The 144179-nt window shown below is 50.2% G+C and overlaps 1 long non-coding RNA gene across 4 annotated transcripts; it reads right to left on the reverse strand.

Annotated features, from left to right (window-relative positions):
- Positions 1 to 2264: 2264 nt before the first annotated feature.
- Positions 2265 to 120641, reverse strand: LOC128776912 (uncharacterized). 4 transcript variants are annotated; one of them, XR_008422041.1, is made up of 7 exons: positions 120545 to 120641; positions 117471 to 117792; positions 19509 to 19596; positions 7503 to 8495; positions 3295 to 3560; positions 2996 to 3197; positions 2265 to 2592 (listed from the first exon to the last, which is right to left on the reverse strand). It is a non-coding gene; the product is annotated as an uncharacterized LOC128776912 (long non-coding RNA). The 4 variants fall into 4 exon arrangements; XR_008422044.1 differs by lacking the exons at positions 19509 to 19596; positions 117471 to 117792; positions 120545 to 120641 and adding exons at positions 12251 to 12337; positions 12607 to 13101; XR_008422042.1 differs by lacking the exons at positions 19509 to 19596; positions 117471 to 117792; positions 120545 to 120641 and adding an exon at positions 8768 to 9870.
- Positions 120642 to 144179: the final 23538 nt, after the last annotated feature.

Below are 144179 nucleotides of genomic sequence, written 5' to 3' on the forward strand. Positions count from 1 at the left end.
AACGTCCCATCTGTCATGTATTCACTCTTACCTAGGTGGAAGTCCAGAAGCTACTTTTGTACTGTTTTCTTGCAAACAATCCATAGTTCATAATTAACACCGCCTCGGAATATGACAAAGGGTTTGTTGCTGGTGAGTGGAATTGTTGGCGTGAATACAAAGCAAATTTTTTTTTTCTCTCTCTCTCTCTCTCTAATTACAGGTGTTGGTTTTCTTGTTTCCTGGGCGCTGGTTTCCAGAGCCATGGAATTGCTGATGGCAATTTGATATGGGAAAAGAATGAAAAGCTATCCCATGATGGGTGGAAGATAGAGTTTAGAGAAATAAATGAAACGTGTGATTAAGTCATGGAGAGCTACAGGGAGAATTCATGTTGCTTAATTCAGCAAAAAAAAAAAAGAAGAGTTTGTGCTCTGTGGTGTGGTGATTGGCGGCAATGTAACTTATGGGAAATAACGTAAAATCTACATGTTTATTTTGCGCACACGGGCAGGTAAATTGGAAGTTCTGGCAAATCCACAAGTTCCTAAGTTTTTTGCGGCTGTCTTGAGTACACGCGGGATATATGGACGTCCAACCTTCCCTTCCAATGAGTCTGGCAGCCAGCCGGGGTGATAAGCAGGAACATGGCAGCAGGTGCGATGCTGTGAGAGGTCCCGACGCGCTCCCCAAAGGGGACGCTCAACATCCTTGAAGAGAAGTGGGAACATCTCCCAAGTATTTGACTGTCAAAGGAAAACGTTTATTTAAGCCTCAGAGAAGGTGACAAGCATCCCATTAGGAAACCGTTGCCCCTACAACCAATATTCCACGTTAGAAAACAGAATATTGACTTCTAACATTTTGTTTGAAGAAATACAGTCATTCGGGAATAACTACACCCAACACTGTTTCGTGTTTAGAAGCTATGGCGTGCTCCGGCCAGGTGATTCTTCAGATCTGGGGAACAGGACAATTTTAACACGCATACAAGTGGCATCACCACTCAACAGACCATTTTTGAAGCACCTGTGAACACTGCGATCAGTATTGTATTTCTTTAAAAAAAGGCACCAAAACGACTCTCTCATTAAATGTATTAGTTCCAGCGTTCCTGGGAACAGACGTGAGGCTGGGATCAGCCCTGACTTCCCGGGTCACCGTGAGCTGTGGCATTATTCCTGTGCAGCCGTGTCCCCAGCTGGCCCCGCTGAGAGCCGTGTCCCAAGAGCTGCAGGGCCAGGGCGGAGGCTGGGGCTGAGAACTCACCCACCGGCTGGCGGGTTGTGCTTCACGAAGCTCATTCACCCTGCACACCCGGAGGCGCCCTCTTCTCCATCGTCCTCTCTAACTGGTGGGGAGGGAGGCTGTCCTTCCTCACTCCCTGGTGGAGGAGGAAGGTTTCGCTCCAGAGATGATGAGGCCGCCGGGGGCTCCAGGCTTCTGTCTGTGGGCTCCCTTGCACTGCTGTGTGCTCACAGATGCCAGAGCCCATCCGCATGAGCAAACATCGGACACGCCTACCTTCACCCCAACTTCCTGGTACTGAACCCCTCCCCACACCAGCCTTCCAGCCCATCATCAGTGGATTCCTTCCGAAATCAGGCCCACCAAACTCTGACGGAGGCCCAAAACATGCCATTCTTTTTTTCTTTACCCGACGGGCTGATTTTTTTTATTTAATGGTGAAAGGCCAATACGAGATTATAGAAACTGGGCTGTATTTCCAAGGCTCACATTCTCTGAATTAATGCTTTAAAAAAATTCTCTTACCGTTTATTTATTTTTGAGAGACACAGCATGAGCAGGGCAGGGGCAGAGAGAGCGGGGGACCCAGAATCCGAAGCAGGCTCCAGGCTCCGAGCCGTCAGCCCAGAGCCCGACGCGGGGCTCGAACTCACAAACCGGGAGATCATGACCTGAGCCAAAGTCGGACGCTCAACCGACTGAGCCACCCAGGCACCCCTCTCAATTAATACTTAACACATGACAATAATTTTTACGTGCTTGTGCTAGCTATGTATATAATTCTGCCACTTAGATATTGATTCACAGCATATCAATAAAAGCGTTGCTGAATTTACTGTATGTTGCCTCGCTGCTGGAAGTTCCTATACGGCACTCTCAAAAATCCATCTAAAAAATGAAACATGTAGCCAGACATCCAGATGGTTGCTCCCAATTTTCCATCCCAGGGTGAAGATATCTGCAAATACCCCAGATGTTTGCACACTGCCAGCACCAGTAGCTGAACCGGCCTGGGATTGCTCATGACATATTTTCCGCCTAACTGCTCTTTGTCGTGGTTTTCCTTCCTTTCTTTTCTTTCTTGTTCTTCTTTCTTTTGGAAACAAGATAGCAATCACCGTGGAAGTAAGATAAAAACTGAGTTTCTAAGTATAAAGGGCAAGTTTTGGGAAAATGAAAGCAAAGCTATATAGCTTTAGAGAAAAAGGCTAAAGCCAATGGAGTGAAACAGTGGGTGACTTCAGAAAATGCAAACAGTGTCTGTAAAATAAGGCTTGGCTGGCTTATCATTCACGAGGGTAGATCAACCGTATTTAAAGTGCAACGTTCCCTTGCTGTCTTCTTCTCTTTCTCATAGACCAGAGGCTGAAACAAAAAGGGGAGGGAGAGAAGGATGGAGGGAGGAAGAGACAGAAGGAAGGGAAGGAGGGAGGAAGGGAGGAGGGAAGGAGGAAGGAAAGAAGAAGGGAAGGAGGGAAGAAAGGAAGGAGTGAAGAAAGAGGAAGCAGATATTTAAGTCTGAGATCTCTGCTGCTTTAGAATGCTGCGGACGGACCCTGAGTTTGTTCATTCAGGCAGAATCTTTCACAAAACCGGCCAGCGGTGTGTGGCAAAGGTGGGGGGCCGGTGCAGGGTGGTCCTTTCCCTCCCTCCCAAATGGCTCCTACCATCACTTTGGATCGATCTTCCCCGTAAGGCATAAATCCAGAAGGACAAAGAGAAAGAGACTTCAGCAGCAAAAAAAAGTGGAAGGTAAGCTAAACCATACTCCCACAGGGAAAGGCCGAGCCGCAACGGGTTTATTCCAAAGCAGCCCCCAAAAGTTCAGGAATCCGAGGCACCAGGTGTCTCTGGGGCAGCTGCACGGGCAGGGTCAACGACAGGGCTGGGCTCCGGAAGCTTGGTCCTGTCTAGGGCGTGCAGCTGGGAGGTGCGCTCTCCCCAACGCAGGCAGAACAGGTGATTTCTTCCTGCAGAGGCCAAAACGGGAAGCTCAGGGCACCTGAAGGCGAGTATCACAGTTAACAGCAGCCTCGGCCTCCCCAACCCCGAGGAGACAAGGCTCACCTCACCGGCCTGGTTCCAGCGTCACAGTGGCCAGGACACGCCTTCCCGGCAGGTGCTCACAAGCTCCACCCAGCGGCCAGGCCACGCCTTCCCGGCAGGTGCTCACAAGCTCCACCCAGCGGCCAGGCCACGCCTTCCTGGCAGGTGCTCATAAGCTCCACCCCTGAGGAGTTTGACCCGCCAAGGGGGCGAGGGACGTAGAAACTGACCTGGGGGTTCTTCAGTGAAACAGTCCAGACCAGAAATTATTTTAATACAGGGGAGACCTGAAAAATAGATAAATGTCCCATAGGAAAGCATTATGTGCTCAATTTTTTTTACTGTTTATTTGAGAGAGAGAGAGAGAGCCCAAGCACAGGAGGGGCAGAGAGAGAGGGAGACGGAATCCGAAACAGGCTCCAGGCTCTGAGCTGTCAGCACAGAGCCCAACGTGGGGCTCGAACCCGTGAACCTTGAGATCATGACCTGAGCCACCGTCCGACGCTTAACTGACTGAGCCACCCAGGCACCCCTCCTCAATTTTGAATGAAGGCTTCAATCCCTAGAATGTCCAGGCATTTTTAAACGATAATCCCCATCACCCCAATTCTATTTAATATGGGTTGAACACTGTTTATGGAGACGTCAATGCTATGCAATATGAGTCACCCAATAAACAGGTTTCTAGATGCAATAGAATAAAATATCGAATGCTGTTCACCAATCAAAACCCTTATAAAACCTTGTAAAACCTCTGTCAAGAAAATGCACCAAACTCACTTTATGACCTGCTCTATTAGGTATCAAAATGTTTGCATATTTAAAGGCTTTCCTGGTAGAGAAAATCATTTCTTTTTCTTTATGGGTCATTTAGTTTTCTGCATGTTAAGTTAACAGGAGAAAAAAAGAAGCTGACATTTATTCTAATATGTTACTTGATATAAATATGTATGAGTCTCAAAGACATTCCTCCCAGGAAGGCAGGTTGTGTGAACTCAGAATGTTTGTTCCCTGCAGGCACCAGGAAAGGTTGTTGTAATATCTTCACAACCCACCCTTTCCCAAAAAGGTCAACCCGGAAGCCCCTGTGGGTAAAAATTCTAGTTCAACTGTTCTCTCTCAGGTTAGCCGGGTCTTAATCTCTTACCCCATTTTAGGAACCAAAGGACTATCTTAAAGGGTTGAAAAACATGTTAAAAGGTCACATGTGTAACTGTTAATGTCACTTTTTAAGACTGGGATCCTTTACAATCCATAAAAGCACCGATTTATTCTCGGATCTTTTGTACTTGGGCTGGAAAGGGAAGTGATGGTGGCATTTTGAACGTCCTGTAAGTGATGAGCGTTGGCCTCAAGACAGGCTCATGATTAAGATCTTGGGTTCTGGATTTGGAACCTGGGTATAAATCCTGGCCTCACCACCCTCTTGCTCTGTGACCCAGGGGGACTTGCTTATATATCCACACCTTCTGTCTTCAGAGCAAGGGACCCTATGTGGCCTCCAGTCCTGTGAGATCCCAGGGTCTTTCCAGCTTTTTGTGAAAATAGACCTCGGGGCACAGATATCGTGGTGGATGCAAGTTCAGGCCGAGGTCAGTGTTCGAAGTTCCCTGCTCCTTCTGCTCTCCTAAGCTTCCATGAGCCAAATTGAGTGATATTTGGGGATAACTGTATCTGAAAAATTGTTGAAATATCTCTTAGTCCCAGGACAAATTAAAAATGGCAGCCATCAGGGGCGCTGGGTGGCTCAGTCGGTTGGGTGGCCGACTACAGCTCAGGTCATGATCTCGCGGTCTGTGAGTTCGAGCTCCGCGTCGGGCTCTGTGCTGACAGCTCGGAGCCTGGAGCCTGCTTCGGATTCTGTGTCTCCCTCTCTCTGCCCTTCCCCCACTCACACTCTGTCTCTCTCAAAAATAAATAAACGTTAAAAAAAAAAAAAGAAAGAGTAGGGGCACCTGGGTGGCTTAGTCGGTGAAGTGCCCAACTTCGGCTCAGGTTGTGATTTCACAGTTCGTGAGTTTGAGCCCCGTGTCGGGCTCTGTACTGACAGCTCGGAGCCTGGAGCCTGCTTCAGATTCTGTGTCTCCCTCTCTCTCTGCCCCTTCCCTGCTTGGTCTCTCCCTCTCTCTCTCTCTCTCTCTCTCAAAAATAATAAACATTAAAAATTTTTTTTTTTAATGGCAGCCATTAGCCTTACGGAGGGTCTGGTCAAACTGGTGTTTAGTCTCTCCCAATCTGCAAAATTTCCGTGTCCAGAAGATGGAAAAATGTAGCTTTGGAGACTGACGTCTGTGTGTCACAGAATTTGCTGATAAGCATTCCACAGGAAAATAAAACTGGAATTGTATGAAAGATTAAATCTGTATTGTACTAATGAGCACTGTTTAATCTGTCATCGGCATGCATTTTCTCAATAGGCAAGGTTTTTACAACATTACAGAGGAAAGTAAAAAGAAACACCACCAAACGAGGCTGCGTGGCCTTTGGGAAATGGTCAAGCCAATGGCCATCCTCAGCTGAAAGGCTGCGTGTCACCTGCCAGGCTGTTTCACGGGCAGGACCTGATTGATCGCGTTAGATTTGGAAATTTATCACCACGGACTCCCTGAAAGGAACCTCCCCACTCTTGCCACATGGTGACCTCGGCTCCCGGTCACAAATGATGGGTCCAGAATAAACACCTGACCTCAGCCAGGCCAATGAGATTCTCTCTCCTTCAAAGTCCATCCATCAGTTTCCCGGCTTAGTTTGTACCAAGGACCCCAAAGCCAGGAGGCAGCTGAGAAATCCTAACAGACAAAACGGAATGCCAGCACGAAAAAAAATGGACAACATGAACAGTAATGGCCCAGACTCCTTCAACATATGCCACATCCCTGACCTGTTCTACGCGCTTCAAACATTGGTCGATTTAAGCCTCCCAACAACCTGCCATGTAGGTATTTTTAGAACCATTTGACACATGAGGGAACTGAGGCACGATCTGGAAAGGAAAACACCAGAGAAAGAACAAATAATAGATGCCATTTGGTCCCAGAGAAAGAGAACGATTCATCAGCTGCTAACGATCCAAGGTCTCCGCGGGATGAAATGGATACAATCATGCTTGGCGTCTGGACAGTGTTCCGGGCCGTTGTCCCTGGAAGGCAGATCCCCCCCACCCCCCCCCACCGCAGGCTGAGAGGGGGGTTGGTGGGGGGCTCCAAGCCCTCTGGCCACACGCGGGGCTCTGTGAAATGCTCTCCGCCTCCCACCCCTGCAGGTCCTGAAGAAGGCGGGCTGACTCACACCCCGGGGGTGGGGGGGGGCAGGGGGATGCCCATCCCCCTCCCCAGCTGGGCACAGGACAGAATTTACACCGCACGGCCTTTCCTGTGCGTCTGATGCACGAATGCCTCGCCTCACTGCATCTGGGAAGCCTGCCTTTGAGCCTTCCCTGCACATCCTGTTTATTTCGCCAGGGCCTTAGCGCCACCTCCCCGCTTCCTGGAAACCGACCTAACGCCATCCAGACAAGATGTCACGAAGGTGTCACTTGAATGAACTGTGATCCCGGAGCTCGAAAGGTTGAGAAATCTTGCTGCCGAAGGCGATTTCCTCTAACAGCCCCATAAAGTGGACAGCGGGATGGATAGCTGGCCATAAAAGGGCCAAGCTGCAGGTTGCTGGATGCAGGGGAATGATGCCTGAGGCCACCCCGAGATCTTACGCCACGGGGAGGGAGGGATTTCTTGAGGACCAAGTGGCTCCCCCAAAGTCCATCTTGCTGAAGAAGTAGGTCTCCAGCAAAGCCCTCTGGAGGGCAGCAGGGGCGACACTGACCCAGCCCCCAGTGTTTTACTGAATCTGTGCACCGACTGTTTACTGCGAGGCACAGGTCTGGGCACGCGGACGTAGCGGGGAGCAGCGGACACAAACAGTCCCGTCTCCACGGAGCTTCCATTTGAGAGAAGACGGAAACGCCAGTAAAGCAGCAAAACAGACTGTATGTACGTCAGATGGACACAAATACAGACAAAAACAGCCGGGAGGGGGATCGGGATTTTTGCGGGTGCAGACTGAAACTTGAAATGACGTAGCTTAGGAAATGCTTCCCTAAGAAGGTGATCTTTGAACACCTGGCGGGTAGAAACACAGAAAGGGCAACTAATAAATATGATCACGAAAAAAATACTAAAGATGATCAGGAAAACAGCAATAATACCCGTGAACGTCTGTATAGGACTTACTCTACGCCAGGATGTGTCCTCACAGCTTATCTCAGTGATTTTTCACGTACAGGTGAATAAACCCACAGGCAGAGAGTTAAGAAGCTCGTCCAAGGTCATCCTGGTGTTGCCCCCGCCGGTCTGGCCCTGGGGTCCGGGCTCCCAGCACCGTGGCCGATGGCTGGTGGTCCCCCGGGTCATACTGTAGGGAGTGCATGCGATTGTGTGCCCGGCCTCATGTAGACAGGGCTCCCATCGCCCCAGTGGCTCGAAAGTCATTTCCTTCTTGCCCTCCACGGTGGGACAGGTGACAGGAATAGGACCCGCGTCTCAGGGCTGCGGGGGAGCCAACAGGAACAAGAGGTATAAAGCTCTGGAAGGAGTGGGGGACACGTGGTAACTGCTCACTAAAGAACGTCAGCGTGATGATCGTGACCTTTCAGTTGGGGGGTGGGTTGTGGGGGAAATAATCAGAGCCAACACGGACCGCCACCTCCGGGGAGGCTTCCATGATGACTTTCCTACACTTCTCATTTGGTTGGCATGAGGCTGTCCCTCCAGGGCGGAGACACGGGCCCTCCTGTCCCCAGTCTCCACTGGGGACTGACGGGAGGTCCAAATGGGAGGAAGAGTTAAGGAGCGTGGAGTCCTGGGGCCACTGTGTGGCTCCAATCACAGGCAGGAGAAGGCGGGGGTTCCGGGAGTTGATATTGGAGACAGCATTCGGATTCCTCCAGCTCCCTCCGCAAGGAGGACGCATACGACCTCCGGCTTGAAAGTCCAGCACGAAGCCCTGTGGCCTCTGGGCGTACCCGCTTGGTAAATACCCACAGAAAGAAAATGTTCGCCTACTGCGGGGCCGGCAGGCAGAGAGAGGAAAGCTGGAGAGGCTCACCCTTAGTGTGAACAGTGCGGGACCGTGAGGACATGTGTTATGCTCCCCGGGAAAACCCACTTTCTTTCACCTGTCTGCACACACTCGTGAGTAGTCCCGGATCTCCCCAGCAGCAGCCTCTGAAAAGACAGCCAACTTCATTGACTGGGAAACTCCAAGCCCAACCACCGACAGGCACATTCGAGGGAGGAAGTGTCTCGGGCAAGGACCCGCTGGCGTGGCCACCCTGAACGATGGAGAAGCAGCTGCCTCTCCGCGGCGCACGGGGGGTTCGGGTGAACCGTCAGCCCGTTGTTTCTCTGACTGACATGCTCCGCTTTCCGTTCTTTGTGACTTCTAGGAACGGGGTATGTCATTTGAGCCGATTGCCTGGACGCATTTCCCCCTTTACCTCTCTCTGGGGCAAAATTCTGAGTGAATCGCAACCCGATGGCCAGTTGGGTCCTTTGTCGCCGAAGGAGTGTGCTTACACGGATGTGAGACGAGACGGCTCCGCTGGGATGCCTCCTCTCTGCGCTGTTGTGGATGCGGAGACAAACAGCATCGGTTGTGCTCTTCATGTTCAGCAAACGGCCTCGCAGCGGCCCCCGGGCACACATGTGGGTTCAGGCTAGCGTCCCAGCCTCCCAGCCTCCGTGCAATTCTGACCCACGGGCTTTGGACGTGTCCCACGCGACCCGTGAGCTATCTGCCTGTGCCGATCCAGCAACACGCACGCACAAATCTAGGATGATCGGAATAGCCAGATTCAGGGATTCGGGACAGCTGGTTTACCGGCCGTGCTGTGGTGTGGCCCCCCCCCGGGGTCCCCTCTGCCGTTGGCAGTCGTGGTGGTTCTGCACCGGTGGGGCGTCTTGCCGTCGGAGTTAAACACAACTGAGCCAATCAATACGTTTATTGTTCTGGGGCCCAAGTGTCTCCAACTCATAACATCGCTTTCGCTTCTCCTAATAAACGAGGGTGTTATGAGTTTGCACGGCCCTGCCCGGGCAGGATGCCCCCGGCACTGCGGGAAGACGGAGGAAATAAGAGCCACGTTCTGGGAGCACTCCCTTGACGTGCCTTTTCATTCCGCCAGTCACACCCCAGCAGCGCCACGAATATCACGCACTTCTGTGAAGCTCCATAACCCATCCGATAAACGGCAGGAGGCGCCTCCCCTCAGCCCTTCTCGCTTAGGATCTTCTCGAACACGTTTCTCCCCCAACGAATCCGCTGAAGCACAAACCTTTAAGAATCTGAAACTCACCGGGAGCCGTCCTTCGCTGGCGGCCCAGCAACCGCTGGCTCTGGCGGTTTCCACTCGGTCAGTTTAATCTGGACGTGAATGCAGAGGTTTGCTGCCACCGCCACTAAAATGAAACTGTAAACCTCTCCAAACAGACTTGGAGAGCCCGCCCGCGGAGCGCGTTCACGCCGCTGGCTCGCTTCGTGTTTTTCCTGCCCGGCAGCTGGGCGCAGGGGAGGCCACGAGGCCGCTCACCTCCTTTCATCGGAAAGGAAAGCCCCTTCTCCCACAGTCTCGTCTGGGACCAAAACCCAGCCCGAGGGGGCATGTGCTCCCGTCAAATAATAACCAGATCACAGGACCAGGCAGTCTTAACGTGGTCGTTCGCTGGCAGGGAAAACAGACTCTTGCAAAAAAGAGAAACATTCAGAAGTGACGATCAGTCTGCGGGCTCATCACCTCTGCTCTGTGAGCCCTGAAGGGGTGCTAGCCGCCTGGCACCCCTCATCACAGGAGGGAAGCATTCCGGGCTCTGGGAAGAAAGTGGTCACCGAAGCCTGTGTTTCGGGCGGGAAGAAAAAGGGTGTCCATGGAACTGATGAGGAATAAGAAGATGTGGTTGTCGCTCTCTTTCCTTTTTTCTTCTTTTTAAACTTTTTATTTCCACCCCTTGCCAACACCCCACTTAGCCTGAGGTCAGACAGAATTCTGCGTGGCAGCCGAGCAAAACAGGCTTTCTGGATGGCAGACGACAGTCAGCAGACTGTGCTCAGGCTTTTACGGAAGTGCGAGGTGGTCTCAACTCTGCAGAGAGAACAGGGAGGCACAGCAACGACCCCGGCGGGAGCAAGGAGGGTAGCCGGTGTGTGCACTGTTACAGGCCGGGACGAGACAGGGACTGTTTTGCAAAGCAGGTGCTCGTGAAGTATTTTATGGATGAATGGATGGATAAGTAAATAAAGGCAGTGTGGTTCCACATTTATTTTTATTGTTTTCTTCCCTCGGCTCGTACATGTCTGTGTTACTTTTCTTACTGGTGGCTCAGCCCCACCACCGTCTTCCTCTTCTAAGCCGGGGCACTCCATTCCTGCATCCGTTCCCAAGGCCACCATCCGGGATGCCCGGTGCATCCTCCACAAGCTTCCCTCTCCCACTTCAACCCAACCCACGCTTGTCTAGGATCTTAGCCTTATTCTAAGTTTCTCACTCCTGTAAAACTCGCGGTTCAGTCTATTTCCTCCGCAAATCCAAACCCCCGCTCACGCACACGCTAGAAGATTGTATCTACAATGAGGATATTTATAGATACTCACATTTACATAACTTATGTACTTTCATATTTATGTAATATATGATTATTAGTATGTTTATATTATATTATATATTGTATATAAATACATTTTATATATAAATATGTTATATTACATGTATAATTAAATACATAATAAATTTTATAAATATATAAATTATATAAATATAAGGTAATATATAAATTACAACATATAATGTATTATTTACAATATAACTATGTAAATATAAGATAATAAAATGATAAAAATTAAAACATAAATGTTAAATTATACCTATAGCTATATTACATGTAATATATATTTTATATATAAATATATAGATAATATCTATTTTAAACATATGTTATATAATCTGTACAATATATAATAAAATAGATATTATCTAAATAAATATATATCTATAGATATATTATATGTAATATATATGTTATATTATATGTAATACATTATATATAATACAGCTATAGATGTAATTTTTAACATATATATTTTAATTTAAAAACTTTTTTTAACATTTTATTTAATTTTTTGAGAGAGACAGAAAGAGACACAGCATGAGCAGTGGAGGGGCAGAGACAGAGGGAGACACAGAATCCAAAGCAGGCTCCAGGCTCTGAGCTGTCAGCACAGAGCCCAGTATGGGTCTTGAACCCATGCACACGAGATCATGACCTGAGCCAAAGTTGGACGCTCAACCGGCCGAGCCACCCAGGTGCCCCTATATTTTAATTTTTATATTTATCATTTATATTTATTATCTTGTATTTATGTATTTAAAATATAGATATGTAAAATATAATCATTTTTGTTTTATCAGAGTCCCCGCCCCCCCCACCAATTTCTAATCCAGATAATTTTTCCCTAGATTCTGCTTCTTAGAGATAAATCTTGAGCAGTTTCTAGGAGAGTTGGAATTTGTATTGATTAAGGGAAGCCCATGCTGGTGGTAGGCACGACAGGATAATCAGCGGAGATATCCATGAATAGGAGGCTAAATGTATTTAGCTGCAAGTAACCAACCCAGCATTCAGCAAACAGGTCCTCTAGCCATAGGGATACTTGGTAATTTTTCACTAAGGGGTCTAGAGGTGAACTCAGGATTGGTTCAGAATGCTGGAGATGTCAGCAAGGTCCAAGACTCTTTCTTTTGGTTGTTGTTTTTAAGTTTATTTATTTAGTAATCTCTACACCCAACATGGGGTTTAAACCCACGACCCTGACATCAAGAGTTGTGTTCTCTTCTGACTTAGCCAGCCAGGCACCCGGTTCCAAGGCTTTTTTTTTTGTACTCCCGTTCTCCATCATGGGCATATTGGTTTACTCAGAAGATGTGTACCTCATAGGATCAGGATGGCTGCCACAGCTCCAGGCATCAAGTCCTCATATCTCAATCTTAGGCATCAAGTTCCACAGGGCACGGTGTCTGCTGGGAGAAGAGAGAACCCCCCCCCCCCCACAAAGTATAAGAGATCCTCTCATATTATACTTTCTTTTATTGCCAAAGAGTATTTCTCAGAGGACCTTTCTGTTGTCTCAGTGGCCAGAACTGGAATCCACGCCCCACCCCAGACCAAACTACTGGCCTAGGTGAAGGAGATCACGTGATTGTTTTAGAATAATGATGACAGATCCCCTGTAGGCATCCAGCAGTATCAGAAACAAAGTGGGGAGTGCACACTTTTGAGGTCTCACCTGATGCGCCAGACGGCCTGAAGGGTTTCAAAACTGAAGCTTCAGTAACTGAGATTTAATGCCACGGTTAACAACATGGCTCTCTTCCGGTACCCGCCGGGTCGTCCTAATCACATCAGAGTCTCCGTCTGCTACTCCTGAGTCTCTAACATCAGCCTGACACTTATTACCCTCCCTTACCCACGGAGAGGAAGCAGGACTCAGACTTCAAGTCTTAGGTGGACATTAGCATCTAAATACCACGGTTTGCTGTGTATGATACATAACTAACTGCCTTCCTCTTACAGCAAGTGATCGTGGTTTGCCATTTGCAATGAAGACGTCCTTTCCGTATGAAATATATGTGTTTAGGTTCAATAAACGTGTCTGAGGATAATTTTAAGTAGCGCTGCTGTGATTATATGTTGCATTACGGCAAATGCTCCATCACAGTAAATAAGGCAAAAGTCATCAATGTGGCACAAAATGCTGAAAATCAGGGAAGGTCTGCCATCGTCGGGCGAAAACCAGAACCAAGGGGCGTCCAGCTCAACTTCCCAGGCAACATCAGCGGGAATCCGAGGTCTTTGCCAGGACTGTGTTTGCGCCCACACCACCCTGTTACCTCAAAAACAGCCACAACAAAGTCTCCTGTCGCGATGAAGTTCGTTAACGAACACTTACTACTCCATGGGGAAACCCTGTTTCCGAAAACAAGCTGATGATTAACAATATATCGATTTCTTGACTTGAACTTCAGCGCTAACATACCAGAGGAGTCCACGAGCTTGTGGGTGTGTGTGTGTGTGTGTGTGTGTGTGTGTGTGGACACATCTAAGTACGAAACCACAGTTTACTAAAGTCACGGGGAGTAGAGCGATACTTCATACCCTCCGAAACTTTCCGTTTTGACCTAAACATTTCATACGCGCTTGTTATCATGAAAAGTATCAATTCTCTTCGCTCCGTATCACAACAGCGTTCCCCAGAGCGTGGGGACTCCCCACGGGTGGGGTGCTGTGTGACTTCACGCGATCCCCACGCGGGACTCTGGAACTTAGAATCACATGGTGAGAAATCTGATTTCCTTTTCAATTCTCTTTCAATCCCTTCCATTACAACAAGGGGGGGGGAATGTCATTTTGAGGACAGAACCCTTTACATTTGCTAATACCCACTTTAACCTGGAGAGAGACCCGGCCTTGAGCCCGAAACCTTTTGCAGGAGTCAGAATCTAACTAGAAAAGTGCGTGTTTACAGCAGATAGCTTTTGTTTTACTAGTTATCGGAGTCCCGACCAAAAGTACCATAATAATAGAGATTTTTAATTCCTCATGCGAGGAAGGCCGGGGGCGGGGGGTGCAAGGCCACTCCGGGCTTTTTCAGCAGCTAGAAAATGTCAGAGACCTTGGGCTGTGTGTATGTCTCTGCATTTCCACTGGCCTTTCCTGACCTACTGCGTAATGAGTGACTTCAAGCACAAAACCCTCAGACATTAGCCTTGGGAACATGATGAGTCAGGTGGTTAAGGTCACCCCTGGAAAGACGCATTTATCTGGGAGCTCTCCTCGCTGGCTCTGAGCCCCCTGTCTCGGGGCCCAGGACTGTATCTCATGCTGACCTTGGTCCCATCACAGGCAAAGCGGGGAGTGGAGTCAATATGGCTCAGACTGACCAAGATTCTGCGATCCAGGCAGGGTCAAGGCTTCCTCGTGACCCTCGGGCCGACAGAGCTGTGTTTATCTTGCCCATTGTCCTGTCCCCACAAAAAACACACTGACTCTGTCCCAGAGAGCACAGAGCCTCTTCTGTCCTCAGAGCCCTCCTGGGCACCGCACTCTGGACCTGTCGTTGCCATTAGTATGGAAAGTGCAGCGTAAACGAAGGCATCCCCAGGACAAAACACAGGACAGGCTGTGCACAGCTTGAGAGCCAGGACAGACAATTTCTCACTGCTCCCGGGCCCGACACTCCTGTAAAAGAGGAGGAGTTTTTCTGAAGAACTGACCGGTGTGGGTGGGTCTGAGCCTGACTGGGTGTAGGTGGCCCTCAGCATGGAGTCTCACGTCTTTGTTTTTCAAAGTAAACTCCAGTAAGGACTCTCAAGTCCACCTAAACCTGTTCCGCGCTGGATAATTTAGGGGAAGTTTTTTTTAAGATTGTTACAATTTGAATCACAAAATTTCAAAAAGAAACGTGACTTTACTGTGCATCACAATGGCTAAGATCACTCTAATGAGGCTGAACAGCATTGGAGAACAGCCCTTTTAATGATGAGGTAATGATGGTAATGAAACCTCATTATCCTTTTGGGTCAGTAGAAATGGGGGCTTGTTTTCATGTGTATTTTCCCTTAAGGTATAACACGCCCGTTTTTTACTCAGTTGGTACCATTCACTCGGATTGGCTTACCAGGCGTTTTGTTGAACTTCATAACATGACTCCATGAATTCTCAGGAATTTAATATTGGAGGCACCTTAACTGATAGGCCGATGACATCCTGAGCAACAGACAGGCGATTATATTTTAAGAGAAACGTAGCCAGCTCGCAGGCTGCCATCAGTGAGCTCCATTTATGCCCCAAGCTTTGTGCTGAAACTCGCGGCCATGACAGCAATCACGAGAGGGGCTCCACTTGACAGATGGGATCTCAAAGGACACTGGGGGGGGGGGGGGCTTCTGTAGAGCTTTTCCTCCCTTGAATAAAAAAAGAAAAGGAAGCAAAAAAATTTTTTTTTTAAAAGTGAACAAAACAAAAACCATCTGCCTGTCTTTGAATGGAAATAAGGTAAGGATATGATTGATACCAGGAGCTCTGGCAGCCATCTTGTGACCATGAGGACAGGAGGCTCAGGATTAAGCGATATGCAGTGTGTACAGCAGAAAGATAGAGTGAGCCGGGGTCCTTGGAGACCAGGGAGAATTGCTGAACCAAAGCTGAAACTGCCCATCTTCAGGCTTTTGGGTGTTTTAAACCTTTTTTGTTTATTTTTTAAGGAAAATGTTTTGTTGTTATTTTAGAAAGATAGAGCATATAAGCAGTGGGGAGGGGCAGAAGGAGAGGAAGAGAGAGAATCCAAGCTGGCTTCACATTTAATGCAAAGCCCGTCGCGGGGCTTGATCCCATGACCCTGTGATCATGACCTGAGCCGAAATCAAGAGTCGAACGCTCAACCGACTGAGCTACCCAGGTGCCCCTAAACCTTTTTTGTGTAAAACCTGGTTGAGTAATCTGTTACTGTTACAAGGCAGCATCAGAAGAGTCACAAAGGAGCTGATCTAAGTGTGAAATTCCAAAATCTTTGATTTATGTGAGGAAGATAATCAAAGGGCTGGAGGCAACTTTTCCTGAGACCCTAAAAATGCAAAATATAGAACACTGTCCATGTCAGGTAAGCATGAAACCAGCCCAGTACAACAGTATCGTCTTTCCCAGAATGAGTTCCAAATGCTGTCTCCCCCCTGCGCGCCTTGGTGAGTGCTACTGGGTGTTCTCATGACACGAGTGGATGCATACCCCGGATGCTCTTACTCACGTTTCAGAACTCTCACCTGGATCTGTAGAGGGGTCGCTCCGTGAAGACAGACTGATGGCCGCAGACAAAACCAGCGATGTGAGGGACTCAGTGGGTGCAGGGGTCTGGCTGACCTCTTCCTGCCTCGTGTGGCGGGTGCCCAGACCCTATACTACCAACTGTTGGAAGTTCCTATGAAATATACACACGTGGGCACAAATAAATGAAAAAATGCCCCATGCTCATAGGTGGGAGTTCACAGACAAGTTCCTATCGCTATAATGCCCACATTACACCAAAGCTCTCTATAGATTCAATGCAATCCCTTCCAAAAGTCCAATGATATTTTCCACAAAAATAGTAAAAACAGTCCTACCATTTGCACGGAACCACAAAGGGCTCCGAATGGGCTAGTTACTCTTGAGAAAGAACAAACCTGGAGGCATCACACCTGATTTCAAAATATATCACAAAACGATAGTAATTAAGCCAGTATGCCACTGGTATAAAAACAGAAATATAGACCAAAAGGACAGTATTGAGAGTCCCAGAAATAGACTCAAGCATATGTGGTCAAGTAATACTTGACAAGGGATCCAAGAATACTCAATGGCGGAAAGACAGTCTTCAATAAAGGGTGTTGGGAAACTCGATATTCATATACAAAAGGATGAAACTGGAACTCTTACACACCCACAAAATCAACACAAAATGGATTAAAGACTTGAGTGTAAGACTTGAAACCATAAAAGTCCTAGAACACAGCATAGGGAAAAAGCTTCTGGACTTTTTCTATATGAAACCAAAAGCACATGCAACAAAAGCAAAACTCAGGAAGTAGGGCCATATTGGACTGAAAGCTTCTGCACGGCAAAAGAAACAATCAAAAATGAAAAAGCAAACTAAGAAATGGAGAATATATTGGCAAACCATATATCTGATTACAGGTAAGGGATTAATATCCAACATATATAAGGAACTCATACAACTCAATAGCCAAATCAGTATCACCACCATCATCATCATCCAAGTTCAAAATGGCTAAAGGGTATGAGTAGACATTTTTCAAAGAAGACATACCAATGGCCAAGTACATGAAAAGATACTCAAAATCAATAATCACCAGGCAAATGCAAGTCAAACCACATGAGATATTATCTCACGCCTATTGGAACGTTTATTATCAAAAAGACAGATTACAAACGCTGGCGAGGATGTGGAGAAGAAGTAACCCTGATGTTCTGTGGGTGGGAATAAAAACTGTGACAGCCACTAGTCAAAATAGTATGGAGGGTCTCAAAAAATTAAAAATAGTATTTCTGTATATATATCTAAAGGAAATGAAATCACTATCAAAGGGATATCTGCTCTCTCATATTCGCTGCAGCATTATTCCCAATAGTCAAGGCATTGAGGCAACCTAATTGTCTACCAACAGATGAAAAGATAAAAAAAATATATGGCAGGTAGTCCAACGTCAGCACAGGTCATGATCTCGAGGTCTGCTGGTTCAAGACCCGCATCAGGCTCCGTGCTGACAGCTCAGAGCTTGGAGCCTGCTTCGGATACAAACGTACATTTCTTTCCAGTTGAGAAATCTCCATCCCTTCTCAGGACCAGGCTGACCTAAAGCGCAGGCGTTTCCCGAGTGGGAGCCCCCCGCCCCGAGCTGAGTCTCCCCCTGCAGCCACGGGGGGGCGGACGCCCCCCTCAGACTGCCACGCCCCTTCCTTCACCGCCCGATCAGAGTCGCGATTCCGTTAAACAATCGCTGCCGGACAGGCCGGGAGGGCACGATGTGGGGCGCTTCAATGGGCTGGACTGTAGACGCCTTTTCCGCAGCGGCCACTACGAAAAGGGCTGGAAAACGCCGCCCGACCATCTCGCAGCCGAGTGGCCGGCGGAGAGGTGCCTCCACGGGGGTCTCGGATGCGTGCTTTTCCTCCGGCCGCCGCGGGGGGTTAAAAATAACTCACTTCTTCCCCCAGCGATGAGCAGCCAGCCAGCCCCCCGCCAGGAGGCAGCCTCGTGGCCGCGCTCGGGGAAGCGCGTGCACATTATCAGTCCGACGAGGCGCCAATGAATCCGGAGCCGCCCCCAGACCCGGCGGAGCCCCCCCCCACCCCGGAAGGAGCGCTCGGAGCCCTTCCTCCTCGGGCTCCGGAGGTCGCGCTAACCGCGCCGCAACCCGCCGTGCTGATGATGAGCGCTTATCTGAGCCGGACAGTGGCTCGAGCCTGCGGTTTCGGGACCGCGTGAAACACCACCGCGCCCCCCCCCCCCCCCCGCCGACCCCAGTGCGTCTTCCCCCGCCTCCTCGTGGGGGTGGGATTGGTGGGGTTGGCACCCGCTTTCAGGCAGAGCTGACCGGGGAGTGGGGGGGAAAGCGTCTCCACTCCAGGCAACTTGAGGTTTCCTCTGATTTGCATCCGTGAGAACAGCCCCAGCCCTCCCTCCGGCCGAAGCACTTCGTGGATGGCACCGGGGTGGCGCGGAGTCACCCGCTGCCCTGAGCGGCACAGCCGTGCAGCCTCGCTCTCCATTTAGCATCTTGCTCCAGTCTGTGCAATGGTCGGTGATGACCTGGGAGTCTGCGGGCTTCAGTGCTGACCACGGATGTCTCAGGAAGGTTGGGCGAGTTACACCTGCTGGGTCTCCCCACTCACCACGGAAACGCCAACTGCAGTCCAACCTTCCCCAGGGGCCCGGGAAACGTCACAGGAAGTGTGCGTGCAATGCACTTTAAAAATTCCAAGTAGCTGCAAGATTTGAACGGACACTTCCTGCGGACCTGGGGTTGTGAGGCCCGCCCACCCAGGGAGGGCAGAGGCCAAACTCAGCCCCGTTGTGACCTCTTGGGGCCAGGGACAGCCGCGGACGGCCGGGAACAGCTGGGGACAGCCTAGAACAGAGAAGAAAACGCAGCTCACGATTGTGACATCGTGATGCTGTCCCTAACACACATCTCTTCACATCTCCCTGCAAAATCCACGCGTATCTGACACACTGAACATAAATGTGGAGCGTGTGACAGAACACGACTTCTCTCCCGGCCCCGTGAAACGCATTGACGGGGATAACTTCCTTCCCGCTCCGGCACCGAAGGCCCAGCAGCCCTCCATGGCCTTTATGTTCACAATTACAACGAAGACCCAACCTGGGTTCATTTAGATGCCGACCATCGTTTCCGTGCAACTTAAACTTCAGGGGAAGAAGGCAGAGTCTGTTGCAGCTTAATTTCCCACCGGTTACACTAGAAACAGGACAGAAGACAAGAACAAAACAAACAAAAGCAAATAGCAGAGAACTCTGGGCACTGAACACATGTCACTGTTCACCCCATCACTGCAGCGCCCCGCCAGCCCCTCGCCCGGGGAGTCACAGCCTTGTCCGGGACAGCAACTCACAAACAGCCGTGGTCCCTGGGCCTCCGGCCTCTCCAGCCTCCTCCAGCCCCGGTAGAACGCTTTCCTGCGGTGACCTGCGTCTGGCAGCCTGGGGAAACGATGAAACCACAATGCAGGGAGTTCGGTCCAAGGGAACACGGGAGATGGGAAGAACCGGGGGGGGGGGGGGGTCAGTCCCCTTCCTGCCTCTCCCCCCACGGGCCACTCTGAGCCATGGCTTCCCCTGGCATCCCCTCCGGGAGGCCCTGCCCGCCGGGGGAGCACAACAGAGCAGCTCACGTGCCTCCTGCTGCTGGCGGGGGCATCAGGGAGCAGGACTGGGTGTGTGGCACACAGCACAGCACCTGGCGCTCAGGCCAGGACCACGGGAAGGAGCGCGGGGCAAGCTGCAAAATGTAAAAGGAACAAAAGAAAAAAACCAGCTTGCAATTGAGATAAATAATATTTTAAGGCGATATTTTTTAATGGCAATGTTTTTTAATCACCAAAATTGGCCCAAACATATCTAGGAGGGACAAAGTATCAAAGAGTTAAACAAAGGCAGAGAGGGACCCTGCCCCTGCCCCATCCGCCCCCACCCACCCCACCCTCCCCCAGGTCATACTCGTCCCCACACAAGCCCAAACACAGCAGGTTGGGGCTGAGCTGGAGTCCGTAGGACACACACACACACGCACACACACGCACCCGGCACGCGCTCCCACATGCAAACCCATCTGTGAGTCAGATTCCGCTCAGGAAGAAGAATGTGAACTTTCCATTAGAGCAAATAATGGGTTTGCACAGTTAATCAGCCTGAATATTATTCCATTATCCACTCATAATTAGACCTGGCTACTGATCTAATTACCCAGGTCTCAGATCTCACCTTGAGCTGTGGAAGCCATTCTGCCATTCCCAGCGTGCTGTGACACTCTTCCTGGCACTGAGGAGAAAGCCACTAGAGCTGGGAGACCTGAATCAGCCTAAAAGACCCGAGGGGGACCTGCAGGTAGCAGGGAGCCCTTACTTTCTATCAAACCCTAAGTAATCACCGTACGTCGTCACATGCTGAGCATTGGCCAAAATTAGAAATAGTGGGTTGATTCCCCGAAAAACGGAAAAGCTTATTTGTCGTTCAAAGATAGGGAGTTATTTACAGTATTAAATTCATCATCTTTTTGTATGCTGTGGTTTTAAATTTTTTTAGTGTTTATTTATTTTTGAGATAGAGAGACAGAGACAGAGCGTGGTCAGGGGAGGAGCAGAGAGGGAGGGAGACACAGAATCCGAAGCAGCTCCAGGCTCCGAGCTGTCAGCACAGAGCCCGACGCGGGGCTCGAACTCACAGACCGCGAGATCATGACCTGAGCCGAAGGCGGACGGTTAACCGACTGAGCCACCCAGGCGCCCCAGAAGATAATTTCTTAAATGCAAATACTTGTCACCATACATGTTAACATGCCGTGTTCTTTTTCAGCATCAATTTTTTTTTTTTAGTGATCTTGTTTCCTGCTTACGGTGAGCGCTGTGGGATCATGCTTGCATTTTGTGTTTTAAAAACTACGTACAGGGGCACCTGGGTGGCGCAGTCGGTTAAGCGTCCGACTTCAGCCAGGTCACGATCTCGCGGTCCGTGAGTTTGAGCCCCGCGTCGGGCTCTGGGCTGATGGCTCGGAGCCTGGAGCCTGTTTCCGATTCTGTGTCTCCCTCTCTCTCTGCCCCTCCCCGTTCATGCTCTGTCTCTCTCTGTCCCAAAAATAAATAAAAAAACGTTGAAAAAAAAAAAAATTAAAAAAAAAAAAAAAAACTACGTACAGGTAGTTGTACAAAAAAAAACTACGTACAGGTAGTTGTACTGTTTATTGAAACATTCTTCCGACACCACAACTCCTGATGACTAACAAAGTAGTTTCTGATCACTGAGTGTCAGGAGACTGCGTGGCAGGGTGGAGGGAGCGAGGGGTTTCTGCTCGATGCCTGAGCTGTCATGAATAAGGGAAGTGAGTGGGGAAGCAGCAAAGTGGGGATTTTAACAGCATCATCTGCGATGCCTTTTCTAAATTTACGCCCAGTGAAATTTACCCCTTTCAGTGCATCGTTCTGTGAGGTGTGACAACTGCATTGTCTTAGAGGACCACTACCCACAATCCAGCATGAGAACGTCTGTCCGCCTGAGTACTGGCACACAGATGCTAATGTTAACGTCCCCAAAGTGGAAACAACCCAACAGGCGGACGGACAAAAACTGCTATGTTCACATAACAGACGACCACACAGCGACTGATAGAAGCACACTGTTCACGTGCACAATGTGTGTGAATCTCAGGCTCGTTAATTACACCGGACGAGAACAATTTAAAAAAATATATTTCATTCTATCATTCAGTTTATATAATATTCGAGACAAATCATATCCAGTGTTTGCTTGGGGATGGGGTATGAGAAGGATAAGGTGCATGATGAAACATTTGAGGGTGCTGGGATGGATATGTTCATTTTTGTGTACTGTATCGAAGGTTTTGCGGATGCATATGTACACCAAAACCTCAGGTCTTACGCTGAAAAATATGCAACTTACTGTGTGGCAACCATACCTCAGTAAAGCAGTCAAAGCAAGAGAATGAGGGAAGGGACCATAACAACAAACAATATAGAGACACAACCAAAAAGCTGTCTTAGAATATTCCACCCAAAAACAGCAGAAAATAATTTTATTTTCAAAAGCACATGGGATATTTGTCAATTTCTATCATTATCTTGACCACGTGACAAATGTAGACGTATATTACTGAAATCATGTAAAGTGTGTTCTCTATGATAGAATGAACTAACATCAATAATAGAGTGACATGTCAATAATCCTCAAATACAGAATTATTTATTAATTAGTTAATTATTAACTAATTTTAATTATTAATTATTAAAATTAAAAATTTTTGATGTTTTTATTTATTTTTGAAGGACAGAGAGAGACAGAGCATGAGCGGGAGAGGAACAGAGAGAGAGGGAGACACAGAATCCCAAGCAGGCTCCAGGCTCCGAGCTGTCGACACAGAGCCCGACATGGGGCTCGAACCCACGAACCACGAGATCATGACCTGAGCCGAAGTCGGACGCTTAACCGACTGAGCCACCCAGGCGCCCCTCGAATACAGAACTTAAACAGTAAACTTCTAATTGGCTGATGGCTTAAAGAGTAAGTCTCAGAGAAAATTAGAAACTATTTTCTTAATATTTTTAGTTGAATCTGCCTTTTTAAGATAATCTGATGATCTCTGGCTTTTATTTTGGGAGCTTAGAGTGTCTACATGAATTTCAACAATAGCCAAATTATGGAAAGGGCCCAGATGTCCATCAACTGATGAATGGATAAGAAGATGTGGTTTATATATACAATGGAATACTACTTGGCAATGAGAAAGAATTAAATATGGCCTTTTGGAGCAATGTGGATGGACCTGGAAGGTATTGTGCTGAGTGAAAGAAGTCAGCCAGAGAAAGACAGATATCATATGTTTTCACTCATATGTGCATCTTGAGAAACTTAACAGAAGACCATGGGGGAGGAGAAGGGAAAAAAAATTTTTACGGGGGGTAGGGAGGCAAACCACAAGAGACTCTTAAATACAGAGAGCAAACTGCGGGTGGATGGGGGGGCGGCGGGGGAGAGGGGAAAATGGGTGACGGGCATTGAGGAGGGCACTTGTGGGGATGAGCACTGGGTGTTGTACGTAAGCGATGAACCATGGGAATCTACCCCCAAAACCAAGAGCACACGGTCTACGCTGTAAGTTAGCCAACTTGGCGATAAATTATATTTTTTAAAAAGTGACTCATGATATGGTTGATTGAAACTACCGTCTCGCAATTTGGTTTCTCTTTGGCCCATCTGTCTCCCCCTCTTCCCTCTATTTCTGCTTTTAAAAACTGTGTGATTTGTATGATTCAGCTTAATCTCTTCTGGGGGAAGACTTATTAGCTATACCTCTATGTTTCTTATTTTAGTTTGAGTTTTAGGGTTTAGAGTACGCATGTCTAACCGAACACTGTTGGCATCCAAATGACATTACACTAATTCATACCTGATATAAGAATATTAAACTGGTAGGTTTCCTTTTCTTCTTTTCATTCTTGTTTTTACTGTTGCAACACATTTACTTCTGCGCCTGCCATGAACCCCAGATGATGTCTTATCACTACAGTTGCTTTAAACAGTTGATCTGTTTTCAGCTATTTAAGTAGTAAAACCAATGTCTTCACATTTCCTTATGAAAGCGTGATTCCTGATGGTCTTAATCTCTTTGGGCAACTGCAGGTTTCCACCTGGTGTCTTTGTCCTCTGCTTGTAAGACTTTGTGGGGTTTTTTGTGGTATATTTCTGGTGAAGCAAATTTTCACCTTTGCCCTGGAAGATGTTTTCATTGTGAAAAAAAATTCTAGGTTGACAGTTGTTTTTTGCTTCCTTTCCCTGCCTTAAAGATGCTGTTCCACTCTTTTAGCCCCTCTTCTGTCCAGCAAAAAATCTGCTGTGACTTCTGTGTCCTTCCACATGCAAAGCATCCTTTTGGTTTAGGATTTCTCTTCATCAGAAAGCTCATTCTTTTCAGCAGTTCGATTATGACCTGTCTTAGTCTAGTTTCTTCAGGATTTCTCTTGCACGGGCCCATTGAACCCTTCAGTTCTCTAGGTTATGGGGCTGTTTTGTTCTTTCTTTTCTTTTCTTTTTTTTTCTCTTCTAAAATCAGACTTGTAAATACTAACTAACTACTTTGGGCTATAATTTCTACAACTGTTTTTTAAAAAAAGTTAGAAACTTAGAAACTATTTTCCTAATTTCCTATTTTCCTAATATTTTTAGTTGAATCTGCCTTTTTAAGATAATCTGATGATCTCTGGCTTTTATTTTGGGAGCTTAGAGTGTCTACATGAATTTCAACAATAGCCAAATTATGGCTATTGGAATATAGGGAATATATTCCAATATATTGGAATAAGGGAATATATTCTCTTTTTGGGGCCCCTCGATGGCTCAGTTGGTTAAGTGACCTGATTTTGGCTCAGGTCATGATCTCACAGTTCATGGGTTCGAGCCCCAAGTCGCGCTCTGTGCTGACAGCTTGGAGCCTGGATCCCGCTGCAGATTCTGTGTCTCCCTCTCTCTCTGCCCCTCCCCTGCTCTCGCTCTGTCTCTCTCTCTCTCTCAAAATAAATAAAACATTTTTAAAATATTCCCTTTTCTCTCTCCTTTGTTGTAGGGCCTCCAATTATATGTATGCTTGGCCTTTTGAGAATTTCTCGCTGTTAACTAATGTTCTATATTGTTTTCAGATTTCTTCACTCTTAGAGTTCCATTTTTGAACAGTTTGTATTGATATAGCTTCACTTTCATTAATCTTGTATTCTCCCTCAACATCTATGTCAAACCCTGCCTGATGTATTTTTCATCTCAGATACTGTTATTTTCATACCTCAGATGTGATCTGAAAAACAAAAGTAATTTTACTTAATATGTTCAATTTTTCTTATAGTTTCTTGGTTGTATGTAATAAAGTTACAATAATTGTTTTACTATCTCTGTCTACTAATTCTGTCATTTGGAGTCTATTTTAAATTATTGATTTTTTTCATTTCTTCAAATTTACATTCTATTATCCTGTTTCTTGGCTAGACCTGAAATTCTTAGGAGGTATTTTTAATCATTTTATTATTTTCACATCTTTTGTGCTGACAACTCAGTCAATTTACCAAGAATCACTTCAAAAGTCACCAGGTCCGCTCCAATCACATCAGAATGCCAGACGGTACTCGGTGGGAAATAATAATGTCTATCGCAAATGCTCTGCGAAGTCCTCTTGGAATAATAACACAGCGTCTCCAATTATTTTGGATTGCCCGCTATGTTAGTGAAAAAGTTGTGTAGCGTTCCCGAGATAGTGATGATAGTTATTAGTACTATCCACTCTTCCCTGGGGAGAAACATGATGAAATGCTAATTCCCGACACCCTCTGTTTATGCAGCAACACGTGATTACTCCTGCCTTATGAATCGTGAGCAGGTGGTATGCGTGTCGTAAGGTGGGGGGGCCCATGGCGGGAAGGTAGCAGACATAACCGTCTACGGCATGTGGTTAACCACCACCACCCAACCTACCACGGGTTTCATATCCCACAACCTGCCCCTTTGGGACGGCATGGATTTCTTCTTGTTCTGTTAACCCAGCAGTCATGCTCCCCACTTAGGACCTTTGAACTCTTTCTTCCTTCTCTCCAGAGCAGTCCTTTCATCCAGACATCCCCTGGCTTATCAGTTCACTTCTTCGAGGTCCATGCTCAAATGTCAGTTTATCAGTGAGGTTTCCCGATCATTCCCTCTCCAGTGATTGTGTCTTCACTGCAAGGAACCTTCCCTGCACCGTCCTCTCCTTTGTTTCCCTTCATATTTAGCCGCACCTGACCTAAAACACTTACTTGTTAATTGTTGAAATGGTTTTCCTCCCCGACATGTGTGCACACACGTAACTATATAAACTCCTGAGGGAAGGATCTTTCCCAACATGTCCTGATTCCTGGGAAAAGGACCGTCACATGGTAGGGACTCAATACCTGGTTGTGGTAAGAAGGAAGGAGAGCATAAATTAATGAACATCTAATACAGAGACTCAACTCACGCCCCAGTGACTGAGCCGACCTCCCTTCCTCTCCCTCTGCTGCCTCCAGAAAAGACACGAACATCGTATTTATCACCTCCTTTGACTATCAGTTGCCTTTCTAAGAGCACTTCTCCCCAGAAAGCTGAATGAAAGTAAGGGGGCTGCAGGCTCCGTGAGAAGCTGGGGGTACGGGGTTACCACAGCAATGGATTCCCTACAAGCAATTTCAACAGCAAACTGTCGATTTTGCCGCCCGTCTTCGGTCAGCCTGCAGTGTCTTGACCCATTGTATACCATTTTATACATACAGACACTGTCCTTGGTGATGTCAGTTCAGGGCTCTTACTCTGCTACACAAAGGAAGTTGTGTGTGAGTTGTGCCCAGGGTCACCTTTTTCGGCAGACCCAGTAGTATTTTGTGGCTGGACTCTTGCCAAACGGTGAGGACACTGGGGTTACAAATAACACCACCTTGAAATATATATATATATATATATATATATATATATATGTATATGTAATATATCTGCATCAATCAGTAAGTCAATTTTTGGATACAGACACACAGATCTAGACATACATGACATATAGGGAGATACAGACGATTTACAGATTCAGATGCTGATGCAGATGTAGATATTACCAGGTCATTCTTTCTACAGCATTTTGATTTTGATGGGTTTGATAAAGAGAATAATTTATTGAGAAAGAGTACTTACTTCCTTTTCAAAGGTTGTCAGAAGTAACAGAACTACACGGGCAGAAGCCCCCAGGTCTAACCACGTGTGCCCCTCCCAGCACTACCCCTCGTAAAATAAATCTGGGCTTGGGGTGGCCCCAGGGCACTTGTCTCGATCAGGAAACAAGGAGAAGATTCTGGAGGGCAATGGCTGTGGTCTAGTTGCTGCAGTAAAAAGGCATCAAGACGTAGAGCCCCTGTCACTCTGTCCCTTCCTCAGATTCTCATCCACCAGGGGTGAGTGTGGGTGGAAAGACACGGAGGCCTGGCCCCCATTCGGTTTCTTGGAAGGAGGTAGGTGTGCAAGCAAGTTCTCATCCACGGCTTGAAAGGACAGCTCCCTTTCTTTGCATTATTTTATCGCTCCCTAGGTAACCCTGTTCAAAGTACTCTCATCTGGCCTACTTATAAAAAATTAGATGTCCTTCAAATTGCTTTTAATCTGTAGAATTACTCTCCACCCTTTAAATTCCCTTAAATTGATCTGTTGAAGAATCTGAACTTCGTGACCTATGATATTTCCCAGACCTGCAGTCTGCCTTTTCTCTTTTTTTTATATTTCCCGAAGCCTGGCACCTGGGTAAGACTCGGGTTTCCTGTATTTGGAATAAGTATAGTTCATGTTTAGCAAAATTCAAGGTGCAAGTTTACATGCTTTTTAATCTTAGCAACCAATGATGCTTAATGGCTAAATTTATTCACTCATAGCAAGCTATGAGATGGGTATGTAATATATATGTGCTAATATACAATAATCAATATGGCATAAGAACGTATTTATAGGTTTGCAAATAAAATATAGAGTATATAAATAGTATATGCTACTTAGCATAACTATATATTGATATATAATCTATCTTATATTATTTTATATCACATTATATAAATGTGTTACCTGTTATATATTATGTTAAAATTAAATATAACATAGAACAATGGGGCATCTGGGTGGCTCGGTCGGTTGAGCATCCAGTTGAGCTCAGGTGACACATGATCTCGAGGTTCGTGAATTTGAGCCTCGCGTCAGGTTCACTGCTGTCAGTGCAGAGCCGAATTCAGATCCTCTGTCTCCCTCTCTCTCTCTCTCTGCCCCTCCCCTGCTCTCCCTCTCCAAAATAAACATTTTTAAAAAATGAAACATAACAAGATGATTTCAGCAAGTGTCACATGATGAGAAGGAAATAAAGCCAGATGACAGAATAACGTGACCAGTGGTAGTCAGTGGTGCTACCTGGGAAGGCCTTAGGATTCGTGGCATCTGGCTTGAGGACTCAACGGCATTGTGGACCAGCGCTGCAAAGCTCAGGAAGAAGCTGCTCCAGGCAAATAAAACGGCAAACAAAGAGATTCCAGGTGTTGGCATGTCCCCAAATAAAGCACGGAAAACAGACGCTGATGAAAGAGGCCAGTGTAGTTAAAACACAGTAAGAAGGCAAGACAGAATTTCATAGTAGGTGACATTTTGTCTGGCCGCGGGGTGATGGCCTCGCAGGTCACACCCGCTGTATTTCAAACACCGTAAATGCCTCAAGCCACAGAGTCAGCCTGAAATGAAGCCTGCCCTACCGGGGCACACTCGGATTTAAAGATGTTCCTACTGCAACATGCCTTCCAGTGTTCCAGTAGATTCCCCGCATTGCACACATGAAATCTGTATAACTTTTCACCGTCCGTTTAAAATACTGCTCTTTTGCAGAAAAGATAGTGTGTACTATTTTATCCGGGGCTGATCTTACAGGGGTAGTAGTCTGCTGAGTTTAAGAACCATTGATGCTACGTCTACAGAGAGAATCAAGAGCAGAATTATTAGCGGAGCGGAGGGAAAAAAAACTCGTCCCCGTTACGAGAAAATTCCAGATGAATTTGCCCACGTGTTTCCTGCTCTTGGAGTCTTCAGCGTAGTCCTAGCATCCTGCACGTAAAATGCAAAGACGCCTTCCACATGTTTGTGTATTGCTAAAGATGCTATTCATTCCTGAAAAAAAAGAAGAGAAAAGGAAAGAAAAGAAAGAAAAGAAAGAAAAGAAAAGGAAAGAAAAGAAAAGAAGAGAAAAGAAAAGGAAAGAAAAGAAAGAAGAGAAAAGAAAAGGAAGAAAAGAAAAGAAAGGAAAGGAAAGAAAGAAAGAAAAGAAGAGAAAAGAAAAGGAAAGAAAAGGAAAGGAAGGAAAAGAAAAGAAAAGGAAGGAAGAAAAGAAAAGAAAGGGAAGAAAGGAAATAAAGAAAAGAAGAGAAAAGAGCAAAAAGGAAAGAAAAGAAAGGAAAGGAAAGGAAGAAAAGAAAGGAAAGAAAAGAAAGGAAAAAAAGGAACTAAAAGAAAAAATAAATAGGAAAGAAAAGAAAAGGAATAAAAGAAAAGAAAGGAAAGAAAGAAGATAAAAGAAAAGAAAAGAAAGAAAGAAAAAAGACAGGAAAAGAAAGGAAAGAAAAGAAAGAGAAGAGGAAAGAAAAGAAAGAGAAAAAAGAAAAACATCAAGAGGTTTCCATTTCCACCTTTTCTCAAAATTTGTGCAGCTATGAGTCTAAACTCTAGTCCTTTCTATGGCCATGGCCTCTCCACCCATATATTTTGAATGTATTTCCAAAGCATCTCTTTCTACAGCAGTATCTCTGGGCCATGGGATCTGAGCTCATCCACTCCCACCTTTTGGGCCCTGAGGTCTTACAGGGGATCTGGACCCCCACCATGAGGCCTCACGAGGTCACAGGCTTGCTGTCCTCTCGAGGGAGCTGAAGCCCCTGCCTCAGTCCCGGCCACTCGGCCCTGTAGAAAAGACAGGGACCTGACTTACACATTTTCCAATCAGTAATTTGACAGCTCAGACACTGAAACGGTGGATTAATTCAGGGAAAATGAGCTATGACCCCAGAGAACCACGGGCAAGGACTCTCATACGCTCTTTTCCTCGCGCCTCGGTTTACGCATCACAGGACGCAGTGCCTGTTGGTTTCCAATGGACTTGTTGGGAAAAGAGAAGAACACGAGACACAGACACAACTCTGCTGCCCAACTGGATCACATGGAACCATTACAGCAGGTCAGCATTTACCGACTTTCCGTTGGACTGTTACTCACACTAGATCGGAGACCAGTTCAACGCCACCCTCCTTTCCCACCGAGCTTTCATTTGCTCTCCAGTCCTGTGGCTCCTTTCCTCGCTGGGAATGGATCAGGCATCAGCAGCAGACAAGGTGGGGGTGCCGGGACCACAGGGTCCCTTCCCGAGGCATCCGTGCAAGCCGTGCACTGCCGGCTCTTCCAGAGTCGCGGTCACACTCGGCCTCACACCTGCGATCACACACCTGTGATGCAGGCACGAGCACTCTGCATCAGCCACGTGTCCCTCCCCACCCCCCCCCCACGGTCCCCATTCTTGGGGAGGTGGCTGTGTGACTCAGCCCCTGCTTTGCTGAGACGATGCGATCAGAGAAACAGAGTCATGGGACGCCTTTTCCAGTTACTGAGACCTGAATGCAGAGAAATTGGAGCCATTTTCTGAAAAGAGCAGGTGGCATAACCCTGTTTCGATAAGCGTACATATTCGCTTCGTGTCACTTCGTGGCCCATCTGGGTGGGCTAAGGGCTATGCTTGGTTTTGGAAAAGCATGTGGGTCTCTTGGATTCATTCTCTAGACCAGAGTTTCTCAATCTCACACAATTGGCATTTGGGGCCAGGAAATTATTATTTGCTTAATTTATTTTATTTTATTTGAGAGACAGAGAGAGAGAGAGAGACAGAGAGAGAATGCCAAGCAGGCTCTGTGCTGTAAGCACAGAGCCCGATGCAGGGCTCGAACTCACAAACCACGAGATCATGACCTGAAGCCAAAACCAAGAGTCGGACGCTTAACCGACTGAGCCACCCAGGCGCCCCCAGAAAGTTACTTTACAATGTTTTTATTTTTTTAAATTTCTGTTAGGAGGGGGCGGGGTGCGGGGAGAGAGGCCGGTCCGTATGAAGTGGGGTGTTAGCAGTCTTCCCGGAATCCAGATTTCCCACAGTCCACGCCAGCTGCTCCCATGCCAGTCCTGACAATCTCAGATGTTTCCAGATACTCCCAAGTGTCCCCCTCCCCGGGGGTCACCCACCAGTTGTTCCAGTGACTTTGAAAGGGCCTTGGCTTGATCAGCGTCTATCTCCGTCAGGGTGGAACCCTAGTAGGACCACTGAACGCCGATCTCTGGGACTCAGGACCACGCCACCCATGACTGTACCTGGTCCCTGGTTCCCGACACATGGTAGCCCACGAACGAGAGAGAAAAGAACTTGTCACCTTCTTGCCTGTCAATGTGGTAAGGCTCAGGCTGGGGCGCAGAGTTCCCACCCGTGAACATATGGGGGGGCACTGAGCTCCTCTGAATAGCTCTGTCATGTGGGGTCACGGCACTGACTCAGATGACCTTCCCATGCTCCTGCCGACCCCTGCTCCTTAGCGCCCTTCTGCTAGGAGATCCCAATGCCCCCCCGCCCAGAGACCCCCGCGAAGCCAGGCTAGGCCAACGCTGCTCTAACAGCCCGTCTTAAGCAATGACCGTTTTGCACCATAATCCTAACCTGGAATCCTTATCTTGCTTAGAATTATTTATGCTATCCTTTCACAAATATGTTTTATTTAAGAATTTTGCACAGATCTTCACATTTTTTGTTCTCTTTACACTTTGAGTTTCTACCCTCTGTCTTCACAACAGCTGCCTCTTGCACGTTAGAAACCAAAAAGTTTAGTACTTTTTGAAAATACCCACGCTTTTCTCCCTCCAGGCACAAACTGTAAGGTTTTCTTTTTTTCCAGACTCATGACTGTGATCATTTTACAGATGGATTTCTAAGTGCAGGGAAATAGAACCATCATTCTTTTTCTTTCCCCCCGGGATATTGACAACTTTGATCAGAATTTATTTCCTAGATGATTTCTCTTTCACGCACATCAATGGTAATTTTCAAATTTAGTTTGGATAATAACATGTATTGATTATAAAGTGACTGCATAAATTCAGCCAGTTTAATTGGAATTTTATTCCCCTCCCACGAGGGTCCTTTGCTCTTTTCCCATAATTTTCCAACTGTCAGAGGACAAAATAAGCCTGCCAGGAGTTCACATACTTCTTCCACGCAAAAAGAAAAAAAAAAAAGTTGCTAAAAGATGAGCCTCATTAACAATTACCGGTTAGATTAATTAGTGGTTTAAAAAGCCCCACTGAGACGTTAGAACCAGAGTCCCTGGAAAGCAATCTTCTGTTTACATATGAGAATTCCACTGGATGTGATTATCCCGTGATCGCTCTACAAGCATCCTGGGACCGCATGAAAATCGTGCCAGTTAATTATAAATGAGAACACTAGGAACTGACAAGCAAGCAACGTGGTTCTGAGAATCCGTACGCGTTTCTGAGTTTTCGTGTGAAGTCTGTTTCGCGTTACTTTTTGGAATTTCTATAAGAGACATTTAAAATTACATCCCTCTTGAACTTGAAGTTGCATAGATATGTTGAAAGAATTTTATGTGCTTCTGAGTTTGACACAGGGACAGATTTTAGACACAATCTGGTTACACACTGTGAAATCTGTGTATCTAGCCACGGTATATGTATTCTTTTCTTAGAACGTCGATTCTGGGGGCGCCTGGCTGGCTCAGTCGGTTAAGCGTCCAACTCTTGACTCTGGCTTCAGGTCACGATCTCACAGTTCACTGCACTGACAGTGTGGAGCCTGCTTGGGATTCTCTCTCTGTCTCTCTCTCTCTGTCTACCTTGCTCTCCCTCTCTCTCTCCCTGAAAATAAATAAAATAAACATTAAAAAAAATCAAATCCTTAAAAACAAAAAGAACATCAATTCTGTCCTTGATGTGACGGCCAATTGTGTTTATAATATAAGGATGAATTTTTCAAAATACCATTGTCTAAGGATAAGAGACTTTAAAGAGGAAAAGAAGGCAAGTCAGGCTTTTTTGGCTACTTTCTCTAAACACTGGAGTGTAAAGCTTGCAGCAAACTAAATCAACATAGACTCCCTCTATGGCGAACTCCACCAAATAAACTATGTATGTAAATCGAACAGCTCTAAGGAAAGCTGAACACTTCTACCTTGATGCGTGAGTAAGAACGCCAAAGGCCGGGAGAACCCCATGTTCTCCGGGGGAAACAATGCGCGTGCCCGCCTGAAGCACCCGGAAAGGATGCCCCAGGGGAGCCCGAAAGACGTGGTGGCCTTTTTATAATCATTTGCTTAAGTTTTACAAATGGTGAGAGATGTTAGCGTGGACGATGAGTACGGCAATCTGGAGCCTGCCGGTCATGCTTGTGCAAGTAGGTGAAAACCACATTTCCTGGTATCAGAAACACCTGCTTAGACAAAATGGGGAAAATCCAATCCTTCAGGCCTGGTCTAGCAGGAGCCTGGGCCTGGTGCAGATCCGCCCTCCAGAAAGCAGACGACACATGGACCTGTGACAGGCATGTCTCGCGGAGACACGACAGACTGGGGAAGAAGCTGCCAGAAGCTTCAGGAATCACCGGTCCTGGACGCGAGTGCTCCACTGACCTCCTTTGCAGGATGCAATAGCCAAGAATGATCTCAACGGATCAGGGACAAAGGGACTTTGTCCCACCTGCCGGGGGGCTTGGAGAATGTCCTGGGCAGCCACCATCTCTCGAGACGATGGCTTGTTTGTCTGCTCTGTGAGGCTGCAAGGCAGAGACAAGCCAGCCACCAGCTGCCCGCCCTGGTCGGCAGGGCTGGAGGCCTCTCTCCTGGGTCACAGATGGCTGTCTTCCCACTGGGTCCTCACCTGGTGTCTCCTCTGTGCCTAAGTCCCCTTGGTGTCTGTGTGTCCAATGTCCTCTTCTTAGAAGGCCACCAGTCAGACTGAATTCATTCCCACCCCAACGGCCTGATTTTTATTTGAGGCCCTGTCTCCACATACGTCACATCTGAGGAACTGGACGTTAGAGCCTCAACTATGAGTCTTGGGGGAACATGATGAAACCCACGGAGGAGACGAGAACGAGGGTCACCTTGAGCAGGGCCGCCGGGCAGGAAAGCCGAAGAATGAGGTGTGTGGATAGAAGCAGATGATGTCAGAGAGACTGGAGAATGCTGTGCTCCTGGCCTCGGACATGGAACAAGGGGCCAAGTGCAAGTGGTCTCACAGCTGGGCAGTGCAGGTGAACAGATTGCCCGTGGCGCCTCCGGAAGGAGTGCAGCCCTGCTCATAACCTTGATTTTACGCCAGTAGCTGCCATTTTGGACTTCCAAGCTCCAGAACTGGAAGAGGACAGAGTTTTGATGTTTTAAGCCCTTGAATCTGTGGCGATTTATTACAGCAGCAATAGAACACTAACGTGCGGGTCCAGTGCCCCCATCGCCAACAGCCGCTAAGCAGATACGTCTGTAGAATTCTCTCCTCCAAACGCAGTGATTGGTCCAAAGGTGGGAACATGAGCCAATCAGCGTCCTTCCCCGGGCTGTTCTGTTTGGGGCCGAACTCCGGGCAGGTGCGGCTTTCCCTGTGCGGGTCTAGAATCGTCCAAAAGTGTATCTCCTATGGCTTAGGAAAAGCCCGTCTGCAGCCTAGAGTCAGAGTTGCTAGATGTGAAGAAAAGGAAGAGGACGAGGAGGAGGAAAAGGGTTCCAAGTGCTGCCCGAGCCCCGGGGTCCAGCTGATCTCACACCCTGCCTGCCCTGCCTCTAGTGTGGTTAAATGAAGCTATGCCCCTTGTGCTGGTTTGGGCTGGATTTCCTTGAGTCCCGATCAGAGTCGGAACTAAACCGTGTTACAGTGACAGGTGGGGACGCTGAGCATGTCCCCTCCCCAGTGTAAAGGTGACTAAGTCTCACTGTGGGACCCCGTGCCTCCTGCGGGGGGCTGCAGGTACCCTGACTGCTCCCCGCTGAGTATGGAGAGCGAAAGACTGAAGTAAATGCCGGTGACACTTCCACACGTGGCTGGGGAACCGAGGCCAGCGGCCAAGCTGTGGGCAGAGAAACGTCAGAGCTGGGAATGGAGACGGAAACCCCCACCACGCAGAACCAGGAGCTCATGCGAGGGACAGAACGATTCGAGGCCAAGCTGCCTGACTTCACACCCCGTCTTCACACCTTTCGACAGAGGCGCTTGGGCAGAACGTTCCGGCTCGCCGCCCCCAGACCCCCATCTGTGAAACGGGGCTAGTAAAACACCTGTTGCCTGAGATCGGTGCGGTGGTTAAGGAATTTACACGAAGGGATCACACAGACAGAGGCTCACGGCCAGCTCCTGGGGACGCCCAGCCTCTGTGACAAGTGTCCTCGCCTCCTGCCTTCTCACTTGACACACCGCCTCCAGAAGGCAGGTGGCCTATCCCTAGGGCCTCAGGCTGGGCCTGATCAGAAGTGAGGCTCCCCACTCCCTCCGTTCCCAATCTGAGCCACTGCCAAGCCCAGGGATGATCGTTTCGGCCTCCCCCGCCTTCCCAGACAGCACCTTCCCCACGAGGAGCCGGAAGGCACTCTTCACATAAAGCCTTCCCCGTTTAATTCGCTCTGTGTTCGCACTGCGGGAGACCATATTCTGCCCTCCATCCGGCTTTTTCTCCTGCCTTGAAAATCCGATACTGTTCCCGAGGCGCTCCTCGTGTCTGTCATTATGCCCCCCGTGCTGGGGGATTCGCTGCTTCCAGACGCTTGATTTCCTGAGCCGACAGTGATTCCCAAAACTAGGGAGAAGGGAGCGCTTACCTGCGACGGTGTTCGCGGAAGGCTGCTGCTTTTACTCCTAGCGTGTTTACAAGGCACCCCTCTTCCGTGGGTTCTCTGACACACTGGTTGTGGAGACGCCGTTGTGAAAGGGACCTGTGCTTGCTGCAAAGCGTTTCACGGCAAAGGCAGAGAACACCGCAAACTCAGAAACGCGGTAGTCGACCTGAGCCACCCTCCCCGCGTGGGGGACCACCCCTCTCTGACTTGATGTCCCGCGGTGAGATCTGGGTTACAGCGAAGGCTCTCAGTGCTCCTGGCGAGTTGTCTGGGCAAAGGGAATAAACAGGAGAAGAGCCTCTGAATGGGACGGCCTGGGTCACCGGCCCGAATCCCGTGTCCCGCCAACACCTTGTTCCTCCTTCGCCTGACTCTGCCGCTCTGTGAGGCCGGACCTCCCACTCGCGGACCCCCTCATCGTTAAACAAGGACACAGATACACATCTATCTCGCCCCGCCCCTCCCCCGACAGTGCCACCGGCTCTAAATAGGCCGGGAGCGCGGCATTCACCCTCTGCAAGTGATTCCGGGCTCGAGTCCGCCCCCTCTTTTCTCAGGACGTGCAGCATCACTTACTAGAGACACAGAAGTGACAGCGGGACGGGCACATAGCCTGGGTGTATTCCAAGCCCATGCCCGCCTCTATTTCCAGCTCACCCTTTTTCCCCCAGATAGAACCAATTTTTCTGTTTCATTTGTTTATTTCGAGAGACAGACAGCACGAGCAGGAGGAGGGGCAGAGAGAGAGAGAGAGAGAGAGAGAAGGGGACAGAATCCCAAGCAGGCTCAGTGCTGTCAGCACAGAACACGACACGGGGCTCAGATCCACGAGCCGTGAGATCACGACCTGATCCAAATCAAGAGTCAGACGCTTGGCAGACTGAGCCAGCCAGGCGCCCCAAGATAGAACCACCTTGTACGGCTGAACCGCTTCCACCGGTGGGGACACGGTGGCCACTGAGTGCCGTCTCTGCGGCTGTGTCCACGTCCCTCGGGCTCTACGCCTTTTTCTGACTCACACTCCCCAGCCTGCCAACTTCTGCGCCTTTGGACAAACTGGTCAGAGCCTGCCTCAAATGCAGGGATGGGCGGGGCCTTCAGCAAGTTCACTCCCAGCGTTAAAGGTGTATTGGCAAGTAAATCAGTGTTTTCGACACTGGCGAGGCCTCTATTAACCGTCGACGTCTGTTCTAGAAGATACAGACCTGATGCACGTATCCCGGGAGTAGAGGAACTGTGACTTGCTCGTTGGTTGATCCCTCTTGGGGCATGCCTCGGTGGTTTGCTCTTAGAAGCAGACAAAGTAGGGGCGCCCGGGGGGCTCAGTCGGTTGAGCGTCCGACTTCAGCTCAGGTCGTGATCTCACAGTCCGTGGGTTCGAGCCCCGCGTCGGGCTCTGCGCTGACAGCTCGGAGCCTGGAGCTGCTTCAGATTCTGTGTCTCCCTCTCTCTCTGCCCTTCTCCCCTGCTCTGTCTCCCTCTCTCCAAAATAAATAAACATTAAATTTTTTTTTTAAAGCAGACAAAGTAGTCATTGCTGAATAAAGGAAGCGATGAATGTCACAGAACAGAAAGGAAAGACGGAGACTCAGTGAATCCGCGCACGCGTGACGGCTGCAGGAGAAACAACAGAGAGAAATCACGAAAACAGGATTTCTTCTCTAAATGCCGCCAAGGGCAACGTCAGCCGCAGCGGCATCGTTCTGGGGTTGAGGAGGGTACAGCTACGTGCCAAGTTGAGGACAGCCCAGAGATTTCCAAATCTTATCCTTACCGGGGGAGTTTTCTAAAACTCCATCATTTCCAGGGCCCCACCTCATACTGACTGTTGGCTAAATTAGAGTCGTGAAGGGATGAGGCCATGGAACTTCCATTAAAAATAAAATAAGCCTTTGCAGGTGGCAAGCCACGCAGAAACCCTGGCCTAGTTGCTGGAACCACAGTTCTGAAGACGGAAAACCAGGCTGGATGCTCGTTCCCATCACCGACTAGCTGTCCTCTGAAACAATCCCTTCTCCGTGGCTTGTGAAACACAACAGTGACGGCCCCTCGCTTCTGTCGCATCCATGACATCAGGATGGAAGGAGTCAGTGTGCGAAGTCTTCCTCATCGAGTGCAGAGAGGTACAGAGGAAGGCTGCTGTGGTAACTGACTGCAGGCAATCAGCCCTTTCCCACGAGCTAAGCGTCACCCCGATCCCTTTTGTCGGGGGCCAGGGCCCCATCTTTGCGTCCCAGGAGGGCGTGGACATGAGGAAGTGGAGGGAGAAAACCAAAGAGGAAAGGGAGACCCCGGGAAGCACTGGGTTAATTCCAACCAACCCCTTTAAGTCTGCAGCTGTCCTGACGGTCACCACCCCTGCGATCCCGGCACCTGCATCCCGTGGGCACTCAGCCTCCTCTCGGGACGCCCTGTGGCTTATTCTTTCCGACTCCATCACTTTCGACCATCTTCTTTGACTTCCAGCTGGAGAGTCTGGAGGGGCCACAGGCTTCCCTCTGGCACCCCGCACCCGGCGGCAGTGTCTCTGCTCCGAACAGCCGGGCATCGAGACATCGAGGGTGGGGTTGCCCAGGTCCCAGGGCGCGTGACCCCGTGAGCTCCCGTCCCCCGAGTGGAACACCTGCCATACGGGCTTCGGCGGCGACCCCCGCAGCCCCACCGGGGTGCAGCCCAGCCTGGTCCTCTGGCTTCCAACGGTCCATCCTGTTTCCTTAATTTTTTTTTTTAAAAACATCAGTTGACTTCTCTTTCCCGTTCTTAAGGAATATTTCAATGTCGAGGGCTGGGAGGTTTCATGGCCACCTATCTGTTAACACGGACATCTTGGATTCCGGAGACCAAAATGCGGTGCAGGAGAGTTGGAGACGTCAAGGCAAGTGACGAGCCAAGTTCAGGAGTGGCGGGGGCGGGGGGCAACGGCGAGGTGCCCCAGCGGACCCCCAGGTGCGGAAACCCTCCCACGGCGCCCCTGAGAACCGAAGTGGCAGCCATGGCTGTGGGGACACGGGGGCCCCACAGGTGGTATCGGGGTGTGCAACCTCGGTTACGGGTGTGAACGCAGGCATCGGGGCTTCCCTTTGCAGCTGCTGGAAGCTTCCGACTGGGGGGAGGGGACTAGGCAATGGTGCCGAACCACCACCGGGCCACGTGCTGCTCGGAGCCACGAATGCAGCCAGCAGGCTCGACCGACACAGGGCACTGGAAAACCAGGAGCCAGACGACGATCTTGCGGTTTGTGAGTTCGAGCCTCACAGCTGCCAGACTGTCAGCACAGAGCCCACTTTAGATCCTCTGTCCCCCTCTCTCTGCCCCTCCCCTGCCCTCAAAACAAAAAACACAAAAACCCAGAAGCCAAGTCTGGCCTACCCCACCCTGGACACAGGGAGCTGTGACAGAGAACGAGGTCACTATATACAGACATGGAAAGGGCTCCAGGCTGTGTTACGAAGTGAAATCAGCAAACTGCAGAAAGGACGCTACATTCTGCGTAAGAACCAGGGCCTGGGGCTAGAAGGATAAATGTTTTCCTCTATTCGCATAATCAAACAAGAGGACTATGTATAAATTAATAGAAACAATTTCCCTTCAGGTGGGAGGGCACGAGATAGAGATAAATGGGGTAAAAATGAGATGTTTGCAATGTGCGTTTTTATTTTAGTCTGAGCCAGAGATTTTAAATTAAGCCTGAAAGAAGCTCAGTTTTTCAATCTTCCCGCCTTAAGGGCACAGATCACACTCTTAAACGTGGCAGTGTCGGGACAGAAAACACGATACTTTTCCTACATAGACTCACTCAGGGTTCTCTTCCTACTGTGGCTGGAGTGTATTCCTCTCGTAACACCTTTAAAATTTTCCCCTTAGGGAGAAAACGTCTCCTCAGTTCAAGTAATAAAACTATTTTCTCAGGCGTGCAAAGCAAAGTTGCTGAATAATTCCAAGCGCTGTGAATATATATCACCCTGTCATTTGTGTCTTGTCTTATCGCTTCCTCGCCCCCCCGGCCCCGAGTCCCGCAGTCACGCACGTCGACCCACTAAGCCCCGAGGAAAACAGCTGTATTTAGACCATACACGTTTGCTTCTGGCTCCTGTCTCTGCAGGGGAAAAAAAAAAAAATGTGGCTTAAAGACACGGTCCGAGCAGAAACTGAAAGGCAGGACGATCCAAATGCTCGAAGCTGTGCGTGACCGTTTAATGTACCCTGGCCAGTTAACTACAAGAGCTGGGTCACCGTGTACTTTCCCGGCAGCCCGCAGAGCCCCCAAGTGACCCTGGAGAAGAGGTCAGTTTCCGGTGAGCCAACATGCGACAGAACATGTTTCCGCTTTCAAACGAGGACCACATCTTGGACTTGCATGTGCTTATAAAGGGGATCACGAGGGGGGCCCCGGGGGCGGGGGAAGGGGGCTCTGTCGGTTAAGCGTCCGACTTCGGCTCAGGTCTTGATCTCGCCGTTCATGAGTTCGAGCCCCGCGTCGGGCTCTGGGCTGTCGGTGCAGAGCCCGCTTTGGATGCTCTGTCCCCCGATCTCTCTGCCGCTCTCTTTCTCTCTCAGAAATAAAGAAACTTAAATAAAAAGGTTGGGGGGGGGGGAATCACAGGGAGCCAGCCAGCGCTCCACCAGAATCCCTCCTCCGCTACAGCGGCTGGGGGGACCAGACAGCCCTTCCGTTTCCCAGCCCCCCACGCGTTGGCCTGGGCGCATAAGTCTAGCCGGTGACATGTGAGACAACGTGGTACGTGCCATTTGAGACGCGCCTTGTCTCCTTCGTGCTCTGTCCTCTCCGCCAGCCGTTCGCAGCAGGCGATGCTGAGATTCCAGAGAAATGGCCCAGGCGAGGGCTCCAATCCCTACGTGCTGGCGAGGCGCCCACAGTCCAGAGCCGTGGCGGGAGCAAGTTCGATGCTGCTGTGCTTGAACCACGATGCCCCCCAGGTTCTATTTCTTACAGCACGAGTTTAACCAACACGCTGTTTGAAGTGATGCGGTGAAAGCACCCAACACTCATCACACGTCCACCGCGGGCCGGGCGTTGCTTTAAGGGTGCCGCTCACATTATTACGTTAAAATTTCAGGAAAGCTCCACGTGGAACTGCCATCCCCCATTCGTAGATGGGGAAACCGAGGGATAAGGGGAGTTATGTACCTCATCCTCAGGCTCAGGTTCTGAGTCACCAGTATGGCTCAGTAGCTCACGCTTTAAATCTCAACTCTGTATGCAATAAATACGGGTTCGTATTTACCGGTAGAGCCAATATTTTTCAATTGGCAGCTTTCACTTAAAAACACTCAAGGTCAGTTGGGCATCCGACTTCAGCTCAGGTCACGATCTCACGGTTCGTGGGTTCGAGCCCCATGTCGGGCTCTGTGCTAATGGCTCGGAGCCTGGAGCCTGCTTGGGATTCTGAGTCTCCCTCTCTCTCTGCCCCTCCCCCACTGGTGCTCAGTCTCTCTCTCTCAAAAATAAATAAACATTAAACAAAAAGATTCAAGATGGTAGCTCTCTCTTGAAAAATACAGAATAACGGGAAATGAACTCAGCAACCCTGCATGGCACCAGCCGGCTGGGAGTAGGCACGCGTCTCCGTTTATACATTCGGGCCCCTGGGCTCTAGAAAATCTTCACCCCTGAGTGGATTGTCTGCTGTTTGTCACCCAGCTTGCTCTTGTTTCCGCGCCCCCTCACGTGTGCGGGATGACAGGTAGCCTTACAGGGATGTGATTGAGAAGGAAAAAAGTAGGGCTGACACAGAACTCTGAAGAAGTCAATAATAGGTCTACAGGTTTAATACGCAAAAATCAAATCACTACAAAATGGTCCGTTCATCTACGAGTGCTCTTTGCCTCCTCCCGTCGGCCGCAGGTTTTGTGATCTCTGCTCAGTACTCGCCTGCCGGGACCTGGGACAGCGGACCAGGCACTGAGGAAAGTTAGCATCTGGCCGTCCTCTTTGAGGCGTTAGTGACAAAGAGATGTGGAAGAATGGAGAAGAAGATCACACAGCGAATTACTACAATTACAGAAACAGTCCAGGTAGCACGATCTATGCCATCAAGCACGAAAATCTATCGGCACCGTCCGAAGCTTCTTGAAATTTTTAAATGATCCAATTTCTGGGATCCCTGGGGGGCTCCGTCGGTGAAGCAACCGACTCTTGGTTTCGGCTCAGGCCACGATCTCGTGGTTCCTGGGTTCCAGCCCCACATCGGAAGAGATTCTCTCTCGCCCTCCCTCTCTCTGGCCCTCTCCTGCTCGCACTCTCTGTCTCTCTCAAAGTAAATAAGTAGACTTACAAAGAAAATAAATACAATGATCCAATCTGTTACCGAGATAAACAATGATGGTAAAGAAATCACCCAAACAACTCACATGAAGATCAGAAGGGCCTTGTGGCTTTCGCGGAGAACCGCACGGCCCCTGAGATTGTTCGTGATTTGACCAGGAGGCTCTGCGGTGACGCCCGCCAAGGTCAGGGGTGGACCACACAGGCGCGGGAGGTGATGCGTGCGTTCCTAGGTTTCCAGGAAACAACCCACAGCCCAATTACACCTCATCAGGCCTTTCAAATGCCAAAGGCTGTCGGGCGGCCGCGGAAGACCATTCGTAAACCGTCCGTGTCCCCGCTAGACCACCCTCCTGACTCCCCCATCCCTTCCTTTGATGGCAGTTATTTCAGAAGGAGGGACACACATCACCAGCCACGTAAATCATGTGGCGCTGAAAAGGTCACACTAACAGAGCCGGGAACTGCCTTTTAGCGCGCGTTTGAAGGATTTAAAACCTCATTACTGTGTCCAGGATTGTAAAGAGCAAACGATAACAGGACTTTCACTAGGAACCGAGAGCTGAGTAGCTCACCGTTTTCCCGATGTATTAAAAGCGTCTGATGCTGATAACGCCGTGCCCACTTGCCACGGCCTCAGGTGGGGGGCCGTGGACACCCCCAGTGAGGAACCACTCGCCCCCCGACCCAGAGCACGGTGCTGGGAGTAGTCAGGGGTCACGGGAACCCGTCCCAGACGCCAGGACTCAGAGTTTCATCTCGCCAGCACCGTGCGCGCTCGCCTAAGAGCAAGAAAGGTTTTGTGTTGATGAAAACACCGGAGGGAACTGTATCACAGGAGTTCTGCCCCGTGCCTTCCCTGTGTCCCAGAGTTGTATCAGCCATTTCTAGAACGTTCTTCTTCCTGCAGCAGACAGTAATACATTCAAGTCACTTTATTTGAAGGGATTTCTGATTCTCGCTCACCCCCGACATGTTCCATATAGGCTCACTTCCCCGCCAAGTTGTTGATTCAACACATTTCTTCCAACTTGACTGAGGGACAACCGACAAATAAAAAGCCTGTATATTTAAGGTACACAGCACGATGATTTGATATATGCATATGTTGTGAAATGATCACCACAATCCAGCTAGTTAACGTGTCCAAGACCTCATATAGCTTGTGCGTGCGTGCACGTGCGTGTATGTGTGTGTGTGCGTGGTGGGAACACGAATCTACTCTCTTGGCCAGATGCAAACACCCCGTGCAGTGTTGGTAAGCGTAGTCATCGTGCTACACATCAGGTTCCGAAAGCTTCCTCATCTTGTAACTGAAAATTTGTACCTTTGCCAACATCTCAAGGCATTTTCATTACACCCCATTTTTTTCTTTCTTTTTTTTTCTTTGGTAGCAATCTCTACACCCAACTTGGGGCTTGAACTCATGACCCTGAGATCAAGAGTCGATGCTCTACTGACTGAGCCAGTCATGGAACTCCAAATATAGCCATTTTTAGCACAGGATCAGAACTAGCTTTGGAAACCTTAAGGCTCTTTTTATACAAAAGAAATGAAAGTCTTATTATAAGATGTTGCATTCGATTGTGTTACTATGAGACGGGCTGGTTACAATCCATGACTGTGTTGTTGTGCACAGCCTAAGAAGTTATCCTCTCAGAATAAAATTTAAGAATCCCTTCATCTGAAGACATCCAGATGGCTAACAGACACATGAAAAAACGCTCAACATCACTCATCATCAGGGAAACACAAATCAAAACCACAATGAGATGCCATCTCACCCCTGTCAGAATGGCTCACATTAACAACTCAGACAACAACAGATGTTGGCGAGGATGCAGAGAAAGAGAATCTCTTCTGCATTGTTGGTGGGAATGCAAACTGGTGCAGCCGCTCTGGGAAACAGTGTGGAGGTTCCTCACAAAATTAAAAACACAACTACCCTACGACCCAGCAATTGTACTACTAGGTCTTTATCCAAAGGGCACAGGTGTGCTGGTTCGAAGGGGCACACGCACCCCAACATTTACCGCAGCGCTATCGACAACAGCCAAAGTATGGAAAGAGCCCAAATGTCCATCGATGGATGAATGGATAAAGAAGATGTGGTATATACATATAATGGAGTATTACTCGGCGAACAAAAAGGATGAAATCTTGCCATTTGCAACTACGTGGCTGGAACTAGAAGGTATTATGCTAAGCAAAATTAGCAGAGAATATCATGTGACTTCGGAAGATACAAAACAGATGAACATAGAAGAAGGGAAGAAAAAATAATATAAAAACAGGGAGAGGGACAAAACACAAGAGACTCTTAAATACAGAGAACAAACTGAGGGTTGCTGGAAGGGTCGTGGGTGGGGGGATGGACTAAATGGGCATTAAGGAATCTCCTCCTGAAATCATTGTTGCACTACAGGCTAACTAACTTGGATGTGAATTAAAAAATAAAAATAAATTAAAAAAAAAAAAGAATCCCTTCCTTTGCAAAGCTATGATATGGGAAAACCTGAATTTGCATGAGCACAAAAAAAAAAAACCACCAAAAATCCAAAAACATCAATTTAATCTATCTGTAACAGAATTCAGAATTCAATTTACAAAATGCCATTTATCCATAATTTTTTCAGGACCACTGTCTAGGAATATTTTATGAGATACCATTGGACACATAAGCAGGAACCAAAATAAAAAAAAAAAAATCCCTGTAGGGTCCAGGCAGGTAACAGAGATCAATGGAGTAGGTCTGGTGTCGATATTAGAGATATGCCATCCACTGTGGCTAGCGGGAGTGAGCAAACTCCTACCAGGAGGGCGGCCACTGATCGGAGGGACCCAACTGTTGCCAGATGGGAATGCTGACAGAGTGTTTGTGAATCTTCAGAGTTTTCAAGAAAAACAAAACAAAACAAAACAAGAAATTGAGAATCTCCTCATTTTTCATGACCGGTAAAAAAATAACCAAAGGTTTTTAAAGCAAACAGTGCAAATCTTCTGCTGTATTTGCTTCAAGAACCATGATTTTGTAACCCCGATCATGTAATTCTGATTCCACCGGAAAAGCATGGGAGTGGATGTGTTTCATTTTTTTCTACTAGTTTGTGCATCTGATTGTCTTATATATGTAAAAGTTGGGGCGCACATCTTGGCCTCGTTTGCATCGTGCCGCAACCCGTATTAAAAGCTCTTTCCAGCTCTATTCTCCACCAGAAATGGGAGATGGGTATCATCCCACTTGCCATTTCAAGGCAGTTGCAAGAGGCAGCTACAGCGAGCTCTGTCTCGAGAAGGAACTCGCTCTCATAGGAAGCAACCCCGGGCTGATTCGTTATGTCTGCCACGAGGACGTGCTAGAGAATTCGGTGGCATGCATGTCTCATATCTATCATCCTGGGCTCACAAACCAGGTCAAAATTCCGACACACATTTCCAAGTTTTCGAAGACCTCACTTACATGTATAGCCTTATACAAATGCCTCTTTCCCCAGTGTGTACCTTATACAACCTCCCTTCCCTGCACACAAGTAGCAAAAAGATGTATTACAAACCATGTTCCTACATGCCTCCAACTTTTGATGTGAGTTCTGTTGTCTGAAATGCCATCCACTCTTATGCTCGTTTGTCTGGTCAAGTCCCACTCAAATTCACCATGCAATTCAGACAGCACCTCCTTTGCAAACCTTCTCTAGCTCTCTCGTCTCAATTCTTCTATGTCCCATTATGCTTTGTGCCCATGTTTATAGGGAAGCTTTTCAAATGGCCCTATGTCTCTCCTAATACGGCGTGAGCCATTCAAGGTCATAAATCATGTCTTAATTACCTATATTTTCATAGCATCTAGGCAGCAACAGATCCTGTGCTTGGATGGATGGATGGATGGATGGATGAATGGATGGATGGATGGGTAAATGGATGGGTGGGTAGATGGGTGGGTGGATGGATGGATGGGTGGATGGGTGGGTGGATGGGTAAATGGATGGGTGGGTGGATGGATGGATGGGTGGATGGGTGGGTGGATGGGTGGATGAAGCAATTACCCTGCACTACACAGCAATGCAAATCAAATGGCATATTTTTAGGTCAAATTTTCCCAAGTCGGTTATTCATGTGGTACTTTCACAATTTCTGTCACGTCCACATTCTAGAAATTACTCACGATTTTTATGTGACACTGAAAAGAATACAGCACAGCGTGGTGATTTAAGTCTGAATAGTGAGGAGCTCTGTGGGTGATTTGTGTGACCCGATCTCTCTATCCTTCCATCTGCTGTGCTAGAAGGCCACGCTTACACGCTGAAGTTTTACACCCATGGGCACACCTGCCCACATACCTATAATTCCAGCAATCATTTCCCTTCGTCATTGATTTCATGTTGTACTTACACTAATTTGTGACACATATCCAAATAAACATTAAGGAATACAACACAAGCGTGTCCCTAAAGCACCAAAAACCACATTATATACCTCCAGGGGCACATGCACCATGCTTGGGGAAACAATGATTTAAGTGCTTTGTTCCCCAAAGCACACCATTTGACACATCACATGGATGATCCATCCATCATTCTGAAGACGCCATTGACTTGGGGATATCTTCTTTATGGACAATTAAGCAGAAGCCACAGGAATGCGGCATTTCCTCCTTGGTGGGAATCGCGAAGATAGCTCAGACAGATGGTGTGGCACACAATCCTTATACCCTAAATACCAGCCACTTAACAGCCGGTGCATAGCAGTTTCGTTTTAACAAAACGGCAGCCTGCATCGTCCTCTTTCCTTCCCTTACAAATGGAATTAGTTATTGATTCTCCCTTTTATCACAGAGACGTACAGTTTAAGTTCACAGTCGTTGTTTCTAGTGTATAGACACCCATGCCTCATGGTCCCTGGGCATCCTTGTTGAAGGAGGTCATCGGCCCTGCCTGCCACAAAGAAGCCAGCTGGCCGGCGAAATGCTATGCTAGGCAGGCAGGCGAGGTGACGTCAGGGCCCAGAATAGCCTGCAGAACGCACAGGGATAGGGTTTCCTCGGGGCAACGGGTGCTGGTGCTTTGGGTGATTCTGTGTATCGAGATCCTGTGTACGCATCCGAGGGCTTCTCCCTTTGTCCAGCAAGAATCCATCCAGGCGTTCCCAAAGGACGCCAAGGAAACGCACCCAGGGAATGCAGGCATTCTCCAGATTCATGGCGCCGACCTCATTCCACCCCGAAACCCGGGGCTGGCTGCCTCGTGCTACATTCTCAGCTGCTTGGTCTCTTCCTGTCTCCCTTTATCCTAATAATTATTATAACTAAAATAAAAGCAAAACACCATCATCGATACAACCTATTATGTTTTAAGGTGAGTTCGCTTAACCACTGTGGTTATTCCTAAACCTTATCTGTGTGCTGTTCTCAAGAACTTTTCCATACCCTGATACTACCTTTTATTACTTAATGCTTTTTAAGAACTCCCTTCAAATTGACTTTGTTCTTTTTTTATTTAAGCAAATGCTAAAGCACTTATCGGTGAATGTCTATATTGAAACAACTACCCGAGTATTATTGTTAAAAAGGATCGTGGCATCCTCTAAAATCATTTTCAGCTCACTTTAGAGAACATTAAGTTATTTCATTTGACTATCAGGAAGTCTTTTGAGAAGCGTGTTAGCCATTAATTTATTTCCCATCATTGCCAAACTCACCGTGTATCATTGCATCAGAAAAGTGGATATGGGTCCTATAAATATGTTTCTATCGCTAGCAGGCACAGCGAGAAGCTTTGTCTAGTGTGATTAGAAAGGCATTATGGGGGGGGATGAGCTCTGCTCCTTGACATAAACAGAGGCCCTTCCGCATCACCCCTGTGGGAGTCACGGGGTGTGGGGGGGGGCGGTGCTCAGGGAGAATGGCAGCAAACACAACGTGTGTTGGGACGCATAGTCTTTTGTCTCTGGCCCTAGAATCTCATGTCTTCTGTGGGCATTTATGAAACTGGGGGAGATAAATTGCTATAGACTCAGTACACTGGAGTCTCAGATGCGTTGTGATTCTTGACAGGAGGATGGAGAGAGTCTAATGAGGGCAATGTTTACAGAGGAAGGTCTTCTGGGGCTTCTTGGCCTGGCGTGGGGAAGGCCAGCATGAACCCATGATGACTGGTTCCCATTCTGTTGGGTCTTTAACCTTTCAGGGTAATGATCCCATCAACACTTTTTCATCCCCCACTTAAGTGTTCCAATGGGTTCCTCTTCCTTAGAGAGAAGAAAGAAACCTTTCAAGGATTTCTTCTTCTCTCCAATCCATTTCATTTGTTTCAGGGATTTTCTTAAAATCTTCTCCCCCTTAAAATTCTCCAGCGCTTCCCCAGTGGTGACAGGATAGAGCCCACCCCCTCACCTTGGCTGACGTGACCATCCCAACCTGGCCCGTATGCCCTCCCCGTCTCACCTCCTGACCCACCCCTATAATCTGTGCACCCCTGCCAAGGAGGCAAGATTTTATTCAAAAAAGAGACTTTTTTTTTTTCACTAACTACCTATTTAACTCTCCTATAACCATTAATACCAAGTTCAACCTTTCTCCAAGTCACCACGATACAGTTTGGGACCAACCAATTCTTGTTTTCCTTTTCTTCCACCTCTGAATTCTCAAAGACGGGTCGGTTAACTTAAGAGTCAATGCCTGCGTGTCTAAATTTCCCAAATCAGTGGCTAAGCTTGGAAACAGCGTCACATCTTCAACTTGTTTCTCTGAAGCCAAAGTCATTTTCGATGGCTGCCTGCCGACGCCCCCACTTTCTTCTGGCCGTGGACCACTGCACAGAAGAAGAGCGGGTACATGAGCCCAGCCCTGGGCAGTCCTCCCCTCCAGCAACCGGCCCGGTGGTCCACGCGGCTCAAGAGCTCTTCCCTAGGAAGCTGCAAACTGAAACTCGCCAGAAAATGTCTTTTTTCCTCTGATTACAAGTCTGTGCAAATATGAGTCTAGTTGTGCTTTTGGCCTCAACGCCTTCCTTGCGGAGGAGCTTGTTGGGGGAAATAAAATGCACCCACAAGACAGAAAGGACCCTGACGTGGGTCATTTTCTTCTGTCATCACGAGGACCCCAGTCTCCCCTGTCTGAGGGTGGAGAAACCCCTCCTTGCCCGTTTGTTTTAGGAAGTCGGCCAGACCGCTCTTGCCACTTTTTACTGGGAAGCTGGACTCATTCACGTGTCCTTCTCATTCCGAAGGCTATTCCGATGCTCCGCCCTCCCCGTTGAGGAGAATAAACACTGTGAGGAACAGATGTTGGCAGTACGAAGGGAGAGGGTTTTGCTTCAAGTAAATTGATTCTCATTTGCACACGGCCTGCACTGGGGCAAATGCCAGATGAATTTCTTCCATCCGCTATCGGTCGCTAGTCTTGTAATCATTACAGCCTTATCTTTGTGGTTAAATCTTGCAACTACAGGGTCCACCGGACTTGACTTTCTGAAATAACTCTATTAAGGATGCGTGTTCTATTCAGACTAGAAATGGGGGCTTATTGATTTAACTCTAAATATCACATTCTTTGATGACAGTGCGTGTTTACTTTTCGGCAGCGTTCTGGGCTTTGTGTTGTCTAACAGGCATCGGTCACTAAAATTCTCTAGATTAGTGCAAATCACCGATTTTTTAGTGGACCAGTGAACAGAGAGCAGGGCACAGGTAGATTCCCACTGATCCGGACAAAAGGGATGTCTTTGTTAGCCTCTGACATTTTTGTCCGTTTGTCTCGTTTCAGCCTACAGTAAAATGCAAGTGCTCTGTGGGAATGACCCTACGTGCGTTGGGGTGGTCCACGAGGAAAGCATTTGCTCTTTCCTAGTCTTTTCGAGGGAATCAAAGTCTCATTCCAGAGCCCTGGCGAACCACAACATTCATGGCTACCCCAGTCCTTCAGCCTGCAGGGCAAAACTTGTTCAGCCCAAAATGCTGGCCACGTCCCATCATCTCCACGCCACAAAGAGCCCGGCTTCAGGCCACTGCAAACAGCTTCCAGGAATGCTACAGAATCTATCGTGGCCTGCACCACGCTCCCAACAGAACACGGATCCTGGAGTAAGGGAAATCCCAAACCAAGATCCATTTCCATTAGACATGCAGCCTCTCTGAGCCTTTGTCTCCTCGTCCAGAAACGCGAGACAATCTCACAGTATAAAGAGCTAGTGTTGTGGCCCCCCAGAGTGTTCTAGAAGAGTGTCAGGCACCTGGAAGACGTTCAATACATTTGAGTCTCCCTTCTGTCCTGCTTCAGAATGAAGAGGGGAGGGGCTAGAAATTTTTAAACAAATAGTTCTTTTTTAAAAAAATTTTTCAACGTTTATTTATTTTTGAGAGAGAGAGAGACAGAGCACGAGGTGGGGAGGGCAGAGAGAGAGAGAGAGAGAGGGAGACACAGAATTCAAAGTGGGGCTCGAAACCACGAACTACAAGATCATGACCTGAGCTGAAGTCAGACGCTCAACTGACTGAGCCCCCCAGGTGCCTCCAAATAATTCTTAATAAGAAAACTGACAGTTGATGAGGAGTAGGAGGGAGGGGAGGGTGAGTGATGGGCATTGAGGAGGGTGCCTGTTGGAAGGACCACTGGGTGTTGTATGGAAACCAATTTGACAATAAATTTCATATTAAAAAAAAGAAAAGAAAAAAAAAAGAAAACTGACAAATATTCATTTGAGTTTATTAAGTTTCTGAATGTGTGATGGGGACCTAGATCATTCACTCCAGACAACAGAGAAGGTGCTGGGCGTCTGTCCAACCGCAGGAGGCTGACGGGATACGCACAAGTGTAATGGTCTCTCTTCCTAAGATCACGGGATGGCATCCGCTTATGGGGGAGATGAACCTTCCTTGCGTTCTCAAGATGCTTCGGGCCATACGAACTCTTCTGCGTGAGGTTAGCTGATCCAAATACAGCCACCACGTTTCAGCAGAAGAGCGAAGTGCAGGCAGAGAAGTTCAGTGGTTTGCTAACGGCAGGGAGGGGGCATCAACAGGGCAAAGCAGGAGGTGAAGCATCGTCTCCTGACACCGTGATCTATTGGTTCTTCTCTACCGTCCATCCCTTTATAAATTAAATACATCCGTATGAGAAGACCGTGTAATCACAGTGATGATTATTAACAGTTATGAATGGCTTACCATATGCCAGACTCCGTAAGAGGTATTTTTAATATACTATGGCAATGGTTAATTTCATGCGTCAACCAGACTGGGCTAAGGGACGCCCAGACAGCTGGTGAAACATTATTTATCGGTGCGTCTGTGAGGGCCCTCGTGGATGAGATTAACATTTCAATTGGTAGCGTTTCCCAGGCCTCTGGCTTGCACGGGGCAGATCAGAGAACTTCTCAGCCTCCGTGATGTTATGAATCAATCTCTCCAAGCCAATCTCTATATATCTACACATACCCTCTTGGTTCTGTTTGCCTGGGGAACCCTGACTTAGCTGTTTGGTTCAGGGTCACAAATTCCTGGTACAGACCCGATGCGCTCGACCAAAGGTTCCCTCTGCCCAGTTGCAGCTCTGGTAAAAGACTGGAGAACCGTAGCTAGCCCATAGCATCGTGACCACTGGCACGCAGGGCTGCCGATGGGGAGTATGTGAAAGGCACGCCCCGCAGTGGCTTCTCAGATGACGAGTGTTCAGTGTGTCTGTGCACAACTGTACTCGAAAGGGAACGAATCAGGAGTGTAGCCCCCATAATCACGGAAGGGTACGCTCAAAGGATGTTCGGCGATATTTGATTTATTTGCCGTGTGTGGCAACCTGTCTACTGGGAAACTGCAAGGTTGAGACCCTCGGTTGACAAGAATGGCTGCTGGCCAGAGAAAGTGTAGATGTGGCCTTCGTTCAGCAGATCACAGGTCAGTGCTTCAATCCGGAAAAAAACAAAACAAAACAAAACAAAACAAAACGATCATGTAGGGACTGGACAGTGTGGCTTTAGCAAAGGTCAATAACATAGAGACATGTGATTCGTCGGCACACTTACTGGTCTGGGGGACGTGCGACCTTCCAGAAGGCTGACTCAAGCCGTAAGCAGGACAGACTTGTTTCAAACGGAGGCACACAGCCCTCACCGGGGTGGCCCGGGCCATTAGCGGCCATGCTACTTCAGTGGCAAATTCGATCCAAAGAGCAGTGTAGGAGACGGCATTCAAAAAGAAGGAATAACGGATACGGATTGGAATGACCATTTGCTGCCCGCTGCTTCTCCCCCCTGACAGGAACCAGAAGAGAGAATTTCTTCCCCATTGAATGGCTGAGCTGTATGGATCTGAAATCTCCTCTTGCTTGTATAATTTCAGGAGGTTCTCGGCTCAGCTACGATTTCTATTTCCTTCAGCTCCTAAAGCCAGAAATACCTTCCGAGCATCCATACTATCTAGGTGATGTGCGTCAATAAGGAGCCACCAGGTCGCTAAATTCCCTGCCTATTTGAGGAGGAGGGAGAGGTGTTCTCTCCCGTCTCTACCTACATCGGTGGCAAATGCTTTTTGACTCGGCAGGCTTTCAGGATCTCCTCGGTGGTATCCCACGCATTCCTCAGCTCCTAACCTACGCCAATATATATTCAGTCGTCTGCCAGGCTCGAGAAGGAACAGGACACATTTTCATCTCTGACAAGCAGTAACTTTAAACTCTCAGACCTTCCTTAAAACAAGTCATTTTGTGGACGACTCAAGAGCAAGAGAATAAACAAAACAGAAGTGTCCCTGCTCTGGAGCTCACGACTCAACTGGGCCCCCCGCCATCCGGGTCACCTGGGGCAAACCTCCTTACCTTCTCTGGGCACCAGTTTCCCCAACCAGGAAACAGGATTCACAAGAGTATCTTCCCCACGGTGTTGTCTGAGGACTAAATGAGTTAAAACATGAAACACGGAGCGTGGCGTTGGGCATGCCGGCATACATTGAGTGCCTAATCCGTGCACACCGTTACTTACACGGGTAGTCTCTGTAGCCACCTGTGCCCAGCCAATCGCATAATACTCCTCACTACTGATAACTGAGCCAAGAACAGAACTGAAGTCACCCAAACTCCAGCCCCCTACCCTGATCTCAGAACCAGATGCATCACGATCTGGAATGCGTACGCCTCCCTACGAGGTTACGCCGAACCCCTCAGGGTCAAGGGCATCAGCACTGGAAGTGATACAGAGATCCCAGTGTCCTGGATTTGGAGTTGATGCTCTGGAAAGGTGAGTTTTCAGGTCTTGAGAGGGGTCGGTGTATTTTGTTTGCATAGGGGAGGAGTATAATCTGGGGTCGGAGGGTAAACTGGGACACAGATCTTCGACACTTCTCCCTCTAGCAGGTGGGGAACAGTTCCCCTCTCACTGAGGGTGGGCTGGATTGAGTGAGTCGTTTGTCTTGGAATACAATATGTCAGAAGTGACAGTGAGTGTCCATGAAATTAAGACATGGGAGTCTTGTGAATGCCCCCTTCCTCCCTCTCTGTCTCTACCTCTGTTTCTGCCTCCCTGTCTCTCTCAGATCACGCACTCTGGGAAAATCCAGCTGTCAGGTCACGAGAACATTTAGGCGGCCCTTGTGAAGAGGTCCGTCCGGTCAGGTGAGCTGCCCGGGGCAGTGAAGTCATTCCCAGACTCCGGACCCACCGGAAGTCTGTTTTAACACCTGCATGTTTTTCCCCCGAGTAGCTAAGTTTTGGGTGATTTTCTATGCAGTTAGGTACTCAGTAAGTATTTGGTGGTGTCACATATTTCTCCAGGACCTTGCAAAAGCCTCTGGAGATCTGCCACGGAGCCTCCACGTGGAAGGCTTTCTAGCAACGCCCGCTGACTGCGTTCTTCCTGAAAGAAGAATACCCACGGGCACTCTTCGCGGGGAACCTGCACGGCCTGGCACCCTCACTGGCTGTCTTCTGCACCTGAGCCCAGGATAAAGTAGTCAGGGCTGACCCCTCCCCCCGGTCCCGTGTCAGGACACACAGCCTGGGTGTGGCCAGCTAGCATACTCCACCTTGTGTCATGGTTCGTGAGATGGATCCCTGCATCAGGCTCTGCACTGACAGGATGGAGCCTGCTTGGGATTCTCCTATTCTGCCCCTCCCCTGCTTGCATGCTCTCTCTTTCTCCTCTCTCTCTCAAAATAAATAAACATTTTTAAAGAATCTTATGAGCCCTTGTAGGCTACAAGATCCAACCAGTTTCCTTTTTAGCATAACCAAATTTGATATGAGTTTTCATTGTCTGTAAGGAAAAAAAGTCTAAATGGTGTAGGGACGTGTATGAGAGCTTCCAGATCTCCTGCCCACACCTGTCCGCATCTTCTCCGCCTTTAGTGATGCCTTTGTCTCAGAGTATCCTCTCTCTAGGGGGGCCCCATTCAGAAAACACACCGCTGGCATCCCACCCTCTTTACCCCCAACCTCCAGGAGCTGGGCCTGAACCCATGTGAAGCAGACGCTATTTCAGAGCCAAAGTCTTTCTCTCTTTAGAAACCAGCTTCCCGCACATCTCGAAGCAAATAGCGGGGCGATTGTGATTCTCCACGGGACAGCTCATCCAGAAGACACTACTGCCTTAAGCACTCACAAGACAGACTCAAAAACCAAGCGCCTTCCTCGGGCAGGGGAGCTTTAAACATATTAACGTCTTTTTATCACATCTTTAGCATCTCATTAGTGCCTAGTCCAGTGGAAACCACAGGCCCGGCCGCAATTATCACAGGGACAAGTTGGCGGGCACTATCTCTGTGCCACTATGGGTTTGCTTATATATCCTTTTCAAGAAGGAAAAGAGTTAAGGGCCTGCTAATGATGTGTGGCTGGCTTCGGTGGGGGGGAGGGGGGGGTCCTGGGATCTACAGTAATGTAATTACTAGCCCATGAAAGTAAAAACCCATCACGCCACTGGAAAAAGAGGCCTAAAAAGATTACCATTCTGGAAATACATTTTTCATCCTTCCTGCGAAGATCTTCAAAGAACCTTGGCAACCAAAAGGGAGCATGCCTCCGAGGGGATGTGGCTGCACACAAGCGTGTTACAAAATTCGGCAAAGCTCATTAGCAGCCGAGTGTCCCCTGTGGTGGGGGAGGAGTGGGAACAGCCCCTCTCAGCACGTCCTCTGCGACCCCAAAGCGGGAGGAGGCTGTGATGTGCAGGCTCAGAGCCAGCATGGTGAGGGGGGGACACCTAGCTCTAGGGCCCACTGGCTGGATGACCTGGGACAACGTATCTTACGTCCTTAAGGCCCCTGATTCCTCATCTACAAAATTTAGGTAGTGGCATTCCTCATCCTGAAGTCCCGCTTGAGGCATAAATAAATGGACGCTGCTAACGTGCTCAGAACAGTGCTGGGCCGACAATAAAGCTTTGCCGGAACACCCGTTATCGACGTCCTACCGCCAAGGGCTGAAACCAGACGGGTTCCGCTGCCGTAGCGCCCCGAGTTCCCGGAGCGTTACGCTGTGCACGGTGGGATGCTCAGCACCTGTGGGAAGGCACGCACCGCACGAGAACCAGAGAAAACTTGGATCATGGTACCTAAGCAGTGACGTCCAAGCCCCCACCCGGCGAAAACCCACTTGACCGCAGAGGCTCCACATGTCTATGATGACCTCCAGGGAAAAGGAATTCATAGACGTTCCAGCAAAACACTAGGCACGGGACAGCTCATACAGCGGCTCACTGCACCCCTGGGTCTCCCTCCCTCCTCCCTTCCTTCCCTCTTCCCTCCCTCCCTCCCTTCCTTCTTTTCTCCAGCTATTTTCACCAAATACCTGCAGTGTGCCAGGTGCTCTGCTCTGCCAATGGGGAATCCACTATTTCATGCGACACGGCCCAAGAGCCCATGAAGTTTACAATCAGGTGGACGTTAAAACATATATACACGTCAAGACCCACAAATCCATACGGCAGGTCATGGAGGTCCATTTGCGAGGTCCTTTTACAAATGCAGTCTTAACTTTATTCTCCCCTACCTGGGACTGCGTTACTTACACACGTAACACGTGGCAATTCAATTATATATGCTCAGAAAAAAAAAGAGAGAGGAAAATAAAACCTATCTGTGGCTCCCCGTATGCCCCTTTAAACCAGACTTTGACCCGTTAAGAACCCAAAGAGATTAGCAACGGCCAAATGCAAAGAGAAAAGAAAGAAAATTAACTCCTGGGTTTATGAGTTTCAAAGAGCCCCAATCCTTGTGATCGAAATTTCCTTCAGGGGATCTCAAAGGTTCTTTTCCATCACTGGCAGGTTTGCCTTACAGGCTCGTAGGTCGGGCTAATCTCTGCGCAGGTGGGATTCCACCGGTCCACAATCATCTCCAGGCTGCACAAGGGATGTCAAGGCATCACGAGTTAGCAGAACTTGCCCAAGTTTGAAGAGCTAGAAAGTGACGAAGTCCTACTGGAAACGGCTGCTAAAACTCTAGCCACAGGATACGTCACAGGGACGAAAGGTGTGCACCCAGGACACAGTCGGTGGTGGGGCGAGAGTGTGGCAAATCACTATGTTGTACACCTGAAACTAACGTGACCTTGAGTGTCAACCACACTTCACAAAAAAACGTAGCCGTCGTGAGACACTGATTCTGAAACGTCTAGTCCTTTATAATGAGCTAAAACGTGTTTCCTTTTAGTTTCCACTTAAAGACTCAGAACGAAAGAACAAATCTACTCCATCATCCCCACAGTGGCCCTTTGCATGCATAAAAGCCCCCAATGCCCCTCCCCCCACCTCCCCGGGGGCCCTTTCTTCCCTCCTCATATGGCTAAGCTCTCGTATCCTTCAATTATTTCTTCAGTGATCTGATTTCAAGGACCCTCAGCAGCCTGAACTCCCTCTGGAGGAGTGCGTTCCAACTGGCTGGTGTTACTTTTAGAAGCTGGAATGACACAATTCTAGGACAGAGGGAGAGTGAGGTCTATCATCGTTGCCTGCTTTTTAAAAAATTTTTAGTGTTTATATTTTTTTGAGAAAGAGAGAGACAGAGCACGAGCAGGGGAGAGGCAGAGAGAGACAGGGAGACACAGAATCGGAAGCAGGCTCCAGGCTCTGAGCTGTCAGCACAGAGCCCGACGCGGGGCTCGAACTCACAGACGCCGAGATCATGACCTGATCGAAGTCGGAGGCTTAACCCACTGACCCACCCAGGCACCCCCCACAGGATCTTTCAAGGGCTCTCCTACAAATGGAAAACCCCATCACTGTGTTACATACACGCAGAAAAGCAGATCTGGAGCTCAGATCTCTGTAACTAATACATCGGAGGCAGGGGCTGGATTCTGGCAATTGGGGTCCTGGTCAAACACAATGATTTAAATGATTTTATTTATTTAAAAGTAAAAAGTAAACAAACAAAAAGCAGGAAAAGCACTCTGTAAGAAGTTGGCCAACTATGGAATTGTTTAACACTGGTAATTCTTAAAATTATTTTACGTGAATTTATCTTTGCCTTGGGATTTTATTTTTTAATTTTTTAATGTTTATTTATTTTGAGAGGGGAGGGGCAGAGAGAGAGGGAGAGAGAGAATCTCAAGCAGGCTCTGTGCTGAGCATGGGCTCGATCTCATGGATCATGAGATCGTGACCTGAGCCAAAACCAAGAGTTGAGCACTCAACCAACTGAGCCACCCAGGCGCCCCATTTTTTTTTTACCTTTAACATTTTAGCATATATTAAAATATGTAACACACACAAAACTCATGTTTCTGGATTGTAGACTCAGATCGTGGCCAAATTTAGAGTGTTGGTTTTTAAAACTTTTTTTTTAATGTTTTATTTATTTTTGAGAGAGAGAAAGAGAGAGAGAGAGGTGGAGTGCAAGCTGGGGAGGGGCACAAAGAGGGAGACACAGAATCCGAAGCAGGCTCCAGGCTCCGAGCTGTCAGCACAGAGCCCGACACGGGGCTCGAACTCATGAACCATGAGATCATGACCTGAGCCAAAGTCAGATGCTTCACCGACAAAGCCACCCAGGCGCCCCGGGTGTTGTTGTTTTTTAAGTCTAAAGGATGAATTAATTTAAAGAAAAACTAGCGTGTATAAAGACACAGTGTTGTGTGCAGTTGGCCAAACTGTGAAGATGGCCTGTGAACACACTTCGGGAAGAATCTCTCCTGGGAGGGTTATTTCTGCAGGCGAGCAAGGGGTTTATCCCAGGAGAAGAGAAGGCTCCCTCTGGAACCCGGGAGGGTCCCCGCTGTCAATCACCCATCCCCAGTGTGCTCATCCTGGGACAGAAGGGGGGGCAACAGAAGGGAGAGAAGGGAAGATGTACAGGCAACAGAGATAGACAGCTACAGACTGTTGCGGGGGGAGAGGCTGGGACTCGAAGGCCGAGAGGGAGGGAAAGGCAGAAACCTGAGGGGGAGGGAAGCCGGGGACAGGGGGATGGGAAGGGAGGCAGAGAACAGGCAAGGGTCACCTGTGGTCTAGGCCACCTGTGCTGTCCCTGCCACATGCCCCCCCCCCACCCCCCCCCCCCCCCGGCCTCACGGTCTCTCCTTCCTTCCAGGTTCATTTCCACTTCCTTTCGTGCGCCCGCGGTGCCTGTCAGCTAGCTGTGCTTTGTCTCCACGGCGCCCGGTTAACGGCCTCCCTTTGTTATCTGAGGAATTCTCGCCCAGCTTGGGCTGGATTAAAATTTAATAAAACATCAGGTAGCCACAGGACTAACAAGCAGATGACAGCTGTTTAATTAAAACTTAAAACTTGATTAGATGGCACCACTGAGGGAAACACTCCAGAGGGAAAGCATAAAACTGTTTAAAAATCAAGCCTGAAATAAAGACTTTAATAGGTAGTAGAAAGTGCAAATCGGCCGGGGCCACGCGGGATCATCGAGGGCTGGTCTTGGGTTGACTTCCTGCTCCTTGTCCGGTCTCCAGTTCGGCCTGTCTCCTGGCGGTGCTGGGAGCTCTGGTGAGGTTTAGAAGGAGTGTAAACGAATTCTGTGTGCCCAAGTGCGGGAGAGGGTCTGAAACACAGAAGGTGCCTGCAAACAGAGCACAGAACTTCATGGCAACCTCTCCCCTCTCGTGGACTCACGCCTGGGGTGGGGGGGGGGGGGTCCAGCACAGGGGGTGTGGGGGAGGGCAGAGCACAAGTCCCCTCCTTGGCCCCCGACCTTCCACGGTGACCCAAGACCCAACATCCGAGATGCATCGCAGAAGCGTACCAACAGTTAACGCCCCTTTGCGGAGTACTGTTTAAAAAAGAGGGGGGAAGAAAGGGAGAACCCTATCCTTTTGGGAAAATGTAATGGGGAATTTTTATCCGTTCCCTTCCCCCAAATCAACTTGACCTCTTTTAAGTGTATTTATTTATTTGAGGGGCGAGGGGCAGAGAGAGGGGTAGGGAGAGAGAATCCCAAGCAGGCTCCGCACTGTCAGCACAGAGCCTGACGCGGGGCTCGAACTCACGAACCGTGAGATCATGACCCGGGCCGAGATCCAGAGTTGGTTGGACGCTTAACCGACTGAGCCACCCAGGCGCCCCTTAATCTCTTTTAAAACGCGAACGTGACAAGGAATAAGACGCTTTGACAATGATGTTTCCAGACATGAATTACATCCAATTCCATTGTAAGTCGTGGAACTATTTTCTCCATGTTGTACTCGCCAAAAGGAAACAGGCGGTGTTAGAAGGAGCCCGAGAGAATTCATGTCAGAAGAAGCTAAAGAAGGATTTCTTCTGATGCCTTGCTTAAAAAAAAAAAAAACAAAAAAAAACGACGAGGACAGTTAGGACAAGGATTTTTCTTTTGTTTCTTCTCCTTCAGTAAGCAAGATCAACTAACTGAAGCAGCTTACTGTGTCAGGCAGGTGCTTTGCTAAATTATTACGATCCGAAGAGATTCTTCTGTGCCTTCGGCATACACGCACCTGATACGTCGGGAGGCAGGCGCACGGCACAGAAGTGCTTCCTGCAAGGTTGCTCTCACTTCCTGCACCAGGTCAAATCCAAACGCATCGTGTCTCTCTCTACCCGAGCCTCCGCAACAGACTTTCTTGCAGGGACGAAAGGGCTCTGTCACCCGTGCTTCTCAAGGCAGAGCTGTGGCTCCTGCGGCACTGAACATGTGGCCGGCGGGACCGAGAACCTGAATTCTGAAGTTACTGAAGTTCGGGCAGCCACGTGTGGCTGTCGCCCTGCGTGGCACAGTGGTATTTGTGTCCATTTGCTTCGTAAAGCGACACAGAAAGTGAACGGTCCCGTTCCTCGTTAGAAAAACGCAAAGATGTCACTTACGGTTTATCGAAAGAAAAGCTTCGTCTTTCTTATCCTTTAACCAAACAGGAGGAAACCACTGGTTCTGGCGTTTTATTTGCCTTTCTGATTTTACAAAGGACTCTTAAAATGCAGAAGGAACGACTGTCCGATGCAGACGTCTCTTCCTCTGTTTACGGAAGTCACAGTATTTAGCAATCTACAAACCCGTGGCGATCTTAAAGGGGGCACGACTGCTTCCCCGGGGTCGTCCTTGGATTAGGGCGCGTGTGTACTTTTACACGAGAAAAGGACCTTCAGCTGAGCCTTGTCCAAGAAGCGCCTTTTTCCCCGTTCGAAGCGGACAATCACACACGCCACACGCTCTTCCCGAAGAGATGCCACCCGCTGGGATGTGAAGGGGAACAGAAATCGAAGGTCTGAAATACCTTTGTTTATGATAACCCTGCTCCTCGCTGTCCTTGAGAGGTCGCCCCCCGGAGCTCCCCACGGGGTGGATGCCCCACTGTGCCAGCCGCCACTCGAGACCGACAATGAGAGGAGACCGTGAAGTGAGCACGGCTGGCGGTTTCTGCTAAGCGCGTACCTCACGGACACCAACTCTTGTCAACTCCATTTGAAAGGGGGCCCCCCAGGCGGGCAATTTTAGTTACTTGTTGGAAGCCCGTCTTGTTACTGGACAGACAAGACAATGCATGTTCTCACTTGACACTTTTTTTCTAAGTTTATATACTTTTGAGAGAGAGAGAGAGAGAGAGAGAGAGCGGGGGAGGGGCAGAGAGAGAGGGGGACACAGAATCCGAAGCAGGATCCAGGCTCCGAGCTGTCAGCACAGAGCCCGACGCGGGGCTCGAACCCACGAACCTCGAGATCGTGACCTGAGCCGAAGTCAGACGCTCAACCGACTGAGCCCCCAGGCGCCCCTCTCAATTGACACTTCAATGTAAGGGCTTGTGTTCAGCACCGGGAGGCAGGTGAGGCACAGCTCAAGGGCAGATGTGGCTGCCAGATCGAATGACTTAGAGCGTCTGATGTCCACTTGCCTCGTGTTCACGCTGCCGCCCCTCGCGTGGGCTCTAACTGCCTTTAAAAAAGAAAACACTATCTGGGGACGCCTGGCTGGCTCATTCGGTTGAGTGTCCAACTTCAGCTCAGGTCACGAGCTTGTAGTTTGGGGCTTCAAGAAACCCACCCCAGGGTCTACGCTGGCAGCTCAGAGCCGGCTTCGGATCTTCTGTCTCCCTCTCTCTCTGCCCCTCCTCTGCTCACGCTCTCGCTCTCAAACATTAAAAAAAAAAAAACTGTCCAGAGAAAGACTATGAGGGCTTCATACTCCCCGGTTTCAAGCTAGATCACAAAGCTGTAATAGTCAAAACGGCATGGTCCTGGCATAAGGACAGACGTAGCGCGACAGAAAAACCAGACGGCCCCGACATAAGTGGATACACGGTCAGCCGATCTTCTACAAGGTGTGCGGGAGCACACGGTGGGGCAGGCACAGTCTCTTCAACCGACGCCGCCGGGAAACCTGGATCCCACGCGCACAAGAACAGCGCTGGGCGCCTATGGAACACAGCACACAGTCAATTCAAAACGGGTGCAGGACGTAAACGTAAGGCCCGGGATCGTCACCCTCCTTGAGGGGAACGTAGGGCCCGTGGGAGGCATCCGCAAGGTAGACAGCCGGGTGATCTGTCCATACGGACGACGGAAACAACGGACGAGCGGCTACAACCCACGCAAAGCGCGCTGGGAAAGCTCTGGGAAGCAGCACAGAAGCAGCAGAGCTCAAAATCGGAGGATGGCCGCGAGGAAAAGCGAAGGCACCCCGTCCCCCCCGTCCTCGGCGACAGCACCACGACGGCCCCCCCCCCCGGGAGGGATTTCACTGCCCAGGGAAGACAGCAGGAGACCCCCGCCAGCCATCCCCCCCACCCATGTGTTTGCCCCTCTGCTACTGAGAACCCTGCAGTGTTCACCCACGCCAAGCCCAGCCGCCTGGAGTCCTCCCCGCCTGGAGCCGTCGCTGCAATGAGACCTGCCCCCTGGGGGCCCCAGGGCCGCTGCACCCCAATCTCCAGGCTCAGAACACCGGGGCAGGGCCGTGTGCCAGACCCGGGCTGTCCCTGCCCTGCACACCACCCCCAGGTCCCCAAGGCATGGCTCTGTCCTCTCATTACAGGGCTCAGGGCCAAGCTGGGCTGCCAGGCACCCCGCCATCTGGGTCCTAAGTTGGGGCTTCCCTGCACCCTGACCCCTGGTCCCCACAAGTGGCTTTAATGGGCCATCACAGGGTTGAGCTGCTGCTGTTCCATGACCTTGATCTTAAACGTTTTTTTGGTTCTTTTTGCTGTGTTTTGGGAGGGAGAGGGGCTCCCTTCTTCCTTCAGAAGCCAAGTTAGATACATTATGAGCAAGTTCATAAATGCTTGCATGGCCCAGGGCGGTTGCTACTTAAGAGTCCGAGGCTGAAAAGTCTGGAGGAGGAAAGTGTCTTTCTTTCACGGAGCACAATCAACCCTGTGGGGGAATTTCAGACTGAATTCCCCCCGAAGGACCCCGCAACAGGGAGCTGTCAGATGCCCGAGGAAGGAGCTTTCCGGGGCAGCCCCCTCACCAGGTTGGCAAGGGTTTCACAGAGTGACAACCCCCTCTCAGGGATGGGAAGGAGTCTGCGTTCTACGTGCTGCTCGTGGGAACACTAATCTGGCAAAAACCGAAGGAAATTAGGACACACGCTTTTTGATCCTGCTGTCCGATTTCTAGGTGTGATACAATTATGGGCACAAGTAATGAGGAACTGTGTAAAAGGTTGTTTATTGCGTCATTGTTTGGGGAGGACCACAGGCAAGCAAAATAAAACCAAAACCTGCAAATAGCTCGAACACCCAAATGAAACGGAAGGCTGAGTAAATTGCACTTACTGAAAAAATGGAATATTATAGGCAGAATGTTTCGCGTCTGTTCTACTCACCTCCAGGGGGATTCTTGCAATGTAAATGGAAAATGGTAAGTTGTAAAGAAATGTGTACAGAACGAGCCCATTTTTGTAAAGACACAAAACGACAGACCAGAGAAACAATGCCACCCTGTGACTGTGTGCCTGGACGTGTGTGACCTAAAGAAAGCTACAGAGGATACATACAAAGTGGGGACATACTGAATATTTTGGAGACACAAAAAATGGAAAGAATAAAAACAACACATGAAAAGAAACAAACCACCTGGTCCACACTCCCCTTTCACAGAGGGGAAACTGAGGCCCAGAGACAGGGAGGGGTTCTGCCAAGGTCATGCAGCAAGGCAACCTGAGTCCAGGGCTGGTGGGGGGCGGGGGCGTGGAAGAATGCCGCCAGTGGCTCTGGGCAACAGAGGAGGACGTCCTCCCTCAGGGGGGGTCAGAAGCCGCCAGCCGTCCGTGGGTGTCACCCTGGTCCTCAGACCTTCCGAACGCCTCGCCTCTGCTAAGCAACGCGCCCCTTCCCAAGACAACACCTCTCGCCCCCGGCAGGTGGCGACCACAGCACTTGAGCAGGGGAACTTCCGTCTTCAAGGGACCTTCCCGGAGCTGGACGACGTACCCGGAGCCGGGAACGGACCCCACGGCTGGACGAAGGGCAGCGATGGTCCCCGCGTGAGCCTCCTTCCGAGAGCAGGAGGCCGAAGTGCTTGGTGGAGGCCCGCGCTTTCCAGAGCAGGGACCACTCTGAGGAGCCTGCACCCCCACGTTCCGCAGCCTGCACTGGCTCCCTAGTGCCCTCACCCGCAGCAGCACGGCCCGGGCCACCGTCGTTCACGCCCTGCACGGCCTCCGTTGCTCACCTCGCATTTTCCTTCCAACTGATTTGCGGGTTTCTAATTTAAATAAGAGTACATTTTCTCAAATACAGCGTCCTGTTACATTAAGTGGGAGACGTCGGCATCCAATAGAAGGAAACCTGGAGACGGTATCGCGAAAGAAAAACGGCCCTGTGAATTGAAGGCAGAGTCTGTGGCTCCCAGACAGAGGCTGAAGGGCTCGTCTGGGATGAAAAAGACAGATCGGGGGTGGGGGTGGGGGGAGCTCTGTACTTTCCACTCATTTTTCTGTGACCCTAAAATTGCTCTAAAAATTAAAATCTATTAGAGAGAGAGAGAGAGAGAGAGTCCTGAAAGGGGGAACTGTCATGCAGACCCTGATTCAGTGCAACCGCTTTGCTGTCCTACTTAGGACACCATCTGGCACCCTCTCACGGTGGTCTCGGCCCCCGCAGAAACCTCAAAGGCCGTGCGTCCTCAGCATATTCGGTTCCTTCAGCAGCACGCTGATGGGGACACAAGGGTCCCCACTGTGTAAGCCCATCCTGTGTGCCACCCCCGCGGGAACTGTCTCAGCACACCCCCTACCCCTGCCACTTGCCCCACCGTGAACGCAGACACTTTACAGCTCCCCGGACGCACCAAACACACCCCCACCTCAGGGCCTTTGCACCTCCTTCCCGGTACACACGAGGACTCACTCTTTGACTTCCTCCAGCTCTCTGCTCAGACGCCACTTTCCTACAAGGCTCTCCATGATCCGTGATGGCTCCCCCAGAGCGGCACCCTCACCCCAGCCCTCTCTCCCACACCCCCTGCTTCGTTCTGACTTACAATACTTAAAATATCCTGTCACTGCGTGTATGTATTTTTGGTTCTTTCTACCTTGCCCCTCCCCACTCTAAGCGTTATTGATCGGAAGACACTGGGGAGTCCAGAGATAAATTTCATAATCTTGGGTGCCGTAAGAATCATATTCTTATGCTCACAAACTTCTAACGTCAATTCGACATTTCCTTCAAGGATTCTATTATAAATATAGGCAACAAACCATAGTGGCATTAGCAGGATCTGCGACGTTATCACCGGTGGAAATTACGGATATTTTCACCTCATGTTCAAGTCACAGCAGATGTTTCCAAATGTCAATTATACCCAGCACGGCTGCAAAATTATAGCGGCTATCGGACCTGCCGCTTGATCTTGTTACGAAGGTAGCAATAAAGACGTGCCTACGTTCCTATTTCGCGGTTTTTGAGAACTACATCCCCGCGTAATGCACTGCCTTCACAATGCTACGTATTTTAAGTTTTTACCTAAAAGCGTTAACGGGAGTTGAGACTACAGGCTACGCCACACAGACGAAGGGGTCTAAGGCGCACACCAGACGGGGCACAGCAGCTCTCACTCCGCTGAAAGTTCCAGGGGGACCGGGGCCATGTCGTGCGTATTGCCTTATTCCCGTGCCTGGAGCAGTGCTTGGCACAGCCTAGGAATCCAGAAAGAGTCCACTGAGTCAACTGACTTAAGAACTTCTGTGGATGAGGAAACGGAAGCTGGCTCGGAGGAGGCGGGACAGCCGGAGGTAACGCAGCCCCACGCGCGTGTGCACTCTCCCAGCCCCAGCGGGCACCTCGGTCAACACGGTGGATCCCCCTCGTCATCTGCCGGGGCGGCGGCGAATTTTCCTTCCTCCCTTCTGGGTTCCCCGGCTGGCCTAATAATTAAATTGACATGAGGCAGATTAACAGAAGAAGAACAAATTTAATTTCATCTGTATGGGAGATTTGTGAAAGATAGGACACTGAGGGCCAGTCGGGCAGTTGGGGCTCACGTTGCATCCTGAGCAGAGGAATGGAGAAGGTCTGGGCTTCGTGGGGCAGGAGGGAGGCTGGCAGGACAAGGCGGAGCACGTGTGTAGCGATTAGGTGTTTGCACGCCGCCCGGATCCGACTTCCAGAGAAAAGGTTGTCTCCGGGCATCTCTCTCTTTCTGGGCCGGGCCCGTATTCCTGTAGGTAGTTGAGGGGGAGGGAGAAGTTGTTCTGAGTCTGCAGGGGCTTAATTGCTTGCAGCTCAAAATAATCCACATGCCAAAGTGGCACATTTCAGGGTCACGTATTCTGCCCCCGCCTCAAATCGAACTACAGCGTCCACGGAGCCACGCCCGGGAAGGCAGAGAGGCTGGTCTGCTGGCGGGAGCACATCTGTGCCGGAAGGCTGTGGTCCAGACACCCCCGGGGGCAGACCCCGCCCCCTTGAACCCCTGCTGCCACAGCTGTCCCCAATAAAGCCGAGATCTCAAGGGGTCTCCCCCAGAGTGAGACAGCTGCCGTCCGGTCACACTTCAATCACCGGTTACGCTGCCCGGCACAGTAGGACCCCTGTGACCTCAAAACCGGCAACATCGTCCACAGCACCAATGACCACGTAGGGGAGGAAAAATAATTTCCCCCTGCCCTTCTAGGTTCTTGGCCGAAACCCTCATGAAAGAAAAGGTAAGCGGAAAAAAGCAAACAGAAGTTTAATCACACGCGTGCCTCCCGGAGAGGGAGAGACCCAGGAAAAGGGAGTAACTCCCAGAAATGGCCCAAGCCATCACCTCCAATGCCATTTGCTGCTAAAGACAGAAGAGGCTGGGTTTGCAGGGAGGAGCCAATTGGGGGGGGGGGTGGGGAGGTAGGGGAACGCACTGAGCAAGGGAAGGGTCCTTATGCAGATTTAAGACCCTGCTTTCAGCACCAACGGGAGCTTCTCGAGATGTAGAGTCCCCCCTCTCCTCGGTGCACACAGGTACAGACAAAGGGTGTCAAGGCCTCCCGCAAGAGGGTACAGGGCAGGCCGGGGGAGGGGAAGCCCTAACTAGGCCGGCCTCGAACACCACACAGAACTTGGGAGGCGAAATCCCTACACTCCCCCTGTGCGGCACGGCTCTGTGATTCGTGAGTGCCTTCCCAGACAGTCTCACGGAAGCCCCCGGAGCCCATCGCCTAGCGCGGGTGATATGCATCTTGACGGGAAAACGCTGCAAAACAAAAACCAAAGGGAGAGCAAAGCGAAGCTGTCACCACGAATGTCACTGCAGCACTCCCGAAGTCCAGGACCACCAGCTCCCCTTGTCGACGCACGGCCGAGAGACTGGTCCTGGCAAACACGAATCGATCGATCGACACATACTAAGTGGCTGACTTGGGTCTATAGGAGGCACTCACTCCCCGCTTGAAGGACAAGCAAATAAACGTGTACGAAATCATTAAAAAGTCAGCTTCACATCGATCCCAAATTAATTTCTCGCTGAAAGCGTGGGCGCGCTGCATCTCGATTCTCCTCTAAAGATCTCACTGATTCAGGGGGGCTCAGAGTGACGGGGCTGGGAATCCGGGCTGCTCAGGGCGCCCACCTAAACAAGCTCAGGGCTTTGGCTCTATGCACCCTTGAGCTCTTCCTGCCACCAGCCTCTCGCGGGGTCGGGGACTCTCGAGAAGGGTCCATGGGGCCCCTCTGAGAGGAAGGTGACCCCGAGCCGAGGCCTAAATGGGCAGACAAGCCGACCTGGAGAGTCCCTTCGGGAGGAGGCTCTCCCAGGGACCAGCTAGTGCCACGGTCTGCCAGCCCCGAGCCTGGGGTGTGCGCAGCAGAGGGGCAGAAAGCCAGTGCCTTCTAACGCTTGGCAGGAGACCAGGCGGCCTGTGTCAATGTAATGGTCCCCACGGGCCAGGCAGACGGGAGAAAGGATGGGGCTCCAGGCAGGATGGGGCACGAGACAGCATTGTGAGGGGGACGGCGCCTGGGGACAGTGACTCGCTTCCCTTTGCAGAAGGGTTATCACATGCCTTCTGCATATGACAGGCTCTGAGTAGATCACCAGTAATGACACCCGTTCAAGTGCACGTGACAAACAGAATAACGCCCCCCAACATGTCCACGTCTTACCCCCGGAACCTGTGCATCAGTCGCCCAGTGGAACCACAAGGGTCCCCGTCCACGGAAGAGGGAGACACGAATGCCAGTGTCAGGGGGACATGGCTTGAGAAGTCCTCGAACAGCCACTGCGGCTGGAAGATGGAGGGCGTCACCAGCCCGGAACGCAGGCGGCCTCCGGAGGTTGGAAAAGGCCAGAAAAGGGATTCTGTGCCGGAGCCTGAGAAAGAATGCGGCCCTGCGCACCCCTTTGTGTGAGCCCAGCGAGACCTGTGTGGCCCCTCCGCGTACGGTGAGGCAGAATTGCCCTGTTTTATGCCGCGGTCTGTGCTGATCTGTTACAGCAGCAAGAAGGGACGGGCCCAGCCCCTTACATCGGCGGTCTTCCGGCTCTGCCTGACCCCAGAGCATTTCTGTTCTTTTCTTTTTTTTAGGTTTATTTATTGGGAGCGCTCAAACAAGCAGAGGAGAGGCAGAGAGAGGGAGAGACAGAGAGAGAGAGAGAGAGGATCCCAAGCAGGCTCCACACCACCAGTGCAGAGGCCAGCGTGGGGCTCAGACTCATGAACTATGAGATCATGACCTCAGCCGAAATTAAGAGTTGGCTGCTTCACCGACTGAGCCCCCCAGGCGCCCCGATCCCCACGACATTTCTTAAAGAGAGCTGAGGGGGAGGGCACTGGCCCAGATCGCAAGTGAGCAAGGCATCTCAAGAAGGAGGCCCAGTGGTCAGAGTCGTCAAACGCTCGGGGCAAAGGACCGTCATTTCTTCCCTACGCGGCTCACAGGTGAAAGTCAAGTCAGGGCACGCGCAAGGACGCATTTGGGAATTACGAACCGCCACAGTCACGCGGAGTTGGTACTCTCAGCCGGCCGCCTACACCGCGTTCACCGGAGATCAGAAGCCGCCCCTTAAGCTCTGCCCTTGTGAAGAACAGCACCCGCCGAACACCAAACAAAACCGTCCAGAAGGAATTTAGACAAATGACAGAATTAGAAAGCTCCCCGAGCCAGGGGGGAGCATTGGCCTTTTCGGTTCTGGAACGAGGGCCAAAATTAATGCCCCTCGCAGGAAGTCAGGCGTTGCGAATCGAGACGCCTGCGTGTTCAGGGCGATGTGGAGGGAAAGACACCCTTCCAAGAGCATACGCACGTATCTCGTGACTCCACCTGCTACAAGGCCATTGGTTCAGAGGTGCCAGGTGTTCCACATATCTCAAGCCAGAAACCTCAACATCACGTGAAATTCCTAAACGTCGGTCTTGAAAATGCATGCACGAGACGCAAATATTTCGGACGACCAAATAAAACATGCCCGTGGGCCACGTGCGTCCGAGACCCCGAAACGCACGTCACGCGCGGTGGGGCAGGTGCATTGGCTCAGCGCTCCGTGGTCCACGACGTGGTGCCCTGTGCAAGTGATGCTGCTCACTGCGCACCAGGCACTCGGCGGTGCCCTCTGGGGCAGCACCACCCCCATAACCAGACGGCAATAGTGAGGCTCAGGGAGACCTGCCTGGTGCTCCCGGCCCGTGGGGGGCAAAGCAGAGGTGGGAATCTGCATTTTCCTGAATCCGGACCCGGCTGTCCGAGCAGTGGTGCTGCCCGTGTCGCCTCCTCCCGCTTCTGCTCCGGCAGGTCAACTCCTCAACCTCACCTGCTCAGAGACAAGACGACAGCCAAAGGGGCGACCGGACCCGATGGCTCCGTCGAGCCTTCGGCAGGTGCCGGCAGGCGTCCTGCTCCTCACCTGCCTCCCTGTGCCATGAGCGCACAGACACCGCCAGTGACAGAATACGACAGGGCCACAGCCGACGTGCTGGCAACGCACCTGCTCCGTGTTAAGTGAAAGCTGCTGTTTCCCCTCCAGACGTCTCTGTTTGGGGGTGTATACATCCGCCTGCCGCAGTCAGAGATCGTGTTTAATTAAACACGGCGGGCTGGCTCACGGCACACAGAGCGTCACCCTCGCCCGCCTTCCCGAGGGAGCCCCCAGGAAGGCGCGGGCCAGCGCGGATCCGGGCCCTCTGTCCGGGAGGCAAGGCCGTCTTCTCTCTCTCTCCTCCCATCCCTCCTTCCTTCACAGAAAGAACCGGGAGCAACACAGGCATCGCGGGCTCTCGTAACGTCTCCAGAAACTCCCATCACTTATCACTTATCTCCAGTAACGGCTTCGCCGGGAAAAAGCCTGGCACGCTGCCTTCGGGTCTCACCGGCAAGGGTGCGCGGTCACGTACGGGGATCGTCCTGCCCTGCTGGGTGCCTGCCACCTGGAAATGCGACTGCTTTTATCTTCGGAGTCACCTGGAGGGAGAATGAAAGGGAGCCGGGAAGCAGTGGACGCACGGTGACATGTGGAAGTTCTCTGTTGAGACCAGAAGCTTTCCAAGACTCATCCTAAGCCGTCTGTCGGTCACAGAGTGGAGTTCAGCCCCAGAGAGGAAGACACGATAAGAGGGCTCTCGTTCTCCGTGTTCCTGCGGCTGGCTATTCTCCAACCGTTCTGCGCACGCAGGCAGCACCTACCAGACTGAAGGCAGAAAGGGCACCGTGTCCCTCTTCGTCATTCCTCCCAGGCGTTTATTACAAACCTCCTTGACTTGTAAAAACTTAAAGGATTAAAAGGCATTTATTACAAACCTCCTTGACTTGCAAAAACTTAGTTAAAGGATTAAAAGTATTAACTGGCTTTTCAGAGTCGTCTATTTCTTCAAAGAACTTTTTCCTAAAGCTCTGTCCTGAGTCCACGCTGTTCAGGAGGAGGTGATAGAGTCAGTGGGAGAAGGAAGAAACGCCCCCTCGCCCCGCCCAGACTCCAGCTTGTGTCCAGAGGGAATGGCCTTCCTTAGGGCACTCTGCAAAGCTGGCCGTCCCCTGTGCCAAACGCAGAGTCCGTGCACCTGTCCCTTCACGCTGGAAGACGTCTGAGGCCCTGCCCACAGACGGCCGAGGAATTCAACAAAATAGGACGACTTCAGCAGCGATGTGGTTTGACTGTTCGCAAGCAAACCCCCGTGAGGGCACCTTTCTCCAGAAGACACCGCTGACGATGAGCGGCCGGCGTCCAGACGGCGTGTGTCGGCAGTGTCCTAACCACCTACGTGGATGGGGCGCTGCAAGCGTGGCAATCCACACGGGAACTGGGAACTAACACCGGCAAAGCTGACACGCCGACGTCGGGCAGCCTCTCCAAGGCCAGAAACCTGGCAAGAGGCAGAGCTGGTGTTCGAGGCCAGTTAGCCTGCTTTCGGGGCCTGAGCCTCTAACCGCCCAAGAGAGGCCCCGGGCTTTGCTGGAGCAGAGACGACCGCCAAGACCAAGGCCAGGCCACCGGTGTCCACTGTCCCGGGACAGGCTGAGCGCCGGAGCTCCGTGAAGACTTGCGGTTGCCGTGCCTGAGATGCTTCCGGTACCTTCCGGCCGGGTGAGGGAGAGGGCGGAGCGGCACAGGCAGATGATCCAGGGAGCATCCACACCTCCCATCACAGGATTTAGCTGGGTGCCTGTACCGAGCTCTGGCTGAAAAGCTAAATAAACAATTAGGAGGCCACTGCAGGCAAATCAATCAGAGCAGCAACAGTCCCCGCCCTCAGGGAGGGGACAGAAAGGGTCTCGAGATGGCTAATGTCTCCAGGGACCGAATCACCCAGACAAAGACTGCTTCAGGCTGCAGACCGTTATCAGAAGGCACCCGGGGCTCTACAAGAATGACTGCCGACCACTGCCAGGGGAAGTCAGTTCTCCGTCTGCCAGCCCCTCTCAGGATCTCAGGCCCCTCTCGTGATCTCCGGGCAACTCTCCTCCAAGGTGAGCCACACGGGTGCTGAGCAGGAAGGGGGCCGCTCACAGCTGCCGGCACTGGCGACCGTGACCTCCCAGGCCCGTGCCGCACCTCCTGGGATTCGGAGACCGTTTCACATCGACCTTTCGGCGGACTGGGGTCAGCTCAGGGGTCCTGTTCCAACGTCAATAAAATAAAATAAACGCATTTTTAAAAAGCCAGGCAACGTGGGTGTGTTTTTGAAAACATCGGAGGCTCTGGCCGTGCTGGAGTCCCATCCTCACACGGAGGCAGTCAGCTGGAGCCAGAGCCGGAGCCGGAGCCAGAGCTGGCGCCCCTTTTATTTACACAGGGCCGTGTTCCTTAGTCAGCCAGTCTCTGCTCCTCCCCTGTTTCTCCTACACCCCTTCTCGTCCATTTGCCCACAATACCCACCCGCGTCTCGGGAAATGACCGCTGAAGACTCCTGGACAGACAGCGTCTGAGGCCCTGCACTGAGCCCCGTGTCTCACAAATGTGGGCCCCTGTGGCCGTGCCCCCAAGGGCTGGCGACGCAGAAGACAAAATGATCCCCCCAGAAATCAGGAGTAATAAACAGGCAGCATGCCCACTGGGTGAGTTTTCCTGTCCCTCCGCAGTCTGGAAGGTCAGAATGGTGACGGCCCCCTGGAGACCCTCTCTCTCCTGAGTCAGGAGCGGCTTCCTTCCACCACAGACACGTCGCTCCTCCGTGCAGGGGTCTGTCAGCGCATCGTCATAAAGACCGTGTCTGATTCAGCACACTCGGGGGCCGGGCTCCGGGTCCCTGCTTCCTTAAGACTTGGTGGGCCAGAAAAACAGAAAAGTCAAAGCCAGCTTGCTTTTGCAACAAGGACGGCCTGATCATGCTCCGTCCAGCCAGACCCACCACCCAGAAGAGATGCTGCTGCTTTTACACAGCTGCGTCCAAAACGGACACATTAACGAGGCTCACGAGTGAGAGACAAAGGGAAACTGTGCCGTGGCCGTGAAATCACAGTGGGCAGGCACGTTCCCTCTGAGCTCAGACTGGGTTCTGTCCCATTAGGTTTCCTACCGCCTGGGCTGCTCCTCGTGCTAATTTAAGTTTACTGCTTCCTTCTGTGAACTCCCCTCCCCTCGTGGAGAGAAAGCAGGACCTTCTAATCAGTCACTGCTTAGAATGATTTGCTTTATCGGCCAAGAGTGGAATTCTTCCAGGGCCAGAGATGGGTCAGGGGAAAGTGGGGAGACTGAGAAGCGTGCCTGCATCTCTCAGTTTCTTGGCAGCGTCCCTGCTCCTGGTGCCATCCATAATAAAAGCTCCAAGGAAACAGGAGAATGAAGGGACCTCCAAGATGGGAAAGGACACCTACGTGAAACTTTAGCAAGCATCACACTCCGTGATGAAAGACAGAGTTGTTTCCTCCTGAGATCGGAAACAAGGCAAGGATGTCCACTCTCACTGCTGTTATTCAAAACTGTTCTGGGGATCTCAGCCCTGAAAAACATAAAATTAGAATAGAATAGAAAGCATAACATCAAATAAGGAAAATAGGTCTGGAGGTCAGAAGGCGTGAAATTGTCCCTACTTACAGGCGACAGAAAAATCTCAGGGAATCTACAAATTTTGCAAGATTTTTGCCAGGGTATGGATACAAAATTTCAAAATAATCAGTTGGATTTACGAACAGCGGCCAATTGGAAAATAAAGTTTGAAAAAAGCTACAGTGAATCCCAACCATAAAATACCTAGGGATAAATCTAACAGACACATTTAAGATTTGGACACTACAGAACGCTGCTGAGAGAAAGGAAATAAGCTTTACGTAAGTAAAAAGTTATACCATTGTTCACAGATGGAAAGCCTCGGAATGATTACAGTGTTTGTCCTCGCTGTATTGATCTAAAGTCAATGTAACCCACATCAAGATCGCAGAGGACTTTGGTAGAAACTGACACACCAGTGCCATCCACGGTTTGTGCAGAAATTCAAACAACCCAGAATAACCCAAGTATTTTTTTTTTTTTAACTGGAGGACTTAACAGATCTGATTTCAAAACTTACCGTGAAGTTACAATACTCAAGACAGGTTTGTTTGCAAAACGTAGACGTGATCATCAGTAGCGTGGGATGGTATTCAGAAGTGGAACCACTTGGTAAATGCTGTTGATGTTTGACAACCGGGACGAGACGATTCAATGGGGAAAGAAAAGCTTTGTCAACAGACGTCAATACTCAAGTGGATATCTATTCAAAAGCGAACGCCCTCCTTATCTCACACTGTAGATAAAAAAACTACACCCACTGTATCACATAACTAAATACAATCTTGTAAGTTTATAAAATTTCTGTAAGAAAACGTACGACAGATTTTAGCAAAGTTGACTAGGGTAAATGTTTCTTAGAAGAAACACTCAAAGTGTGAATCACGAAACACAAACATCTTGGACTTCATCAAAATTTAAAACTTCTGCTCCTTGAAAAACACCGCTAAGGAAACAAAAAGGGAGGGGTGCCTGGGTGGCTCAGTCGGTTAAGCGTCCAACTCTTGGTTTAGGCTCAGGTCATGATTTTGCGGTTCAGGAGTTCAAGCCCTGCGTCAGGCTCTGTGTTGACAGCGTGGGGCCTGCTTGGGATTCTGTCTCTCCCTCTCTCTCTGCTCCTCCCCTGCTCATGCTCTCCATCTCCTTCTCCCAAAAATAAATAAATAAACATTACAACAAAAAGGCCAACCACAAGCTTAGAGAAAATGTTCACAACACACACACCAGATAGAGACCCTCTATAAAGAGTTCCTATAACCTAACAACAACAAAAAACCCCCAAGCAGTTCACTATGAAAATGGACAAACAATTTGAGAGGATGTTTTACAAAAAAAAGGAAACATGAGTTGTCAATGAGCACAGGGAGAGATGCTCAAAATCTTTGGACAATAGAGAAATGCAAATCAGTACAAAAATGGCAAACCCATCACAGTGGCTAAATTTACAGGCAAGATAAACTGACCATGGCATCTGTTGGCAAAGTGAAATCACAAGCAAGTTTCTCAGGCATTGCCGAGGGAACAGTGGGTGGCACAACACCCGTGGAAAACAGGTTAGCATGCTTCTAATGTTAAGTGTGTATAAAGCATCCGACCAGCTGTAAAGACCTCTTCTAGATACTTACCTAAGAGCAAAAAACAAAAGCAAAAGCAAAAACAAAACAAAGCAAAAAACCCCAAAAAACCACACATGCTCACAAAGTCTTGTGCCTGGATATTCTGTTCGCGGCAGCTTTATTTATAAAACCAAAAACTAGAACCAATTCAAATGTCTATTGGCAGGTGAATAAAAAACAAAAAAAAAAACCAAAAAACAAAAAAACAAGTTTTTGGATGCCCAAATAGGGAGCATAATCAGCAAGAAAGAACACTCACTGTGCATGAGGGGCGCCTGGGTGGCTCAGTCGGTTAAGCATCCGATTTCGGCTCAGGTCATGATCTCGCGGTCCGTGAGTTCAAGCCCCGCATCGGGCTCTGTGCTGACAGCTCGGAGCCTGGAGCCTGCTTCCGATTCTGTGTCTCCCCCTCTCTCTGACCCTCCCCCGTTCATGCTCTGTGTCTCTCTGTCTCTCAAAAATGAATAAACATTAAAAAATAAAAATAAATAAAAATTAAAAAAAAAGAACACTGTGCATGAGCCTCAAAGCCGTTACAGTGAGCATAAGAAGGCTTGTAAATGAGATTCCAGGATGACCCTCTGCATAAAATTCCAGGAAAAGCTAACTAGTCTCCCGAACGCGTGCATGTGTATACCGATGGTGTGCAGGCAAGCACACACACACAGAAGACATAAACTTGAAAGAGACAGCTAATTGCAAATAAACTTTTGCAATTAAGTTTGCAATTATACAACTAAGTTTGCAATTATATGTGACAAATACATGTGATAACACCATCACATCGTATCATACTATCGTATATCATATACCATTGTATCGTGCAATATATGACATATGTCCCCTGAACCACAGAGAGTTAACTTTCTATTTATAAACACAGCATTCCCAGAATGTAAACATATATATATATAATATAGACTTAAATATCTATAATGTAATCAGAATGACCACACTGAGGTCTGGGGAGGAGGAGACCGGAATGCGGTCTGAGAATTGAGACCTTAAGGCTCGAATGGCTTCTGCGATGTTTTAAACATGACAGCCTTTAACACGCAGCGCTAAAGAAAGTACAGGAAATTTGGCAAGATGTGAGGCCTCGATAAACAGAGTGGCAGGTGCACGGGTGTTTGCTGTACCCAGCATATGGATGTCTGTACACAGGAAACAGTGTGTTTAAAAGGAAAACGCTGTTGGGGCGCCTGGGTGGCTTAGTCAATTGAGTGTCCGACTTCAGCCGGGTCATGATCTTGTGGTTCGTAGGTTTGAGCCCCGCGTCAGGCTCTGTGCTGACAGCTCGGAGCTTGGAACCTGCTTTGGGTTCTCTGTCTCCTTCTCTCTCTGTTCCTCCCCTGCTCACGCTCTCTCTCTCTCTCTCTCAAAAATGAGCTTTAAAATAAATAAATAGCTTAATAAATAAAAGTAAAACGCTGTCATCCCGACTCTTATCTCGTCACGGATGCCGCTGCTGTTCTTTTTGGATCTTCACATGGTCTCCTCAGAAACACTCCAAGAAACCCCCAGAGTCTTAATTCATCTCCTAACATCTGGACCAACCCTCCACCAACCCTCTATTTTACAACCCCAGGAAAATTATTTGGGGTTCCTTCTGTTTTTCTCCTTCTCTCCATTAAAGCAGGATCTACCTTGCGGATTGGCTCGAGTGACCTCGTTTTTGCTTAGCTAACACTTCTCCGGAGCCAAAAACAATAACTCTCGATAACGAGCAAATGCTCGGGAGCGTCAGTTTCCTCAGCTGCCAAACCCAAAGCCATTTCTCACACTAACAGGCTCACTGGATGTTGTAGAAATCACCGTGACAAGCCTGGGTACCGCTAAGACAGTTGACCCAGTTACATTTTTTTCTTTCTGTCTCTGTCTCTGGCAACATCCCAAAACCCTTCCAGGAAAGGGAGGCACAGAACTCATCCTACACGGATTCTCTAAAGGCAGCCTTGAGGACTCGTCCCTCTCTCTGTTTCCCCCATTACTGTCCAGAACGAAAGCTCTTATCGTGCCTAATAATTTAAATATCCTTTGTAAGCGTAGCTATTTCTGGGCCCCCTAACCTTAAATCCGTGCTTAGCAACTTAACAAAGCAGGTGACAGACCCTGACGGTGTTCGCTATGAATGGGTGTTAGTCCGTTAATAGTTCTCCTCATTGCCCCCCGGGGTGGATGGTTTTGGGTTTGTCTGAGCCACGAACTAGAGAACCTGCATTACGATGTGTTTAATTTAAAGATATTTTGAATAAGTAACGCATTCCCACACAACTAGCGTTTCCAAAAGCGTACCGTGGTAAAACGGTGAAAACCCTGTCTCCCTGCGGTACCCCAGCACCCCTCCACCCCAGATGCAGGTCAACAATGTTATTCTATTTCCTTATCAATCCGGCAAAGATACTCAGTGCATCCAAGATGAATAAATGTGTGTGCTTCTCCTCGTCCCATTTTCGCACAGGTGGTGTCCCCTGTGCACAGCCACCGCTCTGGCGGTTCTCGGACGGCCAAGGGCAACCCTGGCCCGGAAGTGACGTGCGACACGTCCGCTGCAGAGTCACCAGCCAGCGCACGTCGCTGTCTCATCGGACCACAGGGGGCCAGCAATGCGATCCTACCGCCTGCCCGCATGTCAAAGCACCAGCGATGGTGGGGCGCACAGCCTTGCGAACAGGAGGAAGTCAAGGCTTAGGGGAGCCAGGGCGCACCCCCCGCGTCTGCAGGCCGGCTGGCTTCGCCACAGAGCCCGCGGAAGGCAACCGAAACTCCAAGCCAGGCGGTCAGCGGGGGACCAAACAGCAGCTGACTTCTCAGGAGCGGCTTCTCAGGAGCGACGCCTTCACGCACAGAGGACCACACTGTGGTTTCCCTTCTGGAAGGGTCAGATGACCCTTTCTAAGTGAGATCTTCCTTTTTGTTTTTTTTTTTTTTAACGTTTACTTATTTTTGAGAGAGACAGAGAGACAGAGCGCAAGCAGGGGAGGGGCAGAGAGAGAGTGAGAAAGACACAGATCAGAAGCAGGCTCCAGGCTCCGAGCTGTCGGCACAGAGCCCGACGCGGGGCTCGAACCCACAAACTGTGAGATCGTGACCTGAGCTGAAGTCAGATGCTTAGCTGACTGAGCCACCCAGGCGCCCCTGCCCCCACGATCTTTCATTTAAATTTCAGGCTCTTGGCAGGCAAGTTAATGCCACTGTCCCTTAACAGAGACAGAGACTTCCAATGTCCAGAAGTAGACAATGGTAGAACCAGGATACTCACATCTCAAGCAGCCAAGTATGAGGTTTGGTCCCTGCATTTAACTGGTATCCATGCCTCCCATGCAACAACCTTCTAGAGCAATTATTAAGCACCCACGGAGTAGCATCACCAGCACAGAGGAGGGCCGTAGGACCTGGGCCCTGTCCTGGAATCAGCGTACTCGCCAGGGTGTGAGGTGTGGATATACTGAGGTCTGAGAGCCTTCTGAGGCTGTGTGTTCAACTTATTGAAAGCAAGGACTAGACCAAGCTCATGGCCAAATCCCCCACAGGGTTGGGAGGCAATTAGAGCTCGGTAACTACCGGTTACCTTCAAAATTTAGAGAAATCCATTTAGGATAACCGTATGGGAAGCATCATCACACCAGAGAGAAAAAATGGCCTAATGGCCGCCAGCAAAGCCAGCAATGATATGTTAACGTTTTGAAGGCAGGTCTTGTGACAACAGACTCAGTACTGGTAAGGAGAGTAAAAATGACCTTTCCCTGGGGGCATCGCAAGTGGCAGGAAGGCCCAGCTCTCTCCCAAGAAAACCAGGGCTCACAGCACTGCAGAAATACCAGTGATCGCTGGTGATTATTTAAATGCCACTAGAGCAAAGAAAGAAATCAAATACAAGACCGAACATGTGCGTACGTGTGCCTACGTGTATATACACGCACAGACATATATTCATGCCCACACACACACATGCATACACACATACTTACATATACACACCTAGTCGGGAGAAAGAACACAAGCGAACTATTCAAAACTTGTAGTTCGAAGAAAGCACACGTCCCATGCACGCCCCAAGTGCAAAGACACTGGGGCGACACAGATAACCTAAATGGTGCCTCCAGCTCCAGGAAGCTGAAGGATTTAGTGAGGGCGTCACAATTAGCCCACAGGTGGCATGGCATTCTGAATGCCATTTGAGTAAAAAAATCAAATCAGAATTCGTATAATGTTCAATTAACCTGGGGTCTCTCCAACACTTCTCATCTGGGCAGAAATTCAATGGAAGGGATTTGCGGGCTCTTGTAAACCCAAAGTGTGTAAATAGTCCTAGGTGATGAGCTCTCCTTCAGAAGAAATGAAATACTCTGTCTCCAATTAATGAAAATCCAATATTTCAGTCACATCTCCTACCGGGTTCATTGTGTTAATTACAAAAGCCTCAAACTCATTTTTAGAGGACAGGGTTTCTCAACCTGGGCATTACTGATACGATGGACCAGATAATTATTTTTTGCAAAGCGGGGGGTGAGGGCTGTCCAGGGGCACCGTAGGATGCACAGCAGCTTTCCTGGCTTCTACCCACTAGATGCCGGTAACATCCCAGCATGACAACCAACAGTGTATCCATGCATCACCCAACGTCCTCTTGGGGACAAAATGCCCCCAGTGTCAAACCACTGGCCAAGGATAATTACTCTAAGGCAATTCGGTCTAACCATGCGGTTAGAAAGAACTATGTGTTGGGGCGCCTGGGTGGCGCAGTCGGTTAAGCGTCCGACTTCAGCCAGGTCACGATCTCCCGGTCTGTGAGTTCGAGCCCCGCGTCAGGCTCTGGGCTGATGGCTCGGAGGCTGGAGCCTGTTTCCGATTCTGTGTCTCCCTCTCTCTCTGCCCCTCCCCCGTTCATGCTCTGTCTCTCTCTGTCCCAAAAATAAATAAAAAAAAAAAAAAAAAAAAAAAAGAAAGAACTATGTGTCTGTGACTCTCTTACTTTTCCTTTGCCGATGGGACCCGTTCCAGCACTCCTGCAATATTTTATGTGGAAATGTGCCCGTATCCTCCCTGGCAATAGTTTGATTAGGAAACACTCATTTTTTCCCCCAATGGGGTAATTAAGAGTGAAATGCACGTATGAGGTGACAGCAAACGGTGGCAAAGAATGGTATCTGTGGCTTCTGTCCCTGGAGACCTACTCACGGGTCCGGTTATGGGACATGGAAACCGAAGTGGTTTGGGGTATGCCCATGACTTGAGGAGCTGTTTCTCTGGGCTCCGGGACAGGGATTTGAAAATGAGCTCACTCAGTGTTCTGGAACACTAGAAATGCGGCTTTCAGACACAGCATCAGTAGCGCATTTCCAGACATGACAGAGATGCCAGGTGGTGACAAAGTCTAGATGGGAGTCGGTACCAGGCCCCAGAGGATGAAGGCCACTAATGAGTCCCAGAATGAAAGGTGATGTCCCTTCTGATGGCTGAGCTGGCCTGACTCCCTCCACTCTGCACTAATGAGGGGCTGTGGGCCATTTAATGGCCACTGGGGAGACTGACCTCTGCCATTATGAGCAGGCCCCACTCTCCTCACCATTTGCCACCACAGGGGAAGGCCAAAAACACACTGGAAAACAAGCAGAGCCTCCTGGTGGGGGGGGGGGGAGGTTATTATCTGAGGCCAATATCGCAACAAAGAGTCAATTTCTAATTCAGCTCGGAACATTCAAGGTCAGAGCCCCGGGAGCTAGCGTCTTTAAAAACTCTGCTGGGCCCCAGAGCAAAGACGTGTCCTCTCTCTGATCTAGGCAGATTGACTTGCCCCAAAGAAGGGGGTCAGAGTCCAGAGACCACGCTCTTCGAATACAGAATCCAAACACGTAGTCTATTAGGTGTCACCTTATGAAGGGAGCATAATGTTTGAAGTCAGGGCGGTCCTAGAAACTCCAGGTCACGACGCCGATGATGAGACAAGATACCGAAGACACACGATCGCCAGTGCTGGACCCATACGAGCATGCGCTCAGGGCGGACATACATCCCACGGACACGTGGTCGGCAACGAATGAGGAGGGACCCTGTGCCAGCTTTGTTCCGGGCACTGGTAAACAGCAGTGACTAAGGCAAGGGTGGCCCCTGCTCCTTCTATTTCAGTGAGGGAAGGTAATTCATAGATAGTGACTGTGACCGTCGTGAGTGCCCCTCCCCAGACATCTCCAGCGCTTAGCCTTCCCGGCACACGACAGGAGTGGACTTCCTGGCCTCTGTGCACGGACCATGCTTCCTCTGGATTGGAACTGCATCCAGTCTGGGGCTTGCTTTTCTGCCAGCACAGAAAGAAACAGAGACTCCGTATACTTTCAGATGGATCAGCCCTCAAAAGCAGGCGTTAGCACGCAGGGGCACGACATCCTTCCCCCGGCCGTGATTCAACTCGCCACCCCTTGCCTCTGCTGGAGCCATTTGCCAGCGCTCCAGGAATCCCTAGCAACCAGGAGTAGGGAAACTATCGTGCCCCTGGTCCAAAGTTTCAAGAGCATTGCCGTCCCCTTCAGGCAGAGCGCTACCTTGGGTATTTACAATTCTCTGGCCCAAGCGAATCTGCGAGTTCCAGGTTCAAGTTAAAAGAGGAGGAAAAAACTCAAATCTCCATAAAACATCCCCAAGTATTTTGACCTTGAATTCCTCCCCAGACCACCCCATTCATCGGGTATTTTGACTTGGGTCACAGGGTTATCACTGAAGACGTGTCCCAAGTGTAGGACAAGATGACTTTGATCGCGTGTCTCTTTGGGTGGCTCACTTCCCAAACTCTTGTCACTGTGGTTCGTATGTGGGTGGACTAATGAAAAGAAAACATACAGAGGGGTGCCTGGGTGGCTCAGTCGGTTAAGCGTCTGACTTCGGCTCAGGTCATGATCTCGCGGTTTGTGGGTTCAAGCCCCACGTCAGGCTCTGTGCGGACAGCTCAGAGCCTGGAACCTGCTTCGGATTCTGTGTCTCCTTCTCTTTCTGCCCCTCTCCCGCTCATGCTCTGTCTCTCAAAAATGAATAAACATTAAAATAATTTTTTAAATAAAACATAGAGGATCTCAATTACTTAATTCCAGTATAATTATATCACAAATATATCAGGTATATTAATAAATTCCAGGAACATATTTATTTGTTCTTATTCATGCAGAATAAAAGAGATCTCAACCCAAAGTGGTGAGGACAGGTAAGGGCCCAGAGAATAGTCTCCAAATGTAAACAATACATTTGGGGGGAGCGTAAAGCCAAGGACGGCGTTTACCTTCCCAGGAACGCGCTGGAAAGTCCAGGCTTTGCTCTCAAGCCTCCTCTGGAGCTAATCCAGTCAGGGGACAGCACTGAACGTCTTCGCAGAACAAGTACTCAGAGCATCGAGACGGGACCTCAAAGTCAAGCAGTCCCTGAACACCTTGCACTTCTGCGGGGAAGAGGGCCCTCCTAAGGACTCCTCCCCCTCCTAAGGGGAGTCAAGTCTTAGCAGCCAGAATCCGTGTGAACTCCTCTGAACCCTGAACGCTGTCCTCTGAGCTCCTCTGCCCAAGACCAACCAGGCTGGTGTTCCAATCATCCGCGGGCATACGGCCTAGTCTCGGTTATCTCCGTGCGGGACAGTCATGCCATTTATTGCTAATACTTGCGGACGACCACGCGCAAAACATGATGAAACACCCCCAGCCAAGAACGGCCATTATGCGCAACAGACTGATTAGCAAGGAAGGGGAGCTTCAAACTACATGCGGGGTAAATGGGATGCTTTAATTTACACCAACTCATCTACCATCATTTTGTTCTCGGTGCAACGGCTTGTTACACATATAACTAATAATGCTAAATACTGAAATGTCAAGCTTCAACTCTTAACAGCCTCATCTGAATGACATTTGTATTTATTGCCCCTCTAATTATTTTCCCAGCCATCTGAAGCAAGACGCTTCCCTACACGATAGTGAGCCGGTGACCCTAGCTCCCTGCCCCAGGGATAATTAAAATACTCTGGCCCTTGCAAACTCAAAATGATTGCCGTAGGGAGCCTGGCCGTAGACTTTCTGGTACAGCCTACATTTTGCTTCCTTTCCCAGATCACGCTTCGAAAATGCATTCAGAGGGGCGCCTGGGCCCCTGTCCAGCTTCACGTAATAAAGCTCACCACTGTGATCTCCCCGTGTAACTCTCTAGAAATCAGTTTGGACTCATTCGCGATACGCACACAGTTCCTGAGCGCCCAGAGCCAAATTCTTCCAGCCTTGGAAGCAGGTACCAGTACTGAAACTACTCCACACGGAAGTATATTCCATTTACAAACCGTGGCTCAGGCACAGGTGCTGGGTACGTGAGCTGGCGCCTGATTACCTCAAATCCCAGCCCTCCCCTCTTCCACTCAGTGTGGGCGGGGCTGAGCCCGCCCCCCAAGTGCAGGAGGGGCACGTGGCCTCCACCCTGGCCACCAGAACATTCTACCCATGTGGGCAGAGATGCCCAGCAGACCCCATGGGGCAGGGAGGTATGGGCAGGATGTTACGAAGAAAAAAAAAAAACACTTTCAGGAATTGTAGGTAAAGAGCATCTCTCTGTTCCTCTGGGATTTGGAGCTACGGGGAGCTGAGGCTTGTAGGTGTTGGTACATGAAGAAAGTGCCAGAGATGAAGCCAATACAGGGAGCAGAGCCCAAAGATGGTCAAAAAGCTGGTCCTGATGCACACGTTTTACAGAGCCTGGATCCAGTGATGCCTCTGTTTTGCTTGTTTAATAGGCTTTATTTTTTAGAGAAGTTTTAGGGTCACCCCAGAATTGAGCAGAAACAGAGATTTCCCACGTTCCCTCTGCCCCCAGTCCGACACAGCCCCGCCACAGTGGGACATCTGCCGCAATCAAGGAACCCACAGTGACACACGACTGTTGTCACCCAACAAGGCTCACGCTTGTATGTTCTGTGAGTTTGGGCAAATGTGTAATGACACAGGTCTGCCGTTATAAGGTCATACGTCTAGTTTCATTGCCCTGACGACTAGTTTCATCCCTCCCCACTAAGCCCCGGCAACCACTGACCCTTTTCCTGTCTCCAGTCATGCCTTTTCCAGAATGTCATAGAATTGGAACCATTGGGTACGTAGCCTTTCCATATTGGCTTCTTCCACTTTGTAATAGGCATTTAAGCTCCCTCGCTGTCTTTTTATGGCTTGATGGCTCATTTCTTGGTATCCCTGAATAACATTCCATCGTCCACATGGACCACAGTATGTTTATGCATCCACCTACGTGGTTGCTTCCAAGTTTGGGCAATTACGAACAAAGCTGCTATAAACATCCACCTGCAGGTTTTTGCGTGGATATGTTTTCGGCTCCTTGGGTGCCCGGGATTTTTAGTTCCGTGAGCTTGTACTTGTCTTTATCAGCCAAGCCATTAAGGTGAATCCCGTGTCGTTGGTAAAGACAGGCATCCTGATTCCATCACTGCTTTCCAGATTATATGTGATTCCGTCAGAAACAACCTGTGTGGCCTCAGGTGAGTCGCTAAACCTCACTCCGCCTGGTTTCGTCCTCTTTAAGGAGGCCTAAGAGTACCCTCGCTCGGCATAGCACAGCATCGTTAACCTTGGTGACCAGGGGACCGTGTCAGCACGTGACGCTCTCAGCAGGCAGCACCCCAGAGGTGAAACAGGCCCCGCCCATCTGCACCCCAGCCCTGAGCCCAGATGGCACACGGGCAGACGTGCCCTCTCCGTCACTCCCAGGTCCACTCGAGGGGTCTGGGCATCTGGATTGAGGCCTGTCACATGGTCCATGACGAACCAGACTTCTGGTATACCAGACCAGCCTAAAACCAGCTGGGAGTGGGGCGGGGGTGGGGGGGGGGCAGGCCAGATGATCACGAGTTAGGTCCCCTCTTGCTAAAGCTCCCTGAGCCAGTGACTGCCACGTTGACTAGCACGGATACAGACGGTTACCGTCATGGCAGAAAGTCCTAGCGGTCAGGGCTGCTCTCGAGCCTGACGGTGTCCCCTGTGCGACACCGACCAAGCTTCTCTCGCTACTTCACGCCTGCGGGCATAGAGTTGTTGTTCAATTCGGTGCCGGCTGTTCAGGGGGCACCCACGGTTAACGGGACGTGGTCGTCGGCCCTGCGCGCGTGGCAACCACGCGTGTTTCTCCTAATACCGGAGGAAGGAAACGACCACGCAAGGGGTGACGAGTCAGGAAACATCACGACGAGTGGCATAAAAGAACGAAAGAGGAGGCTTTCTACAGCAGTTCACAGAGGAGCCAGCTTCCGGCAGAGGCTGGAGGCAAGCTGGAACACGCACCTCGCGGGAACCGCTGCCGCTGACGGCTGGACTTTTCTCGCACATACGACTCTGCGGGAAGGGATCTCAACATGGAGCCTCGCTTCACAAAGCGGGTTGAGACATCGCGTGGGACCCCATAAAGCCTGTCTCTCGCATCACACGGTGTCGTGCCTGCAGGCGGATGGGCAGTCAACACGCGTGCAGGGTGGTGAGCCCCGGGCCAGGGTCCCTGGACACTTTGCCATCAGACCGGTTCTGATCCAAACCCGGCTCTGTGAGAACCGGGGTCTCCTCCACGCCGTGCCCACCCGGACCCGTGTGTCTTCGCGGCCAGAGTTGCCTTACCTCCCACGCTGGTGCCGATTGCGTCCAAGTTCATACCCCTCTTTTCAGAATACGGCACGTTCGACTTTCACTTGGAGGTGCCCGAATACATTATGAAAAGCTTCAGACTCAAAAGCAATCGTGTCCTAGTTTTCAAAGTTTATCAGAAAACGAAAACTGGGTGAGCCCTCCAGATAGCAAGGTGGCTCAACTACTGTCCTGGGGGGTGGCTGAGTGTCCCCGTCTCTCTCCACCTGCCCTCTGGTCCTCTTCTGGGAAGAGAAGTCTCTGTTCATTTTCTTTTTCTTTCTCAGTAAAACATAATTTTTTTTTTTCTAGAACCTTAATTATGCTTCTTCCTGAAATACACTGCATTTAGCTTTGAGAAACGTGAATTCTTCCAGTGTTTCGGCCAATACTGATCAACACCTGTTGATCCACAAGTGTAATTCACTAGGTACTCTGGATTTTAGTTCTTTCTAAGGGGATAGGGTGGATTTTTCAGAACTGCCAAACTGCTAATCTAAATCTAAAAGCATAGAGTTTATGGGCAGTATGCTGGACTCCTTCATGAAATCAAACGTTTTCATAGTAAGGCCAAAAGCACACTGAGCTCCAGAATCTAAGAGGGCAGAATTCCTTGACCTGGGTTTTCAACTAGAGTCTATATGCCTCCAATCAAATTCTTTTTTTTTTTTCTTTAGAGAGAGAGAGCGAGCTAGTGTGGGAGAGAGGCAGAGGGAGAGAGAATCCCGATATGGAGCTTGATCCCACGACACTGGGATCACAACCTGAGCCAAAACCAAGAGTTGGATGTTCAACTGACTGAGCCTACCAGGTGCCCTCAATTCTTTTTTTCGGTAGGCTCCACACCTAACATGGGGCTTGAACTTGTGACGCTGCGATCAAGAGTCATGCCCTCTACTGACTGAGCCAGCCAGGGGCCCCTCAGGTTGCTGAGAGAGAAAGATTCCGATTGATTCTTATTTCCCTGAGGCCAGTTTGGGTCAAATAAAGACAATGCTTAAAGCGGAACTCTTTTCATTTGCTAAAATGGGAAGGTTTTCTCTCCGGCAAACAGTTGCGCTAAAGGGAAAGCTCTAACGGCAGCTGCTGGGATGGCAGTTACGCCGCCGAGTTAAGAGGTCTGAGCGCAGGAACCCTGTACGAAACGGGTGCAAAGTCAAGAAGGAGCAGTAATCTCTTCACTTAGCCGCTGGTGTTCGAGCGCTGAGGTCTCCCGGCCCCGCATCTCTCTCCTCCCACCCAGAACTGGGGGGGCTGGTTCTCCCGGGTGCACGTGTCAGACTGTCACTTGCCCCCCTGCCACGGTTTCGTGGCAGCTGCCTCCGTCATCTGCCCGCGTCCCCTCCGACGGCTGCCGTTTAAATGTTCGTTAGTGCCCGCGAGCGGCCTCCAATGCTGTCTTCTGCCTTCCAGACAGCTAATTAGGAACAAGTGTGAATTCGTCTCTTCGAACCTGTCTTCCACCTTTCGAGGAAACTCTGGGCTTGGGGCGGGGCGGGGGAACTTGATGGCGAAGGACTTGATTTGTGTGAGACGCTGGGGCACCGTCTCTGCTCCACCAGCCCGATGCACGATCCTGTCTGCGAGGTGTTGCGACGCTGGCGTGGGCCTTTGTGACCGATTTCTCTGTGAACTGGCACACAGAGGTGGAGACCAACGGGCCAGACGCCGCCCCTGGATACGGACTCGCGAGCAGGGGTCCATCGGTCTCCGAGCTACTCGTGGAGCTTTTCACGCAAGACCGTAATGCACCCACCCGCTGGCGTACTCACCCTTTCGTGGTGTCGTCTTCCCGAATATTCCTTAATCCCTGGCTGTTGACTCAAGGTCTGTGGAAACACTTGCACGAATTTCTGGACTGTGGTTTTCTCCTTTGGTCTTGTAACCGAGGATATGATAAGATCACTAATTTTTAAAAAATAGATCTTTTGTGAAGTAGAAAAATGTTCTTAATGTTACGGGATCCATTAGGTTTAGCATTTTAGGAAAACACCAGACCATTTTTAGGAAGTGGCTGTGCCATTTTACATTCCCAGAAGCACTGAATGAGGGAGAATATTCTGGAGAATTCTAGCACCTCCACGCACTGGCCAACACTTGGTCCGGCCAGTCTGTTCGTTCAGGCACCGTAATGCGTGTGCAGTGATCCTCGCTGTGGTTTTAATTCACATTTTCCTAATATCTCATGCTGTTGAAGTTTCTCACTGTTTGCAGCAGGAGAGTAGGCTGGACCCAGTTACATATATTATACACGCACACACACACATATACACACGTACACACACACATACATATATACTCACACAATACACACATATATACACAGACACGTGCACATATATAAACACGCATGCACACATATATACGCACAAATGTATACACACATACACATAGATTCACATACATATATACACACACATACACATATAAACACACACACACATACACATATACACATACACTTTTGTATGTGTATTATCTATATATCTATAGATTATATTATCTATATATCTGTATTATCTATATATCCCCTGCCCTGGAGAGTGCCACCTCCCTGGAAGCTTCTGGAGGAAGCACAGAGGTGTGGCAAAAAGCATGAAGTTTGGAATAAGACTCGGGTTTGAATCCTGCCTCCATTACCCAGTCCCCGTGTGGTCTTGGAAAAGTTACCCCATGTGGAAACGGGAAATAAGAGTAAAGCCCGCCTCGGCAGGTAGTTGCGGGGATTACGTGGGATCATGTACGTGGGCAAAGGGCAGACCAGACGGCACACCCTCTGAAAATCCCACACGGTAGCACTTTCCCCGGTGGGCACACGTTTCAGCTTATGGGAGCAGCTGCAGACATAAGATCTGCCGTGCGATTTTCAGCCGGGCCGGATGACGCCTAACAACCCAGGAGTCTAAAGGATAAATCCACCCGTGGTGGCGATTCCCAGCAGTAGGAGTTCGGATGATTTCTACCCAAAGTGAGGCACCAGGCGTGTGTTGTTCCCCTCAAGCTTGGGGAACGAGCTTAGTGATTCAGGCCCGTGCAGGTACCGTTTCCCAATGCGACAGACGGGGTACAGCTCGTATGACAACTGCTGTCTGTGGAACGCACCACAGCCCAGGGTGCACGGAACAGAAATGTCTGAATTATAACTATGCTATGAGGCAGAAAATGCAGACACAATTATAGCTCTAACATCATCAGGGGCGCCTGGGTGGCTCCGTCGGTTAAACGTCCGACTTCGGCTCAGGTCACGATCACGCGGTTTGTGAGTTCGAGCCCCGCCGTCGGGCTCTGTGCGGACGGCTCGGAGCCTGGAGCCTGCTTCGGATTCTGTCTCCTTCTCTCTCCGCCCCTCCCCACTTGTGCTCTCTCTGTCTCTCAAAAATAAACAAATGAAAAAAAAGTTTTAAATCGTCTCCACGCCTTCTATCAAAGAGAAGACATCAGCACACTCATTGCTGAAATGACACAGGCGAGTCTCCGCTCTCGCCCCTGAACTGGTTGCCTCGAAGAGATCATTTGGTTCAGCCAAAGATCTCATGACGGCTCTTGCAACTACCTACCCTGAGAGGCCCAAATCAGCCTCGGAGGCTCACAGCCGAGTGTGCACGACAAACTCCACCCCAGGTCACGGCCCGGGGCTGTGGCCGCCACGTTTACTCTCGGCACCGGAGGAGGATGCTCCATCTGTCCCACAGAGACACTCCGTCTCGGAAAGATCCCCGAATGCAAAGACTCCGGGAGAGGAAGGACGGACAGAGGACCTAGCGTCATTTGGAGACACTGACTGTGCCGCCGCTCGACCTCATCCCTGAGTAGCGAGACAGACCAAAGTGTTTTACATGACCCAGCCGTGCAGGAGTTTGCCAGCCACACCCTGGAGGGTTCTCCCAACAAGGAGAATAGGCAGCGGAACCGGGTAGAAGGAGGGCCTCCCGTGCAATTTTGCGTATGTTTGGGCGAGAACGTGACTCCGCTTCCACCAAATTCAGTCTCCACGACAAGGGGCATTTAGGGAAAACAACCGTAAGCATAAGAGAAACTGACTTGCAGAAGCAAAAGAAGGTTCTCAGAGGAAAACGCAAACTTAACAGGTGTCGAAGGACACAAATCATTTTGTTTCTAGCCGTCCCCCCACCCCACCTCCCCCCCCCCCCGTGAGATCCACCCCCGGGGGGGCCCATCTTCACAACACACAACCCATGGATTTCCAGCTACAATGCCTCTGGGCTGTTTCTTGCTCTCCAAACTTTAATAACACTTAAAGATGCCCTTAAGATAGAACTCATAAAGAGCCTTGGTGCAGTCGCCCGTGTCCAGAGAATGAGAAACAAAGAAATTTGCATTTAGATCCATTTATGCCATCCATCACGTGGGGCTCTTAACCGTGCCGCGGGGCGTCCCTAGCTCTAACCAGCAAACCGGGATTTTTAACTTGGGCTTGCCTTCCAGGAACGGTGATTGAAAGATAAAATAAATTGTACTTTAATGCTGGGGGCTCAGGAAGCCATCCCTGTCTCGGCTTACTAACTACTGCTGGAAAATGTTTCCCAGAGCCAACTTGGCCTCGCCGAGCACAGAGAAAGCCTTATGGGGAACGTGGGTCCAAGTTCACGGTGGGAGGCAGGGAAGACGACACTGAGTTCTTGGTACTGGCACAGTGACACGCGATGCCCGCACGGAAATAACAGAAGGAATAACGTGCCCTTTACTTCTGCACAAACTCCTCGGCTTCCAGACAGCTGTTTCATGAAACAGTTGCAGTGCATTTCTGCTAAAAAGTGACAGGCAATGAAAGCAAGCCCCACAAATCTTAGCATTTCGAAGGAAAAATACAGCGGAGACAAAACAGGGACAGCAGCGTTGGTGAGATTCAGTCCCGACTCGCGTGGCCTCGTGCAGGTCGTGATGTTTTCCCGTGGCTTCTCGTGGAGAGGGAACCCCTGTCCCGCTCTGGCCAGCAGAACAACACCTAAAAGGTCCCTGCCGCGGTCCCCGGAGCTATGGACGTGACAGGTGACATGGCAAAACGGAAGGAAGGTTGCAGAGGGAATTAAGGTTACCAATCAGATGACCTTGAGATGGGGAGATGACCCTGGATCACCCAGGTGATCCCAATGTCGTCCTAAGGTCCTTGAATGTGGGGGAGACAGAAGTGAAGTCACAGTGGTGCAGTTTGACAAGGGCTAGACCCACGACCCAAGACGCCAGCTTTGAAGATGAAGAAGTTGGGAGAATGTGGGCGTCCTCCTTCTGGGGGACGGAAGGGCAGAGAAATGCGTCCCCCTCCCAGAGCCTCCGGAAGGACACAGCCGTGCTAACACCTTGAGTTTAGGCCAACGAGACCCCTATTAGAGCCCGTCCTCCAAAATCGCACGGTAGTAAATGCGCGTTGCTTTAAGCCTCTAAGTTGGTGGTGACGTCTTACGGCAGAAGAGGGCATTGACACATCCATGCGTCCCCCTCACGAGAGCCTCTAAATGGCAGGTGACAGTGTGCCCCGAGGTGTTGTGAAGGGCGGACAGCACCGAGTGGAAGGTTCTTAAATATTGGCATAAACTACTACCCGTTAGGGACCAGCACTCACTTGGCTAAAAGGAGGCATCTGTGCACCTCTACAATGAGGGACGTTATGTGAGAAGAGAGAAAATCCTACATGACTATGAACAGCTATAAGGATTCTGAATTTGTCTGGGGTGGTCAGCACTGGGGACCCCTGCACACACGTGAGCCCAGGAGCAAGCATGACCTAACACTGGCCAATGGGTTAGTTACTAGGATTTCTGGTATATTCTCTCTCCTGGATGCTAAGCTGGAGGAGGATAAATAACCCACAGGTGCTGGTGGCTGTGTCTTTCCAGACACGGAGAAACCGCCTTTAAGGGAAGCCAGCCCAGAGGGCCACAGAGAGCCAGAATCCTGGAGACATTCCTGGGGCCCCTGAAACTGGTGCGGTCCCCTCGCCCGGTCACGAGCACTCTTACGGAGCTTCCCTCTGGGACAAGCGAGATGAGCAAATATGAAAAGCTCTTTTTAGGAAGAACCTCCTTCGAGAAGGACGCACCAAAGACCCCCAGGGCGGTCAGTTAACTTCAACTTTCTGCGCCTCAGTCTCCCTACCTGTAAATGGGGGTAATACTACTCCCCACCTTGTCACAGTGTTGGGCTGATCAAAAAACTCCATGCGCAAGAGGCACCTGATCGACACAGAGCGAGCCCCGTGTGCGTGCTCTGAAGCTCCCAAAATTACGGGGAGGAAAACAAAACAAACAACAACAACAACAAAAACCAGGAACCAGCCCCCAAATAGTCACAGTGAGGCACTTCAACTTAACAAAATGATTAAATCATGTCATTCCTCAGCCAGAAATTTACTTATTTTGAAGGACAGGTCCCCCGGGGCTTGCTTGGTCCATGATGCTGGAGCAGGAGAAAAAGTTAATCGCGTTCTAATGATATCAACTTTCTGGGGTTTTTTTGTTGTTTTTTTTTTTAATTTTTTTTAACATTTATTTATTTTTGAGACAGAGAGAGACAGAGCGTGAACAGGGGAGGAGCAGAGAGAGAGGGAGACACAGAATCTGAAAAAGGCTCCAGGCTCTGAGCGGTCAGCGGGACTCGAACTTACGGACCGCGAGATCATGACCTGAGCCGAAGTTGGACGCTCAACCGACCAAGCCACCCAGGCGCCCCTCAACTTTGTTTTAAAAACCCGGTTCTCATTGGAACCCTCTTGCACTGTTGGTGGGAATGCAAATTGGTGCAGCCACTCTGGAAAACAGTGTGGAGGTTCCTCAAAAAATTAAAAATAGACCTACCCTATGACCCAGCAATAGCACTGCTAGGAATTTACCCAAGGGAGACAGGAGTACTGATGCATAGGGGCACTTGTACCCCAATGTTTATAGCAGCACTCTCAACAGTAGCCAAATTATGGAAAGAGCTTAAATGTCCATCAACTGATGAATGGATAAAGAAATTGTGGTTTATATACACAATGGAGAACTACGTGGCAATGAGAAAGAATGAAATCTGGCCCTTTGTAGCAACGTGGATGGAACTGGAGAGTGTGATGCTAAGTGAAATAAGCCATACAGAGAAAGACAGATACCGTATGTTTTCACTCTTATGTGGATCCTGAGAAACTTAACAGGAACCCATGGGGGAAGGGAAGGAAAAAAAAAAAAAAAAAGAGGTTAGAGTGGGAGAGAGCCAAAGCATAAGAGACTGTTAAAAACTGAGAAAAAACTGAGGGTTGATGGGGGGTGGGAGGGAGGGTAGGGTGGGGGATGGGTATTGAGGAGGGCACCTTTTGGGATGAGCACTGGGTGTTGTATGGAAACCAGTTTGACAATAAACTTCATATATTGAAAAAATAAAAAAATAAAAATAAAAATAAAAACCCGGTTCTCATTTATTCGTCTGCCGAGGGTTTATGTCGCTACTTTCTTTCTGCTCCTAATTCACAAAACAGAAATAAATTAGTGCAGATGTATTAGATCATAGTCCCTTAAATTGTCCCCTTTTAAGCTGAAGCAATTAAACTCATTCATGTTTATGGAAGTCGTTAATACACCCATTTATCAGAGATGTGACTTTATTAAGTGTAGGCAGTAGTTTCCACGCAGTTCATTGAGGCTCCTGTCTCCCGTCTGCACGCCTGACTTGACTTCCTCGGCGATGCCGGTGACAAGGAAGAGGAACAACAAGGCAGATTTCACCCAAGAGGCGTCAAACGGCAGGACCTCGACTCTCTGGCGGGTGAATAATTGCCCTCACTCGTGGGCTCTAAACAAACAAAGCCACAGAAACAGGGAGTAAACTGGGGGTCCCCAGAGGCGGTGGAGGGGTGGGTGAGTGCGATCAGAGGGCACCTTCCAGTTACAGGGGTAATGAATGCATGCTGGGGGTGTGACCATTCAGCATGGTGACCACAGCTCACAACACTTTCTTAGGTATTTGAAAGCTGCTGAGAGAGTAGATTTTAACAGTTTTCAGCGCACACACACACACACACACACAAATTGTAACGATGAAGGTGATGGATGTGTTAACCTCACCGCGGTAATCATTTTGCCATACGGTGCCCCCCCCACTTTACCTGTGCAGGGTCTGTTCCCAGACCCCCAGCAGATGCCTGAACACAAGGGGGAACCGAACTCTACAGGTACTATGGTTTTTCCTACGCATACATGTTCTCTCTCTCTTGCTCCAAATATCTTATTATTGTGCATTCACCCTTCTTCCTACAATGACGGTGTGGATGACCAAATGCCCATGTGACAAGCAGCAAGGTGAATGATGCCGGCATGTGACATAGCGCTAGGCGGCCACTGACCCCTTGATGCATCAGAAGGAGATCATCAGCTTCCAGACCACGGTCGACCCCAGGCGACCGACACTGTGGGAAGTAAAACTGCAGATGGGGGGAGGGGGGAAGGGTCTACTGTATGTACGTACATAAAATCGCTATGGTTTATTCCTTAAGCTTACACAATATTACATGTCAACTATAGCTCAATAAAGCTACAAAACAAAGCAGAATAAAAAAAGCAGAATGTCAATTACGTATGGGGCACCACTTGAAATTATGGTTCTGAATTCTCTACCCGGTTCACACGTTCCCGCATGGCCTCCTAGCCACATCACGGTGAGATGTCGCAGGGTAGGATGACGAGACCCACTTGTCCAACAGCTGACTCGGGCTCCAGACCTTGGAGACACGGCCTTGAAGACAGCGGTGGCCGCTCTTACGGACACTGTCTTCTTTGCAGTGAGACCTACACCCCGGTATCCACAACGTGTGGCGGTGACCAACGCCATGAGGAAGGAACAGTGGGAGCAGCTAGACGGTCGTGGAACTTGGGACGGCCGAGATGAGAGGGGACAGCCCCTCCACACAATGCTCCACACCCCCTCCCACATTCTTCCAAAGACCAGGCAAATACAGGCGTGCGTGAATCCGCGGACTGAACCACCGCGGGCCGCCAAGGCGCCGGCACCATTTCATGAAAGAGCCCCTCGGTTGGCGACAGGGTCTGAAACGATGGGGACCAGAATCTAAGTTCTGCACTTTTCATATTCCGAACTGACAAAAAAATAATAGGTAAATGATATCCTTCAAGTTCCACCCATTTTTTTTGGCAATCCCTAATTATAAGGAGAAACAACACACAAGGATCTTTAAGAAGGTTCGACCGGAAGAATTTTCTTGTTCTATTGTCCAGTGGCTGGTCACGCTGGGTAACTGAGAGGGGTGGGGTGTGTGTGGTCAGATAAGGAAGGATGGAAATGCAGTCCAAGAAACGGGGCTTAAAAATACCTGTACACTCACACACGCTCCTGGGCGTGCACTCACACACATGCCTACTTAGGGATGAAGCACTTGGGAGGAAAACTAAGGCCAGGTAAGGACAAGAAAATGAAACCCATGAAAATGGATAATCTGGGCTATCGCTGGCCAGCGTGGGGAAAATATGAGACACTATTTTCAAGTGCCCCATGTAGAAATCATTGAATTCAATTGCTTGATGTCCCTGTAAGAGATCAGTGAACTTTTATCCCAGGTTCTGTACTCATTACTCCCTGCTTCTGGAATGTTCTTCTTCCAAAATGTCTAAAGCTGACTCCCTTCTTATTCAAGTGTCTGTTAATATGTCGGCATGCTCAGGAAGCTTCCCCTGGCCATCCTTCCTGTAGTGGGAGCTCCCAAGTATTTCTCAACCAAATCACCCAAACTCATTTGCAGGAGTGAGTGTGTGTGTGTGTGTGTGTGTGTGTGTGTGTGTGTATACGCACACACTTATATATTTATATATAAATATTTCAATATTTATATAAAATATATATTTTATATTATATAATAAGTATATATACTTATATATAATATAATATATATTTATATATTTATAAAATATAATATATATTTATATATAATATAATATATATTTATATATTTATAAAATATAATATATATTTATATATAATATATAATATATAATATATATAAGTATATATAATATATATTTTATATTTAATATAAATATACTATTTATATTAAATATATATTTATAATAATATAAAATGTATATTATATATTATATTATGTATATAATATATATAATAAGTATATATAATATATAAAATTTATTTTATATTTAATATAAAAATATATAAATCATATGTATAACATATATAAATACTTACATATTTATATATATGTAAATATATAAGCAGCTTGAGCTATCTTAGGCATATGGTCTGCTTTTTCCTACTAGGAGGGAACCTCCTGTAGATCAGGGGCCTCGTCTAGCCCCGTTTTGCTGCTGAACTCCCAGTGCTGAGAAGAGAGCCCGGACCACCCAGACAGATCTGTTGAATCAGTGAACAAACCGGTTTATGTCACGGATGAGGAGATGGGGGCCCACGAATGATAAGTGTCTTAACCTGGCCACAAAGGTCACTAGTGGCAGGGCTGGGACCCAAAGGTATGACATTGACAGTTAACGTTCTGGAACGTGTGCACTTTTGGGGAAATAACCCTCATATTTGGAATTTTTTTTTTTTTACATTTGAATTCTTGATGCTTGTAATAACCTGAATACTGATGATGTGGAGACATAGAGAGATGTCAAAAATGCATTTTTTTTTTCACACCATCAAGTCTTGCCACCTGGGAAGAAATTAACATTGAGGATTTTCTGAATCGCTAACATTTCACCTCCACAAGAGGTATGAGGAGCTCTCCTCTCCCACAAACGACATTAGCAATTTAGAAAATGATTTAAAATAAAAGGGCATTTCCGAATATTGCCAATAACAGTTAGCAAATCTCATTAATGAGATACTCTGATGTGGAAATCACTACAATTCTTTTTCACAGCAAAATACTGTAATTAAGCCATTGTGTGTCTGTGTTATTTAGCAAATGAATAATTACACTATGCCCTTGAGGCTCACTGCTCCTTTGGAACATCAGGCGAATACCCTTGCAGACTTGTCGGGAACTCAATTTAACGAGAAATATATTCTGAGCCACGCTCAAGGCAACTGACTGCTTTATACAAGGAGATATTAGAGCAAAAGCAAAATTACCCAGTGTGCCGCAGGCCATAAGGCACGAAGGACGACTGATACACACCGAGACTGCACTGGTTTCTTAAACACGGAGTGTTGTTGATTCAGCAGTGGCCGCCGAGCATCCCGAGCGCGCCAGGCTCTGGGTTAGACGGAAGGAATAGTCCCTGCTCTGGGAAGTACGCTGTCTGTGGCATTTACAAGAAAGTCACAACATCAGTCTGGAACCATGACAACGTCGCCAGCGAGACAGCAAGACTGGATTGTATTAATTGTAGTGAATAACTTGGGCCGAGCAGCCTGTAGATTGACCCCAAAGGGAGGAGTGTCCTTCAAACCCGGGGCCAATGATAACCGAGCAAAAGCGGGGGCCCCCCAGAAGCTCTGTGGCCACCTGGCAGCTGCTATCCCCCCAATAAGTCAGGGCTGCGGGCTGAGAGGTGTGGACACGGAGGCGTGGTTGAGTCCTGTCCAACAACAAGCTGTGTTATACTCGGCGGGGGGGGGGGGGGGGGGGGGCGGATTGATTTAATAAGAGAAAACAACAGGTGGTCAGTCAATTTTGCAGGTCAGCTCTCGGCCAGTAAGACGCAGGAAGGGCACACACGATGACAAGCGGAAGCTACGCGTGTCTGCTCTCCTCCGAGCTCCGGAGAGATCGGAGCTGGGAACCGTGCCGATGGTGTGCCGTGTGCAGGAGAAAGCTTGGTCCGTCCCAGCTGCAGGCTCATCATCGTGCCCCAGCTTTACACACGTCCTCCAGCTAACGCTGCTGCCCTGCACGGTCACGTGCGAAGGAGGTACAGCTGACCCCCCGAACGGCACGGCTTTGAACCCCGCGGATCCACTCACGTGCGGGGCTTTCTCCATAAACACGCTACTGAGCTGTAAACGCATGTTCTCCCCCTTATAAATTTCTCAACTTCCCCTGGCTTGCTTTATCGGAAGGGTGCACCACCTGCTACACACAGCATACGAAATATGTGTTCGTCCACGGTTGCTGTTACCGGGAAGGCTTCCCGTCAACAGCAGCCCAGAAGTAGTTCAGTTTCTGCAAAGCCCAAGGCTGTACTCAAATTGTTGACTGTGCAGGGGGCTGGTACCCTGCACGCCACCCCCCTGCAATGTCCGAGGGTCAGTGCATGGAGCCCCCTTAGGTCTTCACCAGCCTCCCGTGGGCACGAAACGAACAGAGGTGGAGGTTGATGGACAAAGAATAAACCCTCCCCGGAAGGCCGGTCTGGCCGGGTTCGTGTGCTAGCTCTGTAACTCAGCATCCGTCCAGGCGGCAAGTTCCAGGGACCTGGGGCTGACAAGTAAACCACAGGGCCACCAGGTGGCAGTGCTACACAAGGAGTCCCTTCGGGAGCAGCTGGGACAGGATTGCATGTGGACAGGTCCCTCACAGCCTGAGACCTTCCAGAGGCCGGAGGGAAGGTAGGGGAGCCAGGGAAGTGCTGGGGGAGAGGGGGGCCTGGGAGGAGCTCACCCGAGCACGGAGCCCCCTCCCCGCCCCCCCACCAGTCAGAGCTGAGAAGGAGGGACCTATCCTAGAGCAACCCCCTCCCCCAGCTCTCAGACTACAGGGCAGGAAGCGAAAACCAGAGGGTCTGAAAACTCTGGATAATCCCCCAACGGGTGTCCAGAAAGGCCCTTCACACAGCCACGGGGGGCTCGGCTCCTTCCAGGAAGGGAGTGAAAGGTCCACCATGTCTGTGATGTCCCCCCCTGCCCCCCCCCCCCCCCCCCCCCCCCGCTCAAAAATTTTTCCAAAGCCATAATGGCAGAACGTTAATCTGTAACAAAGCCGGATGTGAGATAAACGGACAGGTGCACGATAACTTCTGCATATTTAAGTGCACGTGAAGTTAATTCATAATTTAAAAAATAAAATGAAAACAAAATTTGGGGCGAGGAGAAGGCCTTTTGCTTGCAAGATGATGCAGGACACGCCGTTGAACCCACAGCAGGATTGGAAGGAGCTATCTTTTTTGTTTTTATTTTTTCTCTGTTGGCCTCCCATTTTGCTTTGTGTCTTAGCAGTGGATGGTTTTGTTTGCCTCCCTGGCTCTCCAAGGATAGCACCCGTTCAAGACTGGATGTATGGCGTGTCCCTATCACCATGAATCCTTGCCAAGTTTCCTATCAACCCGTTGCTGGAAACGCATACGCATCAGCTTCCGTGAAACGGCATCACCTCCTGAAGTCTTAAAAATATATTAAATTCTTAGAGAGCCTTACCAAGGGTGAATGGAGTTGAATCTTACAGGAGAGTTTAGGGCTCAGTATGCACAAGGTAAAAAAGAAAAAAGCCATTATTAAAAAGCACCTTTGAAGATCCCTTAAGCCAGACATAAGGCACCTAATACATAGCCTCACGTGAGGGGGATGCCTGGGCCCTGAGCTTCCCGAGCAAACGGAGACGAACCCAGAAGAATGGCTTCACCCTACCGCCATCCCCCACGCCCCGCAGCAGGTGTCTCTGGAGTGGAACACAGGCAGGATTATATTTAAATTATGATTTCAGCCTCCCTCTTTTCCACAAGTGCTTCAAGGTGACCTTGTGTGTGCTCAGTGCGCGTAGCAGGGGACTCCTCTGCGCCCCCTCTCTGCCAGAGGTCGGGACCGGGCACACCGCACTCCGGGCGGTGCAGAGACAGCCCCCAGGCGGAGGAACGAGGCTGCCCCTCTCCCAGTGAGCCGATCCGGGCTATGTGGAGGCCTGGAGGTTCAGGGGGAGCGGGAGACCCGTGCACAAGGCCTCTGCATCTGGTCGGCGGGAGAAAGGACAGGTGAGGAGAGAGCCCTCATGCTGCAGAAAATAACACCAGGATTCCGGGGGAGCCTCACGCGTCCCGAGGACTGACCTCCCTGGACTGGTCACTCGGCCTTCACGGGAACTCAGGAGTCAGGTGGCCTTGACACTGTCCGTGTGGACGGCCACCTCACGGGGCAGGCCCCAGGGAACACCTAGGCCCCGAGCTCCTGCCGTCCCTCTCCCGGCTCCCAAGGCTTCACACGGCCTGCACACTCTCAGCCTTCAGGTTAAACTCGGTATCCGCGAGTTTAACAGGACAAAGTGGGTGGGAGCTTTGAACAAACAGATCTCAGGGCTCTGCTCTTCTCCCGAGCCCGAGAGACGCTTGAGCTCCGCTTTCCGGGGAGGACCACTGAGCTGTTGACTCAGCGCCCGGTCCACGGGGAGGTGGAGGCAGGCTCCGCGCGGTGGCTTCTGGCCACGCAGATGTAGCTCGCTCCCTCTGAGAACTGCTTCCGGGTGACACAGACGGGAATCAGTCAAGGAGCAAGCCCCTGTCCGTGCCACCTCGTAGGCCCAGGACACCAACACGTAAGCGTGTCTCATACCGATGGCTCCCGTTTGCCGATTTCCTCCCGTAACCCTTGATCCCATTCACGGAAAAGGAAGCATCCGTCCTCAAGAGCCAAAAGGACCACGATTCGTGCTGTTCTCTCTTTTTTTAAAAAACATCACAGCTCACTCAGTCATGTGGTCCAACAAAGTACGGATTTTTTTTTTTTCATTTTACAAGTATGTATTCTGTGCAGGAATACAGAGATGTCGATCACTGAGGCAGCAAATTATGACGTAAGATAACCGAAGAGCATCTTGGTGGGGGAGGGGGGGTGTGGTTCAGGGTAATTTTCATGCTGGGGGAAAGGTTTTCCTCCACGGTCGAAACAAGATGTGTGAGCACGTCGTCCCCTCCTGCTGCTAGAGCTGTGTGTCCCAGTGATGTCTGGGGGCTCTGCGGTCACACCGGGATCGTGAGGGAGTCGGTTCCCTGACGTGGTTGAATGGGAAGACCCAGGGAAGCCTCTGGATGTCGTGATTTTGCTGCAGAGTCCCCCCTCCCCCACCACCAGTGGAACCACCTACCTCTGGACGTCCTACGGTAAGAGAGAACAACCCACGTTGCTTCAGCCACGGTGAATCAGATGCTCTCCCTCACGGGGCTGAAAGCAAACGACAGAACTACAGGCTCTGTCCCCCGTATTTTTCACTTGAGGTTTGAACGTGCTCCAGGACAGAGATTTCCAGACGCCCTGCGGTTGACGTGAGCTGGCCGACTGAGAGTCTCTCCCAACGGCTGTGACGGACGGGGATCTTGGAATGGGCACCGCCAGTCTGCTCGCCCAACTTTTTCCCTTTGGAGGAACCCTTGAGGAAGAGGCAGGAGCCAGTTCCGGACGAAGTCTGGCTCATCCGGGCTTCCAGGAAGGCATCACCCCTGTGTCCCAGCAGGGGTGAAGGCAAACCCCTCCCCACCGTGCGATTCGTCATTCACTCACTGACTCATTCTCACAATGACTTTCATTCCAGCACTGTGGATTTAAAGGTGTTTGTGGCAGAGAGAACGGAGAACAGAGATGGCAGCAAAGTATATGCGACCAGCGCCGTACCCTAAACAGAGGGCACTGAGAGGGGAGGGCCTGGTCCAGAGATGCACATTGGCCGGACCACTTCTGCAGCCCTGGAAGATACGTGCTCATTAGGACAGGTGGACAGAGGGGCGCCTGGCGGCTCAACCAGTTAGGTGTCCAACTTCGGCTCAGGTCGTGATCTCGCGGTTCGTGGGTTCGAGCCCCGCGTCGGGCTCTGTGCTGACAGCTGGAAGCCTGGAGCCTGTTTTGGATTCTGTGTCTCCCTCTCTCTCTGCCCCTCCCCCACTTGTGCTGTATCAAAAAATGAATAAATGTTAAAAAAATTTTTTTAAAAAGATTTATAATCGAGGGGACCTGGGTGGCTCAGTCAGTTAAGTGTCCGACTTCTGGCTCAGGTCATGATCTCACAGCTCGTGGGTCCAAGCCCCACGTCGGGCTCTGTGCCGACAGCTCGGAGCCCAGAGCCTGCTTCACATTCTGTGTCTCCCTCTCTCTCTGCCCCCCTTGTGCTTGTGCTCTGTCTCTGTCTCTCAAAAATAAATAAGCATTTAAAAATCAAAGGACTGCTGCCTAGCGGGTGCCACGCTGGCCTTGCACATAAAATGCATGTCTCGCACTTGCCTCATGAATCATTTCTATTTTCTCCATTGCAGTCTTCAAATCTGCACTGAAAAGCATGAACACAATAATAACCAATTTGAAAAATGTTGTCGAAATCTTTATGGCAACCATGAGCTCAAGTAACTTTTGCCACCTTAAATAGAATTAGGTCATTCCTGGATAAAAAGGCACAGAGAATCAAAGCCTCCCGCAGCAGTGCAGCCCGGTAATGGAACAATCTGGAAGCCAGTGACGGAGCCCCGTGTTACCCAGTCAGCAGACAGTCACCGCTTCCCAAGTGCACACTCGTTCATCACCACAAACATACGGGCTCCTGCTGCATGAGCGCCTGGGTGATCGCCTGCGTCTGGGTGTTGGGGTGATGGCCCCCATGGGTGAGGCTTAAAAGGGGCTGTGGACGTGCTGCTACTTTCTGTTTCCCCCGGGGCTTCCCACAGGTCCTCACGCCATTGTTTTTACTCCAGCGACTGTCTTCCTTATGCTAATTGGACGTATCCATAAAATCATTTTGTTCCTAAAAAGGTACGATCAGAGGAGAGCTGGTCACTGGCGAAAGGCGATCCTCACATGTCCCCTTTCCTCCGGGAGATACGGGGAGGGGAGCAGTGAATGGCTTTGCCTTTGAAAACTAAGGTGCTTTTACCACACCCAGAAGGAGCTCTAACGTGCATTTTGCCAAGCGCGTGTTACTTCTCTGTTTCACGGACATGCTGGGAACCAGGGTGCTGTCTGCTGCGGGGACCGCGAGCGATGGAAACGGGGCAGATGTGTCCGGGCAGGTGTGGATGGGACCTGGACGTGGGGAGGGGTCCCCACGAGGTGGAGGGGGCTGGGGAAGCCCAGGGGACCCAGGAGGAAGTGAGCAGTCCTGGCCACACTGGGAGGAGGGCAGGAGGGGGCACACAGTCCTCAGGAGGAACCAGACACGGCCCACCCCTGCTCGGCGTAAGGTTTTCTTTCTTTTGTTATTTATTTAGAATTTGTTTATGTTTATTTATTTTTAAGAGAGAGACAGACAGAGCATGAGCAGCGGAGGGTCAGAGAGAGAGGGAGACACAGAATCGGAAGCAGGCTCCAGGCTCCGAGCTGTCGGCACAGAGCCCGACGTGGGGCTCGAACCCACAGACCGCGAGATCAAGACGTGAGCTGAATGGACTGAAGCTGAATGAAAAGCGGTGCGAGGTTTTCAAAGCTCACTTCCTGAGGACGATTCCAAGTACCTGGAGGCTCCTGCCACTGGGAACAGACGCACAGGGGAGCTCAGAGCCCGGGCTGCTCACGTCTTGCCCTGATCCTAAAACAACATTCACATCGCTGATTTTTACTGCTACTCCTAAATTCATGATTATGACTAGCCAATAAGCTGGTCTCACGGGAAGGAGCGACAGCCACCGTCACCAGTCACGTCGACATCTTCGATGCCTTCGTGGGCAGACTGCTGCCAACTTGGGGGTTGGGGGGGGGGGGAACGATAGCAGAGTGACTCGGTGACACTGAGCCAAGATTTCCTGAGACAAGCCCAAGGGGGAGCGGAGAATTCCTGGGGTCCAAGCAAAGTACAAACAATGAAGATGCAGCAGGACTCAATCATTTGTACAGCAAACGCTCGCGGTTACCACCTGCAGAAGACAGAAGGCAGCAAAGGCGACTCGCGTGCCCCAAAGCGACCATTCCGGCGTGGACGGAGGATGGCCCTTCCCAGCACGCAGCAGCGGCTCTGGAGGGTGTTCGGAAATGACACCGACATCCTGCCCTATGGGAACGGAGGCCCCTCCTTGCCTGTGCTTTGACCTCGGTGCTGGCTGGCCACACAGCTCTGTCTGTCCACACTGTCCTTCCGAAAACAGTCATTTCCTTCTCTTCACTCAGTGTACTGGTGTTCATCCTTTCAGACCCAGCTCAGGGGTTAGACTCCAAGAAGCATGGACTCCCATGTGTCCACAGAGCTCTGGCCTACCTCTTTCGTGTCGGTGTGCATTTAATAGCAAACTGGAGTTCAATTCTTAATCACTTAATTGGTTACTTAACACCCCTCCCCTCAAAACTCCGTAATTCCTCTAACATTAAGGATGTTTATCTTGATCGTTACTGTAAGCCCTTGGCAACTGGAGCTATACTGCCAGTAAGAGTTTATTTGATTATCCAGGGAGTGAGTCCCACAGGCTGTTGGGAAAGTAAATGCTCACTTTTCCAGGTGCCTGACCAGTGAGACACAACCAGGTATTAGCTGGGGGCTTCTGGAACCGCTTGACTGTCCTGATAAAAGAGACCAGCATCGCTGGGTTCAGCACCTTCCACCCTACTTCCTGCCTTGAACACGGCTGTGATGCTTGGCATTAGGCAGCCATGCTGTGACCACGAGGGAAAGTCAGGGACGATCATATGGTACGAGGGCCTACTATTTTTGAAAACCCAAACTGATGCCAGCAGCTGCCTAGATCCGGACATCTTGCTGAGTGAGCGAAACAAAGCACTATCTCAAGGGGGTTAAGTTACCTGAGTTTCCTATTACTTGCAGTGAAAGCACCTCTAACAGACAGCAGTATGTGTTGGGTTAAGATATCTCAACGCCCCGAGGTTTAATCACCTGAAATTAAAAAGGAGATCCGATATCTCTCACACTCGGTACCACTGAAACTGATTCTAAGGCAATCCACAATCTGATAACTGGTAGAGAGAGAAGAGTTGAAAAACACACAGTTACAAAGAAGGCGCTTTAATTTATATGCTGGTCTCACTGAAAGGCGGGATCTCCCTTCCTCTGCCTCCAACAGGACTACGAGTAGTTCACCCACCACAAGCAAAACCTACTAACCATGAGGTACAGCGAGTGATGTATAGTTTTTAAAGCAGCCACCTGCGGCTCCCTTAGTCCCTGATGTTAATTACGCAAGTAATTATGTAACCAATCGCCATCCACGTATTTGAATCTGGATCTTTTGATTTCCTCACGTCTGTTCGTTTTCTTTAGCATTAAAAAAAAAAAAAGTCAAAGAACAATGTTTCTCTAATCTACGACTAGCTATATTTAACTCCAAAAATATCCGCCCTTCAGTCACACGGAGCACTTTTTTTTTTTTAATATGAAATTTATTGTCAAACTGGTTTCCACACAACACCCAGTGCTCATCCCAACAGGTGCCCTCCTCCATGCCCATCACCCACTCTCCCCTCCCTCCGACCCCCGTCAACCTTCAGTTTGTTCTCAGTTTTTAAGAGTCTCTTATGCTTTGGCTCTCTCCCACTCTAACCTCTTTTTTTTTTTCCTTCCCCTCCCCCATGGGTTTCTGTTACGTTTCTCAGGATCCACATAAGAGTGAAACCATATGGTATCTGTCTTTCTCTGTATGGCTTATTTCACTTAGCATCACACTCTCCAGTTCCATCCACGTTGCTACAAAGGGCCAGATTTCATTCTTTCTCATTGCCACGTAGTTCTCCATTGTGTATATAAACCACAATTTCTTTATCCGTTCATCAGTTGATGGACATTTAGGCTCTTTCCATAATTTGGCTATTGTTGAGAGTGCTGCTATAAACATTGGGGTACGAGTGCCCCTATGTATCAGCACTCCTGTCTCCCTTGGGTAAATTCCTAGCAGTGCTATTGATGGGTCATAGGGTAGGTCGATTTTTAATTTTTTGAGGAACCTCCACACTGTTTTCCAGAATGGCTGTACCAGTTTGCGAGCTGTAATCATCAAGACAGCATGGTATTGGCACAAAACCAGACACATAGACCAACGGAATAGAGACTCCAGAATTGGACCCACAAAAGTGTGGCCAACTAATCTTTGACAAAGCAGGAAAGCGTATCCAGCAGAAAAAAACAGTCTCTTTAACACATGGTGCTGGGAGAACTGGACAGCAACATGCAGAAGGTTGAAACTAGACCACTTTCTCACACCATTCACAAAAATAAACTCAAAATGGATAAAGGACCTGAATGTGAGACAGGAAACCATCAAAACCCTAGAGGAGAAAGCAGGAAAAAACCTCTCTGACCTCAGCCGCAGCAATTTCTTACTTGACACATCCCCAAAGGCAAGGGAATTAAAAGCAAAAATGAACTATTGGGACCTCATGAAGATAAAAAGCTTCTGCACCGCAAAGGAAACAATCAACAAAACTAAAAGGCAACCGACGGAATGGGAAAAGATATTTGCAAATGACATAGGAGACAAAAGGGCTAGTATCCAAAATCCATAAAGCACTCCCCAAACTCCACACCCGAAAAACAAATAAACCAGTGAAGGAATGGGCACAGAGCACTTTTTACAGTCATTGGAGGCGTCACTGGTAAAGTACACATTGGCATCACATTCCAAGAGCTATTAAGAAGGCAAGACTTGGCCGTTTTCGCTCCACTCAAAGTTCATTCCCCACATCCCAACCTCTCGGGTTGGGTTTTATTTTTTCTGCAATAAAATTTCTGACACGACATCCGTTATATGTGAAATTTACATACAAATGGCAAGTCAGTAGAACCTGGCTGCTGTTTCTTGGTCTGTGGTTCTTCTGGTCAGTAAATCCTATTAGGGGCTTCATGAGCCTGCTTGGCGAGGGAAATGCTGTTTCTGATCCTGTGACTTGAGCTGTGCAATCCGGCCCAGCTGCAAAATGGAATCTAACTCCTATGGCTTTTTTTTTTTCCCTCCAGCACAAAGGCACCAAAATTGAGTTATTGAATTTACGCTGTAAGCAGAGCTAGGAATATCTGCCCAATCTCATTTCTCATTAGGCCGCAAATGTTCTCCTTTCTTCCCTCCATTCCAGCACATAATTAGAACTGGCTGGCCAGCACGAGGGTATACGAGTTGACCAATTAAGACCTGGAAATTCTGCAAGCGGCCGTAAGGCCGAGCCAGAGGAAAGGGAAGGGGTCTGCAGGAGCAGTCGCATCAGGAAGCCGGGCAAGAAAGCCCCACAGAACGTCCTTAGGGACGGAGGCTCCCTCTCTCCCACTTTCAGGCTGGATCTCGGCAAGAAGCAGGTCAGAGTCACAGAACCAACAAATGACAAGCAGTCCCCGGTTACCGCTACCCGTCACGACCGGCTGCCTTCCGTTTCTAGACAAGGAAGGAAAAATCCTGTGTTGAGAGGAGGTGAACTGAGGTGTGCACCCTACAAACCCTAAAAATAACTCAAATACTGGAAAACTCCCGTGTGCCTCGGTGGAGTTCAAATTTAAGAAGTTATTTCAGATTTCCGATTTTTTTTTTTTTGAGAATTAAAAAAGAACTATTAACGCATTAAAAAAATAACAACAATAAACCCAGGAGGTGTTAACATAAGTGACATATTTACAGAAAATAACTGTTTTGTTTTTTTTTTAATAAAAAAATCTGTGCCAAGAGGGGCACAGTTTCACATTTTTTGCAACTCTCTGATGTCTGACTCAGGAGAAGACAATTGGATTCTCACACAAGTTTCTGCATTCAGTCTGTTGCAATACCACACATCACGCAGCTTCTGGAAAATTCCACCGTATACACATGAATAACCCAGAAAAGAGAAAGCAAGTAACATGCGGCCGCTGATAATAACGGTGATGGTCAAAGAGTCTTAGGAACCCCAGGGGTCCCTGGAGCCCCACTTTGAGAACCACTGCTTTAGATCAACAACATTTCATGGATGAGCGGCATCCCTTGGGCCCAAAAGGTCAGTTACCAGCAGTCTGACGTCCACTGGGTTGGAAAGCCCTTCCCGAGAGGCTCTGGCTCAGGTTCCCATCACACCCTCCGCCACGTACCTTTCACCCAGTCCTCCGGAAACTCTGCCGAAAGAGGGAAGTGGCCCATTTTTAGTATCTCTAAATTGGTTCCACCAAACCTTCGTGTAGGAAGACGTAGAAACTGAGGCCCAAAGAAATCATGTTACGTCCCCAAATCTAAGCCCTGGTGAGTGGGACCAGAAGACAGGCTGTAAAGTCAAGGAAGGTGATCACGGATGAGTCCCCAGCCCTCAAGTGCCTTCGTGACGGTTTGGATGAACCAGATCTACGGCTCATATGTTAATCTGCTCCGTCTTCCCCAATGGACTGAGGGATCCCGGGATGTCAGACTTTAAGGGAGAAGATATTCCAGAGAGAGGAGTCTCGGGGAGTCAGAGGGTCTGCATACGCCTCTCTTTCCTTGCTAGCCATTTCTTCCGCAGAGATCCTAAAGGAAAGTCCCTGATGAGGAAACCCAAAGTCCAGAGCGGGGTCCCCTGGCACTACAAACCGATCCGTCCCACCACGACATCTGCCCTCCCGAAATCTTCACGTTGGCGATAAACGAGCACAAACGAAAGACAGGAGAGTCCTACAGGTGGGACACAGAATGGGAGTCCTGACCTCAGCATCTCAGGTTTGATGGGGCTCGTCAGATCCCACGTTATTACTTCCTACCACGAGGTCCCACAGCACACGAGTTCACTGCTGGCTCTGAAAGCTGAAGGGGTGTTTGTCCCACAAATATTTACATGGTAAGCCCTGTCCTTGGTCTTGGGTAAAGCTGAGGAACTCAGGCACGTCCCTGCCTGCATGACGCTGATGTTCTAGTGAGGGTCACGGATGCTAAATAAATAAGCAATAAGATGACCCCACGGGATAATAAATACAGTGCAGAAAACGAAGCTGGGTCGTGGGAGAGACTGCCTCGCATGGGGCCTCTTTGGCCTGGAACAACAGGGCTCTTAAAGAAAGGGGGTGTCGAGGGGCGGCCGGGTGGCTCAGTCGGTTAAGCTTCCGACTTTGACTCAGGTCATGGTCTCACGGTTTGTGAGTTCGAGCCCCACGTCGGGCTCTGTGCTAACAGCTCGGAGCCTGGAACCTGCTTGGGATTCTGTGTCTCCCTCTCTCTCTGCCCCTCCCATGCTCACACTCTGTCTCTCTCTGTCTCAAAAATAAATAAACGTTTAAAAAAAGGGGGGGGGGTGTCGGGGCTTGTAACCCTCTGAGGAGGAGAAGCCAGCTCCGCAGAAGTCCAGGCGCACAGCGCTCCCAGCAGACGGCAGAACGATCACAAACCACCTTGAGACGGGAACCAGCGTGGAGATTCACGGAATCCCCCGGAAGTCCACGTGGCTGGACGGCAGGGGCAGGGACGTTGCAAGAGGAGGTCGGAGAGGATGGTGAGGTTTCGGAGAAGAGCCTGAGTCTGGGGGCGCTGAGTTTGGATTTCCTCGCAGTCTGCCATGACTCATCCATTCCAAATCAAATCCTTCTCAAATTCGCAGAGAGAAGAACTGGCCCTTTCTACTTTATGCCCAAGCAAAATTTCAAATCCTCGAATCAGCATTAAATCAGATCCCAAGCAATTCAAAACGGTCACTTTGCTGGCTCAGTGAAACTTCTCTTTCCTCCAGACAAACAGCTCCTAACATTGATCCTGACGCCCCGACCCCAAGGGCGGGTAGAAAGCTCCTTTAGCTAAACCCAGTGGAGCCCAAATACTGCATAAAAGTTTTTATTGCCACTTAGAGGGGAAAGCTGCAATGTATTTATTAAATATGAATGCAAATGTATTGCCATGGTAAGAACAAAACTCACCGCTAAGGACCCTGCAGGTTGGTGCAGGATTTTTAATATAGTATTTCAAATGTAATTCAATTCAACAAATATTTAATGAGCTCTAACAAGCTGCCAGTTCTGTGCTGGGGATGCGGAGAGCCCCAGTCGGCAACGCTCGGCAAGCAGCGTGTAATCAAAGTGACAGACACATTTTCAGACAGTAAGTTCTGGCGTTGTGAACAAAATGCAGGCAGCAAAGAGAAGGGTGTGATAAACATTTGCAAAGAGCTGCACGGACCTAGACCGTGTGGATGAAAACGCATGCACTTTTGCATAATTAAAGTACCTCATTCTATAATTAGGGATTATAAATTATAATGGCATGAAATACATTCTCTTCTTCCTTTCTCTTATGAAGTGATCCCTGAAGTCATCTGTCTAAATGACAGTGAACAGGAGTCAACCTAACCCACGACACAAGTATTTTTAAGCTGGAATTTGCTGGAGATAAAGGCACAGCCCATTTAGAAGGGATCCGCTGTGAGCAGATCCCCAAACAACACGCCTCGGGTTGCGGTGAAATCGCGAAATGCACCCTGTATGCCTGCTTGGAGCTGGCCCTTTGGATTTTTTTTTTTTTTTTTTAAAGAATTGCTTACTGCATAGGGTCACGGCAAAGAAACTATCCAACTATAAAATGTGGAATAGGTAAACTGAACCAGCTACCTAGTAATGAGGGTTTTTTACTAAAAAAAAAAAAAAAAATAGAACAGATCTACTTGGCAGACAAGTCGGTTTGTTGTTACTATTACTTTAAGTAAAAAACAAAAGCAAACACAAACACCTCTCAAGTGAGCAAAGCCCCACAGGGAAAACTGAGAGATCCTTTAGACCCTCAAGAAAGAGCCCAAGCTACACTTCTGCCTTTGCACACGGTCAGGCTTCTGTCAGCATCTCTGACGCGAGGAGACTTGAGTTAGACAGGTGGCCCCGTGTGGCTCGGCAGGGCTCCTGGGTGTCTCTCTGGGCTCCGAGGCTCCTTCAGATACCCCCTCACACGGATGGCCTGTCAACTGCTCTGCCCCAGGGCCTTTACACCTGTCGGCCTCATCCGCCCATACTGCTCTCCCTCGGACTCGGCGGCTGGCTCCTCCTCCTTGTCCAGATGTCTCCGCAAAGCCTTCCTTCCTAAAGCACGATTTCTGACGAGCTCTCCTCACCACCTACGTCCTGCTGACAACGCTCGCTTATTCCCAGGGTTCACATCCTGCACCGCCTATGCAGCGACTTTCCCGCTACAGTGCAGACACCTCGGGAGCAGGACGTGGTCGGCCCTGGTTCTGCTGGGTCCCTTGTGGCCTAGAAGTGAGCCTTGCACGGTGGGAGGCCTGAGCCTCCAGACGCGGCAGGAGAAGAAACTAAGGCCGAGTCCCCAACTAGCGACTCATCCAGAGCTGGGGAGCCAGGGGAGCTGGGGATCCCAGCCCAGACGGTCCTAGCCAGGAGGCCCCACTGCCCCCCCACTCACACCCGGGGGAAGCAGCTCATGGAGAAGTTAGGCCACCAGCCTCGCTGAGCCAGGGGGGGCTTCTTCTGTCCCCTGGGGGGGGGGGGGGAGGGGACAGACACACACGTGCTGTGCTAGCAGCAGGCTATCCGTCTGCACGGGGACGGTCAGGAGCTCCGGTCAGAGGTCGGAGGACCTCAATTTTCCCTTCACCCTAGCCACGCACAGGGCTTCAACACTCTGATTAGCCCTTGTGACCGGCAATGCCCCGAACGATGTCCGTGACCTAATCCCTGCGACCTGTGAGGCCGTTACCCTGCCTGGCAGAGGAAGTCTTGCACGTGGCACTAAGGTCAGGGGCTGGAGACAGGCAGCCTGTTCTGGACTATGCCGGGGGGGCCCCCATCACATGAGCCCTTAAAAGTGCAAGAAGGAGGCAAGAGAGGGTAATGGCAGGAGAGGCAGGAAGCACGACGGGGACTCACCTGCCATTGCTGCTTTGAGAGGAAGGGGACCACGGACCCAGGAACGAGGGCCTCCTCTGCAAGCTGGGCACGACCCTCAGTGGACCGCCAGCAAGGGAGCCGGGACCCCAGCCCGCCACCGTCAGAAACAACCCGAATGCGCGACAAAATGCAATTCTCCGGAGCCTCCAGAGGAAACGCAGCCGCGCAGAGACCTTGCCTTCAACCCGGTGCGGCTTTTCACCGACTTCCAGCTTCCCAAACAACTTCTGCTGTTTGCAGGCGCTAACTTTGCGACCGAACGGCAATGCAGACTGAGGCAGAAAACAATGTTTTGCTTACCCGACAAGGAGTCCCACGAATGGATCGGCTCACGTTGGCAAAGGCAGCAGCAGAGGCTGCGTCGGGTGTCCTCGTCAATCAGACGCACCTCGATTGGCAGGAGCAGGGACGGCAGACAGCGCCCTGGCTTCAACCTCAGCTCGGCGCACTGTGGCCGTCAGCCGCGGAGACGCACCCAGCCACGGGCACCTGTGTGACCAACAGGGGCATCGAGAGAAACCCCATGGAAGAGCCCTCTGCTTTCTTTCTCGGAAACCGATCTGTTTCGATTTGGTCTGTGTGGTTCGGACGGAGCCCAAACGTTCCAGGGGTGGACACGTGACCGGGCATAGCCAATCAGAATATCCCGTCCTCTGGGTTACAGTCATTGGTTCAGGGGTGCGCCTCTGGCTCAGATCAGACCAATGACAGGCAGTCCTGGGATCTTCGCGGCATCCTCGGTGTTTAGGACAGCAGCTGGCACGTAGTAGGTGCGCAATAAACGGCATTTAACACATGAATGAAAATTAATGTGCGCTGTTGTTCAGTTGCAAGCAAATCAAACTTTCCAAATGTAGGCTCTTATGTTGGCAATGGTTTAAGTAATGTTTGGAATCACTATCGCTGTACGTGCTTACTTGTTTTTTGGAAACACAGGATGTTTCCCTTGAGGGAGCGAATATTTCTACCAGGACAAGCGTGATATTTCTGTTGCTTCCTGCCGTAGCCCCAGTATCTAGAATTCCTGGAAGACTGTAGGTGCAGGAGACGCTCATGGAATGAATGAATGGCGCTCTCTATTCCTGGCCTCAGTACTGTTGCTCTCCCTGGATTTTACGTTTGGAGTTGTCTGGGAATTCAGTTCAGACTCTGATGCTTTGACTGGGGAACAGTACAACACCCTCAGTCTCACGGAACCAGAAGCAGGTGCCAACAACAACTCTTCGGCCTCTGAGAAAGCCCTAGCCAGCTGGTGGGGGCCACTGATGCAAGATTCGGGTCAGTGGACCAAACAGGTAACGTGCATCACACGCTAAGCTGAGCCACAGCATGTGTTAGACCATCTATGTCTCTGATCGCTTCAGGAAAAGCTTCTTGTCTCGTTTCCCCTCAAGGGAAATGCCCCCCTTTTCCCAACAGACAAGCAAACTTAGAGAGATGATAATTCTGAGAGAAAAATGTACCAGACTGACCACTGTAACCCATCACCTAATTACCATTTTAATTACTATATACACCAGGCAGCTAAAGAGTGCAGAAAAACACAACACCCATGTCCCCACCCAGCTCGGAAATAAGACGCAGATGTGCTGAAGTTCCTGGGAACCCCCACCTCATCCCACCCACCTCCTGCCCTCCCCAGAGATAGCCGCTATCCCGACGCGTGTACGATTTCCACGTTTATATTTTGTTTCATACTGTCACTGCCTAACTGCGTGTTCACAAAAATGTACGACATTGTGCTCCGTGTTTTAGGCTGCATACAATGATGCCTTGTTCTAGGCATGCCCTGGCAACTTGCTCTTTAAGTTTCTTATTCCATTTTAAGTTTTAAAGACTTATCCACGTTAAAACGCGCAGCACCAACTAATGCTCAAGGCTGGTTGGTGTTTCCCTGTATGAATCCAGCCAGGAATGTGTGTCTGCCTCTCATTTGCGGCTCACGTGCCTGGAGATATTGCCTCTCTGAGCACGGCGGACTGGTGGGAAGTCACATTCTGGGGATGAAAAGGCTCGGCTCAGACTCGCCTTCCTTAGCTTGGCTCCCTTGTGAAAGCCGCATCGCCTTTCTGAGCCTCTGTTTGCTCATCCAGAAAATGGGGATCATAACCACAAGGGCTGGGGTGAGGAATTAAGTAATACGGCTGGGTGAAAAGCAGTCCCAAGTCTTCAAAATGCTGAAACAGGACAGAGTTGAAATTCCAGGGACTGGAATGTCCAATCCCCATGTCCAAATGCCCCATGAAAAGCAGTGGACCTTCACCTGGTTGCATTCATCAAGCCAGCCCTACTCATCTGCCAAGCCTCCTCCTCCAGGAAGGCTCCTCTGGGTAGCCGTCGGGACTGCACGGCCTTCTCTCTTCTCTCAGGTCATTTCCTGTCTGCATCCTGTTCCTCCGGGACTTGAACAGCAGTGTGCATATTGAGATAGTCCCTCGCTCAGAGGGTCTATGTCCCTTGAAGCCCGCCACACAGGCCTCCATAGTAGATGCTCGGCTAAATCATGCCGACGGACAGTCTCCTCCAATGCGGCACCCAGCAAGACAGTTCTGATGCCTTCTATGGGATCTCATTACTATTGCTTCACTTCATTCTCTAATTCCTAAAACAGAACTACTGAAACGGAGTGCTGTTTCTAGACTCATTTACTCAAAAGTTGCACTTTGGCCTGGGGAAAAGTACCTGTTAACGTATGCGTTGGCCTTCTCTCTCCTTCCATAGAGACTGTGAGTTCCATGAGGGCCAGGACTATTTCTCAGAAAGAGAGAGAGAGAGAGAGAGAGAGAGAGAGAGAGAAGTGGGGAGGAGAGAGAGAGTGGAGAAAAGGGTGAAGGGAGGAGGGAAGGAGCAAGGAAGGGAGGAAAAATCTCACCCGGATTTGCACATAAGACATGGCCAGAGATACCCGTATGATGGAAAGTATATTCTAGCAGCCCGTAGGAACTATGCACACAGGGGCACAAACCCCACAGCACTGGATGGGGTTTCTGGAGTCAGCAGCCGGGAGCTTGGGCAACTGGGGCTGGCCAGCAAGGGGCCGCCGTGGGTATGTCTGCGCCTGGATGATTCTAATCTCTGATGATGAAAACATCGTGGGCCGGTTCTTCCACGGCCTGATGTGGCTTCCGGATCCACATGTGGTTCTGGCGGAGCACAGACGCGACCTTAAATTCCACCGAGTCACAGAGTGAGACAATCATGTCCAAGTTCTCCCGCAGCCCCTCTGTTCTGGACCTCAAGGAGAATCTCGGTTCAGGGCTAACCTGCATTGGTTCCTCTCCTTTCCAATGGAGAGAGAACAGGCCTCAGCCCACGTGCTTCCGCAGGTGACTGGGATTCACTCGCATGCGCCCAAAGTCAGTCCTCACTCTTAGCCCCCCTGCCCCTGTCCCACGAGCTCTCACAGATCTGAGCGGCCTCTGTGACAGGGGAAAGGGCTGTTACTAGGATCCAGGAATTAATTTTCCCAGGCCTCCTTCAAACTCTCTTAGTACCACGATCGACCCAATTCTAATACAACAGCGCCCAGCCCCCAGCACCACACACCCTCCAAACAGTGCGTTACCCCCACTGCTGGAAGTTTCTCAAGGCACTGTCAGAGTTAGATACCAATACTGAACCTGAACCTAATTACACGTCACTGAAAAAGAAATTCAATTCTTGCTGAAATTGGGGCTTCTCAAATTCAGACTGAAATATCTCGAATTCAGACTGAAATAGAACGTGACGTGTGAGGAGAAAATTCACAAGAAAAGATAGGAAAATGGCTCTTAAACATGCAAAAAAGTATCCAAACGCACTCACAGTTAGGTGAAAATTAAAACAACACGGAGATCCCATTTCTCACCTAACGAACAGGCAAAAATCACAAAGCACGCGAACACACGTTGCTGGTGAGGCTGTTGGGAAACGGGCACTCTCGTATGTGGATGGTGAGGGGAGACTGGCCCAGCCCTTCTGGAGGGAAACGACGTGGCAAGTCTTAGGTAAACTGCTCATGCACTGATGTCTCGACCCAGAGACCCCCCTGCCAGGAAGCCGCCTCAAGATATTCCCCCAAACATATAAAAATACGTGCACACAAGCTGGCTCCTTATGGCACTGTTTGTAGCCGCAAATTACCGGAGATCGTGAAAAATCTCCAGACAAAGGCGAGTGCTGGAATAACCTGTGGTACATCCTCAAGCGAAGTACTAGGCAGCTACAGCAGAGGATGGGGGGTGGGGGGGTGGAATCGGGGGAGGCTGTGCCCGTCAGGAGCTGGCGCATATGAGAAGTCTCTGTACTTCCCACTCAGTTTGGCCGTGAGCCTAACACTGCTCTAAAGACCAAACTCTGTTTAAAAGGAAGAGGGGAAGGAACAAGGAACTGAATTGGGAGTAATTTCCAGGACATGCTGTCTATAATACACTCCCGCACACGCATCTGCTCAGTGGTGCAAAATGCTCATAGGAAGGATAAACCAGAAATGAAGGGGATTCGGGTGGTGTGGAGAGGTGGGGAAAGAAGGGGGTGGGGGAGCAGGGGGTGGAGATGAAACGGAAGGCACATCCCCCCTGAGCAGACGTCGTGGGTAGCTTTGACTCAGAACTTCAGATATCCTAAAAATAAATACATACACCATTTTCCAAAGTCAGGATGTAGGGGCGCCTGGGTGGCTCCGTCGGTTGAGCGTCCGACTTCGGCTCAGGTCATGATCTCGCGGTTCGTGAGTTCGAGCCCCGCGTCGCGCTCTGTGCTGACAGCTCGGAGCCTGGAGCCTGCCTGGGATTCTGTGTCTCCCTCTCTCTCTGCCCCTCCCCTGCTCATGCTCCGCCTCTGTCTCTCCCTCTCTCTCTCTCTCAAAAAGGACAGATAGATAGACAGACGTGTGTGTGTAGGGATACGTGCACACATACATTTCCTAGCGCCCTCTACAGAGTGGGCTTAGGCACACCCAGGGAGCCTAGTGCTGAGCCCAGTGAAATGCAGTGCTGGACCACACTCCTTAAAACCCCTGGCACAGCATAAGAATGTTCTCCATTTAAAGTAAGTGGACACACAGCCAGCCAGATTTGAGGGTAAAAGGTTCAGATTGGATCTTCTAAGTAAACCTTTAAAACCTCCGGGGGTCTCATATGCAGAAAAGTTAACGCAAGGAAATACGAACCTTACATAAAGTTTTCTTTAACTACAGCCAGGTTCATTACACCTCCCAGAGGTCAATTTACAACAAGCTTCAGGCGCGTTCTCTTTCTTGAGGACTGTGGCCCATCCCCCTGGGAATTGGAGGTGGTTTATACTTCTGTTTCGCTCTGCCTCAAGCATAACGTAAGACAAATTTTGTCCGAGAGCTTATATGGAAAGTCATAAACATCAGGTGGCAGGTCCTCGTTTTGTCCCAGAACCAGCTGACCACAAAATGTTCCATCAGGATTTAGGAACATGTTATGAAGCCACAGGGACGTGTATTGATAGAACGCCTCATGCCCGGACAAGCCATCATCCCTCTGTTTAATCTCAAAACCCACTACTGCACCATCAGTCTTTTTTCCATTAATAGGTGCCGCGGCTGCTTGTCCACATACTGAATGAGAAATGAAGCTGTATTTGCTCCAGCGTTTTCTGAGACTGCCTGCACCACTCCGCTGCAGGAGGCATGTCCTTAGAGGAGAGCGTGACAGAGCCTTCGTGAGGCCTGGCTACCAGCGGGTCTTGTCACTGTCCTCCTTACGAGCCATGAGCTGGGGAATGTGCAGGTGCATATCAACCCATGCATCTATGTGCATACACAACCATCCGCCCATTTATCTATCTGTCCATCTATCACCAGAGTGATTGGTACTGATACCTCCGATTTAAATAAAAATAAGTTCAAGGGTGCCCGGGTGGCTCTGCGTTTGAGCATCCGAATCTTGCTTCAGGTCAGGTCATGATCCCGTGGTTTGTGAGATCGAGCCCTGCGTTGTTGGGCTCCACGCTGAGCACGGAGACTGCTTCGGATTCTCTCCCTCCCTCTCTCTCTCTCTCTCTGCCCCTCCCCCGCTTTGCACACGCATTCTCTCAAAATAAATAAACGCACTTAAAATAAACATAAAAATTAAGTTCAGAGGTTCCAAAAGAGAGCTAGAGCCCGCATCCCACCGTAGGAATGTTCTACACATCAATCGTTCACCCGTTAGAGACTGCGCACGGGTTGTTTCCGGTGTGGGGTGACTGCCAATAAAGTTGCTGTGAATATTCACAGACAGGTCTGGGTGTGGGCGTAAGTCTGCATCTGTGCCCATTGCCCAGGACCGCAGTAGCTGGCCCGCCTGGTAGACGGATCTGAATTTTTCAGAACCTGCCAACTTTTCCCAGACTGGTCGTTCCATTTTACATTCCGCCCAGCAATGCGGGACGGATCCGGTTTCTCCGCGTTCTCCCCCACATTTGGCAGTGGGTGTTACGTGTCTACCGATGTCACCTTGAAGTCGGCGGGGAGTTGGTCACGGAAGTTAATTCGGGGACTCCGCGGGGGACCCGCGGGCAACGGAAGCTTGCTCTCGGTTGGAACCTTCATGCTCATGCGAGAAGCCGAGCCACCAACAACCCGGGTGCCAGCCGTTCTCCTGGGCTGCCATCTTGGATCCGGGGCCTTGGTCTTCCCTAGAAGCCCCGCCTCCAGACCTTCATTAGCATCCCATTGGGCAGATCCGTGTCACGTGACCACCGCGAGCTGCAAGGGTAGCTGGGAACCGTGTTCCCCCTTAAGCGTGGCACGCTGCTCTGCAAACAAAGTCCGGAGGCTGGAAGTGAAGAAGGGAGACGACTTACTGACAAAGGAGCTGAGCGTCAGTCACGTCAGTAAATAGCCCTCCGAGGAGGTAATCACCGAAAGAAATAAAAAACAAAACCGATAGGGTTTTAAATGGCTCCCCTTTAGGAGCAAGGCTGGGATTAAGGAGAAACCGACAAGGACAATTTCGCTTTTCGTTATATGCCTTTCCGGATGCCGGATGTTTGGTTCTTAATAAACTGGGTATAGTCCCGTGAGCTGAGAGAACTTAGCAATACTTGCACTCCACGCGGGTTCTTTGTCCTGCTCCCATGTGACAACTGCACTTGGCATTATTTTTCCAATGCTACAAGCACTTTCTCTGATCTGGCCTCCTCGCTGACTTAAAATGGAACCTCTCAAAAGGTGTTTCTTTTTTCTATACAGTCTCCTTGAACAAGATGAGCTATTTGCATGTATGAGTGGGAGGGGAGTATAAGACCGTTATAAAGAAAGAATTTCCAAAATAAGGATGGTTTTACACACTAAGCGTCGACCCAGTGGTGCAGTGGCTTTTTTGAGTCATAGATATGAAAGATTTGTTTTGCACCTGACCCTGGCAACTTATTTTTTTTTAATAATAAGGTATATGGAGAAGCCTGCTTCACAGAGGATGTTACCCAGACATTATAAGCTGCACTTTGTTGAAACAGCTTTCAAAGCCCGTTCTTCTCATGTGATGTGGGGCTCAATTTCTAAAGTCTGCAAGTAGGGGATCAAAGTTACTCTCGAAAAGTATCTTAAATCTCCCATTAAGGACAAAACAATTTCAACTCTTAATACATCCAGCATAACCAGTTTTTTTTGCTAGTGTCGTGCCAGACTGCTGTTTCTTTGACCCATCTCTAGACGAACTTAGTTTAGGCAACTTTTTTATACAATAAAAAACATAAATACACAAGTGAATGTGTGTGCACAAATACACACGCACAGACACACACACTAAATCTTGTCTCTAAAGACTAGGCTAATAATCAAAACCAACAGAGGAGGAGAGAGATGGGCTGGGCTCACTCCAGGCACACACATATACTCAAATGAAACAGACCAGAAAGATAACCCCCTTACACACTACCACACCTCTGCGTATGTGAGGCCGTATTTTTTCTGGAGTTTGTGGCAAGGGGCACGATTATAAGCTTTAGGGAACACTATTGGAGAGAACTGAGGGTATGAAGCTGTCAAGGAACCTGGCAAGGAGGGTGGATTTCTCTGGAATTCCGGGCTGTGCACGCAGACTTCTGAAAGGCAAATGCAACTTTTCAACATCGGTTGGCAACACGTCCCAGCGTTCTACCAAGTGCTCTAGCCCAGCTCAAACAGTTTCAGGAAGAAGCTCTAGCCCAGCTCAAACAGTTTCAGGAAGAAGAGAAAAAATGATCTCCACTAAGGTGGATTTGGCTTTTGGCAACCGAGTCCAGAGGCTGGGGGTGGAACCAGTGGCCCCACAAGCAAGACACAGAAATGTGTTCACCTTGCGGACAGTTGAATCCATGAGGTCCTGCAAACCCTCACCCCTGCGAGGCAGCAAGAAAGAGGTATTCTTGCTTTTTCTCCTCCTGGATGTGCACCCCAGGACCCTGGCATAAGCTGTAGGAGCAGGCACCATCCTTGAGGAGGTGAGACCTCACTGCTGCCCGCCCCCAGACCACTGGCACCTGTGCGGGGAAAGGGCCGGGGTGCTCCTGGGGCTGAGAGACCACCTCTCCCCGCCCCTCCCGCCAGGCGGGGGCATTGACCCTGGCCCCACGTGCGCAGAATAAAAATAGCAAGACTCATAATGCCAGCTGATCTCTGGAACGCTCCAGGTCCTTGCTATGTGCCCAACGTGCCTCTAAAATCCCCTCAACTCCAAAAGGCTCATTCCCTCCGTGGAGGACGGGACAGCCTCAGGTATGGGACTTCTGGAAGCCCAGTCCTGTAAGGTAGACTCACACCTGCTCGCCCCAGACCCCAGCGTCTCTGAGCGCGACCAGCTGTACTGCAAGACACCCCCGAATCACATCGGACTCAATCTGGGGTGTCAGGGGTTGGGTCCCAGATTTCTGCCAAGCCAGAGTTAGCTGTGAGCTGCCTTGCGAGCGCGCCTTCTTCTTCGGTGGTCCAAGCTCAGCTCTAGGACCTGGCGTGGAGGGAACAGATGCAAAAACCCGCGATCCGCGGGGGCTCCCCAGTCCCAGTGTGACGAGCTGCGGTACGAATGCGGGGTCAGGATGTGATCCTGTGCTTTGCGGACGGAGGTTCACGTAACTTGCCCCACTTCCTGGAGCCTAAATGCCACAATGTGGTCGGTGTGGAGTGGGGGTAGACCCCATGGAAACCGCTTGGGGGGGACAGTAAACCCTTCCCCTGAGTCATGCCCCCTCCTCACTTCTGGGAACAGAAGCTGGTCTGGTTCCAGGTGCTTCCCAAGGTTCCGGGTAAGGGTTCTGAAGATCCTGGAACGGACTAATTTGTCCCAAACCCCTGTCCCCACCCAGGGGAAGGGCCGCCCTGAGCCCCGCAGAGGCACTGCTGGTGGCATCAGCGCCCCCGCCAGAGTTCCCCAACAAACCCCCAAATTGGGGCTGCCCCGCCCGCCGCAGGGCCGCGCGACAGACGCCCGCTCCAGCTTCATCTGTGCCCAGCAGCGCGCCAGCGCCAGGCTCCGCGCCCCGCACATCCCCGGGAGGTGGGTCTGGAGCGCTCCCTCAGACCCCAAGTTTTCGCCGCCCGCTCTGTACCTGCGGGGTGGTCCTCGCTCCAGCGGCTCCAGCTCCAGCAGCTGCTGGCGCTCGGATCCCTGCAACTTTTCTCCAGCTTCCGGGGCCGCCCCGCCTCCCGCCTCCGCCCCGCCCACCTGCGCCCCGCCCCGGCCCCGCCCTGGTCCCACCCCGACCCCGCCCACCCGCGGCCCGGCCCGGCCCCGGTCCCAGCCCCGGCCCCGCCCGCCTGCGCCGTAGCCCCGGCCCCGCCCCTGCCTCAGGTTTCACCCCGCCCACCTGCGGGGCGCCCCGCCCCTCGGCCCCGCCCACCTGCGTTCCGACCCGCCCCGGTCCCAGCCCCCGCCCCGCCCACCTGCGCCCGAGCCCCGGCCCCGCCCCTGCTTCAGATTTCACCCCGCCCACCTGCGGGGCGCCCCGCCCCTCGGCCCCGCCCACCTGCGTTCCGACCCGCCCCGGGCCCAGATCTCGCCCCGCCCACCCGCGCCACAACAAGGGGACCCTGGTCCCATCCGGGTCCCAGATCTCTCCCCGCGCCCCTGTCCCCTGTGCCCAGTCCCTAGACCGGCCCCACGCGAAGTGAAGGCAGAGAACGCGAGCCCTCCAGGCGCGAGGCGCGGCGGGGAGAATTCCTCTAGGCCGGGCGCAGTTTCCGATGATAGCAGAGAATTACTGTCTTGAAGGAATGATGCTAATTCCCCGTTGTCCACTTTGATGTCTGCTGCAGACAGGACCCAGGGGAGAAGTCCGGGGGGCCTATTGCCTGTGGCGCCCTATAGCGACAGGGACGCTTATTTTTGCAGCCTAAAGGGCTGGAGGATTTTTGTTGTTGTTTAATCATAGGCAATATTTTTGGCCTCTCACGATCAGTGGGAAATAAAATAGATCCCATTATTCCTGGCTGAGGGCTCGGGGCCTGCTTCACCGTCCCTCCTGTCCGAAAAGGTAATATTTTAAAAGCCAGAAAATGTGTCCCCTTCACTGTCACTCCCTGAAGTGCCGTATTTTTGCAGGTTTATGATTTGCAGTTCCCCACACTCATCATTTCTTTCCTCTCCGGGGAGAATATCCCCCTCCCAGCTGGAGAGCCAAATGCAGATCCCAGATCCACTACCGGGAGGGAGTAATCCCGGAGGTCCCCGCAGGCAGCGGGGGAGTGACTGACTGAGAGAAGCCCACTCCCTCCCCTGTAGGTAAAGACTTCTATCCCCCAGCCATCTATCCCCTAGGAGCTGGTATTACATCTATTAAATCCATTTCATGCTCACGGGCAACCCTGGGGTTTGCTGTTTTTATTATCCCTTTCAAAAGGTCAGGGAATTTAGATACAGAGAACGTAACCCCTGTTTACAGAGCATTTGTTGAATAGGCAATTCGCTGTCTGTCATCCTGCTTATTTATTTGGGCATTGCGTATAGTCTGTCTTCAACTCCTGTTGCTGCCTTTCCTCCCATCCCAAATGTAAGCTCAACGTGGGTACCTTCGTATTTGCCCCCTCCCCGAATTCTCAGCAACTTACACAATGTGTCTCAAGTAAACAGTCGTCAAATGGATGAATCTTGTGCATTTGCATACATAGCATCAGGGCCCATTCTACCAATGAGGGAATCTAGACGAAGAAATGGCAAGTGGAAATCACCTAACGGTAATATTTACTGAGCACTGGCTTCAAGTACAACATTATTCTAAGTGTAATATTTGGGTGAAGCCCGTCTTCATGAACACCTGCGTGCGTGGGCTCTTGTTATACCCATTTCACAGGCAAGGAACTGAGATTTAAGGAGGTTCAATAAATTGCCCAAGGGTAATGCTTGCGTGTGTGGGAGCTGGGCTTCAGAAAGAGCTAGCCTACCTTCAGAGCCCACGTTGGTAACCCCTTCATAGGCTCCTTTGTGCTAGGAAGTGCCTAGAAATCCCACAAAATCCTTTGCACCAAGTATCTTCATGACCTGTGTCGACTCTCCCTTCCTGGGTCACCCCTCTGTGTCGGGTCTTTTCAGCCAGGTTTTTCTGCCTTGAAGAAAAGGAGAAACGTTGGTTTCTCACTCCTACTGCGCAGCGCGGGAAAGCATCCCCAAGCAGTTTGTTCTCAGGGGTTGAAGCCTATCCTGACATCAGTCCTTGTGGACATCCCTGTCCCCACAAGGGAAGCTCACTCGGCTTCTCTGAGTAAGACTCGGGCAGCTTTTGTCTGAGCAATCAGCTTTTTATGATCGCCAACCAAATGCCCTCCCATTCCTCAGCCTGTCTCCGCTGGGTGACTGCTTAAAGCTCAGGGTTTTGCCAGTTTCAGAGCACCAGATGTCTACCCACGACCTTCCATTCTGGGTTCCAGGTCAGGAAATCACCCATCTAGTGTCAAAGATTGTGTAATAGAGCTTCTGTGACAATGGAGTTGAGTCATCACCCCGACGTTCCCCGTATCGTGAGAGCCGACATTCATGACAGCGAGGCCCTTCTGATGAACTGCTCTTCAATACATTAATTCATCGAAACCTCACAACAACCCCACCAGGTTACTGTTTTTCCTCATCTTTTTTTGAAGGGGAAAGAATGTAGAGACAGGAGTCTTATTTATAAAAACCGGCAATGAGAAGGCACGGAGTTCAAACCCTGGCAATTTGGTTGCAGAGTCCACGTGTGAAACCACCCCACTGGCCTGCGTCTCTAAAGTTCTTCCTTCAGGCCAGGCACCTGAGCTGGGAAAACCTCTCTTTCGTGTTTCCCTTCACTTCCGCACTCCCCAAACGCCTCTGGCTGCCAAGGGCGTGCGTGTTTCTCCCACCAAGCAATTCTCCAATTCTCTGTTGACCCAGGTGGATGTGCGTCCGGTCCCGCACGGCAAGGGCTCAGTCCCACAAGACCACCCCCGTCAAGACGCCCATCACAAGTCCCGATTGTCACCTGTGCTACTGGCCAACCAGTTCCTCCTCAGTGGTTCCTGCTACCCTCTCCGGGGAGTCGATAATTTCCCTGAGCTCCCAGAACTCAGGAAGGCAGTAACTTACTAGGTTACCAGTCCATCACAAAAGGCCAGAACGCAGGGCGACCGGCTGCAAGAGACACAGAGGGCAAGGTAGGTGGGAGAGGATGAAGAGTTTCCATGACCTCCCAGGCGTGCCGAAATCCCAGCCCCTCTGTGTGTTCACCAACCCAGAAGCTCTCAGAACCCTTTGTTCTAGGGGTTTTTATACAGGCTTCTTCCCACAGGCATGATAGACCATCAACTCAATTTCCAGCCCCTCTCTCCTCTCTGGGGCGGAAATTTCTAGGGTTCTAATCATGGCTTGGTGTCTCTGGTGACCAGCCCCCATCCAGGGGCTCACCAAGAGTCACCTCATTAGAAGAAAAGACATTCGTACCCAGCAGGAAATTCCCAGGGATTTAGGAAGAGGGAGTCAGGAACTGGGGACAAAGACCCAAAAATTTATATATCTAATTATATCTCAGTATCACAGGAAACAATCCTAATCTATCCAAAAGTACTGCTTTTGTAAGCCCATTTTTTCTCTCTCACACCCTTGCATTTAATGCACCTCAGTGCCTTAGCACAACCACGGTGCTTTGTTACAACCACCTTACTGATTTTGCAATCAAATGATGATACCTGTTTAGTATATATCACACACAGAATCCCAAATTTGCAGGTGGAAACACAAACAAGAGATCGTGTCATGATGGACCTAGTGTAACCCCAAGGGTAATAGACAGAATAATGCCCCCCAAAGGTGTCCCTGTCCTGATCCCTGAAGCTAGGGAATATGGTTCCTCTCTTGGCTAAAAGGATCTGAACAGGAAATTAAGATTGAGGACTTGAAAGCAGAGACGTGGTCCCGGATTATCACACGGGCAGTTGCAAGTTGACAGAGGAGGGCAGGAGAGTAAGAGTGCGGAGTGACGCCATGACAGGAGAGGATCCATCCAGGAAAGACTCTAAGTGTGAAGGCTTGAGGCGCAGTTGGTGGCTTTGAAAACGGAACGGGGGAGGGGGGGGAGAGGGGGACACAGGCCAAGGAACGTGGAGACCTCTAAGACCTGGGACCAGCCTTCCTTCAGCAAAGATATGGCGACTTCAGTCCTAAACCACAAGGAACAAGAGACAAACAACCATGTGAACTAGCGAGGAAACGCAGTTTCCGCAGAGCCTCCGGAAAAGAACACAGTCCCAATGACGCCTGGCTTTCAGCCTCACGAGACTCCCGGCGGGGGAACAGCCGAGCCCAGCAGACTTCTGAACTTACAAAGCTGCGTGACAATGAGTCTGTGTTGTTTTCAGCACCTGAGTGGGTAGCAATCTGCTTTAGCAACAACAGAACACAAAACCCCCTTGTCCCAACGCACTGTCTTTATTACCCAGGACAGGCTGGGTCACCCCGGGACGAGAAACGACCCAACCATCTCAGTGGCGTAAAGGAACACAGTTCGGTCCTCACTTTTGCTTCGTGTCCCCTGCACATCAGCTGAACGCTCTGCCCTGCGTCCTCCTCTCTGGAACCCAGGCGGATGGAGCAGAGAATGTGCCAGGAGGAGAGGACATCACGCGCTGGCCATTGGAGCTTCTGCCCTGATGGGACCCACATGGTTTCCACTCACATTTCTTTGGCCAACAGATGTGGCACAGAGAATACTCAAATGTTGTTAAGATCACTCTGCACGCGTTTGTCATTGAGCACATGCTAGGAGGGAGAGAATTGCACACATACTATGTCATCCTGGTTACTGTCCTCTCTGTCCTGCTGGAGTGATCGCAGAGACTTGAGAGAAGTAACAGGCACCCTCTTGGATAAAGCGTTTGGAGCTGGGTTGTTTTTTTTTTTTTTTAATCTTTATTTATTTTTGAAGGAGAGAGAGACAGAGGGTGAATGGGGAGGGGCAGAGAGAGAGGGAGACACAGAATCCGAAGCAGGCTCCAGGCTCCGAGCTGTCAGCACAGAGCCTGTCGCGGGGCTCGAACTCATGAACTGCGAGACTATGACCTGGGCTGAAGTCGGACATTTAACTGACTGAGCCACCCAGGTGCCCAGGAGCTGGGCTTTCAAGTAAAAGGGCAGCCAGCATCGCGATGCCCTGGGGAGTCAAAGTTCTGCCTCCTTGATCCCTTAACTTCACGTAGTACATTCCAGACCCTCCAGGACTTCCTGTTTGCCCCAAGAGTAGCCGTTCTGTTCTATCTTGAGCCTAAGCATGCCTGGGTTGGTCTTCTTCCTGTGCGCATGGCCAGGGTGGATGCCGGTCCTTGAACTTGAGCTTGGTTGATGACACTGCTGGTATTTGGGACGATACAACCAAATGACAGGGGGAAACATGGGTTGTGATAGTAACACAGAGCTATTTCATCAGCCGTGCGTCTGCCCCCCTTGTTATCCGAGATACTAAATATCATCCTTTAAGCCACGTCCCTGACTTTTCTGTGATGGAGCCCAGTCCGCAGACGCAGGACTGTTTAGACCTAGGCTCAGCCCAGCTCCGCGGCTCACCGTGCGTGTGAGTTTGAGCGGGTCACGAGTCCACACTGGCTCTCTTTCCCTTGTGTCTGTAAAGTGGCTGTCTAACCCCAGACAACTTCTAAGCACCGTGTGAGTTCTAACATTTTAAGCTCTCAGAGTTTAACTCATTCCGTCTCCAGGATTAAAGCACACTGGATTTTTCTGTCAGCAGGACCCAGTTTGGAGGGAGTCGAGGTGCAAGAAGGAGCAGCTGTCATTCTCCGGGCCCTTTAAACAAGATGCCTCACTTAACCCATCGGAGTAACCCCAGCAGGTGTTACGGCATGTCCCATTTTACAGACATTATCATCAAGGCCCAGAGAGGGTTAGTCAATTGTCACAGGGCACCCCGCTGGACAGAGCAGGACTTGGAACCCAGGTCTGACTGAATCCCAAGACCTGTAGGAAACTCCTGTTTCCCTCCCTGGGAGAGCAGGAAAGGGATCGCCTTTCTCTAAGACCTTAGTGAGACTTGTTTTTTTACACTGTAGCCACTTTCAGATTTCACTGTATTTGTAAAGTTTTTGAACACCCAGATGTTTGGGATGACAGAGAATTAAAGAAAAAGAGCCTTTGATATCTAGGAAGATTCCTAGTCCCGGTGTGAAATGTACATTCTTGCAAGGAGACTGAGTCACTATGAGCCACTCAGCCTGTCTACACGGCATCCACTCCCTCCTCTTCAGAGATTGGACTCGATATAATAATTCTCATCACCACTAAATTCAATCAGGCCGTTCAGCCTCCTGATAATATTGCCAGAAGGCGCAATTCATAAGCTCTGGAGAGGTGACTCAGGACTTGATTGATTTCATCCGGTGAATAAATCACACTGTCTCAGTGCCTTTGTAAGCGGGATCCATTGTGTTTGGCTTTTCCATAATAAAAAGAGGTATAAGGCTCAGATAGAAGTGTCTAAGTAATTTTAAATATGTGTTTGAACTCCTAAGTCATGACTTCATCTTCTTCGATTCACCCGCTCATTTGCCAGGAACCTTATCACAGACGTGAGCTGGATCCTGAGAGTCATGTCTCCTTTGGCTCCGGTTCTGGGAATCCAGGACATCTGGCTTCGACTTGCATAGATACGAAGTAGGAACCCATAGACCACTCGGAAGTTGTTTTCTCCAATACTGCGGAATACAGCAGAAACTTCAGAGTTGAAGGTCCCAGGTTCTGCAGAAAGGTCCAGAGATGCCTCTTCAATTTCACCACCAAAACAAAACCCGAGGGCCCTTTCTCAAACACAAAGGGAAATCATTAGATCTCGTCACCCTCCGGAGCCTGCTTTAATGAAATGAGAATCAGATCAGACTCAACTTGCCCTGACAGGTCAGGGGCAGGAGGAAACTCTATCACCTGTACGATCTCATTAGGCTCCTCGCTGGCGAAGGGACAGAATAAGGTGACGCCTTTTGCTGTGAGGGTCGGTGCTCTGAATTCACATGCACGCGGGAAGCGGAAGAGGAGACATGGAGAGGCATCATTACCACGGGCGAGAGGGAGCTGGGTGGTGAAGCTGGAGCCCCTGACGCCGGTGAGAAAGGCATCCTCCTTCTCACTTCTCCTGGGTTGTGCCCTTCGATGCTGAGAACCCTGGAGCCCAGGAGAAATCACCTCTGGCTGCCTGGTCTCCCTCCGATTGAGGAATCATGGGTGCACTTGGGAGGGATTAAAACATCCGTGGAAGATCGGAAAGAGCCACATCCAGGGTATCAGGTGGGATTTGGCAGAACGAGCAGAACCGTTCACTAGAGTTAGCTTGAACAAAGAAGGGCTGCTCAACTCACATAACAAGGGCGGTGGAGGTAGGGAGCCCAGGATGTGTGTCGTGTCCCAGTTTTATCGCAGGACCCAGGGCCGGTCCATTTTGTGTTCCCATCGCCATCAGGGCCGTTGCATCCTGGTGGCAACGTGGCTGTTGCACCTCCAGGGGTGACGCCCGTGGCCCGTGCAGGTGGAAGGGGCCAGAAGGCAGCAAGCCTGCCTCTGCAGGAGCCCACATCCAGGAGGGAGTAGATCGAGAACACAGGCGTTTGACACAAAAACTCCCAGTGCTTACTTGTGAAGTCAGTTTTTGATCCCAAAGACTAGGAAAGACTGGGTGGAGGAAAGGGGGTCAGAAGGAAGGACAGGGGCTGAGACTAGAAGGGGAGGGATGGTGGGGGGCACTGGGGATGAGCCCTAAGTCATCTGCCGCACATCGACCGTTCCATTCTGGACTTCCCTTGAGTAGGGGACTTTCTGTGGATGTCACCCCACACAGATGCAAACAGACACCGGAAACAGAGTGCAGGGTCTGGGCAATCTTGGGGGCATGCTGGGGGTGAGAAGAGAAAAACACCTCACCCACTGACCAAAGTGGAAATTTTACCTGAGCCTGGACAGGGCGGGGGGGCACCTCCACAGTTACGTGTACTTTGCAGGGAGATTTCACCTGCCCCGAACAATGGCGATGTCAGTTACCACAGTTATCGTCACAGGGTGGTTTTGAAGGAAGAGAAAAGCCAAAGTTCACAGAAAAGTCACAAGTGCTGTTCAAACAGAAGGTGTCCATTAAGGAAATTTAAAAAAAGAAAAAAGAAAGAAAAAGCTGGTTCCGGGTTGCCTGGGTGGCTCAGTCAGTTAAGCTTCTGGCTCTTGATTTCAGCTCAGGTCATGATCTTATGGTTGGTGAGTTCAAGCCCCACATTGGGCTCCTCACTATCAGTGTGGTACTGGCTTGGGATTCTCTCTCTCTCTCTCTCTCTCTCTCCGTCTCAAAAATAAATAAACTTTAAAAAAAATCTGGTTCTTCCCTACTGTCGACAGAGGTTGATGAAGTGGTTCTGAGAAGATCGTGCTGACTTTAGGGAACAGTGATTACAAATCACCATTAATTCATCCTAAACAAAGCCTGTTCACTCAAGTAGGTCAAATGGCTTTCATAAAATCTTACTCCGTCTTTAGAAAACCCTCCGGTTGTACAAGAAATAACGATTCCAGTGTGTAATCCCTGGGATCTGGGTAAGTAATTCTTACCGGATGAGAATTTTAATTAACGGGAAAAGGTTCAAAATGTGTATCAGTATTCTAGGACAGTGATCATCCTGGGCTGTCAGATGTGGGCTCTCCGGGAGGTCCAGAGGCACAGAAGGAAGGTGGGAAATCAAGCAGGTGAATTAGCATTCTTGACACTGGTAATAATGTCAAAGACAACCAAAATGGCAGAGTAACTTTCTGGCCTGACTGCAGATTCCTTCTCCACTCCCCAAAACGGAAACACAACAGCCATGAAAATAGATTTGACCATTCTTAGTCTTTGAATTGGCGTTGCGGGTGGTGAATACTCTCTCTTTTGTCTGATGCTGAGACCTTGGCAACTTTATGAGGTAGCACCGATTCATAACAAATTGCTGCCCCCAAGTCCCGTCTCCTTCCATCTTGTGACATCGGCTCTCAGTCCAGAAGCCCATCGTCTAAGAGAGCCCCACAAAACGATGCCATAAAGGCAGGCAGCTGTGTGTTCCTTCCATATGGAGACTTTTGACACTAAAGGGGCAAGTTACCTGCTCCCTCCCACAGACCACTGTACAAAGTGTAAACAGACATAGGATGATCACTGTAGACACTTCTCTTCAAAAGGAAGGAAACCGAGAGTCCCTGATCTACTGTAGTAACTCAAAAATAGAGCCAGGAAAACACTGGAAGTTTCTTGATATTAGAGCTCAAAGGCCCGGGAATAATTCTCTCATGACTCTCAGTTTCACTCTCTGAGTGGAGAATACATGAAAAAACAAAACAAAACAAAACAAAACAAAAACCAGACATGTTATTTGCTGCTGGATTTTTTTTTCTTGGCTGGTTTCCTACCTGTAGAATTTGGGGGATCCATATGCTTTCTTGCATATTATTGTCTGTATTTCTTTAAGTTCAAGCGAGTGGTTTTTCCTGCTGATAAAATTCTCTCAAACTCTTTGTGGACCTCCTGTGAATCACACTGGGGCTCACGCCATTTGATAAAAGCCACAACAGTGAGCCTCTTTGATATGATATAATCTTACACACTTTGATTGTTCTATTTAGAGGCAGATGTGAAGTCTCTCTACAGAGCCTTTTCTGAACGATTGAATAATTCTCCAAGGCACCCTCTTTGAACTTCCTAAGATTTTAACAAATATCTTACGATCAAACCCTCCCTTTCATTTCAAGACAACATTTTCCTGCTAGTGCTCTGGATTTCTTCCTTGCTTGGGAATCATTTCTTAATTTTAGCGTCGTTTGCCATTGAGAGAAGCTGAGAATTTTCAAAACCACTGACTGTCTCTTTTGTTATTAGTCTTTTTCATCAGACCCCCTCTGTTCTCGTTTTTTAGTATGTTCTTCACCCAGCGGGAACCTTCCCTGCCATCGTCCTCAGCATCCAGAACCAGATTTCTGCGGTCATCTACTCAGGCGATGTGAGCTTTCTCTGACAGGCTTCTTATGTTCACAGACCCTGCCCACCGCCTGGCTCCAACCCACCCCTGAATTCGTAGGTTTCGGTGGGGACAGTACTACACTTACAAGTACTAAAATATTCATTTCGTGATTGTTTCGTAGAAGCAGAGCACAGAATGGAGTGTGGGGTCCGAGGGGGGGGGCAGGAAATAGGAAGATGTTGGTCAAGGGCACAGCGTTTCAGTTATAAGATGAACCAGTGTCTGAGATCTGACGTCCCGCAGTGTGACTATAGTTAATGGTACTGGATTGTACACTTGAAATTTGCTGAGAGTAGATCTTAAATGTTCTCAACACACACACACACACACACACACACACACACACACGCAACAAGAGGAGGAAAGGAAAAGTAAATGACAACCATGTGAGGTGAACGGATACGTTCGTTAGCTGGATTCTGGTGATTATTTCACAATGTACGTGTATATCAAAACATCAAGTTGTACGGCTTAAATATGTACAATTTTTGTTAATTACACTTGGATCAAGATGGAGGGAAATTACCTCAAATTATAATAGCTTAAGACGGCAACCGTTTATCATGTCTTGATTTCTGTGAGACAGCTTAATTGGTGGCCTGTGACTGAGGTCTGTGACAAGGGTGTAATCAAGCCACGGTCCAGGATTCAATCACCTCTGGACTGGATGAAAGGTCCGCTCTCTCGCTAGAGTTCTGCTCTGAGAAAAAGCAAGCTTCCAGTTCCTAAGCTGCCCAGGGATAAAGCTCCCGTCGCAAGCCACTGATGTCTCTGGCCAACAGCCGGTAGGGACTTGCCAACAGCCATGTACAATTAAAACTTGGCTCGAGACAGAGCTGGAAGGTCACACTCGGAGGAGGATGGGTTCCCTTGGCCACTGCAAGGAAGCGTGGTTGCCTGAGATTTCGTAGCAGATGAAAAACAATCAAATGACACTGGAACCAGGGAGAAACAGAAGCAATGGAGTTATTGGGGCCTCCCTGCCAGTGTCCCGGTGTCCCCCTCCAAGGGACTGGAGCCTCTCAGGCCAGAGTCTCGGGCTGCTCCCCTATCGCAGAAATGCATGAAGTATAAAAGAAACGTTATAGGCTGGGGTCCTAGTAGGAAACAGGTGCACCATCCAACCGGCTACTTTGAAGACAGTTAAATCAAGGCAGGAGCAGTGTTTACTTACTTTTTTATGTTTACATATTTATTTTGAGAGAGAGAGAGAGAGAGAGAGAGCAGGGGAGGGGCAGAGAGAGAGGGAGACAGAAAATCCCAAGCAGGCTCTGCGTTGTCAGCACGGAGCCCGACCTGGGGCTCGAACTCACAAACTGAGATCACGACCTGAGCCGAAATCAAGAGTCGGATGCTCAACTGACTGAGCCACCCCGGCGCCCCAGGAGCAGTGTTTATTACAACCGAATAAATACCGACTACAGGGCTAGTGAGAGTGGAGAGCCTATGTACCTCCTGTGTCTCGAGAAGAGGAGGAGGGAGAAGGAGGAGTTTCTAGAACCAGGAAGTGGTGGCTGCAGGGGTGAGGCCATCTGACAGCAGCTCTGGCCTTTGGTAGAGGGACACGGAATGCCCCCCTTGACCTGAACGGAGCAAACTGGAGACACCAATCCCGGCGGCCTGGCCATCATTCACTGGCATGAGAGGCGGAACCATCCAAGCTTCGCCGTGAGCATGGCTGGAAGTCAGGGCTCCTGGGGAGAGAACAGAGCCCCCCTGTCGTCCAGGGTCAGGGGATACCCCTGCACCCAGACCCACCTCCACCTCAGCCCGTCTCTCCTGCACCAAACACACCCGGAAAATAAAAATCACATGACTCCCAAAAGGTCGATCTTTGCTTTCCTCCCTAAATTATTCTGACTGACGTATTTTGGTCATACTTTTTTATGATCCCAAACCTGGATTTTGAAATATCTAGTGTACGCCTTTAAAAAAATACACACGAACAGGGCGCCTGGGTGGCTCAGTCGGTTGAGCCTCTGACCTCGGCTCAGGTCCTGATCTCAGGGTTCATGGGTTCGAGCCCCACGTCGGGCTCTGTGCTGACAGCTCAGAGCCTGGAGCCTGCTTTGGATTCTGTGTCTCCCTCTCTGCCCCTCCTCTGCTTGTGCTCCGTCTCTGTCTCTCAAAAATAAACAAAAAAAAAAATTTTTAATAAATAAATAATACACACAGATCTCATGCTTCCTGAATTCACTACTGTCTTTAGAGCATATTTCCAATGAAAATTTGAGTCTGTTGCCACAAACCAAGCATTTTCATCAAGTTTTAATAAAAGCTTAAGAGGACATTTGAGATGAATGTGTGAAGGATACTGTTTTCCGAAGCTTGATGAGCGGTCGTGAAATCAGGCAGTAGTGACAGGAATTAGATAGGGAAAAAAAAAAAAAGATTGAAATTTGGTGTGTGCATATCTGGTCTGGAAAGACAGACTCAGTCGCTTAAGTGTCCAACTTCAACTCAGGTCATGATCCCACGGTTCGTGGGTTCAAGCCCTGCATTGGGCTCTGTGCTGACAGCTTGGAGCCTGGAGCCTGCTTGGGATTCTGTGTCTCCCTCTCTCTCTGCCCCACCCCTAGTTGCACTCTCTCTCTCTTTCTCTCTCTGTCTCTCTGCCCCTCCCCTGCTTGTGCTCTGTCTCTTTCTGTCTCTCTCTCTCAAAAAATAATCATAGGAAAGAAAGAAAGAAAGAAAGAAAGAAAGAAAGAAAGAAAGAAAGAAAGAAAGAAAGAAAGAAAAGGAAGAAAGAAAGAAAGAAAGAAAAGAAGGAAAGAAAGAAGGAAAGGAAGAAAGACAAAACCTATGGCATGCCGGCCTCTCTATGCTTAGTGTTTCTTTACAGAATGTCTTGGGGTTTTGAGTTTTAATTCAGCAGACTAAATCAAACAAATGCCTGATTAGAAAGCATTTTCCTAGACAGCGCTCTTTAAAAAAGAGATGTTTGCAACAAAAACACTGATAATCAGGCCCACGTCCCTGTTGAAATCAATGAGAAGAGAGATCTCTAATACTCGCATCAGCAGGGCATGGGCTGGGAAGCTAGTTTGAAATCTCCAAATGTTTTCATAAATGCAGGGATCAGACTCTGGGTCACCCATATTCTCCCTAGTTTTAATTTATTTCAAAAAAGAATTATTCCATCAACTCAGAAAGCCCTCATGGCTTCAGATACTCCTTTCCTGAATTTCAGCACGCACGGTTAGGGAGCTATTTGGTGCCGTGTCCAATTGTAATTATCCTTGAATCAGAGATATCATTTTAGTCTGGAATGAGCGTATGCGCAGTAAGATGAATGAGTCCCCAGCTGGGTCCAACTTTGAAAAGACTTTCAGCGTGGAAGCTTGCATTCGGAGAATTAATAAAGACGGTGATGGTTTATTCACATTCCAAAAGAGACTCCCTTTCTTTCTTTCAGGGTGAGCCCTCCTGGTCCGCAGCATTGTATTTCCTTACAGATCATGAGCTACAAAAGTCCGGCCCGATGCGGATGCTCAAGTGGTGCTGAATGGAATTTAAAAGCCAGGTTGTGGGAGCATATGGCAAATACAAAGCTAACGTGTTAAGTTTGCGTTGGAGATTCAAAGACAGAGGCCACATTGTCTGCTAACGTGAAAAGAAAGGAATGGGATTTATCAGAATTATGTCCCAGAGCTGTGTCTGTGGCATAACATGCCTTTGGGCTTTTTTTGGGAGGATATTCAAAGGAGGTCTGTCTCTGGGCATTTTTCGTTGTTGCCCACCCCCCAAAACGGAGAAACGGGTGGAGAGCCTGGGGAACCTTCCACAAGGGTCTAGGAGCACAGACAGCATATAGGGTGTGGCTCCGCAAGCCCCTCCCCCTCCATCCTTTTGCCTCCTCTCCCCTCTTCCCTCAGTCCGACCCCCTGTCTGATCCTCAACCTGTATCGCTTTTCCTTTGGTCAGGATGCCATTTACGTATTATTTCACACATCGTCCACGAATCACATGTCAGCAAAAATCACTGTAGTAGAAATGTCCCCCATGCTGGAGATGACCGAAAGGCCTCCCGAAGAGGGCACGTGCCCTCCATTGGCACAACACACTCAGCGGGTAAGGGGACCGCCAACGTGGCTTCTAGCACGATCGTGCCATGATTGTCCCTTCTAAACCGTAATCTGACGCCGTATGAAGTGAGGATAGTCTTCATTTTGCTATATATTCAGGCACGGGAGGAAAGACTATAAAAATAACCTTATTTAAAAATGTTAAGCATCCAAGTCTCCATTGTGGAAGCTATTTCAAGTTTCCCACACACTCCCAAAGAACTCTCTTCTAGACTGGGGGACGTGGAAATAAAAGGAGAGTAGACAAAGCTATGCAAGTAGGAGCCGTCCAGGGTCGTCTGAGGAGAGGGTTGCCAGATTTAGAAAATATAACACAAGGCACTCAGATCATTTTGAGTTTCAGTGGAACAACAAATGATTTTAGTGTAAGTATATCCCATGCGACATTTGGGGTATACTTATACTAAACAAAAGTCTTTGTTGTTTATATGAAATTCAAATTTAACTAGGTGTGCTATAGTGTGCCTAACAATCCTACTGAGGGTTAACTAAGGAGTTGACAAACATGTGTGCTTAGTAAATGCTAGTTTCTTTTCATCCATTTAGTATCCCTTGCAGGACAATCTGGAAGTTTATTTCCTAGTCTATAAGACATAATAGAGTAGAAAACACAGTCGTATTTCTTTAAGGAGATATTTACGGGGGGGGGGGGTGGGGAATCCATATATTTTATATCATACGTGGATGGAAAATGATTTTAAAGTGGGATTGTAGGGGAAATGTACAGCGTTGCTTATGTAAATACAATATGCTATATATCGTATATAAGGGAACAGTTCTGGATTTGAAATAATAGTCCGCTAGTGCGGAGAAATTATAAAATCACATAGTCAAAAGAAATATATTGGCATCAGTGAATGAATAAACTGGAATACGGCACCAGAAATACCACAAATGTGCTCATAAATTGGGTCTATTCCTTATCTTTATTATTATGAGGACAAATGCTAGTCTGGTAGTTCACAGAATATCGGTGGCCAGAAAGCAAGGTACCATATGAAATAAATGACAGTAGCGTGAATTCCTATACTGCATTTGCAGTCAGGGTAAGTGAAGCAACAAAAACAGCAAAAATATAAATTTGAATCCATTCCCACCCAGGTTGTCAGATTAATGTAGACAAAACAAATATTTCGGCAAAAACAGAAGAATACACAGAGGAAAACAAAACAAACTTGATGAAATTCCAATGCTAGACTCATGCCCGCAGAAAAGAATATTTTGCTGACAATTAGTAGAGAAAAAACAAGGGAGAAAATGAATGGAATCTTGGGGAAACTAACTCGATCAAGAACTCACTGCAACTTCCATTATTATTGGAGGCATACACGGTGGAAGATTGTGGAATAGTTATAAATCAAACGGGTACGGGTAGTGACCCAAACCTCATCTCTAACCGTCTGGGCATCCCAGTTCTTATTATCGGGTTGATCAAAGACAAAACGTAGGCGCAACAATAAGGATTATAAATTAACCACCGATTTCTTAAGTCGGCCCTAGTTAAAATTACGGACAAAATCACAACAATTTCTAACAACTCTGAAAGCAACGTTACGAGGCTATGGACGTGACTATTTAGATAAGTAAAGGGAAAAGCAAGCAAATATTTATACTCCATTACCATTGAAGTCAGATTAAATTTCTTTTTTATAAATTAGACTCATCTGTATCATGTCATCATTAATCCGAGTTTCTTTTTTTTTTAATTTTTAACGTTTATTTACTTTTGAGAGACAGAGCACGAACAGGGGAGGGGCAGAGGGAGAAACAGAATTGGAAGCAGCTCCAGGCTCTGAGCTGTCAGCACAGAGCCCGACGCGGGGCTCGAACCCACGAACCGTGAGATCATGACCTGAGCCGAAGTCGGACGCTTCACGACTGAGCCACCCAGGCTCCCCAATCCGAGTGTGTTTCTATTATAGAAAGGCAAATGATTTTCTTGCAATACGGACAAATTTATTTAATGATTATATGGACTTCATTTCTCTCTTTCATAATTCTCTTATTCGTTTTCATGAAAATAATTATTTCCCTTATTACATAAATGCCATTTGCGTTTCATTTGTCCTCGTATTTCTTAAAGGCCAGTTTCATGACTTAGCATCTCCCAAAAGTGGCAGGGAGAGAGCTCTCTGGACACAGGAAGTTTTCAGAAATGTTCTTTGAGCCCTTGCGCGTTGGTTTTAGTGCACATCTCTTAGGGGAATTATGTCATAAGAGGATCTAAGAGCTGATCTAAGAGTATCTCTTCCTGGGTTCCACACCCTTCCCCTCCTCCAGGGTTTCCTGTGGTGCTAACTGCGTCGCTCTCCACTCAGCACTCAAGCCATCACTCTGGAATCCACTCACGGATCCCCTTCCTCGCCCAGTCCAACCACACCCTGCTGGCTCTACCCTGACGACATCATTCAAATCTCCCCACCTCACTGTCTCTAGTCCCAGCTACTGGAACCAAACCCACTCCTGCTTCCGTTCATCGATTCCCCTCACATTACGGAAGAGGGACAGGAGGAACACAGCAAGATGCTTGCTCTCTTGCTGGAAACCCTTCAACAGCTCACAGTCTGCTTTCAGGGTAAAGCCACCTGCCTTCCCTTTGCCTTTGAGGCGGTCCAGTCCCCAAGACCATCTCACTCCCTCCCCACTGTTGAGCGGAGACTATAAAGGAACTCCAGAAAAGCATGAGTAACAGCAGCGAATTAATGCAACAAACATCCGTTGAGTATCTACCACATGTCTGACCTGAATCTGGGTGCTCGAGATTCATTGGAAAGCAACTCCAGATACATAGAGTCCGGGACCCCCCACCTTACCTCACCTGTGTGTTACTCTCCTGAAATACCCCTGCTATTCCAACGACCGTGTGTTAAACACAGAGGTGCCCTTAATGTCGATGGGAAGATTTTGGAACCCATTCCAAATACCACAATTAGTAGCTACTGATTACCATAAACAGTAACACAAGGCACTTTTCCTTCCATAATGACTCTGTAATTGTCTCCATTATCTCTTTAAGTACTTTAGAGTGATTATATATTTAAGTCTATGTTCACGATCAAAACATAAACATCATATGCAACGTTCGTATGCTTCAAGCTCTCAGGTCATCTCTTTCCCCCAAAGACAAATAAACCCAGTAGAACATTAAAGAAAACCCTTGAAACACACAAAGCAGATAATCCCCCTTGGCCGCGCAGGTGCCCATCCCCCTGTGAGGAGCCAGCGGACCACCAGGGCTCTGACAGTCACCTCGCAGCTCCACACTGCTCTTGTCCTGGGTTGGGGGGCGGGGGCGGGGGTAGGGACACCCAAAGGTACCCTCAGAATGGGTGTGAGCAGATGTGTGTGTGTGTGTATGTGTGTGTGCCTGTGCCTGTGTTTCTGTCCGTGTGTGTGTGCATGCACTTCTGTGAGCGTGAGGGATGCATTAGGAAAGTGACCTCTCTCAGGTAGAATGTGAACGTTTTGAAGCCGTGACTTCCAACCAAGAAACCGTTTAATTGCTCTGTAAACAAATTGGCCTTGGAGGGGGAGAGAAGAGGGGAATGGGGGAGGGAAACAAGAGGGAGACGTAGCCAGCCAGCAGGCAGGGGCTGGGTTAGAGAGGAAGGAGGAAAGACGAGGTTGGTTTGTTGGCCATGATGTGATGGAAATTCCACTTCTCTCCAAATACTCAGGGAAATATACTATGCATACAAATGACGATAGTTGTTTTTCTTTCTTTTTCATCTTTGCCTTAAATAGAATTTGTATCTGTTCGGCTGCAACCTGGAAGGAACCTTGAAGAAGAAATGTTTAATATAAAGATGTATTAACTATAGGGATGCCTGGGTGGCTCTGTCAGTTAAGCATCCGACTCTTGGTTTCAGCTCAGGGCACGGTCTCGGCTCAGGTCATGATCTCAAGGTTTCGTGGGTTCAAGCCCCACATCGGGCTCTGTGCTGACATTCTGGAGACTGCTTGGGATTCTCTCTCTCCCTCTCTTTCAAAATCAATGAATACACCTAAAAAAAGATTTCTTAACTATAACAGGAGATGGGAAATGGTGGGAAGATGGGGGTCATGGTGGGTTGGCTAGGAACGAGGACAGGGAATTGTGAGGAATGTAAGAATAGCGTCACTACCCTCAGGGCTGAGACAGAACCCACTCATCACCACCGCTGCAGATGAGGTCTTGCTGGAGAGGGCACAGCCAGACGGTATCCTGCTGGTGGAATTTGCTGGAAATCTACCCCCTGGATTTCTTGGGAAAACTGTCCTCTAGGATGCCAGGGAAAGCTACTCACCAGAGGTGATCCCCTACAAAAGCACAGGACAGGGAAGCTGCTGGAACTTTCACCACAGTGACCATGGGCCAGCAGCCGCCCCGGGAGCCTGGTGCTTCAGGGGTTAGAGGCGCCTCACAGCAAACCTGGCTGAAGGAGCTTCGGGGCCGCTGCTGGCCACCATGAACTGCACACAGTGGACCCTGGCCCCATACATTTCTTCCTCAATGTCCCTCTAGCGCCCTCTGCTGCAAAAGCTTCCGTGTCAGCTGATAAAGGAAAAAACAAAGCAAAACACAAAGGGCTGAGATCCATTTTCACAGGCTGTGCTATAGTGGGGGCTCCGGAGAGACAGAACCTATTGGACATGCGGACATACGTAAGAGGAGATTTAGGGGCGCCTGGGTGGCTCGGTCGGTGAAGCGTCCGACTTCGGCTCAGGTCATGATCTCACGGTTGGTGAGTTCGAGCCCCGCGTCCGGCTCTGTGCTGTCAGAGCAGAGCCTGCTTCAGATCCTCTGACACCACCTCTGTCTGCCCCTCCCTTGCTTGCTTTTTTAGGAGATTTAGTATAGAAACTGGCTCTCCTGGTTATGGAGGTGGTCGCAGGAGCTGAGAAATCTGTAAGCAGCAGAACCAGAGAGCAGGTGGTACAAGCTTGAGAGCCAGGCGCTGGGGTGTCCAAGGGCGGGGTATGGGCACCCCAGCAGGTGTCCAAGGGCAGGGGATGGGCACCCCAGCAGGTGTCCAAGGGCAGGGGATGGGCGCCCCAGCAGGTGTCCAAGGGCAGGGGATGGGCACCCCAGCAGGTGTCCAAGGGCGGGGGATGGGCGCCCCAGCAGGTGTCCAAGGGCGGGGTATGGGCACCCCAGCAGGTGTCCAAGGGCGGGGGATGGGCACCCCAGCAGGTGTCCAAGGGCGGGGGATGGGCGCCCCAGCAGGTGTCCAAGGGCGGGGTATGGGCACCCCAGCAGGTGTCCAAGGGCAGGGGATGGGCACCCCAGCAGGTGTCCAAGGGCGGGGGATGGGCGCCCCAGCAGGTGTCCAAGGGCAGGGGATGGGCGCCCCAGCAGGTGTCCAAGGGCGGGGTATGGGCACCCCAGCAGGTGTCCAAGGGCGGGGGATGGGCGCCCCAGCAGGTGTCCAAGGGCGGGGGATGGGCGCCCCAGCAGGTGTCCAAGGGCGGGGGATGGGCACCCCAGCAGGTGTCCAAGGGCAGGGGATGGACACCCCAGCAGGTGTCCAAGGGCGGGGTATGGGCACCCCAGCAGGTGTCCAAGGGCGGGGGATGGGCACCCCAGCAGGTGTCCAAGGGCAGGGGATGGGCGCCCCAGCAGGTGTCCAAGGGCGGGGGATGGGCGCCCCAGCAGGTGTCCAAGGGCGGGGGATGGGCGCCCCAGCAGGTGTCCAAGGGCGGGGGATGGGCGCCCCAGCAGGTGTCCAAGGGCGGGGGATGGGCACCCCAGCAGGTGTCCAAGGGCGGGGGATGGGCACCCCAGCAGGTGTCCAAGGGCAGGGGATGGACACCCCAGCAGGTGTCCAAGGGCGGGGGATGGGCACCCCAGCAGGTGTCCAAGGGCGGGGGATGGGCACCCCAGCAGGTGTCCAAGGGCGGGGGATGGGCACCCCAGCAGGTGTCCAAGGGCGGGGGATGGGCGCCCCAGCAGGTGTCCAAGGGCGGGGGATGGGCGCCCCAGCAGGTGTCCAAGGGCGGGGGATGGGCACCCCAGCAGGTGTCCAAGGGCGGGGGATGGGCGCCCCAGCAGGTGTCCAAGGGCGGGGGATGGGCGCCCCAGCAGGTGTCCAAGGGCGGGGGATGGGCACCCCAGCAGGTGTCCAAGGGCGGGGGATGGGCGCCCCAGCAGGTGTCCAAAGGCGGGGGATGGGCACCCCAGCAAGTGTCTAAGGGCAGAGAATGGGTACCCCAGCAGGTGTCCAAGGGCGGGGGATGGGCACCCCAGCAGGTGTCCAAGGGCGGGGGATGGGCGCCCCAGCAGGTGTCCAAAGGCGGGGGATGGGCACCCCAGCAGGTGTCCAAGGGCGGGGGATGGGCGCCCCAGCAGGTGTCCAAGGGCGGGGTATGGGCACCCCAGCAGGTGTCCAAGGGCAGGGGATGGGCACCCCAGCAGGTGTCCAAGGGCGGGGGATGGGCGCCCCAGCAGGTGTCCAAGGGCAGGGGATGGGCGCCCCAGCAGGTGTCCAAGGGCGGGGTATGGGCACCCCAGCAGGTGTCCAAGGGCGGGGGATGGGCGCCCCAGCAGGTGTCCAAGGGCGGGGGATGGGCGCCCCAGCAGGTGTCCAAGGGCGGGGGATGGGCACCCCAGCAGGTGTCCAAGGGCAGGGGATGGACACCCCAGCAGGTGTCCAAGGGCGGGGTATGGGCACCCCAGCAGGTGTCCAAGGGCGGGGGATGGGCGCCCCAGCAGGTGTCCAAGGGCAGGGGATGGGCGCCCCAGCAGGTGTCCAAGGGCGGGGGATGGGCGCCCCAGCAGGTGTCCAAGGGCGGGGGATGGGCGCCCCAGCAGGTGTCCAAGGGCGGGGGATGGGCGCCCCAGCAGGTGTCCAAGGGCGGGGGATGGGCACCCCAGCAGGTGTCCAAGGGCGGGGGATGGGCACCCCAGCAGGTGTCCAAGGGCGGGGGATGGACACCCCAGCAGGTGTCCAAGGGCGGGGTATGGGCACCCCAGCAGGTGTCCAAGGGCGGGGGATGGGCACCCCAGCAGGTGTCCAAGGGCGGGGGATGGGCGCCCCAGCAGGTGTCCAAGGGCGGGGTATGGGCACCCCAGCAGGTGTCAAGGGCAGGGGATGGGCACCCCAGCAGGTGTCCAAGGGCGGGGGATGGGCGCCCCAGCAGGTGTCCAAGGGCGGGGGATGGGCGCCCCAGCAGGTGTCCAAGGGCGGGGGATGGGCACCCCAGCAGGTGTCCAAGGGCGGGGGATGGGCGCCCCAGCAGGTGTCCAAAGGCGGGGGATGGGCACCCCAGCAAGTGTCTAAGGGCAGAGAATGGGTACCCCAGCAGGTGTCCAAGGGCGGGGGATGGGCACCCCAGCAGGTGTCCAAGGGCGGGGGATGGGCGCCCCAGCAGGTGTCCAAAGGCGGGGGATGGGCACCCCAGCAAGTGTCTAAGGGCAGAGAATGGGTACCCCAGCAGGTGTCCAAGGGCGGGGGATGGGCACTCCAGCTCTAACAGAGACACTGGGGGATGGGCACCCCAGCAGGTGTCCAAAGGCGGGGGATGGGCACCCCAGCTCTAACAGAGACACTGGGGGATGGGCACCCCAGCGGGTGTCCAAGGGCGGGGGATGGGCACCCCAGCTCTAACAGAGACACAGAGCTCACTCTTCTTCCACTCTGCCCCGTTTGAGCCGTCAGAGGACTAGGCGATGTCCGTCCACACTGGTGACGATGATCTTCGTCCCTCAGTCTCCTGAATCAAACCCTAATCTCCTCCAGAAACCACTTCACAGACACATCACAGGTAACGTCCCCCGGCTATCTGGGTGTCCCTTAGCCCGGTCAAGGTGACACATAAAAGGAACCATGAAACAGACCAGGCCAAAAAGGTGAATTTAGAGCTGAGAGGAAATGCGTTTGGGATCGGCACGGGGCTGTCCCCGTGAGCATCGGTGGAGCAGAAAACAGCAGGAGAAGCTTGAGGAGAAGGCACGAATCCACCCAGACACAGAGCTGGGGGTCTGCTCTGCAGCAGCAGCCCACGGGGCAGGGGCCCTTCTGCCTGCCATGCGCACCCCGGGGGCCGGGCATGGGACCCGCACAACAATTCCCAGAACGAATTTTAATTCCCTCGGCAGAAATGCAGGGTGAACATAGGGCACCCCCCCAAAGATGCGGAGGAGGAAGGGCATGTTGGTTAGCTAGCTAAGTTCTGAGGGTCGCACTGACTTTAGCTGAGGGGGATGTGTGTGTGTGTGTGTGTGTGTGTGTGTGTGTGCACGTGTGTGTGCGTGTAGAAAGAGGACGGGCCTGGGGTGTGTCAGTTAAAACATAAGTCTGCTATCTTTAAGTAGTATAGTTTTAGGGGTTTTTCTCTTTTTACAATGAGTAGATACAATTTTATAATTTAAATTTTTTTTATGATTATTTATTTTTGAGAGAGAGAGAGAGAGAGAGAGAGCATGAGCAGCGGAGGGGCAGAGAGAGAGAGGGAGACACAGACTATGAAGCAGGCTCCAGGCTCCCAGCTGTCAGCACACAGCCCTACATGGGGCTCGAACCCACGAAATGCGAGATCATGACCTGAGCTGAAGTCGGACGCTTCGTCGACTGAGCCCCCAGGAGCCCCACGATTTTACAATTTAACTATAATGCCCACTGAATTAATCAAAGGAGATACCACAGCCTAAGTGACAAGTGGCAAAGAACAGAGGAGATATGGATCCTCAGGTGACCCACTTTGGCCCTGCAGGGACCTTTGCTCCGCAGGCCCCAAGCCCGGATGCCTGCCAGGAGCCCTGAGAGGACTCAGGGTGAAGGAAGCAGGACAGAACGCACGTTGCTTCTTGAGTGCTGCCTGTCCCGGGGGCTGTTCCTCCGACAGCAAAAGCAGAGCGCCTGGTTTCCGAGTGCGACCACCGGAAACCCCTCTCTTGGGCCATATTTCACAGTTATGACCCCAACCAGCCTCCCACGTAAGCGGTCCTGCCAGCTGCTCCCCACACTGGAGCTCGGACGTCCAGATCGATTCTCCAGGAGGAGGCCCTGATGGGCTCCGAGGACGTCCCCCCAAATGATAGTTATTTTCTCAGCTATTCTGCCCAGGAAACAGCATGTCCCCTCCGGCTTCTGCGAGAGCCGGAGATGGGTGAGCGGTGACGAATGCCACGGGGGAAGAAACGCAGGCAGCAGCTGGGAAGAATGATGTCAACACCCACCAGGCGCCAGAGGAGGGGTGGGGACCCCGGGGCGGGCTCCCTGCAGGACGGACACTCCACGGACACAAACCCCTCCCCCCGTCAGAGGGAGACAGGTGCACCTGCTGAGAACCCGGTGGTGTTGATCCAGCCTGAAGAGTTTGGATCGAGGTCCAAGACCACAGAGAGGGGCTGAGCCCCGGTTAACCACACACAGGAAGGGAGCTGAGGTTCCTCCCAGGACTTGCTTAGAACAGAGCTAGACGAGAGGGGGAGAATTGTCACGTTCACCATAAAAGGGGCCCACGTACCCAGAAGACGGAGAAAACGCAGAGAAAACAGCCGGATGCTCAGGAGGGTCGCCGCCCCAAATCGGCGAGTCTGCTTTTCTTGTGCGGTTTCATATCTGTAGCAAAATGTGGGTGCGTGTGCCTCATCCACGGAGGCTCCTTAGCCAGAGTCTTCACCCCCGGCAAGAGCTCAGAGGTT

This window comes from Panthera pardus, unplaced genomic scaffold (genome assembly GCF_024362965.1).
Source record: "Panthera pardus isolate Hobbes unplaced genomic scaffold, ASM2436296v1 HiC_scaffold_14, whole genome shotgun sequence".
Lineage (NCBI taxonomy): Eukaryota > Metazoa > Chordata > Mammalia > Carnivora > Felidae > Panthera > Panthera pardus.